General features: G+C 38.3%; 1 protein-coding gene across 1 annotated transcript; it reads left to right on the top strand.

Annotated features, from left to right (window-relative positions):
• Positions 1–22,105: 22,105 nt before the first annotated feature.
• On the top strand, positions 22,106–85,475 carry LOC149152062 (cysteine-rich receptor-like protein kinase 15). Its single transcript, XM_089443360.1, has 10 exons — positions 22,106–22,243; positions 22,355–22,568; positions 54,292–54,681; positions 55,281–55,420; positions 55,541–55,751; positions 55,849–56,083; positions 56,352–56,502; positions 56,938–57,237; positions 84,312–84,587; positions 85,197–85,475. Exons 1-10 carry the CDS (start codon positions 22,106–22,108, stop codon positions 85,473–85,475), a joined length of 2,334 nt encoding a protein of 777 aa, XP_089299486.1.
• Positions 85,476–144,179: the final 58,704 nt, after the last annotated feature.

Consider the following 144,179-nt stretch of genomic DNA (forward strand, 5'->3'; position numbering starts at 1 on the left):
AGAAAAAGTTCTATTTTCATGGTATAGTTAGTCATTTCTTTGATCAGTTTTCGTAAGTAGATGTGCAGATCTCTTGCAGGGCACCTCAACTCACCATACATCCATAAAGCAGCCAGAATCAACTCACTTCTCATATATTTCCCAAGTCATTCGCAACATTTCACCAATCTGCCCTAATTTCTGCATTTTTCTCCATAAGCTTCCCTCTTGCCATTTGAACAAATCCAACCATCATGTTCCCTCTTGATCTTCCTTGACAAGCTCCAGACACCTCAACACCTTCATCTAGCCTTCAGTTACCCTTTCCCATCATTTTTCCACCTTCAAAACCTCCAAAAATAGCTCTCGGCCTCCTCCTGTAGATCCCCTGCAGCCTCCTGTAGAATTTCCTGTGAGTGATTTTTCAAAGTCTGATTGCAAGGGAAGTCTTCAGAAGGGTACTAGGGGCTTCTTAGGACCTCTCCACACCTTCCTCCACCTCTAAAAAAACCAAATCCATCCTCCATCGCCACCAAACCTCTGCACAATCACAATCCGATAAATTCCAAGCATAATAATTTCACATAAAAACACTCAAAAAATACAAAAAGATCTTCTTTTCTTATTTTCTTCTAGGAATATATGAAGTAGATGTGATTTACCTTTTCAGTAGTTAATGGCACTCATTTCATCAGTTTCCATCTCTTTTTTTGCAAAAGGAGGGTTAGTTGGAAAAATTAGGGTTTGCTAGGGTTTGTGTTACATTTCAGTCTTCTTTCTCTTTCTGCAAATAGAATAGCCTTTGTAGAGTTAGCTTTCTTTCATCATGGTTAAAAGCTTCTTCTGGAAATTCATAGAAGCTGGATTGAGCTCCTAGTGATCTTGCGCCAGCTGACCAAGTGACAGTCTGCAATAAGAGCTAGTACTTTTGCATACAACACCATCGCTTCCAAGTTTGTTACGAACTACAGGGTTGATAAAAGTAAAGTAGGAAGCCCCAAGAGTTGCAGCATTATTTCTGCAATAATGGTGCTCACCAATTGTCCCTTCAGTTGGTAAACCCACTCATTGGGCTAGAGGGATCTTCTCTGTCCGCAGAGAGGATTAACCTTGTCAACAAGGGTTTTTCTTATTACAGTGAAAGAAAAAAATATTGGTTACAGGTGGTACTATTTTGACTATAATAAATGTAGCCAAAGTAGGCACTTCCAACTTTTCAAATATTTGAGTAATTATGGAAGAGAAAAAAATTTCCAAGGCTACATAACTATGCATCAGGAAAAACTTTAAAATTATGTCAAGGATGCAATCTGGTTGCATGAGGAAAAATCTTCCACATTGTCCGAGATGCGCTGCCTACAACTATGTAACATATATCATGGTTTTAACAAGTTAATGATCACAACCTCTAAACGATACAAGTAATGTGTAGATTTGAAATTTATTGAAGGAACCTTTTCATGAGTAACTTAGCATATAAACCTACAAAAGCACTGCAAGGATCCTAAAAAAGCATTGAACACCATACCGAGTTTCAATCCTTTATGGTGTACTCCAAGTTAAATTGTCATTCGTAAACCTTGTATATACCAAATGCATGTATTTTAGTGATTTAATTTTAACAACTATTTTTCTCATTTCATCGATCATAAGTAAAGCTTATCCCATTCTTCGGCATTTTAACTTCACTGATCAACACATTTGTTTCTTTATTTCCATACTTGTCTCTTAAATTAGAATGGGAAATAACATGGAAGATGAATTGTTAGATGGAGGAACAAGTACTATGGTAGGCCCGCTAATGTAGAAGATGTAAGAGGTGTTGGGTTGTGTTATATTCTTTCCACGACTAGCCCACGTAGTTAACTGGGGGGTTAGAGGGGGGGTAGAGCCCCCCCGTTCGTTGGGCCGATTTCGTAGTAGGGCAGGGTCACAGGGCATTTGAGGGGTGCAGGTAACCCCACTCTATGGGGTCCGGGGCAATGCCCTGGAAAGTTTTGTTTTGGGACCATATATTAGGTTGGGTGGACCTACCTATGGTTTTTTGCATGATTTTTGTAGATGGTTTTGGATGGGATGGTTTTCGGTCCATGGTTTTGGACGTGATGGTTTTCAGTACATGGTATTAGATGCTTTGGCATGTATAAATATGTATTGTAACATTGAAAGGAACATAATGAAAAATCAAGCTGGTAGTCCCGGTTTTGGGATCCAGGGGAAAATCTCTATGTATATGTGTTTTATGTGTTATGCTCTCGCATTGTTTATTTTTTGTGTTTTAGAATTTGTATGCAGGTAATTTTTGTACGGGGTTAAAACCTACATTTGGTATCAGAGTTGTTTTGGCTTCAAGGGGACGCCTTTGTTTCTGAGGGTTTTGCTCGGGCCTGTGGTAAACCCTGTTCAGTGGGAGATTTGCAAGATCGATTTTGGTGGTGCAAGAAGATGGCGAGCAGTGGAAAGATATAGATCGAGAAATTTAATGGTTAGAGTTTTGAGTTATGGAAACTCAAGATGGAGGATCTGTTGGCGGATAAAGATCAGTGGGTCGTGGTAGATCCAGGTACTAAACCAATGAGAGTGTCCGATGAAGAATGGAAGAAGTTGGATCAGAAGGCTAAGAGCACAATAAAATTGTGTGTCTCAGATTCAGTATTGTTAAATGTATCAGGGGAAGCTACGGCGAAGGCTTTGTGGGAAAAGTTAGGGACTTTGTACCAATCTAAGTCTCTGGTGAATAAACTGTTCCTACAGAAAAAGTTGTATAACCTAAGGATGAAAGATGGAGACTCAGTGACAGAACATCTGAACGCATTTCATATTGTGGCAAGTCAGTTATTATCTATTGATATTAGAATTTCATATGAAGATAATTGCATCAGTTTGTTGTGTTCTCTACCAGATTTGTGGGATAGTCTGGTTATTGCAATAGGTAGCAATGCAACTGCCTTACAGTTTGATGAAATAGTTTCATCCTTGTTGACAGAGGAGATTAGACGGAAAAATATGGAGAGCCAGAATAGAAACAAAAATAACTTGACTGTACGAGGACGGTCCCAGAATAGAAACAAAAATAACTCATCGAGTGGGAGATATAAATCTAGAGGGAGATCTAAATATCCAAGAAAACATGTAAAGGTGGTGTGCTAGAAATGCGGAAAGGAAGCGCACTACAAAAGGGATTGTAAATCTAAAGCTCCTGACAAAGGAAAGGGATCTGATGATGCTCCTTCTGTAGAGGTGAAAAACACCTCAGATGAAGGTGGAGATGTGTCCTTGGCTTCTTCAAGTACACATGTAGATCATGAGGCATGGTTGATTGACTTAGGTGCATCCTTTCACTTAACTCCCCATAGAGAGTGGTTTTGCGAGTATGAGAAATATTATGGTGGTGATGTCTTCTTGGGGGATGACAGGAAGGCTAGAATCATTGGTCGTGGAAAAGTAAAGTTGAAGTTGCAAGGTGGAAGGGTTAGAACACTTCCGGGTGTTCTGCATATACCTGCATTAGCTAGACATCTGATTTCTGTAAGCAAGTTGGATGATGCATGTGTAAAAAAAGTGTTCGAGAAGGATACCTGCAAGATGGTTCGAGGGGCACTGGTATTCATGGGGGAGCTCGAATTGGAACTCTGTACAAGCTGCAAGGTAGCACTGTTGTTGATGGGTGAAATAGTTCTGTGGTTCTTGAAAGTGGAGCAGAAAATCTAGTGGTCTCTAGAGAGAAGACCATGTTGTGGCATCAAAGGCTTGGACATATTGGAGAGAAGGGCCTTCGAATACTTCATGGTAAATGTATGGTAGAAGGTATGAGTAGTAGCTCTCTAAATTTTGATTTCTATGAAAAATGTGTATATGGGAAGCAGAATCGGGTGAGTTTCCCCTTTGGTGGTAAGAGGGTGAAACATATATTAGAACTTGTGCATAGTGATGTGTTTGTACCTGTGAAGTTTCCATCACTGGTTAAGTCTATGTACTATGTATCATTTATAGATGACTTCTCAAGGAATACATGGATATATTTCCTTAAGAAGAAATATGAAGTTTTTGACAGGTTTAAAGAATTTAAGGCTCTGGTGGAAAACCAAATAGAGAAGAAGATAAAGGTGCTGAGGACAGATAACAATGAAGAGTTTTGCAGTAAGGAATTTGAAGAATTCTGTAAGAAGTGTGGTATAGCACGGCAGAAGACTACTCCATATACACCTCAGAAAAATGGAGTTGCAAAAAGAATGAATAGGACGTTGATGGAAAGGGAAAGAAGCATGCTCAGTGGTGCCGAGTTAGGACAAGAATTCTGGGCAGAAGCGATGGAGACAACATGTTACCTGTTCGACAGATCACCTTCATCAGCATTGGAGGATAAGACTCTACAATAGGTATGTACTAGTAAGGAAACATCTCTTTCACATTTGATGGTATTTGGATGTGACGCATATGTACATGTTCCAAAGGAGAAACGAACCAAGTTGGATAGTAAATCTGAAAAGTGCATCTTTATTGGGTATAAGGATGGTTTAAAGGGTTATAATCTTTGGAAACTAGTAACAAGGAAGGTTGTGTAAAGCCAAGATGTGGTGTTCAGAGAGGTGAAAGATGTTATTAAACATGCAGTCCAACCAAAGGAACCTGAGAAGATAGAATTTAACCTTAAGGAGGAAGAATCAGACTCTACAATAGAGGAGGAATTAGAAGATGAAGAGCCACAAACTCCGAGTGTGAGAAGATCAGTTCAAGAAAGAAAGTAGCCAGAAAGGTATAGTCCATCTTCTTTCTGTTCAAATTTTTCTTTATCTATTACTGATGATCATCCCAGAACTGTGAAGGAAGCAGTAGATTCAGAGGATGGAATACTCTGGAAAGAGGCCATGGTTGATGAAATGGCATCTTTGCACAAAAATGAGGCTTGGGATCTAATGGAGTTGCCGTTTGGAAGGAAATCCATTGGTAGCAAATGGATGTTCAAAAAGAAGACAAATGCAGAAGGAAAGGTGGAGAAATACAAATCTCGTTTGCTAGCAAAAGGTTATTCCCAGGTGCCGGGAATTGATTTTAGTGATATTTTTTCTCCAGTTGCCAAGGTAACTTCTATTATATTACTTTTATCTGTTGCTGTTGCTTTTGATTTTGAGGTAGAACAGATGGATGTGAAGACAACATTTCTTCATGAGGATCTGGAAGAGGAGATTTACACGAAGCAACCTGAAGGCTTTGCAGTGAAGGGTAAGAAAAAACTAGTATGCAAGTTAAAGAAGTCACTGTATGGGTTAAAACAGTCACCAAGGATGTGGTATTAGAAATTTGATACATTTATATGGGGACTTGGCTTCACTAGAATCAAAGCATATCATTATGTGTATTTTAAATTAATTGTTGACCGTGTTATTTATCTAATATTGTATGTGGATGATATGTTGCTGGTTGGAAATGACAAAGAAATTATCCAGGATTTGAAGACCCACTTGTCCTCCAAATTCGACATGAAAGATCTTGGTGCTGCAAACTATATTTTGGGCATGGAAATTAAAAGAGATCGGACAAAGAGGAAGCTCTGGTTAAACCAGAGGAAGTATGTCGAGGCAATATTGTAGAGGCTTAATATGTGGGATAGTAAACAGGTGAAGGTTCCTATTCTTGTAGGTGTAAAGTTATCTGCTAAATAGTGTCCCAAGACACAAGAAGAGGAAGAGGACATGTCCCGTGTTCCATATGCAAGTGCAGTCAGTAACCTGATGTATGCGATGGTCTGTACTAGACCAAACATTGGACATGTAGTGGGAGTATTGAGTAGGTTTATGTCAAAACCAGGGAAGGAGCACTCGACAACAATGAAGTGGATTTTCAGGTATTTCCATGGCACTAGTGATTATGGTTTGTGCTACCAAGGAAGACTAGGATTGGACAGAGTGTTGGATATTCGTGGCTTTGTTGGTGCAGACTGGGCGAGAGATCTAGATCGGAGAAGATCTACAAGTGGGTATATGTTTAACCTATTTGGAGGTGCAGTCAGTTGGATGAGTAAGAAAAAATATGTAGTGGCACTATCAACGACAGAGGCAAAATACATGGCAGCCACTCATGCAAGCAAGGAAGCAGTTTGGTTGCAGAGATTGTGTTCAAGTATGGGGTTAGTATGGGGAGCTATAAGGATAGACTGTGACAGCCAAAGTGAAATTTTCTTGGCAAAGAACCCTTCATATCATTCAAAGACAAAGCACATTGATGTTCACTATCACTTTGTGAGGGATATGATAGAAGACAAAAAGGTGTTGCTAGTAAAGGTGGACACTTTGAAGAATACTACAGATGCATTGACAAAATCTGTGAGCTCTGAGAAGTTCTCTTGGTGTAGAGAAACAATGGGCGTTGTAAGTCTGGATAAATGACTAAGCTCTCTTATGTCCCCATGTGGAAAAGAAACAACAAGTGGGAGAATGTTGGGTTGTGTTATATTCTTTCCATGACTAGCCCACGTAGTTAACCGGGGGGTTAGAAGGGGGGCGGAGCCCCCCCTTCATTGTGCCGATTGCGTAGCGGGGGGAGTCACAGGGGGTTTGAGGAGTGCAAGTAACCCCACTCTATGGGGTCCGGGGCAGCGCCTCGGAAAATTTTGTTTTTGGACCCTATATTAGGTTGGGAGGACCTACCTATGGTTTTGTGCATGATTTTCGCACATGGTTTTGGACACGATGGTTTTCGGTCCATGGTATTGGATGCTTCGGCATGTATAAATATGTATTGTAACATTGAAAGGAACAAAATGAAAAATGAAACTGGTAGTCCTAGTTTTAGGATCTAGGGGAAAATCTTTGTGTATATGTGTTTTATGTGTTATGCTCTCGCATTGTTTATTTTCTGTGTTTTAGAATTCGTATGCAGGTAATTTCTGTATGGTATTAAAACCTATAGGAGGAAGTTCACATTGCTTGCATATATTTCTTCCCGTGATTGATATAATTATTTCTAAAATAATAGAGTATATGTGATTCGTAAATGGAATCTTCCTGCAATTTATGCATATTACTTTTACGAATTTAAAATAGTATACAAGTTTTCCTAGCTCAACTATGAGAAAGATGGAAATTTTTGTAATTCAAATCTTTTGAATATCATGACTTTGTAGAAGTAGTAATGTGAATAGTAGGCATATTTTTTTATAATCTAACAAAACAATCGTGGAATTACATCTTATTGAGAGAAGATGCAGCCACAAGATTTATGTGAAACATTCACAAACACTACTAAGCTACCATAAGAGTCGACAATAGTGCATGACCATGTAGCTATTACAATCTATATAGTGCCTTTGTGGCCTTGATTTTGGCCCATAGGCATTTCTAGTGTATTTTAAGTATACATTATAGAGTATTTACAAAGAAAAGATCAATTACAAAATTTCTATCATGTGGCTTGAAAAAGAGGGAGATTTTTTTTCTGATTGGCTATTTTGTACGTTTTATTAAAAAAAACAATAGTGAATATAGTGAAATTTTTTCTCATTTTTTACATATATATTATTAAATGGCTGATATTCAAGAAAAATTTAGTTGTTTTAATAGGAAATTACACATTTTTTTTATTAAATATTCACTTACATTCTATATGTATGACTTTTCAAACCAGAATAGTCACCTATAATACTATACATATGTATAATATTTGATTCCTTAAAAAATATCCCCACTAGAAAAGATTCTATGATATCAACACCATAGTATAGAAATTCTTACAATAAAATTTATTGAGATGAAATATTTTGTGGACATAACAATGAATGAAGGTTTTTTTTTTTCTTTATGTATCTTAATGTCTTGCTTTCAACTATTTACTAGTAGATAGATTGGGTACCGAGGAATTGAAAGTGATATGAATGGGGGGAGGGACAATGAGAGCTTCCACCTTCACGTGATTTTCCTTGTTCGGTAGATAATAAATTAGGATGTGGATAATCTTGGAGAAAAACACCCTTGATCCAACAAAGCAACAACAAAGTCAATGTTGACTTCGTTGCTTCTTCGTCGAGTGGAGGGAGGTTTGCACCAGGATTAAACTGCTCCAATAATTTATTGTCAAACTAAGAGGAGCTCATATAGGTACTTAGGCACTCAAGTATTTTTAATTATTATTTATTCATGAAATTAAATTTAATATTTGGTCAAATTTAATCTAATTTTTCCTCACTGGTCTCATGAATATGTGTAGGACAACTAGTATCAATTCAGATGTTGAAGTGGAACAACTATCAGAAGAAAATAGCTCAAAATGGTAACATTACATTTAGCATTCAATTTTTCGTTATTGTTATTAGGCATTTGTTTTATTACCAAATATTGAAAATATGTCCATTTATTCACTTTGTCATTGCACTTGCTTGAACCTATTCCCTTATTTCATATACTCTATTACATAGCTAAGATTTAAATATGAAAAAATTGTGATTAAACAGGTATAACAAACAAATTTATATCCCCCTCAAGGGATCATTAGATAAAGATAAAGGAGGCACTAGATTGATAGATCATAATACATAGGCTCTTAATTTTTTTTTAGGACGTATTCAACAATAAGGAGGTTAATCCAAATAGTTTATAACTGATTTGTTAGTTTAAATAGGTTGTTATTAATGTAGATTACTTTTATTGTGGCATATTCCAGTGACAATTAACATTTTTCTTTGCAATTGCTTATCACTTCATTGGCTACAATAGTAGTTTACCAAAAATGATCATTTTCATGATGGGGTAAAACATAGTTGCAACCGAGCTTCAGTGGCTCTAAAAACATTAATTATGCATTAAAGACACAGAAGGATGCTAGATCTTTTTAAATTCTGCTAGATTCCTTATTCATCCATTTTCTATTTGGCTAACCTCTCGTTACATAATAGCCTACTTCTGGGAAGAAGTGACCTATTCCATACTCAGATAACAAGTCATAGACAACAGATAAGAAGTCGAAGATCTCCACACCAGCTGGAGATCAAAATCTAAGTTAACTTATTATCTTGCTACTACCAACTTGGAATGTTAATAGTGCCTTTCAAATATACATTTTATATAATGGTGATGAGTTGTCTCAACTACAACAGAAATGTAGTTATAGTGGGGAAGTAAATTGAATGATTTTCTTGAGTAAACAACTTTGTGGATGTTATCATTATCATTCATTTGTCAAATTTTTGAGGCTTTTGTAATGTCAAATGATGTCTTACAAAGTAGATTTTTAATTTTTTTTTGTTTATATGTTCTTTAATCAAACTATTAAAATTGTTGGAGATTTTCTTAGACAGTAACAATTTAATTTTATATAGCAATAGTAAGTACACTCTTTATCTAAACACCAATTCCCTAGCCTTTCTTCTTTTGGAAATGATTCGTCTATATGGGAAGCATAAAATGTTGTAGCTCAAGAGTATTGGGAAAGTTTTATCCTTGTAGGAACATATAAGAAAGGTAATAAGTAGATCACTGGGTTAATAGTTTTCACGTGCGTTTTTAACTTTGTCACTTATTTTCAACTTGGTAACACAATGGTTAATTGTCTTTGAAGAGTGAAATTTGCATGATATATTATGATCTGAAATAATTTTTTGGTTGTATTTAGCTAACATGACTTGTTTGCAATTATTTTCTTATATTCCAGGTGTTGACAAAAGAAAGAAAATAGAATAGGTTACAATGCCTCATCCAAAATAGGGTGCAAAGGGCCCTACTTCAGATGTCAAGGGCCAAGAAACTCCACTTGGATATTAAAAACCACCTGGTTCAAAAGTGGAAAGTCTTCTATCATTCTGAAAACATATTAGTGGAATCTCAGTACATGTCATAGTCTGTCTTGTCTAATTTTTTTGGTCAATAAAATCTACAAAAAAATACATCTACACTTGAGTCTAGCATGAAATCTGGACAGTTTAATTTCCAGAGTTGTTCAAGGTAAGTTAATTTCAAGTTGATACATTTTTGCTTCTGCATAATGCACTGCACTAGTTACTATATTTGTAGTCATATGACTGGTAGATCTTCAAAATGATTTAACATTGCTTCTATATTTTAAAGGGAGCTATTATACAACCTCATAATTCCAACTTACAAAGTTCTTCCGATTGGCAAGAACTTACTACAACAAATGGAAGAAGGTATGAGAAATCGTAATTCAAAGGTGCATTATTTGTTTATATTTGTCTCTATATAGTGAGAAGTGATGAACATGGATGATATTGAGCAGCAAGATGAGGGATACATGTAGTTATGATCTTGGGGTGTTTCTCATTTCTTACATGTTCAATTTCTATCTAGTTATTATCTTCAAAAGAGATAGTAAAGGCATTAAAATATTTATAATGTTATATTATGCAACAAAGAACTTTTGTATCTAATACATTGGAAGCTTTGTGAACCTGCACTAGAAAGAAATTAAATTTGTACATTCTATTACCTACTATTTCTAGGTTTTACAATACCTTAATTGAAATGGCACTTTTGAGTGAATTATAATCTTTTGATCCTATGTAGATATTAATTTAACAAGAAGAAAAGGAAGTCAATTTGGGAGAAGCATTTAGAATTGATGACACCATTTGAGGTGAAAAAACACTATATTTTTGTCATTGTATGCTCGAGTTAGTTATTTTAATATATCATGACATTCTTTAGAGATTCAATATATGCAAAGATTCTTAACATTTCTAGAAGTAATATCTCCTCTTTTCGCAATTGATCAAAAATTCTATTCTCAAGAATTATGACTTTTGGCATTGATCATAGTGGGAAAAAGAAATATGATAAGCATGTTTTGAGTCCATCTCATTATAGTACATAGATCTAGGCACATTCCTTTAACTTATATACACATCTCTATAAACAAGAAGTCTCCCTTCGATGTCGGAAATATAATATGAGCTAATGCCATTTTTTTCCTTTCAACTCTAGGTATCGTTGAATTCCTTTCTCTTCATATGGGCTAGTTCCCCTATTTTTTTGTAGCTTTTTTTCCATCATGGTCACTAGTGATGAATTTATGAACCCCACAACTTTCTATTATTTCACTATAGAAATGGCCTTACAATTTCTGTGAATCTTTCTATTTATAACCACTCTTGATGTGTATGCATGGCTTATAAAGAGAGGCCTTCCTAATTCAATTTTATTTTATCTTAAATTGGGTCACTACAACATTATCACTTGAAATACCCTACTCAACAACAAGAATAACTATTCTTTTTTATAATGACCTGAATGATTGTGATCAAATGCATTGCTAGAAATATCATCTTTTTGCTACAATGACCTTCTTGCTACAATTCCACCCATGAAAATCTCACTTTAATAACATAAACATGGACTTGTTTTGCCACATGCCATATCTATCCATAAAAGGGCTACTGCAAATTTTGTTGCACCACACAATATTTCCTTGCATCCCTAATAGTCTTAATACTATTGCTTAGCTATCATTTGAGAAGAAACAATTTTGTTCATAAACTTGTTTTTGAGGATTTGACATACAGGGCATAGGAAAGTAGTGTTATACAACTCCATTTTCAAAGAATTTTTTCATCCCATAGCATGGATTTTTCTGATCATTTTGTATTTTCCTTGTCAAATGAAACTCTTGTTCTCATTGCAACATCTAATATGGACCCAAAAAATATCTCATGGACATAAAACTCAGCATGGTCAATTTCTGGGTTCTTCTATATTGCAACAAGGCTTGTCTTGTCTCCTTGAGTGTTCCCATGAATGGTGTGAATTGTACTTTCTGTGTATTTTTCATCATCCCTATACACATTAGTGAGGGATAGACTTGAACCTTTTAGTGTCTCCAAAATATTGTTAAAATAATTGGAAAAAATTATGTTGAGTTCAATTGTTAGGTATCCTTCACTAATATCATTAATGTGATCCATGTTTTCACCTTTCACCTATGCAATGCTATATTCACATTGCATGCATGGAAGAACTTTCACAAGGGTTGTGCCCATTTCATTTTTCTCTTTATATGATTGTCTTGCAAATGTGCCAATTTTCAATAAAAGGATGAAAACTAACCAAGTATTTGAAAGATCACAATCTTGAAACCTTAATGGTGTAATTTCCTTGGCACCTGGAAGGAATTACCTTGGATGGATCATTATTTACACAAAATAGAACTGTCTTGAATGTTTCAACATCTATTGAGATGTGATATAGGTCATGTTCCTCATCGTTGTGCATACAAAAGCTAGGGGTTACAGATAATGTCAAGAGCCTTTTGTAAAAAAAATTATAATGCAATCTTGGTCGATATATACAACATCCCATTTTTGACAACCAACTGATGGTGCATGAGGATCTAGCTTTGGTTTGAGTACAAACCATTTTCCAACATATTTTTCCTAGATGAGCTTCTCCTTTTTCAAAAGGATATCTCTATCATCTAGTTTTCTAATAGGCATATGATATATTTTCTTCTTCAACTGTGACTCGCCTACCATAGATACCATCTTCTCTCAAATTCTTCCCATATTCTAGAAGATCCTCCTATAATGAGTTGGCACAAGTATTACCAAGCGATTGGAACACATTGATAACAAAAGGGTCCAAAACCTTAGGGTCAAGGGTTAAGACATGACCTTTGATATATGTACACTAAGGTTGTAGTGAATCCTCAAACATTCAATGCAAAGTAAAACATCAAGGCTCAATGAGGCCTAGTCTAGTTTGGGTGAAACACAACTTGCATAAACATCATCTTTGGGAACTTTTTTGAAAAGATTAAGTGCTCCAGCTTTCCATGTGTCTTTAATCCCTACAAACCTCTGCCCAAATGGTTATAGTACAATTCTATAATGCATTGTCTTCAAGTATTGTTTAATCAAAATCAAAAGAGTTGCCCAATGAGATGTTCTCACTGGTTGTGCATTGATGTCCACTATTGATTGGACTACAAGGAAGATTATGTTCCATCATTTGAAAACACAAAAGTGAATCATTTACTCTTTTTATTTGCTCAATCCAATCTATATGATCTATTGCACTTTATTCCTACAAAGTATAGCATTTTGATGGTGAAATCATTCTAAAACAAAACCAAAAATATATTTGTTCTACATCCACCTTAATAGATGACGTAAGTAGATTAATAGCATGATATGGAATAGGCTTATCATCTTGCGATGTCCCATGGTGGTGAGATGAAATAAAATGACCAAATAAGCTAGATACATGATTGGTTGCATGATGTCCATTTTGAGTAAGGTGTTGTCTTGTGGTTCCCACTAGTTTTCCCCATTATTTTTTCCATGTGGTAATAGTACAAAACTCCATGGCTATCAAGAACAAAGAATATCCACTTCCAACCACCTCTCAAATTTAAATAAAAATCATCATTATTTGGGTCAAACATTGTGCTTGTATCAATCCCTTGGACATTATAGTCATGGCCCATCTCTTTTTGTGCATAGAAACTGATTATTTGCATTTTATATACAAGAGGAACTACTATTGCTCTTCATTTTTCTATGCCTTTATAGTTGGTATAAACATTATCTCTCTCGATCTCTCGATCTCTTGATATATATATATATATATATATATATATATATATATATATATATATATATATATATATATATATATATGAAGGTTTAGAAACAACAAAAAAACCTTAGCCTTGATGCTTCCTCTTTTGAAATTCAGAGATCTAGAATGACTTTTCATGCGTGCCCTTTGCACCTCTTGGTGAAAATGTTAGTTATGGGCTGTGTATTCTCGCTCAAAATGCTATATTCCCCCACCCCATATGCATGCTTCTTTGTGTGTTGAATACCCCACCTATTTGCTTTTCTGGATTTTATGTGTGTTGAATACCTCACCCCGTATTCAAACCCTCACCCCTCACACTAACACAAAGAAAATACTATGGATTTCAACTACGTGAGGATGATATCCCAAGGTGGAATAATTATTCAATCCAAATTGATGGGTGTTAGTAAATCATAAGAACTGTTTGAAGGGGCATAAATAACTGAATCTACTATTGTAAGGAATGTTGCTACTTAAACTACCTATGCTGCTATGGTATCGTTGAAATGGTACTAATTTCATTGGTGCTTTTTTTGTTGGCTATGGGTATGTATCTTTCTCATGAAGGTCGGAATCGATACCATGAGTATTTGAATCATAATCTCACTTACGAGGTTATAACTCTATAAAGTCATAATCCCCTATCACAATCAAGAACATCAGAATCTTACTCTCTAGAAATGGAAGTTGTTAGATCTACTAATGCTCTTGGTGCCTCTTCCATTTCTAGCTCTCTAGATGGAAAGTATGTTGGACAAAGCGATGGGTAAGCTACTATACTAGCTTATTGGTTGTCCTAGTGCTTAGCCCCTCTAAAGTAATGGATTAATAGAATTAACAACATTAATGTATGCATCACTCTCTTCTTAACATTAATTATTCTAATATATCTATGATATTATTTGTCGAAATAGATGTGTTATTCATTGATCCAACTAACACAAGAAATAGCACTAACATAGGGAGGAAACTTGAGGAACAAGCATCGATAGGCATGTCCAAGCTGGAAGAAATTTTATATTTTTTTAATGCTCAGACAACTGTTGGATATTTAATCGTCACCATCGAATATCTAAGAACAGTTATAATAAACTATAGTCAGATATCTGATGCACCACCGACGAAACAAACCATGGGATTCATGACATTTTCAGCACACTAGCTATGATGTGGTCAAATATTGTACTGATGTTTTTGCCAGATATATGATGCAAACCCATGGAATTGACATTGGATATCAGACAGACAATCATCAAAAAATTCTCCATGATTCGACGCATTCTGTCGAATATCTGGCTACAATTATAATAAACTATTTTACGGATATCCAATGCACCACCGACGAAACAAACTGTCAAATTCATGACATTGTCATCGCACTAGATATGACATGGCCGAATCTCTAACTAATGTTTTTGTCAGATATCAGACGCAAACCCACAAAATTGATGTCAGATATCCAACAGACAATCATAAAAAAAATGCTCCATGATTTGACACAGTCTTAGCCATCGAAGGCATTGGATATTCTGTTGGAAGAATCACCGCACCTCTATAGAATCTGTAATTTCCACCTTGGGGATCCTAGTTACTGGTTTGTAACATTTACCAACACCAGATGGTTTTGGTTTAATGGAAAACCTCCACATGGTATCAGAGCTTGGACCCATGTTCGATTCCCCCAAGTTGCGTTTGAGGGGGGGTGTTGGAAGAATCACTGCACCTCTATAGAATCTGTAATTTCCACCCTAGGGATCCTAGTTACTGGTTTGTAACGTTTACAAACACCTGTGGGTTTTGGTGTAATGGAAAACCTCCACATATTCGACATCCGTCCCATCGAATATCTGATGTGAAGTAAAAATGTCTGATATCCAATGGAAACTATGAGACGGTTACGTCGAATATTCGAAAACTGGGATTCGAATATCCGATGAATTCACATTGTATTTTCACCCCATTTGTATTAGTTACTGGGAATTGTCTCAGTTATGAAATTAATTTTTGTACTCTTTTCTGCTATTTATTCTCTTTTCTTCTCGTTTTCAAGTCTGATCCAATTTTGTTACTCTTTCTCTTTCTTTTTTCTCTTTACCAATCTTGTTTAAGAATTCTGTCATACAAATGCTCAATTCACAAAACTTATTTTTCATTCAAATTGACATCTTTTGTATACAATGAGTTGTTGACTATTCTTATTCCATGCAGGAATTAAAATTGAAGATTTATCATTTGGTCTTCTAAGGTTATTCACATTCTTCCTCTTCATTTCCAAATATCAAATTCATTTCAAGGACTTTTTAATATTAAGAAGAGTTGAAATAATATAAGGCAACAACAATGATTGAACAACATGGCTTTCAAATGTAAATTCAACATACAATATTCAATGAAAATATCAAGTTCTCTAAACATTGTTCCTTAGCTCTCTTGTGCCATGTATTTAATTTTCTTATAAAATATGTATTGCTTTACACATCATCCTTTCAATATATATTAATTCACTTGTGCAATAATAGTAAACCTTTTCACATCACATCACTTAATCAACATTTTCACATCAACCATTCAACAATAGTAATCAGCATTGCAACATCAAGCAACCTTAACGTTAACATCACTCATGGCCATTTGACATCAATGCCAAAATTACCAACACTGCATGCCTTTCTTATGTCTACACAATATGAAGACACAATAGTGGGCATCAAGGATCAAAATTGATTAAATCTAAGTCTGATGCAGGAGCTTCTAGCTAAGGGCACCATGATCGGGTGTTGGTCTTCACCAAGGTGGAAAGATTTATCAGTGTTTGGTTTCTTTATGTTTAATTAGACAAAGCAGAATGTAGGGACTTGTTTTTTTTCATTATTAGTTAGGGAACAATATAGTTAGTTAGGGTCACTATCAACATTGTCTGTCTTTTAGTGAGTAATTCATCTTATAACTGTTTCTTCCATTTAGAACAAAAAAGAAATCTATATCAATTGTAAAATCTTGCAGCGCAAGAAGAACCGAATGAGTTAACAGTTATGTAACTAATAAAAGAAACAACTGAAGCATAACTGTGCACAATTCAGGTAACTATGGGCAAACAGTACAAATATGAAATGTAAATCATTCTGAAGGGTTCGACGAGAAGAGAATAGTAATATAATATAGCAAAAGATGTTGTTAAACAAACCCTGAATCTGAATCCATCTGTAACATGCAATCTTTCTTTTTCATGTTATTTCTATTAAATGCTGAGTTTGATAAATTAAACAACGAGATGCATTCCTGTGTTTTCTAGTAAACATCTCCTAACAGACCAAGACAAAGTTTCCCACATTTGAACGATGAACAGAAAGTAGAGTATACCAAAGAACGAGGCAACGGAACCAGCAATCAACACTACTCCCAGTATTACGGCGCATACAACCACAAAAGCAAAGAGAAAACAGGATGCGAACTCAGTGGACATTCTCCACAACAGAGGTAACCATTGTAACAAATATTTCTTCATTTCCATTATATAAAAACAAATCAATGTTGGCACATAGTAACGATTAACAGTCCTCGGAAGTATAAGAACAACAACCAGAGACCAGAACATATTCCTCAGTGACAAACAGCAAGGCTAGGGTTCGAGACCCTGTAGAACTATAGTGTTGCCGAGAAAAACAATAAGGCTAATTACAAGCTATAGATGAGGCCATTGAATGCAAAATAGCAGTCAGAGGAGCCAACCCTCTCATTTTCTAACCTATTGGCAAACTATAACAATAAGCAGAGAGGAAAGACTAGAATTGGGGAATTAATAGCAGAGAATGACCCTACCCATTCCACTGACGGAGTATGGGCCACGAATTGCTCCGGAGCCACAACCCCAACCTACAACAGTACAATAGAAGCAAGTCAGTGAACTATTACCAGAAAGCAAGGGCGTAAAGCAACAATACACAGTGGAAACAAAAGTGTTGATTGACCTTACCAAAGGATAGTGAGCACTAGTGGCTCAGGCTCAAACCTGGGTCGCGAATACAAACGAAAACCCTGCTCACAAGGAGCAACAAACATTAACACCATTGAAAAACTTACATAACCATAGCAAGGAGGAGAGGACATACCTTGTTGAAAAATTGGTCGAAACCAAACCCAGGATCCGTCGTGAATGCGACCTGGAAACCAAGAACACCAACAACAAGTTAAATCTAGAATGCAACCATGGCAAACAGTATTAAGACAGTTAAAAACAATAGAGACAACAACATCCACGGAGTAGAGTATTAACCTGGCAGAGGAGATCAAAACCAGAGGCGGACAAGGCGTCATTCTACAAAAAGACACCATTGCATACAAACCCTCTTCGTAGACTAAATCCTCTTTGTAAACAATTTGCGGAGCAAGAAACAAAATGACCGAATACCAAATGCCAAGGGTTTTGCTAACTTCAACGAGCGGGAAACAATAACCGAGGTGAGTACAACTAAGCCGTCACCATTTAAGAACTGCCATAAATGCTTCCAACAAACATCCAGAAAATATCTATTGATTAGTGTTTAATCATATAAGCAATGATCTCGAATTATTGTTAATAATACATTGTTAATCACAATGTTGGAGTAGTATTAATAGTAGTCATAAACCAAAGTATGGGCTGGTCCCATCATAGTGGTATCAGAGCAGGATTTAGTGTTTTTTCCTAAGAAATGGAAGTTGGAAGACGAGGACATGGAAGAGGTGCTCGGAGAGTAGCAGATGAAGGATTGCAAGAAGAAATTAGGATCCTTACTGCCCGTTTGGAGGCAGTTGAAGCAGGAAGGAAAAGGGATCCAGAGGTAGGTGATGACAGCGAAGAAAAAGCCATAGTGACAACAGATGGATTGGATGAAGAAGGGTTGGAAATTAGACTGTTGAGGTCGGTCCTATTGGTTAGTAGCAAGCCTAAACCAGAAATCCCAAATTATGACGGCAACTTGTCCACAGAAGTTCTGTTGGACTGGATCAGTGAATTGGACAAATATTTTGGGTGTGAAGAGGTTAGTGAAGACTGGAGGGTTAAGTTCGTTGTGACAAAGCTGAAGGGACACACAACCCTGTGGTGGGACAGTGTCCAAGGGGAGAGAAGGAGGATGAACAAGTTGCCGATAAAGAAATGGTCAAGGATGGTGGCCAAATTGAAAGGCAGATTTTTGCCCAAGGATTACCAAATTGCACTGCATCGACAAGTGCAGCATTTGAAATAGAAAGGGATGATAGTGAGAGAGTACATTGAAGAATTCTACCGGGTAAATTTAAGAGCTGATTATATAGAGGACACCTTGGAGAAAACAGCCAAGTATGTAAATGGTTTGAGATTAAAAATATTAGATGAAATCAGTATTCTTTCCCCGAAAAATATAGAAGAAGCATACCAGAGTGCTATGAAAGCAGAGGAGAAGATTCCCAGAAAACAAAATGCTAGGAGAGGACGGGGAACCGACAGGGGAAGAGGACAGTCTTATGGTAGAGGGCGAATTGCCAGTAATAGTGAAGAAGGCAGTAGTTCCAAAGCTTCTGGGACAACAGAAAAAGGTGACAACACGAGAGGTGGCAGGCCATATCAGCGAGGCAGGGGAAATGGTCGAGGTAGAGGAGCTAACTATCAGTGCTACAGGTGCCATAAGTGGGGGCATAGATATTTTGAGTGTCCTAAGGCGGAACAAGCTGGACAGAGAGGTGCATATGTCACACAGCCAGAGGAAGTAGAGGCACCTCCCCAAGAAGCAGAAAATGTGCTGGAAGCAGGGGAAGTGTTAGTTTTGAACAAGGTGTTGGTGAAACCAGCCAAAGAAACAGCTGAACAAACTCAAAGGAAAGCTTTGTTCCTGATAGTTTGTAAGTCACACGAAAAATGCTGTAAGCTGATTATCGATAGTGGGAGCACAGACAATCTGGTTTCCATAGAGATGGTGGAGAAGTTGGGGTTGAAGCGGTTGAAGCACCCCACTCCTTACAAGGTATCATGGCTGCAAAAAGGCCATCAGCTGTTGGTGGATGAGCAATGCGAAGTGGAGTTCCATATCGGTAGATATAAGGATAAGGTCATTTGTGATATAATGCCGATGGATGTATGTCACATACTGCTAGGCAGGCCATGGCAGTATGACAGGAAGGTAGTACATGACGGGAAGACAAACTGTTATAAGTTTGTCAAAGATGGAATCAAGCACACGCTTGTGCCCATCAAGGAGGAAGAGACGGCGAAAACAAGCGGGACGAGAGTGTTACTAATGGGTGGAAAACAGTTTTTGAAACAGATCGAAGACAGTGAAGTAAGCTATGTTGTTGTAAGAAGAGAGAAGACGGTGCTGCTACACACAGAGGTGTCAGATTTTCCTGAGGAAATTCAGCAGATGTTGCAGGAGTTCAGCGATATAGTAGTGGATGATTTGCCAGATAAACTGCCTCCCAAGAGAAGTATAAGTCACCATATTGACTTTATACCCGGAGCAAGTCTACCGAATAAGGCAGCGTATCGGATGAGCCCCAAAGATAATGAGGAGATCAGAAAATAGGTGTAGGAATTGCTAGATAAAGGGCTGATAAGGAAGAGTTTGAGCCCCTGTGCAGTTCCAACAATTCTCGCTCCCAAGAAAGGAGGAGAATGGCAAATGTGCACAGATTCGAGGTCCATCAACAAGATCACCATCAGGTACAGATTTCCGCTGCCACGAATGGACGACATGATGGAATGCTTGAGCAGGGTAGCATATTTTTCAAAGATTGATTTAAAGAGTGGGTATCATCAGATTTGAATCTGAGAAGGGGATGAGTGGAAGACAACCTTCAAGACCAATGAAGGACTGTATGAGTGGCTGGTAATGCCATTCGGACTGAGTAATGCACCCAGTACCTTTATGCGATTAATGAACAAAATGCTGAAAGAATTCATTGGAAAGTTCGTAATAGTGTACCTGGATGATATATTAATTTTCAGCAAGACGAGGGAGGAACACTTTCGACATGTTCGAAGTGTACTGGAAAAATTGCAGCAGAATAAGCTGCTGATAAATCTGAAAAAATGTACTTTTCTGCAAAAAGAATTGGTTTATCTGGGTTTCGTGATTGCAGAAAATGAGTTGAAGATGGACCCAGAGAAGATTGCAGCAATTGTTAACTGGCCATCCCCAAAAAGTCTGTTTGAGGTACATAGCTTTCATGGGCTGGAAAGTTTTTACTGAAAATTTATAAGAAATTTCAGTGAAATCTATGCACCTATGTTGGACACTATAAAGAAGGCAAGTCAGCCTTTTCATTGGACCGAGGCAGCAGAAAGGAGTTTTCAGCTACTAAAGAGGAAGATCACAGAAAGACCAATCCTGAGATTGCCAGATTTTAAAAAGCTTTTTCAGGTTCACTGTGATGCAAGCGGTATGACCATTGGAGCTATACTTAGCCAAGAAGACAAACCTGTTGCATTTTTCAGCGAGAAATTGAATGAAAGCAGGTAGAAGTATTCATCCTATGACAAGGAATTCTATGTTGTCATCCAAGCACTGAAGCATTAGAGACACTATCTGCTGGGGAATGAGTTTATTTTATTCTCGGATAATTATGCACTGCAATATGTGATGCAACAGCACAAGCTAAATCACAAGCATGCTAAATGGGTTGAATATTTGCAGAGTTTCATCTTTGTATTGAAACATATCAGTGGGTAGACCAACAAGGTGGCAGATGCGTTGAGTAGAAGAGCCCTACTCTTGCAAGAGAGTGCGATACAAGTGCTAGGCTTTGAGAATTTGAAGGAATTGTATCAGACTGACATGGATTTCAAGGAGGCGTATGAAGCCTGTCAGAATCCGTTGGTGAGAGACAATAGTCTGTGGTTGGACTATAACTTGCAGGAGAAGCTATTGTTTAGAGGGGGATAGTTATGCATTCCTGATTGTTCCATGAGAGAGAATATCATTCGGGAGAAGCACAGTGGAGGTCTAGCCAGACATTTCGGTATAGACAAGACATTAGAGTAGCTCAACCATTTTTATTTTTGGCCAAGAATGTGAAGGGATGTGCAGAGATTTGTGACCAAATGTAAAGTGTGTCAGTTGGTGAAAAGGAACAGTCAGAATACAGGACTCTACATGCCATTGCCCATTCCAATTAGACCGTAGGACTTAGTCAGCTTGGACTTCGTCTTGGGTCTACCAAGGGCACAACGGGGTTATGATTCGGTGATGGTAGTAGTGGACCGGTTTTCAAATATGGCACATTTCATCCATTGTACAAAAACCAGCAATGCCACTCACGTGGCCCACTTGTTCTTTACAGAGATCGTCAGACTACATGGTATACCTAAGTCCATTCTCTTTGACAGGGACGTGAAGTTTACAGGGCACTTTTGGCGCACCCTGTGGAAGAAGATGGACACACAGTTGAGTTACAGCTCTGCTTATCACCCACAGACCGATGGGAAAACAGAGGTGGTAAACAGGAGTCTGGGGAACCTGCTACGAAGTTTGATCGGTGAAAATTCGCGAATTTGGGATCAAGTACTTGCCCAGGCGGAGTTCGCTTATAACGACTCACTCAGTTGCAACATGGGTTACAGTCCATTCCAGATCTTGTACGGCAAGCATCCTCACAGAGTGCATGAGTTGCGAGATCTAGGACATCAGGAAAGACAGAGTGCTAATGGGGAAGATTTCACTAAAGCGATGAATGATTTACACGAGCAGGTGAAAATCAAGTTGCAGGATAGCAGTCAAAAATATAAGCAGCGAGCAGATTCGAAATGGAGAGAAGTGTAGTTTAATGTGGGGGATGAAGTCCTCGCGCATTTGCGCAAGGAGCGTTTTCCGAGAGGTGCATATAACAAGCTGAAGTACAAAAAGATAGGCCCCTGCAAAGTTCTCCAGAAATTTTCAGTGAATGCTTATGAAATACAACTGCCACCACGAATAGGCATTTCGCCCATCTTTAATGTGGCAGACCTGTTTCCATACACTGCTGATCCAGAGGAAGACAGTACAGCAGGGCCTACACGGGACACCCAAGATGGAAGTGAGACTTGGATGAGACAAATGCCTTACATTTAGCCCTCCGAGATCGAGAGGTTCCTCGACATTCAGGTGGCCAAGTGAACTCAGCAAAAAGAGTATCTACAATATCTGGTCAAGTGGAAGAACCGTCCTATTGAGGATAGTTCGTGGCTTGACGCCAGGCAGATAGAGCAGGCGGGTTATTCAGTCGAGAAGCTCATGGACCGGAGTCATGAATTCTTCTTACCCCGGGAGCCTGATGCAGGAGCATCCAGCTAAGGGCACCATGACTGGGTGTTGGTCTCTGCCAAGGTGGAAAGATTTATCAGTGTTTGGTTTCTTTATGTTTAATTAGTCAAAGCAGAATGTAGGGACTTGTTTTTTTTTTCATTATTAGTTAGGGAACAGTATAGTTAGTTAGGGTCACTGTCAACATTGTCTATCTTTTAGTGAGTAATTCATCTTATAATTGTTTCTTCCATTTAGAACAAAAAAGACATCTATATCAATTGTAAAATCTTGCAGCGCAAGAAGAACCGAATGAGTTAACAGTTATGTAACTAATAAAAGAAACAACTGAAGCGTAACTGTGCACAGTTCAGGTAACTGTGGGAAAACAGTACAAATATGAAATGTAAATCATTCTGAAGGGTTCGACGAGAAGAGAACAGTAATATAATATAGCAGAAGACGTTGTTAAACAAACCGTGAATCTGAATTCATCTGTAACAGGAAATATTTCTTTTTCATGTTATTTCTATTAAATGTTGAGTGTGATAAATTAAACAACGAGATGCATTCCTGTGTTTTCTAGTAAACGTCTCCTAACAGGCCGAGACAAAGTTGTCCACATTTGAACGATGAATAGAAAGCAGAGTATACCAAAGAACGAGACAATGGAACCAACAATCAACACTACTTCCAGTATTACGACGCATACAACCACAAAAGCAGAGAGCAAACAGGACGCGAACTCAGTGGAAATTCTCCACGACAGAGGTAACCATTGTAACAAATATTTCTTCATTTCCATTATATAAAAACAAATCAATGTTGGCACATAGTAATGATTAACAGTCCTCGGAAGTATAAGATCAACAACCAGAGACCAGAATGTCTTCCTCAATGACAAACAACAAGGCTAGGGTTCAAGACCCTGTAGAACTATAGTGTTGCCAAGAAAAACAATAAGACTAATTACAAGATATAGCCGAGGCCATTGAATGCAAAATAGCAGTCAGAGGAGCCAACCCTCTCATTTGCTAACCTATTGGCAAACTATAACAATAAGTAGAGAGGAAAGACTAGAATTGGGGAATTAATAGCAGAGAACGACCCTACCCGTTCCACTGACAGAGTCTGGGCCACCAATCACTCCGGAGACACAACCACAACCTGCAATAGTACAATAGAAGAAAGTCAGTGAACTATTACCAGAAAATGAGGGCATAAAGCAACAATATATAGTGGAAACAGAAGTGTTGATTGACCTTACCAAAGGATAGTGAGCGCCGGTGGCTCAGGCTCGAACCTGGGTCGCGAATACAAACGGAAACCCTACTCACAAGGAGCAGCAAACATTAGCACCACCGAAAAACTGAGTACATAACCATAGCAAGGAGGAGAGGACATACCTGGTTGAAAAATCGGTCGAAACCAAGCCCAGGATCCGTCGTGAATGCGACCTGGAAACCAAGAACATCGACAACAAGTTAAATCCAGAATGCAACCACAACGAACAGTATTAAGACAGTTAAAAATGACAGAGACAGCAGCGTCCACGGAGCAGAGTATTAACCAGGCAGAGGAAATCACAACCAGAGGTGGACAAGGTGCCATTCTACAGCAAGACACCGTTGCATACAAACCCTCTTCGTAGACCAAACCCTCACTGTAACCACTTTGCGGAGCAAGAAACAAAATGACCGAATACCAAATGCCAAGGGTTTTGCTAACTTCAACGAGCGGGAAACAATAACCGAGGTGAGTACAGCTAAGCCATCACCATTTAAGAACTGCCATAAATGCTTCCAACAAACATCCAGAAAATATCTATTGATTAGTGTTTAATCATATAAGCAATGATCCCGAATTATTGTTAATAATACATTGTTAATCACAACGCTGGAGTAGTATTAATAGTAGTCATAAACCAAAGTACGGGCTGGTCCCATCAAAGTCTCATTATTTATAATAAAAAATTATATGCTAAATAAGTAGTATTCAATTTAAACATTCATCTTTGTTGATAAAAAAAATATTATTTTTATGTTCTTTTGAAGATGTTTTTCACCTCATAATGTACATGTGAACCAACCATTAGAATTATAATTCCCATGGCAAAAGATTATAGTAAGATATATTTCTTTTAGGAAACTTTGTGTTGTTTGAGTTTTAAATAGTTTTTTTTTAATTGGACATTAAAGTGATATTTGTAAAACAATACTATATTTTGATTACCTTTAGAAAAACTCAATGCAATTTTTTGAACAATTGGACTAATTACCCTTTAAGAAAGAGGAACAGATGCATTGCATTTGAAGGATAACATTAGAGGAATGAAAGGAAAAAAGGTCTTAATGAATTCCCTCCATATTATTTTGTTCATGATTGGAATTGACCAAGCCAACAATAGGATAAGTCACTAGATCAAGGACGTAATTAGACCTATATTCATTTGGAATTTCAACTCTCACCAATATATGGGCATGATTGTTGTTAATGGATTTTACTCTTTGAAAGGATATTTTCTAAAAGAATATGGTTTAATAGGTGAAATTTAATGGAACTAAATGGATGGGAAAGTAATTATTGTATATTAAATATTTTAATTAACTATTTCCTATCTTAGGAGAGAAATAAATTATATGTATGAATTTGAATAATAAGTACAATTAGAAAAGGTTTAGATCTTTCTTATTGAGAGAATCTTGAGGCTTAAATCTAATCATTGTATGATTCATATAAGCAGTTAAATGATCATATAGACAATACAATACTATTACATATCTCATTTTCCTTAATCGATTTAAATAAATCACGATTCAAACTTGTATCATGCAATAGCACAGATAAAATTTTGCAATCACACAAAAAGTGCAAAATATATCAAGAAACTTGGAAGAATTTAACTTCAAAAGGTTCAAATAAATGCAAGAAAGAGTACCACATATATTTGTGCAAAATGAAGAAAAGAATTATATGGTTCTTCTATTCTACAAAAATAAACTCTTATAATAGTGCTACGAGAACTCTTTAGAAAAATTGAATCCTATCAATGTCGTGGGGATCTCTTTAAATAACATTACAAAATTACTAAGTAATTACATGCATATTTGGCTACAGCTGAAAAGATATTTGAAAATATAAAATAGAAAAGAAAATATGAGACCATTAGAGTCTCAAACAATTTTAGCGAATCAAGTTTGAGATGATGTAAACGATACATAAGCTTTCGTGCAATATTTCCACTTCAAGTGTATCTCCAAAATATGAGTAGCGAGACTTGGAAGTTTGGAACAAATGTTGCTCTAGTAGTCAAAGATTTGATTCTCAATATCTAGAATTTCTTCTAATATCATGGAGGCAGTTTCTTTGGCCGAGAGATGGTATCTTTGAGATTTGACTAAAAACCGAGAGATTGATTTGAGGTCCACTTTTCCTACTTGCCCAATCTATCTTTTAGAACTATTTCAATGTTCTTATGTGTGATTGATGAAAGCCTTTTTGCTGGTAAAATCATCTGAAAAGGGAACATTGGGCATATCGATTTCTTTGTCTATTTCGATTACTAAGCTAATGAGTGAGGTGCAAGATTTCTCTACATTGTTCACTAAACCATTGTAATATGACATATTCTTCTTTTGAATTTTCATCATTATGCTTGGATCCATCCCATATTAACATTTTTCATGGTTGGGTTTCATCAACCTGATTGACCTTTCTCTTCTTAGTTCTTCCTTTCATAATTGTTGTCTTCTTTGGGTGGAAAAAATAATATGTAGTGGGCATGTATTCCTCAATTTGTGGCAGAGAATCCACAAGAATGGTATTTTGGGATATCTCTTTGAGAATAGAAGTTCATGGAGCTTTAGATAGAACTCCAAAACTGACCATGCTAGTTGTTTCCTCCATTTCAGTATCCCTAGTGGGAGAACTAAATTCCCTGCCTAACATTTTTTGTAGAGGAAAAAATCAGTTAGTTTCAATTGAAGCAGTGTTAAATTGTACTTGATTTTAAACTCTTTGTAAGACATGGATATGAACTTCTTCTTTTTTAAATATCAGCATATGATGATTCTTCATGAATATAATTCCTAAGGCCAACTTGCACACAATGTTTAGCCACGAATTTTAAATGGCCATGCCTTTTCGACCCCACATAATCTAAATTGATAGATTCAAGAGTTGCAACTTCTAATTTTGCATGATTGGAATTACATAAAATATGTGGGTCAAACATGAGGGAGAAGGAGGGACATATTCTCTTGTAAGATGCATGAAATTATATAGTAAGGCTTGTTCCTTCAGTTTGATAGGAAATCCCCTTGCATACAAGTCTATCAAGGCAAAAAAAAAGGTAAGTAATAGGGGGGAGATAATCAGCCATGAACCCTGATGTAAGAAAATGTTTCTTCAAAGTACTAATGACACATTTGCTATATGCCTCTATTCTCTTCTTCTATAATCCTGGGTGATCGAAAAATTAAAAAATATCATGAAGGGGAATAATAACAAAATGACAAATATGGTAAAAAATGTTGACCTGCATTGTCTTCCCATAGTAGGGAATGTTAGATATGCACTGGTTTAGACAAATCTCAAGTCTAATACCAATCCATTTTACAGAAAGGGGTGCACTAACATATTGCATCCATTATGTAAGTTGATATGTAAAATGAAGGGGTATTTTCATCTAGTGTGGAGTTGTGAAAGACATTGATTTGCTTGTGAAGATTATCAGACAAAATATTGTTCCAATTGAAGACACAGCCATTGAGGGCCCTATAAATGAAAGGAAACTTGTCCAATTTGAGATGTGTGGGATTTTTCTCCCAAAATAGCTTGGACAACATAGTAATTACATATATAGGCCCCAAAATATAGGTAGCAATGGAGTACTTCTAGAAAATATCCACCTTGAATTTACTTTTATTATACCTCCAATCTTTAATCAATTGGGTTGTTGTTAAATCATATAAACACAATATTATTCCTAGAAACTCCTAAAAAAAATTGTCATAGATAATTCTAGGCTTGTGAATTTTATACATTAATTATAAATCTTCATGCATAAAAAATTTTACAACGACCCCTTTTTTATTGCATATGGCATGGGTAGGACAGACCACTTGGCTTAATGCCCATATGTCTGTATTGGTGTAGGATTCTTGCTTTGTATGGGTTATTAATTTGTGCAAGTAAGAGTTAGCAACATTATGGATAGTGTTGTCTAGTACATATGGCTCATCCTAACTATGTCTAGACTCAACATTTCTTTCCTCTTGTAATAATTTATAAGTTTCAAACCAGGTACTACATTTTGCATCTTATTTGTAGGTGGTATGAGAAAAGATCATATAATTTGGATTTACACATCCAAATATTTCATTTGAAGTAGCTAGGGAAACTATTGAATGAGATTCTACTACTTCTTTCCCTTCTTTCCAATTGATAGCCTGAAGAATAAGAATTATATGAGCAAAATATTTACTAGGTGAGCTTACAAGTGAGAAAAATTCAATAAATTTCCACATAACTAAATTATGCATGTTTGGGAAGATTTATATGATTTCAAAGTAATTTATTATCATTAAACGGTGAATAATGGAATTCATGGGAGAATATAACTATGAAGGATTTGGCCTTATGCATCATTTAAATCATGAAAAGACTGTGAAGACGACACAAGATCCACGGGAAGCTTTTATTTAAACTCTTTACTAATCTAGTATTATCCTAATTAACCCATAATTAAACTTAACCATCATTTATTGGGTATTGGATCCAAGTCTTATTGAAAGCGCTCAGAAGGAAATGTTAATATATTATTATTATTATTCAATATTAAGGTCATAATAGAGCCAGACACCAAATTGGTGTATGAGACAACCTTGTTTGTGGGACAAGTGACCCACTTCCACGTAGCGATTGGACTGCTCTGTCTACGAAGGCATAGATACTCTACCCCCCCTCTGGTTTTGAACCTGTAACCTCTTAGGAGGAAACACATGCTCTTAACCATTAGGCCCACTCAAGCTATATGAAATCCAATTTATGTGGGAAGAGAGATGACGTGGTAATTAATGATGTGACATTTTGACGTGGGTGTTACGTTTCATGTGGAAATTATCCTATTACATTTGTGAGTTTTCAAAAACTCAATGACAGGTGTCATATGATGTGGTTGATCTATGGCATGTCCTAGTGACACGTCAACTTAGAATTTGATTCGCAAAACTGGCAAGTGGCCTTAATAAAAACGTTTTATCAATATTTTAACATTTTTTGAAAGAGATGGTAAATATTGAGATGGGCTGTTGGAGGGATGAAGGGTGTGGGAAGGATAATCTTCTCGAGGGAGGATTTTTTATAACAAAGAAAGGAAACATTAATTGGCATGGATGTCAAATTATGGAAATTATGTTGGAGAGATAGGGCCTTCGAGACTACAAGATATTTCTAAATTTATTTCTAAAGGACTGAGTTGATATATGATCCTTGGTGATGGAACATTTTCACATTAACTGTTGATAATAAAGAGGTGATGATCAAGAAATTCATTCAGTTTTGTTTGTTAAACTTCGGAATGGAATGAAAGTATTAACAAGTTTTGTAGCTAAAGTTTGATTTCTAATATTACGTGCTACAACTAAAGTATTAGAATATATAAGGAGGAGAGATATTTACAAAGGGGAAAACATTTGGTTATTAAGTCTCTAGATTTAAGTATATAAATTGTGGAATATAAAGGTTTTAGAAAATATAAGAGTCCCCACTATTTTTATTGATATAGTGTATGGGGTTTATTGTCACACTACAATAATTGGTGACATGTTCGGAGAAACAATTATCTATGAAAATAATTACAAACTTAGAATGAATAAAAATTAAAAGGAACAAGATATAATTTCTACAACTTTCATATGTAATCATGAATTTTTATTTTGACATCTAATTATTATAGATTCAAGATTATCCTCCTAATGAATAAAATTAATGGAGTTCCTTTCCTTTAAACTATTTGAACTAGGGATTTGGCTATAAGTAAGAGAAAGAAAATCTCTACGCACCAAGATGAGAATGAAATCAATTCAGCTCATCTTTTTGTGACCTGACATTGCTTCACTACCTGCAAGCGTCCATATCCCCAACAAATATGCCTTAGTAACATGAATGCATTGACCCATTCCCTGCAATTTTCCATAGACTAGATGGATTTGCATATGCTTCCCACAGTTTTTGTGCTTTTCAACTTCCTATGTTTTGATTTAAAGTCATCCTTTAGATTTGCATAAGAATATTTCAAATTTCTTTTCTATTCAATTTACGAGACTAGGAAGCGAGGTGATACAAAATTTATTTTGATGTAATGCAGCATTAAAGTGCATTAGTCTTAGTCAGTTTGTCTTCATTCGTATCATTCAGTGGCCAAATGTTTTCTAATATAAGGTGGACAAGATTCTCACAAAGATACTTAAGCTCAATCTAATAACATGTTAAATTATAGGTAGAGACAATTATGCAAATGAGCGCTATAAACTACTTGGGGATAGGATTTCCCTTCTCATGATTAAATAGAGGTCAATAAAAATTAACAAAAGGTTTGATATAGTCAAACATTCCAACTAACAACTATCAAATTCCTAACTAGCCATTAATGCAAAAAATCTGGCTAACTAATTAAATGACCATATAGACATGGTAAATCAAGTGATATTACATTTTAACTTTGGAAAGTGAGGAGAGGATGTTGTGGTGGTAGAGAAATTTTCAACATTCTACAAAATAGACATATTTAATAAAAATGGGTTATGTAATCCAACCTAAACATAGGTAAAAACAATTCCATAAAGAACAATGTCCACTTGCAGTGGTCAAATCCATCAAACTCTATGATAACAAACCTAATATTCTTCCCTAATTCACTTGCATTGTAATGGGTATAAAATACTAGTGGAACCCAAGTAGGTTTTCTGAATTTTAGGAAGACAATTTAACATGCAAACTATTATTTTTCTACATCCTTACAAATATCATTGGCATGGTTTTGTTTAGCTACTTTTCTTAGTAACCTCTACAACATTATATTTTCTAGTTTTCTACAATAATTAGAACATGTTATTGGAATATTTGTATGCATGCATGTTTGAATAGATTTATCAACTTTATTTTCTTGAAAAATGTTTAGTGGGTAGTTTAGAAAGATGTTGCTTCTTTGACACATTAACATTTGGTTTTGGGTCAAAATTCATGGTTAGTTTTATGACCTCCTTTCTCTTCTAAGTTGTTGTACATATTTATTTATTGTCATTATACATGTTGCTATTTCCATGAATTTTTATGCTTCTAGATTTATGAGTTGGGATGCTGGTTGTGTTTTGTTTTTAAGTTGGCCATGGTTTGAAGGACACATTGCATCAGTTTGAGTTCTCTTTTTATTTTCATGGAATCCATATAGGATTATTTGCTAAAGAACCAATTATTCCCTTTTCCTTTCACATCATTTGGTCTCATAATGCTTTGTAGATGGTGCATTGTTATAGGGAATTTCTTTCCCCAACCTAAGTAGTTGAATGCCTTATTCTTTAATTAGTTTTAATTAAAATTGATGAGGTATAAACAGTGGTTTGTGGTATGTTACTATAGTAGTTGCTCCCTAGAAAATGATGTCACCCAACATCCCTTCCTGATTTAGAGGCAAAACTTGTAATACATGTCTAATTTGCACTATCTTTTTCTTTGATATTTATTTTTTAGCATGGTCATGCATTGGAATTTACAATTTTCATTATGGGATTTCTCATGTCTGTGCTTTGCTATTGTTAGGTATTTTTTATGTGTTTTCTATAGTTTTTTAACTCTAGAAACAATTATTCCCTTTTAGGTATTTAACAAGGATGTCTTCTTGATACCCTTCAGCCATTATGGGATTTGTATGTCTTTCTCCTGACTTGGTTATTCGTCTACATTGCTGCAAGGAGGGCGGAACATCAACTGCAATAAGAAAAAAATGTTAAATTCATACGTATAATTATTATTATTACAATTTTTTTAATAATAAAAAGAGTAGTAGAGTGTTCTTTACTTGATTTGATAGTGGAGGGAAGTAAAATACTTTCAGATGTGGCAATATGTTCCTCCTCTTGTTTGGACTCATCCTGTATATGCTTTAGAGTAGAAATTGTAGAAATTTCACTTGTAGATCAACTGATAATGCAATGTTCTAAAGCAGTATACGAGATCTACTTCTACAACAAACTCTACGAAATCTTGATCGAATCTGAGAAATACCAAACAAGAAAACATATAATTGAGAAGAGAAGCAAACACACATGAACACAGAAGATAAACACTGGGGAAAGCCTCAGCCTAAAACCCCACTCTCTGTATTATCATACAAGTGGAAATTATCTCAGAATTACACAAAGCCTTAGCTCGGAAGCTATCCAGCTCTCAGTACAATCCCTCTGCTGCTCATAGACAGTCAAAGGCTTCTCACAAATCGTCTCCTGTGCCCTCCAAGCCTCCTATTTCCTTGCGCAGTTTCTCCTGGGTCTTCCAGCTGCAACCTGTGTGATTCTCACCTCACACACAACACTGACCTTTGAACTAATTGCGCAATCCTGAAGGAGATAGTTCCTTCTGCATGGATGAGTTTCCTTTATAGGAAAATTCCTCCAACTGGTAGTACATTGTCCCATCCTCTGATCTCAACTGAGTCTTTCTTTGAACTGACATGCATGAGTTATTTACGAGAGGATATTTAGTTATCTAAAGTGCAGTAGTTACATGCATGCAAGCATTAACTAACTGAACTCACAATTAGTTCCTCCAACTATTGGAACTAATCTAACTGGACTTAACTCAGTTAATTGAGCTAACTAATTAAAACTCAAATTACAACTCATCCTTATCTCTTTAACTAAGGGATAAATTCCTTAATCAAAGGAATAACTGTTGCATGTCCTCACATAGACTTCATGTTTGATTTTCTCCAACTAATTAATTCAAGATGAATTAATTGATTATTTTTCAAATAGCTGCTAAGATCAAATTTTAATTTTAATTGACAATTTTAGTTCAGGGACTAACTAAAATTGGAATGTATCCCGAAATGTTATCTATAGAAAATTATATTTTTAGAATTTCCATTTTTTTCATTCCTTATTGCTATGTCCAACAATGGTACCTGAAATGCTATTTATAACAATGCTATTTTTAGAATTTCTATTTTTAGCATTTCTTGTTTCCATTTTCAACACTCCCTCTCAACAAGAAAGACATTCAACTTGAACTCGATCCTGAACCTTTGGAATGTTTTGCATGCAACACCTCTCCCAAGTGTTGTTGCTCCAGCAACTCTAGAAACAAAAAAACTCCCAATTGACCTCCTTGTTGGGCTAGAAGTACCCTCTGATGCTGAAGTTCCCTCTGCCGCTAACAAGTGCTCCCTCTCTGACCTCTAAGCTGCTACAACTCTCCATGCATCTCACACCGTTTCACACCTCTCTGTGCCATCCTACACTGGTGCAACGCTCCTGTGCCTCTCGCATTGCTACAGCTTGCTAGCTCTGCACAGTCTTGGGACTCCTGCACTGTAGCTCTCTCTGCCGCTCCATCCGCATCCATATCTACCCACTTAGCCAGTCCTGTTACTCCTCGTCGGGGCTCTCGTAGCAAGGTATAATCCAAGAGGCTGGGTACCTCGAGGATCCTGCCCCTATTTCAGCCTTCATGAGACCATCTCTTCACATTGCCCCACCTCACACCTGGAGGTATGGCTGCATGTGATCCCTCTACCCTCTTGGCTCAAAATTTCTCCCCTACTGGAGGTCTTTGCATGAGTGGATGCCTCCACTCTATCTCCTCTCAACTTCTCTAGTTGTGGCTGCTCCACAACCTCCTGAAGGTGCTTCACCAATTGTGGCTCCTCCACAATTATCTGAGACTTCTTCTGGCGCTGCATGTTGAGAGGTAATTTACTCTCCCTCTCAACCACTAAGTATCTAACCTTTGCCTTGCTCCTCAAGGCTTTGCATGCATCTTGTACCTCAAGTGCATATAGTTTCTTGGCTACCACACCAATTTGTTTCATCTTTCCCACCGTCACAAAATTTTTCTAGAAAAATAGCTGATTTTAAATTAGTGATATCTCCCTCATCCAAACTCCAATTTAGCCGATTTGTTTTTTGAATTTGGGTATTTTTCCGCAAAGAATCTAGATCTGCTATTTGTTTCTGAAAATTTTGCACAAAATGTTTCAGATCTTCTCTGCAAACTCGCGCCCAATTTATTTTTTTCCTCGATTTCTCTTCTTCGTACACCGTTCTTTGCTTTGATAACCTATGCTCTGATACCATGTAGAAATTTCAACATACACGTCTCCGATCAACTCAACTCTGATACCATGTAGAAATTTCACCATACACGTCTCCAATCAACTCAACTCTGATACCATGTAGAAATTTCACCTGTAGATCAATTGATAATGCAATGTTCTAAAGAAGTATACGAGATTTACTTCTACAACAAACTTTGCAGAAGCTTAATCGAATTTGAGCAATACCAAACAAGAACACATATAACTGAGAAGAGAAGCAAACACACATGAAAACAGAAGATAAACACTAGGGAAAGCCTCAACCTAAAACCCCACTCTCTGTATTATCATACAAGTGGAAATTATCTCAGAATTACACAAAGCCTTAGCTCGGAAGCTATCCTTCTCTCAGTACAATCCCTCTACTGCTCATAGACAGTCAAAGGCTTCTCACAAACCTTCTCCTCTACCCTCCAAGCCTCCTAATTCCTTGTGCAGTTTCTCCTGGGTCCTCCAGCTGAAACCTGTGTGATTCTCACCTCACACACAACACTGACCTCTGAAATAACTGCGCAATCCTGAAGGAGATAATTCATTCTGCATGGATGAGTTTTCTTTATAGGAAAATTCCTCCAACTGATAGTACACTGTCCCATCCTCTGATCTCAACTAGGTCTTTCTCTGAAATGACATGCATGAGTTATTCATGAGAGAATATTCAGTTATTTGAAGTGCAGTAGTTACATGCATGAAAGCATTAACTAACTGAACTCACAATTAGTTCCTCCAACTATTGGAACTAATCTAACTGGACTTAACTCAATTAACTAAGCTAACTAATTACAACTCATCCTTATCTCTTTAACTAAGGGATAAATTCCTCAATCAAAGGAATAACTGTTGCATGTCCTCACATAGACTTCATGTTTGATTTTCTCCAACTAATTAACTCAAGATGAATTAATTAATTGTTTTTCAAACAGCTGCTAAGATCAAGTTCGAATTTTAATTCACAATTTTAGTTCAGGGACTAACTAAAATTGGAATGTATCCCGAAATGCTCTTTATAGCAAATGCTATTTTTAGAATTTCCATTTTTTTTCATTCCTTGTTGCTATGTACAACGCTGGTACCTGAAATGCTATTTATAGAAATGCTATTTTTAGCATTTCTTGTTGCCATTTTCAACAAAAATAAGAAATCACATAATTAATACACCATTTGCATTTAAATACTTTTAATTGTAATCCATAGTAAAAAAATATTAGAATACACGAAATACCTCTAATATTGAGCTAAGCATTAGTTTCAAGAGGCACTCCACCATCACTAGGCTCATGTGTTCCATTATTACTTGGGACATTTGTATCTACATTGCTTTCCTACTTTTTACAATCAAGCACATTATTTTATGGCAAAAAATAATAACCATAATAGATTGTACAAGTAATAATTTATAAATTCTCTTTGTTGCTTTTATTTACCTGAGTGTCAAGTTGGGTGTCGAAAGGTTGTGTAGACCTCAATTGTGTCCTATGTTCAACCATGGCTTGATAGCTATGCTTAAAAGAAAGCTCGAGGTCTTCCTCCGTGGGAGCCTATTTGAATTTTGAACCCAACAATTTTGCATGAGAACATAAACTTTTCTTCTTCTGTGATATTAAATTAAAACTCTTAAGAATTTATAATTTGGATGCATTTTTGTTTTATATACTTACAATTTTTGTAACCAGTTTTGAATAACCACCCAGACCAAGATGATGTTGCCCATGATTATCTATTCTAGCCTTCGTTGCTTTGGATGTATTTGTGAGCCTACATTGAAAATATTGAAAAAACTAATTACATGTTGCAATGATGATAAAGCAGCATAATTACATTATTGAAAGTGCCTCATACCCTCCTCACCTGTGTGGTGTCTTCCCTTCTTTTTGAAGTGCCTCTTCAGTTGCATCTGTCACCACGGGTTTTCACTCCCTCTCTAGAATCATTGGAGGGTGATCATACTTACTATTATTTTCCAAATGAACCATATACTAGTCATGCATATATTTTAAATGTAAGCCTGCCATGGAGGTAACTCCAATTTAAATGAAGGTACCCCCACCGAACAAGTGAACCATCTTCTTCATAAGTTCATCCTTCAACTTGGAACTTTGGGATTTCTAGTTTGTGTGAATGGTGGGCCAAAACAGTTCCAAGGTTAGGTTATACAAGCGCCTATAGAATACATTGTAATTAAAATTTAAAACACTTCTTAAATACGTGGAAGATTCTCTAATTGCATGGGGACATGGTCATCATCTACTCAAAATGTAATCCATAGTGTTCCCATGCTAGTAACACAAGAATATCTAGGAAATCTAGCTTAAAAATGTGCGATGGGAACATGCTCTGCATCCACAACATCATGTGCAAATCCTAGCATATGTTGTTCAGGGGGTGCATATCCTGACGTATGTTGTTCAGGGGTTCTACCAGTCTTAGTGACTAGTGCGTCGCTCACAAGCAGAGCAATGACATTGTTACCAACGTTGATTCCCATAGTCGCAACATAATGAGGATTGTACTTGTTATAGGTCATTTTGTCACATCTGGTAAATAGGCCTTCAACTGGATCAATCAACATCCTTTGACTCCTTTTCATCATGCTTTCACAAAGCCATAAGCATGACTCATTCTAATCCCTGAGTTTCTACTTGAAAGCACCTTGTTTCAATCATTTTAAGGACCAACACTCCCTGGCCTCCTACTGGACAACATTAACTACTAGGTCACCCTACTATGCACCTGTGATGATCACCAACAGGTTTCTCAGTGTTGGGGGTGCGTTAATTATAGAAATTCAGGGAAAAGAGAGAGAATCCCGAAGCCTCTCTTCTAGAAGCTTCCAGGATCTGTTGTAACCATTTACATCACATAAAATTCTCGAATCCTATCCTATCCTACCTTGGAGTTTTCATCCCTTATCCCTTGAGCTCATCCTCCCATCAATAGTGGATCTCAATCCCATATTGGTAAAAGGATAATAATTCATGAACTACCTCCTTCACCTATATATTTACTTCCATCCATAGGCAAGGGATTGCCTTTTGGAGAGTGATTATACCCTTATGTTGCTGATGTGAGAGATATATTTCCATGCATTAGGGTGATTAGAGGTGCACTTTGTGACAAGGAAAGGATAAGTCAACTTTGAGGATATCTTTTACAGGATCAACACCTATTTTTGGTTGTAACTCACTCCATTTCTATTAATACAAAGAGTTCCCTTTTTTCCTATATATGATGTTATGATTTCATATATTTCAATAACATGTTGATCTATTGAATAAAGTGATTAGATGATACTATGTAGATTTGATGGATCATTGGCTTGTGTTACTTGACTATACAGGTTCTAATAATAGTAATCCGAGATAGGATTGGAGCATTCAAGCCAACGAAGGAGTGAAGCATATAATATATTCTAGGTAGTCTTCATCCCATTATCTATTTATTTTAAGAAAAATATTAGTCCCTTTGCCTTTCAGTTGTTTTAGGTTAGTCCACCAGGCCTAGGGTAGATACTTTTGTTCGTAGTGGTAGATTCTGCATAACAATTTGGCAACCATACTGGGGATCAGGCTATTCCCTTGGTGGTTTCTTTTTCTATTGTTCTTGTCTGAGCTCTTCTCTGGAACTTTACTATCTTATTTAGTCAAGAACATACCTAGGAATACCTTTCATTGAATCTCAATTGCAATCCTTGTGACATAACTTTGCATCCCTAGACCAACGCACCCTATAGTCTTCTCACAAAGCGTTGCACACCAGCTGAGCCTTCTATGTTCTTGCATTTCATAGCACTAGTGCCTCCTTTTCACCTATGTTGGCCCCTATTCATGCATAAGTTTGTTTTTTCCTTTATTTTCTCTGTGATCAACCTTGTTTCAACTGCTCTTCCTTAAGTCTCTGAGTGTCTTATGGTCCCTCTGAAGCCTCCATTTGGTTTTCTTTTATTTTAATACCTTTGGTAATGATTTGTTTAAAGATTTTACTTTTCTCTTATCATTAGGTTGTTTTCAAATTGATTTTCTTTGATCATTGAGTTCTTACATGAATTGGTGTTTTAGTCATCATTTTGAAAAGTTTTCTTTTATCAGTGATTAGGCATGCATCTTAGTTTTATCTCATTTTGAAAATTAAGAGGAAATTGAAAAGAAAAATCTCTTTGCATTGCATCTAGGGTTTTTTGTGTGAAATTGGAATTCCCTAGTGTGAAATTGCGTGTTTTTGCTTTCTTTTTTGCAAAAAAAATTCCCTGTCAATTGCCAGTTGTAGGGGGATAAATTATGTATGAGTTTTAATCGCCTTTGAGTATCATCTCTTTTGATTTTTGAAAATTTCACCCAATTTAAGTTTGAGTCCTTTATTCATGAAATATCATAGTACATTTGATTTCATTGGAATACTGCTGTATTTTTTTTGAAGAATTCCCTTGCATAGATCACATTTTCATAGTTAGAATTCTTGTTTTCACAGTAAGAAAGGAAATTGTGCATAGACTACATTTTCATTGTTTTCAAGGAAATCATGCATAGATTACATTGCATGGTTTGGCATCTTTTAATGCTTAGAATTGAATTAGAATAGTGAAATTGAAAGATCTAGTTAGGAAGCTCTTGTTTGTTTCATATTTGATTGTTGCATCATTGTTTAAACCTCTTCTCTACACTAGATAGCTTTCATCGAAAACAAAAATAGTTATTTTTTTCATATTAGTTGTATCATAGGTGTGTTCAGGTGACATCGAATTTTGAGCCTTAAAAATGAAACATAATTCAAGATAAACTCTAAAATTCACTTAATTAACCTAAGGAGCATTTGAAACTTAACGACACACATATAGGTCTAGGCTAAAGATGTTCTCTGATGTTGTTAAACGTAGGAGTTGTAGTTGTTTTCCAATTTTGTATCCTGAGGGTGATATCCCATTCCATGTACGTGAGTGTATAGGATCATTCTCCATGTACCTTCGGGCATATTGGACAGCACTCCAGGCACATAAAGTATATGGGAAAACTCTCATCAAACGGTTACACATTAGAGAACACTGCTATGCACTGCACTTCCATGTACCATCGAGTATATTTTGGAAGTCCCCTATAGGTTTCTATCCTCACCATAGGTAATCGAGTTGGTTGTCTTGTACACCGTGACACACCGAACACAACATTCACAGAGATTCCTTGCACGTACGTTAAGTCCTTGGTTCACCAAGGTGTATATTGTAGTTCATGATTGTTAGGTAAAACTTTTGCCTAGGTTACCCTTTTGTTTTATTTTGTGTTGTCATTTTCTAGAATCAATTAATTGATCGTGAAATAACATCCTTATCGTGGAACAACTCCTTAGTATATCTTAGGTTGAAACTTATGGCAACAATTCTCGAGTCCACCAGTCAAGAAAACCCCTTTGATAGGAGTCCTGGTCCTTTTCCTTCTTTTGGAAATATTGGTGCTCCTTATATGGAAATGTTGTCCCTTCTCGAATATACCATTGGTTTTCCAGTTTGGTTGTTTTCAACCCCTATGGTTCTGAATGTCCAAATTTCTTCTGAACCATGCTCTCCTCCACCTAAACAATATCAACCTCAAGTTGATCCTAAATTTGACCCTTTTCCTTCTTCACCTGTTGTTTCTTCATCCCTTTCTTCCTCCTCACCTAGTGAAAGTATTGATTCTAGTAACCAGGAAGCTAAGAAGAAGAAGAAGAAGAAGCAAAATAAGCAGGGGGAAACCAAGAAACCATTGCTACTGATGCAACTAGTATGGGAAAATCTTCCAATCAACCCCACAAAGTTAAATTCCCTTGCAAGCTATGTAAGGGTGATCACCTTCTTAGAGATTTTTCTTGTATCCTCAATGTGTTAGAAGTGTGGTATATAGGCTCACATCAACCTTTGTCATAAGCTTTTGGAGATCATGTTGGTGATAAATCCTCAACTAGTGATAGTAAGGTCCATGGGAAAAAGAGTAAAGCCAAATATCCCTGTAAGTTATGTGAAGGAAATCATCCTATTCACCTTTTTCCTTATATGGATGAAGCCTCAAAAGATTTGGAAAACCTTACAACTTCTCATCCTTGTCTTCCGGCTAGATATAAAAATATTTCTCTCAATCCTCCACCAATTGATGAAATGATTGATCATAATCCATCTCCAATCAATCCCACTCTCTCTAAACATGACTCCCATAAGCCTGTTCCTAACCAACCATTGGTTGAGAAAATGGTTGAATTGATTCCACCTTCAGTCGATCGTACTTTTCGCATAGAGAGTGAACTTCATACCGCTTAGGTTCTTCTTGTTTCTTTAGGTTCTGAACTAGAGGATAGTTATATCGTTTCCACGAGAAAGGGGGGAAATCCTCTCATTCCCACAACACTAGAGAGTGGAGGAATTATGTATGAGTGTTAATCGCCTTTGAGTGTCATCTCTTTTGATTTTTGAAATTTTCACCTAATTTTAGTTTGAGTCCTTTGTTCATGAAATCTCACATTACATTTGATTTCATTGGAATCCTCTTATGTTTGTTTTGAATAATTCTCTTGCATAGATCACATTTGCATAGTTAAAATTCTCATTTTCATAGTAAGAAACGAAATTGTGTATAGATTACATTTGCATAGTTTTCAAGGGAATCGTGCATAGATTACATTGCATGGTTTTACATATTTTAATGCTTTGAATTGAATTGGAATATTGAAATTGAAAGATCTAGTTAGGAAGCTCTTGTTTGCTGCATATTTGATTATTGCATCATTGTTTGCACCTCTTCCCTACACTAGATAGCTTTCATCGAAAATCAAAAGAATTCTTTTTGTCATATTAGTTGCATCATAGGTGTATTCAGGTGACATCAAATTTTTAGCCTTAAAAACTAAAACATAATTCAAGATAAACTCTAAAATTCACTTAATTAACCTAAGGAGCCTTTGAAACTTAATGACACACATAAAGGTCTAGGCTAAAGATGTGTTCCAACATCGTTAAACGTAGGAGTTGTTGTTGTTTTCCATCATTGTATCTTGCGGGTGATATCCCATTCCATCTACATGAGTGTATATGATCATTCTCCATGTACCTTCGGGTATATTGGATGGCACTCCATGCACGTAAAGTATACAGGAACGCTCTCATCGAACGATTATGCATTAGATAACACTACTAGGGACTGCACTTCCACGTACTGTCGAGTATATTTTGAAAGTCCCTTATAGGTTGTTATCCTCACCATAGGTAACAATGTCGGACGCTTTGTACACTGTGATACACTAAACACAATATTCATGGAGATTGCATGCATGTACATTAAGTCCTTGGTTCGCCAAGGTGTATATTGCAGTTCACGGTTGCTTGGTAAACCTTTTGCCTAGTTTACCCCTTTGTTTTATTTTGTGTTGTTAATTTCTAAAATCAATTAATTGACTACGAAACAACATCATGGTATTCCAAGGTGTTAGAAGTGTGGTCTATAGGCTCACATCAGCCTTTGTCATCAGCTTTTGGAGATCATGTTGGTGATAAACCCTAAACTAATGATAGTAAGGTCCATGGGAAAAAGGGTAAAGTCAAATTTCCTTGTAATTTATGTGAAGGGAATCATCCTATCCACCTTTGTCCTTATATGGATGAATCCTCAAAAGTGTTGGAAAACCTTACAGCTTCTCAGCCTTGTTTTCCAGCTACATATTGAAAGGTTTCTCCCAATCCTCCACTAGTTCATGAAATGATTGATCAAAATCCATCTCCAATCAATCCCAGTCTCTTTGAACGTGAATCCCATGAGTCCATTCCCAACCAACCATTGGTTGAGAAAATGGCTAAATCGATTCCACCTTTAGTCAACCGTACTTTTATTGTAGATAGTGAACTTCATACCGCTCACGTTCTTCTCGTTTCTTAAGGTTGCAATGAAATAGGGGATAGTTCTCTCATTCCCACGGGAGAGGGGGGAAATCCTATCGTTCCCGCAACACTGGATAGCATTTCTCCCATTCCCATAGCACAAGGAGGAATTTCTCCCATTCCCATAGCACAAGGGAGCAGTTCTCGCGTTCCCGTGACACCCACTCCAAGTAGCATGGTCACTTCCTTTGATTGGAGTCAACTGACAGGATATCACCTCCCTCCTTATTTTCCCTTCCAAATCATAGTACGAGATTATAATGTGGTTTTACCTAGTATAATTATAGATGAAGGTGCCTCTTTTAGTATTTTTTCCTCAACTACTTGACAATCTTTAGGTTCTCTGCAACTTGTGCCCGTTACCTAGAATATTTTGGCTTTTAACATAAGAATAAGTCAATCATTAAGGATCCTTCCTCAATTACCTATTACTTTGGGAGGAAATCCTATATATATCGATGTGATGGTAGTCCACGACCCTTTGGATTTTAATTTTATCCTTGGGCATGACTATGTTTATGTCATGGGAGCTCTTGTCTCTTCACTCTTTCGTGTGATGTGTTTCCCACATGAAGGAAGAATTGTTACCATTGACCATCTTTCGTTCGTTGGTCCTAATCTAACTCCCAATCAACCAACATCCGTAAATGGTCCTTATATGCAAGTGGTATCTCTGCCGCCACATATTTATTATGTGGCCACTTGATCCATGCCCCACAATACCCATGATCTAGTACGTGATGTAGTGCATCATTCATTGGAGGCATTGGAGTCTAATCTTTCCATTGGATCCTTTGATCCCTTCTAGAGCATTGTTCTCCCATCTGATGAGAAACTCTTGTAATCCATGGCCTCTTGGAGGTCATGATCAAGGTTCTTGGAGGAGATTTCCTTTTCTTGTGTCAAGCTCCTTAAAAAAAGAAATAAGGTTCAGGAGTAGAGTTCCTCTTCTTGTGTCAAGATCCTTAAAAAATGAAACAAGGTGTCGAAGAAAATTTCATTTTCTTGTGTCAATCTCATTAAAAAATAAAACAAGGTTCCTTGAACATAGTTCTTTTCTTGTGTCAAGCTCATTTAAAAATGAAACATATCCCATTCCAATTCGAGTCTTTGATTAGATCTCGTAAATTCCTAGTCGAGTCTTTCACTTAATCTCGTAAATGAACCTTCATTCCATCCACCTATTAGTCACTAGTAGTCTACTTAGGTACATGAAATGAAACTTGAGGAGCATGTACCTCGAATTGAGTCATTATTTTGGGGGCATGCAAACTAATCTCAAGTATAGTTTCCCATGTTTCAAGCTTGTGTAAGAAAGAAACCAATTTCAAACATAGTTTCCCATGTTTCAAGCTTGTATAAAAATGAAACCATTCCCACTTTATCTCTCATGATTTCCATTTTTATTAGTCTATTTCTGCTATATGATCCTTGGTTTTCTCATTCCATCTTCACCATCTTCTTGGCAAATCATACGCTTTCACTTGGTTGTTTTACCCTTTCTTGAGGAACTGCTACGATGAGTGGCCTTATTAGCCAACCCCATAACCTTTATATGTTTTGATTAGTTCCATCATGACCAAAACAAATTGCTACCATTTATGCCACTCGTTCCTCTAGGAGGAGTCCTCTTTAAGCTCTTTTCAGACTCCCAAAATATGAAAATATTATGGAGCACTTGTCTTTTCGAACTCATTAAAGTAAATGAAAATATGTCTACTCAGTATAAGTTTAAGTCTTTTCCAAACTGAGATATACTAACTACGACAAAGGAATACCTTAGTCGAACATGGCTAAGAGGTTCTCTTGGGTATTATTTTATTCCTTTTTGGAACTAAGGGACTATCTACGAAATGGAACATCTGGAGTTCTATTTTCCAACTCTTTTTCAAACTCTCTAAATATGAAATATATGTCGAGTTATAAGTTCACTGGACTCGTTAAAACATCAAACAATGATGGACTCATCATTCGTGACAAGACCGAACCACTACTTCTCTGGGTTCATTAAATATTCTCAGAGGGATTCAGTCGAAGGATGAACTTACAGATTAAGCATATGTTATCCACCTCAATATTACTAAAAAAAGAGGTACTGACCAATATGGTTTGGGAGATTGGGAAAACAGGGTACTCCATTTGTTAATGGTAGAGAGTTTCTCTTGAACACGACACTCTTCCGCCTCATCTCCATGGCTGTTGGGTTGGGAAATCTGCTTGTTTTTTATTTATCATACCATTTCAAAGCCTCTATTTTTGGTTTTGGGTCAATGTTGCCAACTTCGTTCAGTTTTGTCGCTATGTTCAAGATAAGTCATCCAGTTAATATCTGCTAAAATACTCTTAAGCCTTCATTCCACGTCTAGATTCCTTGATCCAGTTCCGTATCAACATCACTCTGATCATTCTGTCTGAAATCATCATACTCATTTCATGTTGTGATCGGGGATACATCAAGGCCCTCCTGTGATGGGTCGTTTCCTGTTAACATCAACTCATTATCTAGTAATTTGACTTAGAAACATAGCTTGCTGCCTTGGTTCTTGCATACATCCATGGCAAGTTCCCTCGCTCTCAGTGACAGGTTTACATCATTGGCCTTCAATCAAATGATTCTCTATGGTGTTCGACATCAACTCATGTATTCACACCATACGGATTGTACTGCAGTACCTTGAGAGTCATTAACATCATTGGTGGTTTCTCTCGTATCTGTTAACGACTTACATCATTGGCTAGTAATCAAATGTTGTCTACCATGTTCAAGCTCAGCTCATTGATTCACATGGTTAGACTCGTACATTGGTTGGTCATGTGAACGAGATAGAAGACCCTGAATCTAGTTTCATCCATCCAAGCTATGATTTTATGAGTAATACAAGATCATAATGTATGACGGCTATAATCATAGAGATAATTATCCAATCATGATTCCACCATCAACGATCTATGAATGTGTTTTTTGATCATTGTACATGTAATGTTAGCTTATGTGCTGAGTATGGCTATACCTCCCTCAACAAAGATGCCAATATGTAAATGTATTGTAACAGATGATGACCTTGTCGTTTTTTCTGATCTTGACTTGTCACAAGGTAAGGCACTTTATTCATCAGTTGTCATTTTGACTTTGCGCTTTAGGGTGCAATCTGTTATAGGTCATTTTGTCACATATGGTAAATAGGTCTTCAACTAGATCAATCAACATCCTTTGACCTCCTTTTCATCATCCTTGCATAAATCCCTAAGCATGACTCATTTTAATCCCTGAGTTTATGCCTAAAAGCACCTTGTTTTAGTCATTTTAAGGACCAACACTCCCTGGCCTCCTACTGGACAACATTGACTACTAGGCTGCCCTACTCTCCACCTGTGCTGATTACCAAGAGGTTCCTCAGTGTTAGGGGTGCGTTGATTCTAGAAATTCAGGAAAAAGAGAGAGAATATTGAAGCCTCTTCTTCCAAAAGCTTCCAGGATCTGTTGTAACCATTTACCTCAGATAAAAGTCTCAAATCCTATCCTATCCTACCTTGGAGTTTTCATCCCTTACCCCTTGATCTCATCCTCCCATCAAGAGTGGATCTCAAGCCCATATTGGTAAAATGATAATTCATGAACTACCTCCTTCACATGTATATTTACTGTCATCCATAGGCAAGGGGTTGGCTTTTGGAGAGTCATTTTACCCTTATCTTGCTGATGTGAGAGATATATTTCCATGCATTATGGTGATTAGAAGTGCACTTTGTGACAAGGAAAGGACAAGTCAACTTGGAGGAACTCTTTTATAGGATCAACACCTATTTTTTGTTGTAACTCACTCCATTTCTATTAATACAAAGAGTTCTTTGCTTTCCTATATATGATGTTATGGTTTCATATATTTGAATACCATGTTGATCTATTGAATAAAGTGATTAGATGATGCTACATAGATTTTGTGGATTGTTGGCTTGTGTTATTTGACTGTGCAGGTTCTAAAAATAACGCTTAGAGCTAGGATTGGAGCATTCAAGCCAAGGAGCGAAGCATACAATAGATTCTAGGTAGACTTCATCCTGTTATCTATTTACTTTAAGGAAAACATTATTCCATTTGTCTTTATGATGTTCTAAGTCAGTCCACCAGGCCTAGGGAAGATACTTTTGTCCGCAATTATAGATTCTGCATAACAGTACAACCTCAAAAACCTCTGTTAAATAAATAGTTTTTTTTATAAAGGATGAGATAATTAAAATCACAAATAAATAAATTTGATAATTAAATGAGTTTCTTAGCCCATAGTGATAAATTTGGCCCATCACAGTTTTGATTTGGCCTCTGATCTCTTTTGTCTGTCGTTGAATCAGAATTAAAGAACTGAGTTTCCTGTTTAATTTCATTTGAATTTTCCTTATTTCTTCGATGAGATTGGTCATCAAAAAAATTGCTTCTTCATTGAGAAATTTCTTAAGAGCATTTGTGGACTGCTCTGAGGTTGGTGTCTTCCCCTTTTCACCCTATTGATCAAATAATTGGAATTTGTACTTTGTTTCCACCATCCTTAATTATAAACATTCAAAGATTTGAATTTCATGAAACATTCTATATCAATAAAAAAATCCATTTTTTACATAAGAGTGGAATTTTAGCGAGTTAAATACTTGTTCATAAATATTATGATATCTTGAAAGTTCATTATGACACATTAAAAAAAAAATCAAGCAATTCATCCACAATTAATCACCATTATATGAATAAGAAAACCATTATTGGCATATGTCTAAATTTATATAAAATAGCAATCTGTGAATCTCGATCAATTTGCGACAAATGAAACCCCTCACAAATAGCGATGTGAATTTAAAAAGCTAAATTAACAACTATTATATATGTGTCATATGGGTGAGAAGTAGGATTAGCATGTTTATTCTTAGCAATTTTAAGTTTGTATAATTTTGCAACTTTAAGCAATTGAACAACAACTCCTATTTGAATGTGTTAATTTTGTGGTTTCCTTCACTCCATCTTTCACTTTTAAATTAATTAACAATAATAATTGTGATTTTAAATTTAAATATTATTTACTATTTTATAATTTTTAAATAAAATATACATTTTCAATATTTCATATATATATAAAAAATAAAATTAGAGAATGTCTACCATTTTAAGATCAGATCAGAAAGAATCGACCGCATCGCTACATTAATCAAACAATATAAAAAACGATCTACTAAAAACCCGACTGTATAAACCCGCTTTGGGGCAGGTGAGAGGTATTCACCCGTAAGTGTATATTGTCGATAACCCTCATCAAGAAGTTGATAGCTGCCCCATGTGCATTTCAAATAAAATTGCACATTATGAGACTTTTCAGAATGAAAGCTACACTTTTGTGCCATGTAATATTCCAACTGCTTATATGAACTCAATATAACATATATAGATTTTTCTTCTGAAAAAAGAAAGCTACACTTTTGTGCATTTACGAAAACAAGAAATCCGAACCCACATGAGTTTGAATAAAGCTCTTTTTATTTATTATTTTCTAAAATGTGGAAGATTATGCGTTCACATCATTTATGTAAATTTATGGTATAACTTGAATAGGTTTAATTTTAAATTTATAACATAGTTTTAGTAAATTTAGTTATTAAAAATTTATCTTTTTAATAAAAATTAAATTTTGAATTAAAGAGATTAAAATATTATTAAATATCTTCAAAAACCTTGAGCGTAATGCTGAGGGGAACTTTCTAAAAGAAAAAACAAATATACATATCATTTAGTGGGTTTGTTGTTTTTATTTATTTATGTAAGTTTGAATCTCACGTTTTATTTGTAATGTAATTATTTATTATGATATATTTATTTGTAATGTTGGTTTTTTACTTACCTAGGTTTGAATCTCATATTATGATATATTTATATGTAACCTTAACTCTTTCAAACAACACACAAAAATTATTGGTGTACGACACACGAATGTTATTGGTTTACATAGTTATTACCCTGACTCTGCCAAGGTTGTTACTGAATATAGCGGACATAGCTAGTACATTGACTTCTCGGACCAAAAGGCAAATGTTGTTGGTTGGCATAGGTGAAGGATGTCTATTGCAAATTTTCCAAATAAACATGGGCGTGGTCAAATTTTGGACGTTACTTATATCCGTCAAATTCCCGCGCCTTTGTTAATCGAATTCCCGAATATTCGGGAAATCTGTATTCGAATTAAGCTCACTGGGTGGGGGCACATGATCAAAAGAAGATTCGATGACGGACGGATTCCAATAGAAGTGTATTTAACAAAATTATATAAAACCAAATCCTGCGGTGCTTTTTCAGTGCAGTTAACGTGTTGCTGGAGGAAAGGGTGAGGGAGATGGAAAGTTGGACTGGTACATCAGTTATCAAATCTGGAAGAGCACGGCAATGGGGCGGCGGAGCTTGATTACATGTACATAAACAGCGGAATATTTGGTGACCTGTACTTCAATCCCGTTCTTCCTTTTTTATTTCTTTACATGGTTACATTGATTCCTGATGGTCCGTGTACGCTATTTAGCCATAGCCTCGCCAATGCACTGAATTTCCAAATCTTGAAAATATGGTCCGAGTCTGGATCATTGATTAGCATATGATGTCTGTGTAGAATAGATTAGAATTTTCGTGAGTACTAGTGTTGGCACGGTTGCACTGTGGGTTCTCCATTGTCCCTTAATCGCCATGACAATCGTCCATGGCAGAGTTTGGTGCTCCACTATCCAGATGGGGCAAAGTATTAAGCTATTCTACATAATTATAGTTATCTTAATCCTCATTACTATTCATGCACATATTTGCCACGCACATCACACTTGCCACGCCAACGTTACCTCCATAACAGGCAGTAAGTTTGAGACCAATCTGAATGCAGTCTTGGATAATCTTGTTCGACACACCAACCACACTGGGTTTAACACTTCTGTTTATGGCCAAAGTCCCGACCAAGTATATGGCCTCCTCCAATGCAGGGGAGACACAACAATCGAACAATGCTACACATGTTTGCAACAAGCAAATACTACCCTTCGACAAGACTGTAGGAATTCCACCGACGGTTTAATTTGGCTTGATTACTGCTTCTTGCGTTATGAAAACTACAGTTTCATCGGACAACTGGATACTGTCGATGCATGGTATCTTTACAAATTAAATAATGTTTCCAGCCCTGATGTCTTTATGACGGCTCTGGGAACCTATTCACCAATTTATCGGCTTAGGCAGCATCTAGCTCTCACTTATATGCTTCCGGAAATGTTACAGATTCTTGGTGTACATGCACTTAGACTAGCTGTGTTGGTGTACATGCATCTAGATTAGCTCCAGTTAACTTATTGCTTGCATGTGGCACATGTACACATTAACATAAGATAAAGCACACTTAGCTTTAGTTAGCTTTAGTTATTGCATGTACAACTAAGCTTAACTTAGTTGCTTTTATGTATTTATTCTAAAACTAATATTGTAGAATCAATTTTCATTCTTTTCTCAATTCTTGCTCGCTTCCTTCCTTCTCTTGCAAGCTTGTTTATTGTTTTGCAGATCTAGATCTGTGTATCTCAAAAATCTTACATGGTATCAGAGCACAAGGATTTGTAATCAGTGCACAAGCAATTGTATTTGCAGGTTCAGAAGATTGAAGCAACAACAAAGAATGGAGTCTAAATTGGAGTTTCCACAATCGGCAATTCTCACTCCATATAATTATTTCGAATGGAAGCCAAAGATTCAATTTCATCTTAGAAGGAGAGGCTTATTTCAAATAACCATGGAAACAAAAGTTGAACCAACATCGGCAATGGAGAAAACAAGATATTTCAATCGCATGAATGAGGCCTTCGGCATCCTATGTTTATCTATTTCTCTAGAAATGCTATTTCATGTTGAATCATGTTCAACTCCAAATGAAGTATGGAAAATTTTGGAAGGATTGTTTGGAAAACAGGATGAAATGCAAGGTCACATTCTTGAAAATGAGTTAAACTCATTAGATCCGAGAAACTTTGAGAACATTCAAGATTTTTTCACAAGGTATAAAGCCTTGTTGGTTCAGCTGAAAGGATGCGGGATCGACAAATCCAAACAAGAAAATCAGTTGATTCTTTCCATTTTATCAAAACTTGGTCCAGAGTATGCAGTATTCGTCTCTACATTCCACACAGTCAGATCTGCAACTGGTTCAGCTTGGAAGATGCCCTCACTGGATTCTTTTATTCAGTGTTTGATGCATGAGCAAGATAAGCTCATCAAAATGGGCACACTTAAAAATTCCAAAGCGCATGCACTTACTGTGCATGCAAAAGGAAAGGCAAATTCCAAAGACCATCAGAAAGGAAAAGGGAAGAAGGATCCTGATCCAAGAAAGGGAGGACATCCCAAACCCCCTGATGGATCATCTGGCTCAAAGGAAAGGAAATGAACGAAAGGGCAATCAATGTGCAATTATTGCCACCGTGGTTTTCATCCTGAATCTGCATGCATGAAGAAGACAATAGATCTTATGGCGCAGACACTCCAACAACACAATCTTGGAGACCACATTCCTGAGAATGCTAAGAAGAAGTCTGGAGAAAAAGCACCAGATCCAAGAGGTAACGGGCATGCTTTGATTGCTCTTCATTCTGCACCACGAGAATGGATCATCGATTCAAGAGCTTCACATCATATGGCTTCTTCAAATGAATCCTTTTCTTCTCTACATGCATACTCAGGTCCTCCCATTCTCATGGGGGATAATTCTGCAGTTGCAGCAACTGGACAAGGAAGAGTGCAATTCGAAGATGGAAGTTTTGAAAATGTCTTGCATATTCCAAGGCTTTCTGTGAATCTTCTCTTAGTGTATCAGATGACACACACAGGCAGTGGAAGGAAAGTGGAATTTACCCCAGATTTCGTGAGCATTTATGACATGCAAACCAATTTGAAGATTGCATCTGGCAAGGTAAATGATCAATCTCGTCTGTATACATTTTCTGATTTTGTTCCTCAACCAGATTCTATTTTGCTACTTACGCATGCAAATGAAGAAAGTAGGATCTGGCACGAGAGGTTTGGGCACTTGAATTTCAGATATATGCAACAGCTTAGTAAGCAAGGGATGGTCAAAGGATTGCCAACCATTGAATTTTCAGATGCTGTTTGTAATGGATGTGCTCTTGGAAAACATCCACAAGAAAAATTCGAGAAGGGGCATGCATGGAGAGCCTCTTCACCTTTGGAACTTGTACACAGTGATCTCATGGGTCCATTTCCGGTGCTTTCAATGAGCAAAGCAAGATATGTGTTGTCATTTATAGATGATTACACGAGATTCACTTGGGTTTACTTCTTGAAACTCAAGTCTGAAGTTTTTCAACATCTAAAGATTTTCAAAGCGCATGCGGAAAATCAGTCTGGAAAACGCATCAAAATACTCCGCACAGATAATGGGACGGAATATGTCAACAAAGATATCAAGAATATTTGTGATGAAGCAGGCATATAGTTGCAGCATACAATTCCTTACACTCCACAGCAAAATGGCGTGGCTGAAAGGAAAAATCGATCTTTGAAAGAGATGGATAATTGCATGTTGCATGCAAGATCTCTTCCATCGAAATTGTGGGCCGAAGCTATTAATTGTGCCTCATACATCCAGAACAGATCTCCTCATAAATCTGTTACTGGAAAAACACCTTTTGAGGCTTGGACTGGCATGCAACCTGAAGTTAGTCATTTCTGCATTTTTGGATCTCGAGCATGGGCCCGCATTCCTCTAGAGAAGAGAAAGGCTTTGGAGCCTCAAAGAAAAGCATGTATGTTTGTTGGATATTCTGATGAAGTCAAAGGGTACAGATTGCTTGATATCCACACTGAAGAGCTCTTTATTGAAAGGAGTGTAAAGTTTGATGAAGATATTTCGCATGCACCAGTAGATGAACTTGTTACCAAATTTTCATCACCACTCATTGATGAGTATGCAGATGAAACTTCAGACCAGCATTCTAATGAAGATGAGTCTTTTCCTGTGACCCCTGTTAGACCACGAGTTGTTGAACATCGAGATCATACTTCTGCATGTAGTTCGGAAGATACTCGACCACTTTCAACACAAAAATGGCGCAACATGAGTGATATCCTTGATGATCCTGCCTCTATCCCTCTGTTTGAGGAAGATCCACAAGCACTCTTAGCTATGGAGCCATCCATGCCCATGCATGCTTATATGATGCATGGATCTGATCCACAAACTTATGTAGAAGCAAATGGGCATCCTGAATGGGAAGCCGCCATGGATGAGGAATATAACTCTCTCATTGAGAACCAGACTTGGGATTTGGTTCTGCTACCTTCAAATCGCCAACTTGTGAGATGCAAGTGGGTTTACCGGACCAAGAAAGCATCAAATGGCCAAGTTAGTCGATATAAGGCACGATTGGTAGCAAAAGGTTTTCAGCAAGTACATGGTGTTGACTATGATGAGACTTTTGCTCCAGTGGCAAAAATGGATTCCATTCGGCTAGCTCTCTCCATTGCAGCAGCAAGAGGATGGGAGGTGCATCATATGGATGTGAAGAATGCCTTTCTTCATGGTGATCTCGAGGAGGAAATCTACATGGAGCAGCCACCGGGATACATGCAGAATTCATCTCTGGTATGCAAACTAAAGAAGTCTCTCTATGGCCTCAAGCAGGCACCTAGAGCATGGTATGCAAAGATGGATTCTTATTTGTTATCTCAAAATTTTGTACGCTGCAAATCTGATTCCAATGTTTATTTTCTGAAGAAAATTGACTCCTTGTTGATCATAGTACTCTACGTAGATGATCTTTTGATAACGGGTAGTTCAGCTTCTGTCATTACTAACATCAAAACTGCATTGCATAAGCGGTTTTCTATGACAGACATGGGCTTGCTAAATTTCTTCCTTGGACTAGAGATCCATCAGCGTGATTTTGGCATTACCATTTCTCAACCAAAATATGCCAGAGATCTTTTGGCACGATTTCACATGAGTGACTGCAAGCCAGCAACCACACCTTTCTTATCAGGGATAAAGCTTGAGAATGGCAAAGACACACCATTGGTTGATTGCACATTGTATCGCCAGCTTGTGGGAAGTCTTCTTTATCTCACTCACTCCCGTCCTGATCTCTCCTATGCTATCGGAGCAGTTTCCAGATACATGCAGGAGCCACATGAGTTACACTGGAATGCTGCAAAGCGCATCCTTCGATATGTCCAGGGGAAAATCACCTATGGGTTCATTATGCAGCCAATTGTTCTTTGAATCTCATCGGGTTCACAGATTCAAACTGGGCTGGCGACACCATTGATCGCAAGTCTACTTCCGGTTATGTACTTAGTTTGGGATCCGACCCAATTTGTTGGTCAAGTAAGAAGCAGGCTGCCATTGCTTTATCATCAGCAGAGGCCGAGTATAGAGGAGTAGTCAATGCCACTATTCAAGCAATTTGGCTACAACATTTCCTATCTTAGCTTGGGATTAGTGTCCATCATCCAACTGTCATCTGGTGCGATAATCAAAGTACGCTAAAGTTTTGCAGAGATCCAGTGCAGCGGCAGCGTACCAAACACATCGAAATCCACATGCACTTCATTAGAGAACTCATTCATGATGGGATCATCGATCTTCAGTACTGTTCTAGTTCCGAGCAGATTGCTGACATCTTCACCAAGACTTTCACTGAGCAGAAGTTTCGATTCCTGCGAGATCGTCTCGGGGTGAAGGACACGACTGCCTAGCAGTTGTCTTTTCTCTACTTTTGCATTATATTTTGAGGGGGGGTTTTCTTCCCACTGGGTTTTCCCTCTTTCCTCCTTTTTATGCATTGTATATGGGTACCTAAAATGGCCGTGTTGCCGGGACTCATTCATTTTTCATCACACTCACCTAAGTTATGCTTAAGGGGGGGTGTTGGTGTACATGCACTTAGACTAGCTATGTTGGTGTACATGCATCTAGATTAGCTCCAATTAACTTATTGCTTGCATGTGGCACATGTACACATTAACATAAGATAAAGTACACTTAGTTTTAGTTAGCTTTAGTTATTGCATGTACAATTAAGCTTAACTTAGTTGCTTTTATGTATTTATTCTAAAACTAATATTGTAGAATCAATTTTCATTCTTTTCTCAATTTTTGCTCGCTTCCTTCCTTCTCTTGCAAGCTTGTTTATTGTTTTGCAGATCTAGATCTGTGTATCTCAAAAATCTTACAGATTCCTTGTTTCGAAAGATTTACGGTCTGGTCCAGTGCGGGAGAGATATATCGAGTGACGACTGCACAACATGTCTCTCAAATACAATCAATTATATTTTCACAGTTTATACGGGAACGCAAGGGGCTAGGGGTCTGATTGGAAGCTGCATAGTCCATCATGAAATATATCCCTTCTTTAATTCTACTGCAGATACACCACCTGTTGAAGCGCTAGTTAATAAGCCGGTGGATATCACACCATCGAGGAACAGTACGCAGATCAACAAGTCTTCAAACAAATTACCCTTGATTTTAGGTGTTACTGGCGGTTTGCTTCTCGTGGTGTTTGTATGCTTGCTTGCAATTGGAAGAAGATTGAAGTCTGTCAAATTTTCAAGGCCAAACGAAGGTATGGCATAAATTATATTATTTTTGCTGGTGCGTGGGCTGGGTTGGGCTCTGATCATATGCATCTTGAAGGAACTTGTAGCGGTGTACATTATCAGATTTGGGTATATTTGACTTGGGTTTTGGTTTATTTTAGTTTGAAGTGGGTATTTTTATATTCATGGTAGATTTTGGAAATATTTTTGAATTTGACATTTATTCTGGAAGATGTTCATTCTTTAAGTTCAAGATCTCTACTCTCAGAACCCTGAAATTTTGAAATATTCCAAAAATCTACTATCGACAAAAATTGAGGCATAAGCTCAGACGACAGAAATTCAGGCATAAGGTCACGAGTATGAGCTAGTTAGACACCCTTTTCAATAAACTTTTAGATTTAGTACACAGTAACTTACAAAGACGCACACAGAGAGTTGATGGTCGCTTAGGTCTTTATTGGGGCTAACGCAAGATGCATCTCTCTTATCTGGCTTCAAAAAACATGATGTGATGGATCATCACAATGACACTACTATACGATAGCTAGGACAGTTTGCTCTGTTAAACTATATTGAAACCTACGAAATGATAACAGTAACCAAACTGTGCTTCATTGTTTAGGTGATCGACAAATTGAGGAAGACACATTAATCAGGCAAGATTGGAAAATTGTGTTTACCATGGAAGCATTGATAATTGCTACGGAAAATTTTCATGAAAATAACAAGCTTGGGGAAGGTGGATTTGGCGCTGTATACAAGGTACCATACCCTTAGAAAGCTTCTGCTAGTTTATAGAATCTTATATCATTAGTCGGCAGGCTGCTCTCTCCGCAACCTCGTCATAATCTTCATATTGATATTTTTTTCCAAATGTCTCAGGGAACTGCAGAAGATGGAAAAAAAAATAGCCGTAAGAAGCTCTCCTTAAGGTCTCTGCAAGGAAAGAGAGAATTTCTAAATGAAGTTCAGCTTGTGGCCAATATTCAACATCGAAACCTTGTGAACCTACTCGGCTGTTGTGCTGAGGGATCAGAAAGATTGCTTGTTTATGAGTATTTACCTAATAAGAACCTCGATAAAATCCTATTCGGTAAGTTATTTCAACTTACTTTGTATGTTGATAAAACGCGTTAAATTAGTTGGGTCATGATAATTAGTTATTGTCTTGCTTGCATCCAGGGATACAGATCCAAACAAACGCAACCAGCTTGATTGGCAGAAGCGCTATAACATTATAGTGGGAGTAGCTCGTGGTCTTCTCTATCTGCACCAGAATTCACAACTGCGGATTATTCATCGTGATATTAAAGCAAGCAATATTTTGTTAGACGAGGGACCGAATCCTAAGATAGCAGATTTCGGCCTAGCAAGGCTTTTTCGTGAAGATGAGAGTCACGTCAGCACAAGAGTTGCTGGAACTTAGTAAGATCTCAAAACAATAATCATCACTCTCACACACTGTCAAAAGCAATAGGGATGCATATGTTGTACTGTGCTGATTTGATTTCAAGAGGATCGAGAGTATTGTAATTTTACTCATGACTATTTTTCATTTGGGGATTTACCTTCTCGTTTATGTTTTAATTTTCTAAGGTCCAGGACTAGGCTTTCATTCACAAGTAATTTTCAGTTTGTTGTTCCTCAATTTTCCCTTTCTATATAATCACGACAATGTAATTTGTACATGCAGCGGGTATATGGCACCAGAGTATGCTATGCAGGGGCAATCATCTGTAAGAGCTGACGTTTATAGCTTTGGAGTTCTTCTCCTGGAACTTATCACGGGGAGAAAGAACGCGGATTACAGTTTGTCGCCTGAAATGCAGATGCTTTTAACATGGGTAAGATAGGGTATGTTATATAGATTGATACAGTTTGAGTGGGCTTAAAGATAGGAAGATGTTATGAATTATAAATTTGAATGATCTAATGATTAAAAATATATGTTTCTTCTTTAAAATTACATGGGTTTCTTCTTACCGATTCAAAATCAACAAAATATCTTAAAAAATACGTACTGATTCAAATCAACAAAATAAAATATGTATGCTTTCTTAAAAACTGTTTATCTAAACTCAACTATTTAAAACTGTTTATCTAAACTCAACTATTTAAAACTGTTTATCTAAACCTGAGTTTAGAGATTTCACTGTTAATCTATATTGATATGAATTTCTGCAGTCATTCACTATAAAATTAAATTGAGGCCGATCTTATGGATCTCTCCATCATGTATAAATTGAATATCAAAATGACGATTCGTTGTGATTATGCAGGCCTGGAGGTTATATAAACAAGGAAATATTGTGCAGATGATTGATCCATCGATAATTGAAAGATGCGATGAGGAGCAAGCGTTGAGATGCATTCATGTTGGTCTTTTGTGTACGCAAGCCGACCCCACACTTCGTCCACCAATGTCTGCAATATCTTTGATGCTTTCATCTCCTTCCGTGACCTTACCAAATCCCACAAAGCCTGCTTTTGTGGAGTCCAATCTTTCCAAAACTAGCGAATCCGCTACTTCTGGGTCTGTGCGACCACATCTTCTGTATCAGCCGTTTCATCTCAGTTTCGTATTGTGGTCCCTCTATCAAATGCCAATAATAGCATTACAGACTTATCACCCAGGTGAAACGCGTAATTTGTATTCCCAGTATTCGTCTGTTTACATATTGTAATTTGTATATTCCCATGATTCGCCTGTTCACGTATTTCTAAATACGACACATATTGTTCGTGGACCTATTATGGCTTTTGGCACATTCTATGGTAAAGATTTAAATTTGAATTCAAAGTTAGCCGAGTACCCAGATACATATATACAAATATATTGCTCGGTGTTGGGCCTTGTGTGAAGAAGCTTGGTTAAGTTTCGATGGAATATTTTTGGATATTTTAATTTGTTTAAAAATGGTTTTCCTTTTGCAATTTTTTTCGTGCGATTCGAAACTGAGTCTTTTGACAGGGGCTTTTTGAAAATGAGCTTGGGTAGGGACTTGGTGTAGCTTTAAGTTATTTTTAAGGATTGGTTTTATTTCAGAATATGTTTTTGGGAAGAATATTTTTAATAAATTAAATTTATTTTAGAATCTTAATTTTAAAGATGGTTAAATAAGATTAAATATGGTAAATATTTAGTATATGATGATGATGATGATGATGATGGTTAACCTCCGCTGAGACCAAACAATGGTCTATCGGACCTAAAGAAATAAATTATTTATTTTGATTTAAGATTTTATTTCTATGCTCAAAAAGCTTGGAGAGAAGCCTCCCGAGCTCATTATAATTTTGACATTGTAAAAGGCTAGGAAGGTCAGGTTTGTAACAAAGATTTTGAAACTGAGATTTAATGTGGTTATACACAGGGCATTCTAAGAGGAAGTGGTTTTCATCCTCGATGTTCCTATTCCCACATATATGGCAGATCCTTTCCATCCATGGTGTTTTAGGAACTGCCCAACGACCTGTTTCACTATGGAGCTCATGAGAATTCGTTCTAATCTTTGCTATATTAATTTTCTTCTTTGAGCTAGTTAAAATAGAGAGATACTTTTGATCTTCTAGGGTGGGGTTGATGACCTTCTTATAATAACTTAATTTTCATTTAGCCGCTAAATCTTTCTCACACCACATTTTTTCTTTGAACTTAGAGGTAACAATATCTTTAATGTTATTTATGTTTTGCAATGCATCATTTTCGTTGATCAGACTCCCAATAGTTTAACCAGGCCCTTGTGTCTTTATGCCACCCTCGATTGAGCCTTAGGTGGTTTTGGCTAGAGTTTAAAGCTAGCTTAGGAAGTCTATGATCGTCTATGTTACTGATTTGTGCTTGTACAACAGAAACCTAAGCATAGCTAGGCTCTCAATAGGGTAAAGACCTGCTTCTACAAGGAGAATAGGATAGGGTGTATTACTTTTAATTTTCAGGTTATAAGTTATAAAACGCTTCTGGATTTGCTCAATCTTTCTCCATGATTCTCTGGAGATGCTGCAACCCCAAACCTCACAGCCATATAAGATAACAGGAGTGACTAAAGTTTCAAAGAGGAACTTCTTTTTATCCCACATTACGAGGTTTGCTATTTTACAATTATTTTCAAGACCAAAATAAGCTTTCCACCCCCCATTAATCCTTTTCTCAATGCTATGGTCCCAGTGGAGCTTGTGATGAATATCAATCCCTAGGTACTTGTAAGAATACACTTCCTCCAAGTTATTATTGTCATACATAAAATTATTGTAAGTGTCCTTGGATTTGATAATCATAACTTTTGTTTTGTTAGTGTTAACAGTCATACCATGGTAGAGCAGAAATCCTTAAGAAGCTTGAGTTGCTTATTAAGATCAGATGGACACCTTGCCAAAAGAACAATATCGTCAGCATAAAGAAGAAGGATGACGACTATCCCAGCTAAGATCGTGCCATCACATCCTGCTTCCTCTAAATAGCCTTCGAGCTTATCGATGTAAATGCCAAATAGGGTAGGGGAGAGGGGGCAACCTTGTTTAACTCCGGTGTTACACTTAATATCTTTCGACCAACCCTCATTGCTCTTTAGCTTGGCAATTACATTCTCGTATAACCTTATAGCGGCAGCTCTCAACTCAAGAGGAACCTTTAGCTCTTCTAATCTATTCCAAAGGTTCTATCTAGGAACCGTGTCGAAAGCCTTTATAAAGTCCACAAAGCAACAAAATAAATTGGATTTATCATTACGACATTCCTCCGCAATGATCCTAAGCGTAACAAGGTGGTCTATTGTTGAGTAATGCCTTCTGAAACCTGCTTGGCCTTTAGCCCGCTTACCTTCATTTTCAAGCCATATGCTTAACTTCTTTTCCAAAATAATACCATATAACTTGGCTAAGAGAGCGCTGATCATAATTGTTCGATAATTAGAGGGGTTATTTGTATCCCCACTTTTAAAAATGGGGATAATGAGGCTCTCAGTCCAAGGATTAGGGAACCCTTGCTTGACTGCTTGATTGAAAAGCTTGTGGATGTGGGGGATGAGGACAGGACCTCCAATTTTTAAGATTTCCGCTTGGTAACCTTCAATGTCCTTAGCTTTCCCATTAGCGAGGCGATTAACCCCAAACTTAATGTCTTCTAAAGAGAAAACTTCTTTCGTTGTGAGAAGGGTTTCCGAATTATCCATGACATTTGGAGATTCATAAAGTTTTTTAAGATAGGAATTCCAATCGTGAAGAGCAATTTTATTATTATCCTTAGTCTTCCTAGTTAGAATCTGCCTCCAAAATTTCTTAGGATCTACCTTAGAGAGGTGTAAGAGATTCTCCTGTCTTTGACGAATGTACTGCCTCTTTTTCCTTTTAGTTAGGGCTTTGTATATTTTTATCTTGTCCATTTTAAGAGATTCATCAACAGCTTCCTTAATTGCTCTCCTCGCACTTTTACATGATATGATAAAGATGGTGAGAAATAGACGAATAAGGAGAGTCTACTCCTTGATTAAGATCATAAGACTATACTCAATGAGATCTATAACAGACTTATCACCCAGGTAAAACGCGTAATTTGTATTCCTAGTGTTCGTCTGTTTACATATTGTAATTTGTAGATTACCATGATTTGCCTAATTTAGATTCTCAGTATTTGTCTGTCTACATATTGTAATTTGTATATTTCCATGTTTCGCCTGTTTACGTATATCTAAATACGACACATATTGTTCTGGGACATTAATTAGGTAGACAGTTTGAAACCTATTATGGCTTTTGGCGCATTCTATGGTAAAGATTTAAGTTTGAATTCAAAGTTAGCCAAGTAACCAGATACATATATACAACTATGTTGCTCGGTGTTGTGCTTTGTGTGAAGAAGCTTGGTTAAGTTCCGATGGATTAATTTTGGATATTTTAATTTGTTTAAAAATGGTTTTCCTTTTGCAATTTTTTTCGTGCGATTCGAAACTGAGTCTTTTGATAAGGGCTTTTTGAAAATGAGGTTGGGTAATGACTTGGGGTAGGTTTAAGTTACTTTTTAATGATGGGTTTTATTTGAGAATATATTTTTGGGACGAATTTTTTTTTAGAATTTTAATTTTATAGATGGTTAAATAAGGTTAAATATGGGAACTATTTAGTATATATAGAGTTATGGGAAATTTAAATTATTTTTTATTTTAATTAATAGTCAATTTTTTATATTTATATGTTTTTTATTAATTTGATTATTCTAAATTTAAGAAGTATTATTTATAATTTGGAAAGTATTATAATTTGAGATATTGCAGTCAAGGTCATAGGTGGTGTTTCTGTCTTTCTCTTTGTCTTATAATATTAATTTTTTTTTTTTTTTCTTTCAAAATAATATTTTTTAATTGTTTCTTTTCTACATTTATATTTCTTTCAAAATTATATTTACATTCTTCTCTGATGCGATGCTCATGTCGAAGTACAAGTGTCTCGTGAAAGTCCGTTAACTCCCCCATCATGATATGTCCTAACATTAACTCCTCTTGTGCGAAGATCTCCCTCATGAACTATGTGGTTAAATTTGAAGATCGACAAGTGACTCACTTCAGTTTAGTAGTTTGGGCAATGAATTTGGGTTTGAAGGCGAGTGGAAATGTTCGGGTGTGGGTCTATGGTGCCTCATAGGGGTTTCGACCTTGGGTGAGGACTGCAGCAAACATCTGCAGTTCCTGGGAGTCAGTTGGGATACGTCTCCTAGTCTGCCCTTAACATCCAGGCACCCGAACAATCATGGTTTGGTGTTGTTTCCACGCCTTTGCTGGTTATAAGCCCTTTTCGCTCCTGCAGCTGCTTCTGGTTCCACTCTCTCTCGCAAGGACTCTTGCTTGTCTTCGCAGGTGCGTGGGTATCATTCTGGTCTCTGGTAAATTTTGCTCTGGGTTTGGGCCTCTTCTCTGGCCCAAAGATAACAATAGGCTCTTTGTCTATGCTTGGGGTTGTGTGTTCTATCTCTATCAAGATTTAGGGTTGTATTCAGGATCTGCTACGCTCTGTTACCTGGTTTGAGTACACGCTTGCCCGTCTCGCCCCTCTGATAGTGGCATTGGTCTGGTAATTCATTCTTGTTCGGGTCAGTGGGTTCGTGGTATTGAACCAATTTGTATTTTGTGTAGGTTCACTCAAGATATCTTTGTCGGCTTCGCCTGTAATGGGCTGTCAACCACCATCACCTGTAGGATGCCACAACAATGAGGTCATCCTCGCTGCGGGATGGGTCAGATACCCAGGCTGGGAGTCCTAAGCCAGGTCACCATTCGTCCTCTACTAACTCGACCAGCCAGGAAATAGAAGAAGCTGAGGTAATTCCTCCCACTAGTTGGCTAGGTCGCCTGGTGGCTCCCGCCTCCATGGAATCTATTGTCGAGCAACTGCGACACATGCAACTTGACATTGACATTCTTAGAGATCACAAAGATGAAGATCATAATGATTGTAGCTTATTTTGCTGATATTGAATATAGTCAAAATGCCATTTTGGAGCAGTTGGATAAACTTCGACGCAGTTAATGAGGCAGAAATGACCACCTCCACAGCTTGGAAGCACGGGTGGAACATATTGACTTCCACATTCATGATCGTGCTGGTTACTTTGTAGCTCCCCCTGTAATGCCCCCTCACCCACCTCCTTGATATGCTGCTATCAGTTCAACTCTCTTTTTGTGTTACTCCTAGTATGCTAAGGTGACAACGCCCTCCGGAAATAAAGTATACAAACTGTTATTCCTGGTACCCTCCAGCCCCCAATCTCAAAAAGTCTGGTCAGAGTGAGAGAGCGGGGACTCTTGAGATCTTTTTGTATGCTATGTTTTTTTGAAAATATAATGAAAGCCATTTTCAATGACAAAATAAAATATAATTATATTTGCATTAGAGTTACATGATTTTGACTTTAATATATTCATTACACACATTAGCATGATAATTTGCATAAATTTAATATTTTTAATATTGTGTGTGTTTTTTTTTTTAATTTAATACATTAAATCACTATTAATTGAATTATCACTAAAAATAATGCATTCTATTATCTTAGCCCCAAGGGTTAGCTCAATCGGTCGAATCCCCGTTGTTAAAGTACCTCGCCAATCGGGAGGTCATAGGGTCAATTCTCCTCGATGCCCTTTGGGTTAGGTCAGCTAGTAAGCAGCAGGGCTTGATCCCCTTCGGGGTTGATCAGCTCAATTCTTTCCGATGGAAAAAAAAATGCATTCTATTATCTTACATGAGGTTAAATGGAACATTTAAAATAAAATTTTTTCTATATTCTTTAATATTAATTATTTTTAATAAAATTCTTAAATTTTTTTGCTATATATAAATATTAATTATTTTTAATAAAATTCTTAAATTTTTTTTTTGTTATATATATTATGTTCAAATATTAATTTTTTATATTAAAAATTTAAACAATATTAAATATATTTAAATATATAACCAACCTATTCTAAAAAACCACCTTTTACTATCATCATTGAAGTTGTTTATAATATTCCAGTGTGTCATTTATTTTTCATTTTTAAAACTATAAAGCCTTAACCAATGAAGATATGTAAATTTTCCAACACAAACTATAAAGCATCCATCTTATCGAGGATAAATCCTTGATATTTTATGTGCATATTCTAATACATGTATTTGCTTCACAAACTAATAATGAACACGTAAATTATTCAACACAAGTTGTAAAGCATCAATTTTATTCCAGATAAATCCTTAATATTCGCCATGTATTTCTTATGTTTGCTAACTTTTTTCCTCCCAACATGTTGGGGTATAGAATTTTTGGGATGATTATGTTATGTTGGAGTATATTGTCTTTTAATTATATGATGAACATATAATTTTTTGGATAAATCTAAGGGAGATTTAGGATCAATTTTATTGCTGCCACTATAACACTAAGAGTATATCCAACAACTTACAAGCCACATATACTTCGAGACTCACGGATAAGAGGAGTCTATCAGTAACTTTTGGACTAATCTAAGGGAGTCTCAGGACCCCCGTTGTTGCCACTATAACACCAGGAGTATATCCAACGACCTACAAGCACTTGCAAGCCAAATATACTCTGAGAATCATAGATAAGGGGAGTCTACTCCTTGAGTCGAGATCATAGCAGGACATTATGCTCAATGAGATCTATAAGGGGAGTCTACTCCTTGAGCCGAGATCATAACAGGGCATTATAGTCAATGAGATCTATAACACGAGGAGTATATCGAACAACAAGCCAGAGACTCACCGATAAGGGGAGTCTATTCCTTGAGCCGAGATCATAGCACGAAATTATACTCATTGAGATCTCATTATACTCAATGAGATCTATAACACGAGGAGTATATCCAACAGTGAGCCATATATACCCCGAGACTCACGAATAAGGGGAGTCTCTCCTTGAGCGGAGATCATAGAAGGACATTATACTCAATGAGATTTATAACACCAAGAGTATATCCAATGAGTCTACTCCTTGAGCCCAGATCATAGAAGGTCACTATACTCAATGAGATCTATAACACGAGGAGTATATCCAACAACCTGCAAGCCATATATCCTGAGACTCATGGATAGGGGGAGTCTACTCTTTGAGCCGAGATCATAGCTGGACACTATACTCAATGAAATTTGAACTGCGGTCTCGTGGGCTTCACTCAGCGAAACTAACTATTAAACCACATATCATTGTATGTTATGTTAGAGTACAGTAGTCATGCTAGTGATTTTTTTTTTTTTTTGAAGTTGGCTTATAATTATATAGAGTTTGTTGTTTAAAAAAAAAGAGTTAATATTATTTAGAGTCTGTTCTTTTTAAAAAAAGTGAGTTAATATTATTTAGAGTTTGTTCTTTAAAAGAAAGCAACTGATATTACTTAGAAAGTTGTTCAAGTTTAGTTGGATCTAACTAATTAGCTTTTTAAATTGGCGTAAAGTTGAGATATTTTTTCAACTAATTTCTCTTTTCTAAAACAACATATATTTATATTATATTATTATAACAACATATATTTATATTATATTATTATTTAATTAATATAGAACTCTTAACACATTTGTGTTTGTCTTTGCAATAATTTCTACTCTCGACATGGTATATAGCATGACTAAACTTAATTCCCTACCTAGAAAAATGGAGACTATAAGTGTCTAGTGAGAGATCGCTGCTCTGACATGTCCATCGTTTTTGCTACGGTTGTGAGAGTTCCCACTGCCTAATGAGATAACGAAGCATCATGAAAAAGAGGGGCATCTGATGTAGAAGTTACCTACCGAGATTTTAGATTAGGCCTCGTCGCTACAGGAGAAGAGTGCCACTCTCATTGTGGTTCAACCCAGCGACCAGTATAAAAATTCCTTACCAAAAGGATCAAACACCCAAGGATGGAGGCATCCATTGTGAGCTTATTGTGTCAAATGGGTCGAATGAATGGACCTAGTCAACTATGGTGGACACTAGTGAGAGGCAGAAGTGTTGTTACTACTTTGTCGACAACTTGAGCAATACACGGTTGGAATCGAAATCAATGTGAGCGCTTTCGGCTGCCTTTAGCATTGGAGAAGGAATCAAAGAAAGAAAAACATTGTTGGAAAGAGAAGGTCGAGCTGTGTTTTGACACGACGCACTCGTGAGAGGAAATTAGAATTTCCATTCATTAATCCACGAGAGATGAGGATGAGAGGATGTTGGGCAGGAGGCTGGAGGGTGTGCATAAACAAGCTTGCAAGAAAGCTGAACGAGACAAAGGTTTCGCTTACACCTACATAAGTGTTCCAAGATTTTAAAAGATAGCTACAAATATTTTCAATTTAAAGCTTTTGATTCGTTGAGCATCTTATTCTGCTAAAGAAACAAATAACTTTTTTGGCACCAAACATTATTATATTTTTTTTTTAAGATATATATATTTTTTAAAGATTAAAGATTTTTTTTATTATTAAAAGTTCACTTTTTTTTTTTATTGATTAAGACTTTTTATTTCAACTTAATTTTTATTCTTTTAATTGAATTCCTAGATTGGTTCTCAAGGTAATTCGCTCAACATATGCTTAGTATTTATGTTTATAAACAAATCTAGTGTGTTAGTTTGTTAGTTTGCATTGACTTTTAATAAATTTAAAAATTTATATTTTTGTCACTTGGTTCTATGCCCACCAATTTCCTAGGGATTTGAGATTATTACAATTCTAATATGTTCATATTCTAATTAGATGGGGAAATTAATATATAAGAAAATTTTATTTAACAAAATGGTCCATTTTACAATAAGATGTGTAATTCCCTTTTTTTGTTAAGTTAAATTAGATTCGTGCCATGTGACTCCCCGCCCACCAATGGATTTGACATTATTTCAATTCTAATTAGATGGGGAAATTAACATATAAGCAAATTTTATTTAGCAAAATGGTCCATTTTACAATAAGACATGTAATTCATTTTTTTCCCTCAAGTTAAAGTTGACCCATAATCTTTTTATACATGGTATGTATTGGTGAGACATTCTTTGTGTTGCAATAATTTTTTTGTTATATTTATGAAGTCTTTCTATATATCAACCACATTAATTATTTTTTTGTGGTTATACTATTCTTAGTTATTTTACATTAAAATTTAATATTAATTGAATTGTTTTAAATATAAAATTTAAATTTAAGGAAAAAAAACTTTATATTTAAGACAAAAACAGAGAAAAATTTTTAAGGCAAAAATTTATATTTAAGACAATGGTCACTTAAGAGAATAGAAGTTAAGAAACTCATTTAAGAGAGTTAAGAATGAAAAGAAAACCATATCAATTTAAGACAATATTATCTAACGCTTGCAAAATTGACTCAGTACACCCTAAGTCCACCAACTTGGGGGCTACACTAGTCTGGCAAGTATATCGAGATTGCTATTTCACTTACCATTCATGTTATCTTATATAAAGACAAGGATTTGTTGGGCTCTTCGTTTTGTGGAGGTAGCAGACTCTAAAGAATGTCTCTGCTAATACGATTAAAGATAACTTATCTCTCGTTGCATTCTGGAAGTGTGCACAAAGATTCCATGACGGGATAGGAGATGATTATATTTTTAATTTTTGAAAATAGATATTCAAACCACATGAAATTTAATCATATCAATTTTTTTCTTTTATATTATATTTTTCTTTTTTCATTAATCTTTTTTAATTAAATATAAAATTAAAATAGGCTAATTATATTAAATTTTTAATTAATTATAAAATTAAAATATAACATTTTGAAAATTTAGACTATTTTTAATTGGCACAACCACATTAAAAATATTAATGTGGTTGATATAGGCAAAGGCTTTGTTTGTATCTTGATAAATATATAACAATAGAAATAATAATACAAAAAAAAATATTGCAATAAATTAACAAAATTAAACAAAAATGTCATTAAACATTAATTTTCAACTTTGGAATGTATTGTTCCACACAACATGAATGATATAAAACTAAACGTTGAGGTGGATTGGGGGAAAATGAGTCAGAGATGCACACAAGTTAAGATAACGGATGCCATTTGAAGTGAATTAGATTTGGATCACGTCTTGAGGTGCCCAGAGATAAAATTGAATTGGATTATCAATTTCCAACCACTGCCTCCAAGAGGAAAGGCCATGGCCACCACTATCGGATAATAACAACAAAAAATCATAAATACAATCATGGGACGAGGATGGAGTGTCAGGAAAAATCATTATCATTGAAATAGGGGAAGAACATACCACCGACATCAAATTTTTAATTTTTTTAGAATTCAACACAACCCAACAGACTCTCTAACACACCACATTTGTTGATAAGAATTCAAACGAAGCATATGCTGAGCATATTCCCTTGAGAATCCATCTAGGTCATCAATTAAAAAAAAAGGTCAATAGACCTGCATCCACCTGAGGTTGAAATATGAAGCCTTATGCAGCCCATTTTGCTATGGGGGAAAAAATCTCCTCATAATCGAGTCTTTAGTTCTGTTCAAAACCTTTTGCCACAAGCTTGGCTTTATTCTTGTCAAGTGAGCCATCTGCTTTATACTTGTTCTTGAAGACCCACTTGTAGCCTATTGGTTTGGTTCGCAATGGTGGATCAACCAACTTCTAGGTGACATTATTTATCAAGGCATCATATTCTTTCTGCATCTCTTCTTTTCATTCATCATGAGAAGTGACTTTTTTGAAGGAAGTTGGTTCAAAATATTTGGACAATTTAGTTCACGGCCATAAGAAACATCCATATCAACAGGTGAATCAAGATTTTCTACATCACCTTCATTATGTCTGGATGAGATTCTTGTTCTTGTCTTTCCAACCTCATCAAGAAAAACACTTTCAAGTGTCTTTGTCAGCCATTTTGGAGGACCTTTATGAGATGGCAAGAGTTTCTTAGTTGATTGAGATGGGGTGAATAAAGATTTAGCCTCCCAATTCTATCAATCACATCACTCAAAGTGTGATCGTGATCATTGGTTGGAGCTTCATGTCAGGGAGAGAGTGCTTCAGAAGGAGATTCAACATATTGATAGGGTATAGGGATCCCCCTTCAAGATGTGGAATCTCATTATCAAACTCTTGAAAATACTTTTCATGTCCAAATCTATCCAAGCGATCAAGCTTCCACTCAACAACATTGTCAGTCTTGGAAGATCAAAGAAAGATCACATCTCTAGATATTATAAACTTCTTATTCACTTCATCATAGAGATGATATTCTTTGGACGTATTTGAGTACCCCAAGAAGATACATTTATGAATCCTTACATTAAGTTTGTTTCTCTGTTCCTTAGCTATGAAGGAATAACACGTGGAACCAAAGACCTTGGGAAGCCTCACCAAAGGAATGTGGCCATACCACATTTCATAGGGAGTCTTTTTTATGATAGCATGAGATGGAACCCTATTCTCAAATAGAACCACATCAGCCCAAAACATCAACTTAACATTCTTGAAAAACATCATTGAACATACCATATTTAAGATTGTTGTATTCATCTTTCAGCTACTCATTATGTCGGGGATTATAAGGCACGATTATTTTATGTTTGATCCCATATCAGCAAAGATAGTTTTCAAATTCATTTCAAGTATATTCATTTCCATTATCAGTGAAAATAGAGCCAATATGAGATTGTGCATCATTTTCAATCCATGCATAAATGTTCTTAAATGTTTCAAATGCTTCATATTTGTTCTTCAATAAATAAGCCCAACACATTCTGGTGTAGTCATTAATAAATTTCATCATATTTATATTTCCATTTGTAAAAGGAATATACATAGGTCCACACAAATCAGAATTAATGAGTTAAATCTTTCCGTGTGCTCTGGAATGAGAATCATGAAATTATTGTTTGTTGTGTTTTCCTAAGATACGAGCATCACATTTCTTAAGTTTCCTAGGAATAGTTGACAAACCAGTAACACCATTTTTATTCAACAAATGAAGGTTGTCATAGTTCAGATGTCCAAATGTAGCATGCCATAAAAGACTTGATGGAAGTGTACCTTCATCATAGTGATAACTGTATGAAAATTTTTGTGCACGAGCAGAGGTTCCTTGTAGATTCAGAAGTATTTCTTCTTCTATCCTAGTCATGATGAGTGAGTGATATAATGCTTTTCTAACCTCAACCTCGCCATCAAATATATGAATGGAGTGTCCTTGCTGGTAGTTGTAGACCAAAGACAACAAGTTTCTCCTCAAATCTAAGAGGTATAAAACATCATGTAGAAGAAAGTACGGAAGTCCAGGAAATTTGAGCCTCATGGTGCCAAGCTCTAATGGCTTGAGTTTTGACTTGTCTACAAAGTATATTCCTCCATCAACATTATCAGTGAATTCTTCAAAGAAATATCTTTTAAAAGTCATGTGGCATGTTTCTCCCTAATCATACAACTACGCATACTTCCATGAAGCAAGTGAAGCATTAGATAATTGTTCAGTTACTCTAATATTGCAATGTGCCACAACATAATGAGTGAATTTATGTGTGTTACCTTTCCCTTTACTAGATGTTTTACCATGTTTAATGAAGGATTGTTCAATGTTACTTCCATAGGTAGCCCACCGTTGCAATAAAGTTATGATACCAAACAACACACAATGATGAACCAACACATTGTGATGAACCAATTAACTAGCTAGACATCAACACAAATTATATGGGTAGCATTCCAACAAACCATTGTTCATCGATGTCTAGATGAAGAGTCTCCAACTCAATGCAGCGTTTTGTTCTCTAGAAAATTCAATGCAACATATGCATAGTTGAAATGCACTAGTCAATTCATAGCTCGATCAAATCAATGCACCACAGGCTCTACAGGGATCGAGGGAACACAAGCTTGATCCCTACGTGTTACCTCTCAAGGTTAGGTAGAATTCAATCCTTAAAAAAATTGCAACGATACCAAGCAGGTAGCATTCATCCAATATCAAACACATCCCAATAGTGCACAATATTCAATGCATTCAACACACAACAACATAGTTCCAACAAAAAGAGCATTGAATGCACCAAAAATCATGGTTCATGACCATTAAAAAGGACTCATCACAACATTTAAACAACCATCCAACCATCCATACACATGACTTGCAAGATTATTTAGAACTTAAACAATGCTAACGATTAGTAGGGATTATGAACAATGTAATATATATGCCACAAATATTTTATAACAATGTTCATTTTTAACTGCTCACATTCCAATGGATACCAATCCAACACATTTCAATGCAGGGTTTGCATGCAGCAAATCAACGTTGTTGCAAGAGAGCATGCACCATTAAAAGAATCAATCAATTTTTTTTAGGGATTCCAAGCAAAATTCAACAGTACTCTCAAGACTTCAAATGAACTCATAGGGAATATACTCCAAGGTCACAGGCTCGGAATAAGTGCATAGATATATATAGAGGAGAGGGATAGAATATGGCAAGAAATAATTGTAGGGAATATGGTAGTGAATAGGAGTTATAGGATCATAGAGCTGAATTGGGGCATGTTTCTCTAATACCAGGTCAGGCCAGGTTTGTAACTTCGAATCAAATTGTGTTTTGCATTAAGATAGAATATGCATATATATACAAGGAGAGGGAGATTATTGGGTTTCATCGTCCAATATCTCTTCGTCTTCTAACTTCCTTTATTTACCTAATTTTTCCTAATCCCAAAGATTAGGTGTCAACATTTCCAATATGAAGTCTTTCTTTTTATTTACTTGTTTCATGAGCACACCCGTAAGCCATAGGGGCTTCACTTTATTAATTATCATGTTCTTTCATAAAGGGGGTTTTAAAATTGTGAAAAATAGAGACAATATATTATAGGTATTTGGGGTGGGGATTTTGGGTAGAGGGTTATAGGTTTTGGAGGTATTAAAATGAGTATTTGGTAAAACTATGGGATATCTACTAAAATAGGCATGAAGTAGTATTGACTATTTAGTAATGAAAAGACAAGGGTAATCTAAATCGCAAACACATTGATGGTTGCTTATCTCACCACTTGAAAGGATGTTATGAGTTCGAACGACCACATGAGGGAGAAGATTATACACTAGCAATACCTTTTTACAATGTTTCAAATTAGATGTGAATTCAGAGGAGTTTGCAAGGGTCTTCTGAGAGGGTCAAGGGTTATTAGGCTTTAATAGTTTATCAGAATGGTGGCATGAGGAGGAGTTATCCAATGTAATGTGGTCATAGGAGGTGGATTTGGTTGTAGGTTTGGACATGGTGAAGATGAAAAAGGTTGTGAGGTTTGTTTTGGTGGGTGGCGAGGACAATGACAATTGTTATTTGTTGCAGAAGAGGATATTAGACTCCTCTTCTTTGGTGAGAGATATAGACAACAAGGAGGCATTGGAAAATTCATTTGTGCCTTTTAATGCCATTGTCGATGAAATTTTATCCTCAATGGGTTGTCGTGTTGGTTAGCTACTGCTGGGCACAATATGATGGAGACAATCAGGGATGGGCTTCGCTTGTGTGAAGGATGTCGTGATGCCATGTGCCCTATTGTCCATTTTCTTTGCTTATTTACTAGTGCGCGTTGTTGGCTTGCATTGTGGTGGCCATGGTTGCGGCTTCACGATCATTTTGGTTCTTATCAGATCTTTCCAAGGGTTATTCCATGGAGGCTCTATTGGTGGCCTTGTGTCATTTTATTCATGGTTATATTGTGTGGTTTTGACCTTTTTTTTAATGGTTTAATGGCTATATTTTTGCATTTGAGAGATGCACCATTTTCTAAGGGTTCTTTTATATAGGGCTACAAGCCTAGTTTGCTAGATTGATAAGTGGTGTCCCATTGTTTGGGAATTTGATAGATTCACAATAGTTCATACCTTAGTAGTTGTATCACATATACCTTTTCTCAATTGGTGCACCTCACACTACCCCATCATCTATCTGTTGTCCCTTGGCTCGGATACTAGTTATTGAAAATTTCCTAATTCGCCATTCTTAATTAATTAAATTTCTCCTTAATTTTCAAGGAACTAGTACCAATGGTATCATAGGCATAATCTGAGCCAGATTGATGTTTCTCTTGCAGTTTACATCTAATGAGTAGGGGTATGTTCTAACACTCCTTTCATTTAACCAATTTTGGTTATTTCCTTCCATACAGTTGGGTCGATCCTTACCATTTATTTCCTGATTGCAGTGTGCCATGCTATAATAGTTTCTAAAAGTCTCACACAAGAGAGAGATATAGCCCTTCCCTACATTGTTGTGTTAAACACCATAAACCCCTTCTTAAACCATCGAGTCATGTATTTACTTCTCTGGTCAAAGCTCTAAATGATCTAGAAGTTTATTCTTTTTTTAGAACATCTCCATTCCTGGATTTTTTTCTTAGGTTGGTGATGGTAACTAAACCATTAATTTTGGCAAAGGCCAGAAGATATTACAAAACCAAGAAAAGCCTACAGTATTGACAATAACAATCCTGGATCAAATCTTATAGTAGAAAATGTTGTTGTAATGGAAACTACTTAAATAGTCTTCAAATGACCTAATCTACATTTTCCACATACCAATTTATTGAGAAGAACATGGATCTCTTCTATAGCTCCTCTGGAGGGGCTTACTTCTAATATTTGATCCAGAGGATTACTTGGAAAGATTTTTTTTTGATTATTTAATTGATTTGTCACACTATTGACTAATAACATTTCTCGTAAGGGCCACAGAACTAGGGTTCATAGACCAACTTATATTTTATGGTTTCAAACCCTTATTGTCCCCTTCAATGGGTTTTCTTTAGGTCTTCAAAAAGACTTGATTTTGCTAACCTGATGGATTTTTTCTTTCACATATGTATGGAAACAATATTTTTAGGGTGATTTAACTGATATGTCAGATTATTAACTCATAGCTTTTCTCCTCAGGGATGCAGAGCTAAGGTTCATAGATCAACTTGTATTATATGGTTTCAAACCCTTCTTGTCTCCTTCAAGGGGGTTTCTTGAGGTCTTCAAAAAGACTTCCTTTTGCTAACCATATGGATTGTTTCTTTCACACATGTATGGAAACATAATTTGTAAATCATATTGTAATAGATTCAAAAGATGATATTATTGGTATTGACTACACCTTATTTGGAGACATCATTTGTATTGTAGGGGTTGGTACCTTTATATTGGATGTGGTTGGTGATTTGAAGACTACTCAACTTCTAGTAAAGATTCATACTAACTATAAAAAGCGTATGGATGGTTTTTACAAAGGGAGACCCCTCTCAGCTCCTTTAATGCAATTTTTATGCACAAGTTGTTGGGACAGGGTCCCCTAGGGTAAATTTTGGGGCAAAAGCCCAAGTTTTGGGGCAAAAAACCCAAGTTTTGTTGTAAAGAATGTAAAGTCTCCACAAGATGTGATCATGGAGCTCGTAGATAGTAAAGTGTCATAAAGGGTTTTACCCTTCTTTTATGTAAGTTGTGTTGGCTTTTGTAGATCCACCCATGGTCCACGAACGATGGGATTGTATAAGTAAGAGAGTCTTAGAGAGTCTAAGGCATGGAACAAATGATGAAGATGAATGTAATGGGTTAGTAAGAGTAAGAGAAAATACATCTTAGAGTAGAAGAGAGGCTCTGCAGCTATGTGTGCAGAGGCCCAGAGTAGAGTTCCTAGTTGAGTGCGCGGACCCCTGTAGCAGAGTGAGCAAGGAAGTCTTGAGTCTGTAAGCGGAACTGAAATATTAATAAAGAGACTATTCCAGAAATTCTTGTATTGATGCCAAAAAATTCTCTTATGTGGTTTATACTAAAAGACTTTGCTTAATGATTTACATTGTCATATGAACACAAGTAATAGTAACTATTTATGCGAAGAATATCTTATTGTATGCAGAATTTCTTAAACACTTAAGACGACTTGGGTAAATACGAAATTAGGAGTAATCACATATGCATGTAAGAGGTTGATTCACTTGGTTAGGATCCATGAAAGACAGTCGTAGACGTTTGCGAAGGTCTAGATGTTAGGACACTATGCATGGGAGTGTACAAGCCCAATGTGCCTGTCGTGCTGATACTGCACTCAGTTTGATCAGGCGATAGAAGATTTCCCTGTATTGATAGCTAAAATGCAGGGGAAGAGGGCAAAGCCTCAGCTGCCTACCCAGAACTTGCAAATGATGAGGGATGAACCCTGCGAAGAGGATCCTAATGTAAATATCATGTTGTGGAGTGGAATGACGACTTGCGAAGATAAAGGAAAGCAACCTGAAGAAGGTGAGTGGGTTCGCAAGGCTCTAGAAAAAGAGGTTGGGTTTGATTTGGAGCATGCAAAAGAAATATTCATGGAAGTGAAGAAAATCTTCAGTAAGGCCTCTACCTCAGGAAGTCAGGATCAGATGTCTGAAGAAATGGACCCGTACATGATTACTACCTTTTTGGAGACCTGTATGAAGCTGCTTCATGATAGCAAGGTCATGAAAGGGTTACATGAGTTGATAAATAGATGTCTCAGTAAAGAAAATGCTCCTATAGGACCTCGCGTAGTCAAGAAAATTGGTAAGCATAAGGAAGAACAGGGCATGAGATGATTCTCATTGTGCAAATAGGAGAGTATGAAATGGATCAAGTTATTCTGGATTTGGGTTCGGATGTGAACGTATTTCCTAAACAGAAATGGGAAAAATTGGGGAGACCTATGCTGCAGTGGTCTTCGATTCAATTGAGGATGGAAAATCAATAAAAGATTATCCCCATGGGAAGATTGCAGGGAGTGACAGTAGATATTGAAGACGTGAGTGCATTGGCTGATTTTGAAGTGATAAAGATTGTCGATGACAAAAATCCCTACCCCGCACTCCTTTGGATCGATTGGGCTATTGACATGAATGGGGTAATCAATTTGAAGAAGCGGAAAATGTCATTTGAGAGGAAATTGCTCTGTGTAGTAGTTCCTTTGGACCCCGCAGAAGGACCGTGCTATACTGAACCCATTCGTGATTACAAAAGTGATGATGATTTGGAACAAATCTACAAAATAACAATGTGAGACCAATATTGGGTGAATTCGACAGCAGATGGATGCATTACATGGGACCGTGAAAGTTCTTGCATGTCATATTCAGATGAGGAGTTGGAACACTAGTAGAATAGGTTGTATGAAGTGTCTATGCTGCGTTGTAACATGATGACTAAATCGCTATGTTGTGTATTGTCAGAGGTAAGGAGTTTTCCTTATTATGATGATCTAACTAACGTAGATAAATTTTTTGATGCATTTTAAAGGGAAGTGTGTGCGAAGCATCACTTCCAAGCACTAGATTTGGCACTACGTGCTACACCTGCAATATTGTGGGGTGCACAAAAAGATAGTTTTGATGGATGGCATGAATAGCGAAGAATGATGAGGTTGTGGTTTGGTCTCCTAGAAGTGTGATTGACAGAGAAATATGATGGGAGGAGTGATCCGCGCGATCACTTAGAAAAATGGTTTAACACTTACGAAGCAGAGCTGCAACCAGAGTGGGTGCATTTGTTCTGTCACACTTTGGATGTAATACTAATGAATTGGTACCTGGAAACAGAGCTCCACCACGACACTGACGAGTGGGATATTTTGAGACAGGGATTCTTGATGATATTCAGCTTTGAGTATGGATTCGAATGCATTGATGAAGTGTTGCATGAGGTCAAGGCAATGATCTTCAGAATACTGCAGGATCCCTTGGATTTGATTCAACCAGATTGGACCACCCAGCTGTGCCATGCACTGGAGTGTTACAATGTGACTACTGAAGAAGAAGAAAGTGATCCAAGCAACATTAATATCCCAGAGGCTGAAGGCAAACGAAGTTGAGGGACCACAGATAGACAATCCAGATATCACCGCGCCACTAAAAACCAGGCAAGTGAACATTGGCACAGAGGCGGAGCTGAAATTTTCAAAGATAGGATACTACTAGGATGATGCTACGGTGGATAAGGTGGTTGAGTTGCTCCGCAAATATTAGCATCTGTTTCCCACAAAGTTTTTAGACTTAAAAGGCATCATAGGCGATTTTTGTTAGGTTGTGTTATATTCTTTCCACGACTAACCTCTGTAGTGAACTGGGGGGTTAGAGGGGGGGCAGAGCCCCCGCTTCGTTGCGCCGATTGCACAGCAGGGGGGTCACATGGGGGGCGATAGACCCCCTTGTCCGGGGGGTTTGAGTTGGACCCTATATTAGGTTGGGCAAACCTACCTATGGTTTTTAGTATATGGTTTTGGATGCGATGGTTTTCGGTCCATGGTATTGGATGCTTCGGCATGTATAAATATGTATTTTAACATTGAAAGGAACATAATGAAAAATCAAGTTGGTAGTCCCGGTTTCGGGATCCAGGGGAAAATCTCTGTGTATATGTCTTTTATGTGTTGTTCTCTCGCATTGTTTATTTTCCGTGTTTTAGAATTCGTATGCAGGTAATTTCTGTACGGGGTTAAAACCTACATTTGGTATCAGAGTTATTTTGGCTTCAAGGGGACGCCTTTGTTGCTGAGGGTTTTTGCTCGGGCCTGTGGTAGACCCTGTTCAGTGGGAGATCTATGAGATCGATTCTGGTGGTGAAAGAAGATGGCGAGTAGTGGAAAGATAGAGATTGAGAAATTTAATGGTCTGAGTTTTGAGTTGTGGAAACTCAAGATGGAGGATCTATTGGTGGACAAAGATCAGTGGATTGCGGTAGATCCAGGTACTAAACCAATGGGAGGGTCTGATGAAGAATGGAAGAAGTTGGATCGGAAGGAAAAGAGAACAATACGATTGTGTGTCTCAGATTCAGTATTGCTGAATGTATCAGGGGAAGCTACAGCGAAGGCTTTGTGGGACAAGTTAGGGACCTTGTACCAATCTAAGTCTCTGGTGAATAAATTGTTCCTGTGGAAAAAGCTGTATAACCTGAGGATGAAAGATGGAGACTTGGTGACAGAGAATTTGAATGCATTTAATACTGTGGTAAGTCAGTTAGCATCTATTGATATTAAAATTTCAGATGAAGATAAGTGCATTAGTTTGTTGTGTTCTCTACTAGATTCGTGGGATAGTCTAGTTATTGCAATAGGTAGCAATGCAACTGCCTTGTAGTTTGATGAAATAGTCTCATCCTTGCTGACAGAGGAGATGAGACGGAAAATAATAGAGATCCAGAATGGTGATGCCTTGTCTGTATGAGGACAATCCCAGAACAGAAACAAAAATAAGTCATCGAGTGGGAGATATAAATCTAGAGGGAGATCTAAATCTCCAGGAAAACCTGTAAAGGTGGTGTGCTGGAAATTCGGAAAGGAAGGGCACTACAAAAGGGAATATAAATCTAAATCTCCTGACAAAGGAAAGGGATCTGCTGATGCTTCTTATACAGAGGCGAAAACCATCTTAGATGAAGGTGGGATGTGTACTTGGCTGCTTCAAGTACACATGTAGATCATGAGGCATGGTTGATTGACTTAGGTGCATCCTTTCACTTCACTCCCCATAGAGAGTGGTTCTACGAGTATGATAAATACGATGGTGGTGATGTCTTCTTAGGGGATGATAGGAAGGCTAGAATCATTGGTCGCGGAAAAGTAAAGTTGAAGTTGCAAGGTGGAAGGGTTAGAACACTTCTGCGTGTTGTGCATATTCCTGCATTAGCCAGAAATCTGATTTCTATAAGCAAGCTGGATGATGCAGGTGTAAAAAAAGTGTTCGAGAAGGATACCTGTAAGATGGTTTGGGGAGCACTGGTATTGTTGTGGGGAGTTCAGACTGGAACTCTGTACAAGCTGCAAGGTAGCATTGTTGTTGATGGGTGCAACAGTTCTATGGTTCCTGAAAGTGGAGTAGAAAATCTAGTGGTCTCTGGAGAGAAGACCATGCTGTGGCATCAAAGGCTTGGACATATTGGAGAGAAGGGCCTTCGAATACTTCATGGTAGAGGTATGGTAGAAGGTATGAGTAATAGCTCTCTGGATTTTAATTTCTGTGAAAATTGTGTATATGGGAAGCATAATCGGGTGAGTTTCCCCTCTAGTGGTAAGACGGCGAAACAAATATTAGAGCTTGTGCACAGTGATGTGTTTGGACCTGTGAAGGTTCCATCACTAGGTAAGTTTGTGTACTATGTATCATTTATAGATGACTTCTCAAGGAATACATGGATATATTTCCTTAAGAAGAAATCTAAAGTCTTTGACAGGTTTAAAGAATTTAAGGCTCTGGTGGAAAACCAGATAGAGAAGAAGATAAAGGTGCTGAGGACAGATAATGGTGGAGAGTTTTGCAGTAAGGAATTTGAATAATTGTGTAAGAAGTGTGGTATAGCATGAAAAAAGACTACTCCATATACACCTCAACAAAATGGAGTTGCAGAAAGAATGAACAAGACGTTGATGGAAAGGTCAAGAAGCATGCTCAGTGGTGCTGGGTTAGGACAGGAATTCTGGGTAGAGGTGGTGGAGATAGTATGTTACCTGGTCTACAGGTCACCTTCATCAGCGTTGGAGGATAAGACTCCACAAGAGGTATGAACTGGTAAGAAGCCCTCTCTTTCACATCTAAGGGTATTTGGATGTGATGCATATGTACACGTTCCAAAGGAGAAACGAACCAAGTTGGATAGTAAATCTGAAAAGTGCATCTTTATTAGGTATAAGGATGGTTTAAAGGGTTATAAGCTTTGGAACCCAATAACAAGGAAGGTTGTGTACAGCTGAGATGTGATGTTCAGAGAGGTAAAAGATGTTATTAAACATGAAGTCCAATCAAAGGAACCTCAGAAGATAGAGTTTGAGCTAAAGGAGGAAGAATCAGACTCTACAACAGAGGAGGAATCAGAAGATGAAGAGCCACAAACTCCGGGTGTCAGAAGATTAGTTCGAGAAAGAAGGCAACTAGAAATGTATAGTCCATCTGCTTTCTATTCAAATTTTTCTTTATCTATCACTGATGATGATCCCAGAAATGTGAAGGAAGCAGTAGATTCAGAGGATGGAAAACTCTGGAAAGAGGCTATGGTTGATGAAATGGCATATTTTCACAAAAATGAGGCTTGGGATATGGTGGAGATGCCGGCTAGAAGGAAACCCATTGGCAGCAAATGGGTGTTCAAGAAGAAGACAAATGCAGAAGGAAAGGTGGAGAAATACAAAGCTCGGTTGGTAGCAAAAGGTTATTCCCAGGTGCCGGGAATTGATTTTGGTGATATTTTTTCTCCTGTTGCCAAGGTAACTTCTATTATATTACTTTTATCTGTTGCTATTGCTTTTGATTTTGAGGTAGAACAGATGGATGTGAAGACAACATTTCTTCACGGGGATCTGGAAGAGGAAATCTACATGAAGCAACCTTAAGGCTTTGCGGTGAAGGGTAAGAAAGAACTGGTATGCAAGTTAAAGAAGTCTCTGTATGGGTTAAAACAATCACCAAGGATGTGGTATCAGAAATTTGATACATTTATACGGGGACTTGGCTTCACCAGAAGTAAAGCAGATCACTGTGTGTATTTTAAATTAATTGGTGACCGTGTTATTTATCTGGTCTTGTATGTGGATGATACGTTGTTGGTTGGAAATGACAAAGAAATTATCCAGGAATTGAAGACCCAATTGTCCTCCAAATTCGACATGAAAGATATTGGTGCTGCAAACTATATTTTAGGCATGGAAATTAAAAGAGATCGGGAAAAGAGGAAGCTCTGTTTAAACCAGAGGAAGTATGTCAAGACAATACTACAGAGGTTTAATATGCAGGATAGTAAACCGGTGAAGGTTCCTATTCCTGTAGGTGTAAAGTTATCTGTTGAACAGTGTCCCAAGGCACAAGAAGAGGAAGAGGACATGTCCCGTGTTCCATATGCAAGTGCAGTCAGTAGCCTGATGTATGCAATGGTATGTACTAGACCAGACATTGCACATGCAGTGGGAGTATTGAGCAGGTTTATGTCAAAACCAGGGAAAGAGCATTGGACAACAGTGAAGTGGGTTTTTAGGTATTTGCGTGGCACTAGTGATTATGGTTTGTGCTACCAAGGAAGACCAGGATTGGACAGAGTGTTGGATATTCGTGGATTTGTTGATGCAGACTGGGTTGGAGATTTGGATCAGAGAAGATCTACAAGTGGGTATGTGTTTAACCTATTTGAAGGTGCAGTCAGTTGGATGAGTAAGAAACAATCTGTAGTGGCACTATCAACTACAGAGGCAGAATACATGGCAGCCACTCATGCAAGCAAGGAAGCAGTTTGGTTGCAAAGATTGTTTTCAAGTATGGGGTTAGTACAGGAAGCTATAGGGATAGACTGTGACAACCAAAGTGAAATTTTCTTGGCAAAGAACCCTACTTATCATTCAAAGACAAAGCACATTGATGTTCAGTATCACTTTGTGAGGTATATGATAGAAGACAAAAAGTTGTTGTTGGTAAAGGTGGACACTTTGAAGAATACTGCAGATGAATTGACAAAATTTGTGAGCTCTGAGAAGTTCTCCTGGTGTAGATAAACAATGGGAGTTTCAGGGCTGGAAAAATGAGTAAATCTTTCCTGTGGCCCCCTGTGGAAAGAAAACAACAAGTGGGAAAATGTTGGGTTGTGTTATATTCTTTCCACGACTAACCTATGTAGTGAACCAGGGGGTTAGGGGGGGGGGGGGAGCCCCCCCTTTGTTGCGCCAATTGCGCAGCAGGGGGGTCACAAGGGGGGCGGCAACCCCCCCTATCCGGGGGGTTTGAGGGGGGCGGGTATCCCCCTCTACGGGGTCTGGGACAGTGCCCCATGATTTTTTTTTTTTGGGACCCTATATTAGGTTGGGCGAACCTACCTATGGTTTTTAGTCCATGGTTTTGGATGCAATGGTTTTCGGTCCATGGTATTGGATGCTTCGGCATATATAAATATGTATTGTAACATTGAAAGGAACATAATGAAAAATCAAGCTCGTAGTCCCGGTTTTGGGATCCAGGGGAAAATCTCTGTGTATATGTGTTTTATGTGTTGTGCTTTCGCATTGTTTATTTTCTGTGTTTTAGAATTCGTATGCAGGTAATTTCTATACAGGGTTAAAATCTACAATTTGGGAGTGATGAAAATAACTTTGAAACTAGATTGGAAGCCTATTAAACAGAGGCCATATCGCCTTAATCCCAAGTACAAGGAAACAGTCCGCTTAGAGTTGGATAAGATGCTTGCAGCAGGTATTATTGAACCAATGGAGGAATCTGATTGGGTGAGTCCAATGGTATTTCAGGAAAAGAAGCAGAAGAATGAAATAAGAATTTGCGTAGATCTCAGCAAGTTGAACGATGCTTGTTTTCATGATCCTTTTCCAACTCCGTTTACAGATGTAGCACTAGATAATGTTGGTGGGTAGGAGGCCTATTCATTCACTGATGGGTTCTCTGGATACCATCATATAAAGATCACACTAGCAGAAAGGAGTAAGACTACCTTCACGACTGAGTCAGGATGCTTTCAGTATACAGTAATGCCCTTTGGACTGAAGTATGTTCCGGAAATCTTCTTGCATGTAGTCATTGTGGCGTTCAAAGATTTCATTCACAAGTTTTTGGAGGTATATTTTGATGATTGGATAGTGTTCGGACTAGTAAAACGCCATGTAGCTAGTTTACGATTGATGCTGGATACGTGCCAAAGGTATTAGATTGCGTTAAACTTGAAGAAGTGCTTATTTTGCGTCCCTTTCAAAATCTTTCTAGGTCATGTAGTGTGCAGACAAGGATTAATGGTGGACCCTGCTAAGATCGCGGTCATAATTAATTTGTAGGCATGAAGAAGTGTTAAAAAATTGCGCTCAATGCTGGGTCATACTGGATACTATCAAAAGTTCATCAAGAGTTATGCTCAGATTACTGCGCCAATGGAAAAAATATTGAAGAAGGACGCTACATTCTGTTGGGATGAAGAATGTCAGCGGAGTCTAGATGTATTGAAGGAGAAGATGGTCACCGCACCGATCCTAGTCTTCCCGGATTGGAAGAAGGAGTTTCATGTGCATTTGGATGCTTCATGCATTGCACTAGGAGCAGTGCTGACATAGGCTGTGAAGGAGAATTGGATCACCCTATAGCATTTGCAAGAAGGAATCTGTGTAAGGCTGAAAATAATTACTCGACGACAAAGCGCGAAGGGTTGGCCATGGTGTACGTGCTCCAAAAATTCAGACATTACTTGCTAGGTGGGCACTTTAAGATGTATACAAACCATTCTACATTAAAGTACCTAGTCAACAAGCCTATGTTGTGGGGGAATATATGTAGATGGCTTCTGTTGTTCTAGGAGTAAGATTTCGAAGTAATTGTGAAGCTAAGGTGATTGAATGCAAGGCCAAAACATCTGTCGTGCATTGAAATAGGAGAGGATCCTACCAATTTAGAAGAAGGGCTGCCTAATACGCATCCCATTGTGGTGCGCATAGTAGACAATCATTTTGCAGACATTATCCACTTCATGACTATAGGAATGGCTCCAGAGGGACACACTAGTTAACAAAAGAAGGAATTATTGGTGCGCGCGACACTTTTCTTTGATTGCAGGCCACTTGTATAAGATGGGATCAAACAAAATACGGCGATGTTATGTGCCTGATTTTGAACGAAATAGTATCCTTGTTGAAGCTCATGGAGGAGCTGCAGGAGGCCATTATGTAGGAAAAGAAACAGTGTAGAAAATTTTACATGCTGGGTTGTGGTGGTCAACATTGCCTAAGGATTCCAAAGCATACTATAGGGCATGAAATGCATGTCAAAGAACTGGTAGACCATCGCGGCGAGATGAACTGCCTTTGAATCCATAGGTATCATTGCAACCATTTGAGAAATCAGCAATTGATTTTGTAGGACTGATTCAACCTCTAGGGAAGAAGACCGGTGCATAGTATATCATCAATGCGATCGAATATCTGACTAGATGGATGGAGGCACAACTTACAAAGGACTGTACAGGTGCAATAGTAACAAAATTTATGTTTGAGTATGTGTGGACTAGGTTTCGTTTCCTGAATTTTGTAATGAGCGATCGCGGTACACACTTCATCAATGAAACAATCAACGCGCTGACAAAGGAGTTCTAGGTTTATCACCAGAAGAGTACGCCATATCATCCTCAAGCCAATGGGATGGTTGAGGTGTTTATTAAGATATTGGAGAACACACTGACAAAGGTTTGTAATGCGTAAAGGAATGATTGGGACATGTGCATACCAGCTGTGTTATGGGCTTATAGAACTACCTGTAAGAAGCTTACTGGTTATACACCATTTAGGATGGTCTATGCCATAGAGGTTGTGATGCCTATGGAGTATATCGTGCCTAGTCTATGCATAGTGGCACTCACAGGGATTGCAGACCGTGGAGCCTTAGAATAATGGCTCACGCAGCTGAAAAAGCTCGAGGAAGATAGATTTTTGTCTGGATTCCATCAATAGGTTTAGAAGGAAAGTAAAAAAGCTTAGGATGATCATCACATCAAACTACGCACCTTCAGGGTAAAAAATTTAGTTTTATTATATGATAGTAATTTTGATAAGATTCCAGGAAAATTTCAGATGCACTGGCTGGGGCCATATGTGATTAAAGAGATTACCGATGGTGGAGCAGTTCAGCGTGTGAAATTGAATGGAGATCCATTTTTGGGAAAGGTAAATGGAAGTTGATTGATGCCATACACCTGGGATCTGGCCTAATGACTACATGATGGTAGCACAGTCTTAGTGCTCTAGACGGCTGCAAGGAGGCGTGGGACTATGAACTACACTGCCCATGTTGTAGAGCTCTGTGATAAGAGGTCTACGTGAAATAGGAGGATATCACAGTTCCAGAAGGAGTGCGAAGGGAGCTACGCTATAAGGGTGGAGACTACGCAACGCAACCAAAAAGTGATTGTTACCGTCACTCTTCATGATTTGACTGCTAGGAGACAGTTAAAAGGAGTGGGGGGTGGCATTTAAGGCATCTAACACTGAATTCAAGAGTGAAATATTTGGAAATCTGCTGCTAATCTCGCATTTATGGAAAATTTTTTGGGGGAACGGTCGAATTTGAATTCGAATTCACCTATAAAATATGTGTGGCCATCTAGTGAGAAACACTTTGCATTCTGAGAATTTCTTTGTTGTGTTTTCTCTTGTGCAAGAACTGTGAGTTCTTTGAGGAGTTGTTCGCAAGCCCCGTGTTCGATCAGTATCCCGAATCATACAAAAAGCTTATTCGTGATATCATGTTAGGACTAGGTCCCACAGAAACTGCAAGCACTGGAGGATCGATCGCCTCTGAGCGAGCTGCTTCAGAAGTGATAAGTATGGAGGTTCTAACAATAGTTCCTATGGCGTTGAGGTCACCTAGGCTAAAGCCTATGCCAATGAGAGAGGTCCCTAAGCCCAAGAAGGATAGACAAAAGAAGTCGATGCCGGTGCATGGGTCACCGAGGAAACATGCAGCTACATAGGCTCAGATAAAAGAAAATATAAGCATGAAGGAGAAGGGGAAAGTGGTGGATCTAGAGGTAGAGGAAGGCGCGAAAGATATCGACGTTGAGGGGGTGGACCCTATTTCTAGGTTGCCAGAGTATATCCCTCCGCGCAAGGGTAAAGTAAAGGTCCCGAAGGACCCAGATGAGGGAAAATTCCTCAACACACCCCTGTTGCTGGAGAATATAACTTTTGAAGTTCTACTCTTGTCACGAATTCTTCACTTGAAACTGGAAGTTTGGGATTTGGCAGACCACAAGTGGTTTCCCCACCTTGCCACAAAGACCTTCATGAAGAGGGTTTTCTACAAAGAGTCTGGTGTCACTGCATTGGATCTGGAGGAATGGATTCATGTGGTACACAAGTCATGGTTGTTGAACTTGTTGTGAGTGCCCCACTACCACCGCGTCGCGATAAATTTGATTGTCATTAAGCAATTGTTGTGCCTGGTGCATGACGGGTGCTTGTTGCTAAACGAGCTGATTCCCATCACCGATATTTTGATCCATTGGATCACATTATTACCACATTCTGGACTGAATCTGGCCAAGGAGTTTGGCAGAAAGACGAGCGAGCCTGACCTTGTTGAGAAGACGAAGGACAAGTTTAAACTTCTCAAAAAACCACGCGGGTATTTGATTACCAGCATTACTGACCCTGAAGTGAAGGTTGCCAAGAAAATTTTGGCTGGCAAGGTAATGAGAAAGTGTTGCGTGGATGAGGTGCCAGCACCAGTGGTTTTATTAGCAGCTCAGTGTGTGGAGGGCGTACAGTCCAAATGGGTGTGCTACTTGTGTAGCGAGTTCCTTGCGAACTGCAGAGAGGCATAGGATGATAGTAAGACCTTTCACTATTCGTGGTTGTTGCTGTCAATTGTGCTCATTATGTGGGAGTTGTCGGAGGAAAACCAGTTTCCTCCTGTAGAGAAGGATTTACTAGAAGCGGCAAAGTTTGCATCTCTATGGGCCACCGAAGATGCTGTGCAGGTCACAGAGAGTAATTTTTTTTGGGTGTTGATGGAGGTGAGAATTTGCATGGCCATCAAACAAAAGCCACAGTTTTCATCAACCATGTTCGAGAAACTTTTGGGTAATATAGAGTTCAAAGCGGAATTCCACCATGTCTACAACTGGGTGCGAAAGGACCATGAGCAGAAATGTTTCAACTTACCCTACTTGGTTATAGATGATGTTGTTGTAGAGGCCATCATGCGTTGGCCAACAGAGTGGTATTTTGCATTCGATGTGGCTGCCGAGACTAGAAAGTTAGTGGAGAAAAGGAAAAAGGAAGATGCCATACAAAAGGTTCAGCAGTTGGCTGAGAATAGGAAGAAATAGGCTAAGGAGAAAGCCCAGGTAGAAGCAGAGCGCGCCACAAAGGAACATGCAGAGTAGGAAGAGAGCAACTCCAAAAGAAGTCAAAAGTCTCCTTCGCCTCAAACAAAGGAAGAAGAGCGGTCAGAGCAGGGCGGTGGAGACCAGCAGGAGAACACTCCCTTTTGAGTGAAGCATTATAGGGAGTAGGAAAAGGAAGGAAAGCGAAATAAGTTGAAATCCACCAAGTCATCGCTAGATCTGATTACCTTGATGGATGACGACTTGGATGAAATAAGTGACAAGGTACAGGATATAACAACAGAAATGCTACAACATTTTGAGCAACAAAAGAAGCAGGCAATGAGCAGCATACAAAAGGATTTGCATGACCTGCAGATCCAAACATCCAGAATCCAGGTAGGTGCAAGACAGAGCAGCGCTGCATCAACCAGTCTAGCATGGGGGACCGCTCAAGTAGCAGAGATTGTTCAGTGAATGGATCTCTAAGTAGTCACGTTTCCTGATGGAGCCTTGAGTGTAGAGGTAGCTATAGACAAGGCCATTGTCAGCTCCTTGAAGAATATTGGTCTCAACCTGGCTGCGCTCCCCAGTGAGTTCCTTCACACACTACAAGACGAAGTGATAACAGAGGTTAAGGCTCGAGAGAAGCGCGTGTTGAGCATGTTCAACGAATAAAAAGCCAATAATGAACAAATGTTCATGTATAAAACAATAGCAATGGAAGCATGGAAGAAATTTTAGGCACAAAATGAATGCATTGTAGCCGTGGTGGTTGAGGCATGCAGAACAGTCCCTAAAATGCATATCCTGAGGAAGCACCATTGGAGGCGAAGATCTAGAAGTTGGTTTCAGGTGTGCACGACGTGAAGACAGAAGTGGCCAAGTTTCAGTTTGAATTGAACCTGAAAATTATAGAGCTAGAGTTGAAGTCATAGCCTTCAACTCCTCTAGAGGTCAGAGCACAATGCAAAGTTGTTGTAAAGGATGGTGTCACAGTAGTGGATGTCGTGGTGGTGGATTGCACTGCGCTTCTTGAGTAATCCATGGAGGTAGTCATGGAGCTGCAGGAAGATCCTAACCTACAGAGGTTAAATAAAGAAGCCTGTGAATTGTAGCAACGGTATGATGAAGCAAGAGCGACGACGCACACCATATCTATAGCACAGCGATTGGCCAAGTTGCATGAGCAAAACAGTTGCTTGAATAGGTGGAAGCAGCGTAGAGGAAAGAGGTGGTCCTTAAGGCTAGATCGGGGCCTTGGCTGGATGAGGCCTATGTTATCTCCACCAACATTGATGAGAAGTTGGCTATCCTACATAGAACAAAACAGAAGATCAAGGAAGACAATGCAAGACCAACAATAGAGTAGCTAGTGGAGTAGATCATACAGACAACCACGTAGAGTGTGGCTGAGGTAGCAGTGGTGCAAGTAGAGTTGGGAGGTCTTTACAGTAAGATCTCCACACCAGCAGAGTGACTCGAGGGCGAGTCCTGATATTTGTGTTGGCCACTTGTTGGGATAGGCTCCCCTAGGGTCAATTTTGGGGCAAAATCCCAAGTTTTGGGGCAAAAAGCCCAAGTTTTGTTGTAAAGAATATAAAGTTTCTACAAGATGTGGTCGCGGAGCACGTAGATAGTAAAGTGTCATAAAGGGTTTTACCCTTGTTTTATGTAAGTTTTGTCGGCTTTTGTAGATCCACCCATGGTCCGAAGACCATGGGATTGTATAAGTAAGAGAGTCTTAGAGAGTCCAAGGCATGGAACGAATGATGAAGATGAATGTAATGGTTCAGTAAGAGTAAGAGCGAAGAAGTATTAGAGTAGAAGAGAGGCTCTGCAGCTATGTGTACAGAGGCCTAGAGTAGAGTCCGCAGGTGAGTGCACCGACCCATGTAGCTAAGTGCGTAGGGAAGTCTTGAGTCTGTAAGCAGAACTGAATTATTAATAAAGAGATTATTCCAGAAATTCCCGTGTTTATCTATTTCCTTTTGTTATGAATGAATGTGCTATTATGTTATGATGAATTATGGGTTTATGAATTAATATTGTATTGATGCGTGATATACATGATTTACATTGTCATATGAATTCAAGTAATAATAACTATTTATGCAAAAAATATATTATTGTATGTGGAATTTATTAAACACTTAAGCCGATCTGGGTAAATATGGAATTAGGAGTAATCATAGAGGCACATAAAAGGTCGATTCACCTGTTTAGAGTTTGCGAAAGACAGTTGTAGACCTTCGCGAAGGTCTAGAGGTTAGTTAAAGGAAGTTATATCGATAAGCCTTAAAGTCTTATCGATCTGTGTGAACTCATGATTATGGAATAAAGTGACATCACGCTCATATTTGGGTGTAGAAACTTTGTTCTAGCATCCCCCCATACTACTTTGGGTGAGACTTCAGTCTGCGCTTCACGGGTTGATGCCAAAAGGGCCAGTAGTGTAGGGATTTGTTTGGCAAACGTAACTCTGAACCTCGGTCAGGACCTGTTAAACAAAATTTTATCACTGTCCCTATACTCCCCATTCCTTGATCTTGGAGGACCTCTAAAGTGAACCCTACATGCTTTCCCTTCATGAAGAAACTCCCATTGTGTCCCTCTTCAGGATCAGAACAATTCCCTTTTGCACCATTTCCCTAAAATCTTCTGTTTTTTTCCAGTTTACAATACTGATGCTAATGACCTTTGTCCTCCTCGTGCCGATATGCAGCGATTAACACTATCCCTAGCACCAACCAGAGCAAATGAGCTTTGTTCCAGTCATGCCGATCCTCTTATGGAAACTTTTTAAATAAGAAGCTAAATCTTCCAGCTCCAGAAACTTTGTAATGGAAGTCTGGTAAATGGTTTGGTCGGATGGGGTCGAGGATGTCAGTTTGGCCTCCTTTTCCCTAGAAGGATGGAACTACCTCAGGAGCTAATACCTTCTCCCATGAGAAGAGGATCCATATCCCATTCATTCATACTATATAAACCTCCATTTTTCCCAAGCACAAGCTAGTGTTAATGTTGGTGTGCTAGTGCTAATTAAGTTTGGAGTAAATGGAAAGGTATTCATAGCTGTAGCTCTCTAGTTGTGTGAGGGAGAAGTGTGAATTTGGTTTAGTGTTAAGCCTAAAGGGAAGAGCCTTAAAAATATCATTTTTGAGGCCATCATGGAATGCTAATGGAAGTGTGTGGGAACCTGGTTTTGTCAGAGGAGAACAACAACGTCAAGACAATGGTTGTAATCTCTTCTTGATTCAATATATATGCAACTATCGACTGATTTCCTACATAATGTATCATCTTACATGTTTATGGCTTAACGTTTCTTGACTTGTTAAGTAGGTTGAATTACAATTTTTCTATTATCACGGTTGTTGTTTACTGTTGTTTACTTGTTTCAGGTGTTCGAAGAAGGAAACAAGAGATAGCTGGATCAAGCAAGCAAGGACATCATCAAACAAGATAAGCACACTAAGATGTAGGCCCTCTTAATTGGTTCTAACCTAAGGAAATATTCCATAGAATGTATCAGTTGGGGCTAGACCCATTATCAAGCTATAGGAATTGTTTGTGTCTACACTCATAATTTTACTTCACCAGAAATTGGCGACTTCGCTGGGGGCCCAATCCTTCTGTTTGTTTGCTTGGAATTTCATGGTTTTGTGTGAAATTTTCTAGTTTCGCCATTTCCCTTTGGTTAATTTTGTTTTCCTTTGCTTACTGGTCTGAGTTTGAAATTCATAGTAGCAAGTCTGGTCCCATTTTTTTTTTTTCCTTAGCTTCCTCGCTCAGCACGCTTAATTTTTTGACAGTCATGTTGATGAGCGCGATATGCTGAGAAACAGTCACACCGACCCCGTTCTGGCACTTGTTGTCGGTTATGTAGTTGCACCGATGCTTGTAAGTGAATATTAGGGTTTGAAAAATCTTGGTAGGTGTGTTTTTCTCTCATGATTTCAACCCTGTAAGCCTTTTAGACTGTCTTCTCCCTGACTAGAAAGCTTCTTTTCATTTTGTTTGTTTGCTTGTTGATTTTTCATCTTTCCTCTTGATTTCTTAGGTCATTGGATGGTTAGTGGCACTAGGGCATCTAGATTGTCATCCATTCAACTGATTGTGAACTCAGTGAGGCACGTTGTTGGTGCATTTACTCGCATTTCATTTGTAGTCGTGCTACGACTTTGACCTCCATTACACAAGTTTGAAAAGTTTTCGTTTGCTTGTCTAAACGTTTTTTTTCGGGCATGGATCACATTGCTTGTCTTGCTTTTGGTAAAGTTGGTGTTTCATTAGTTTGAAAGAGTTTCTCTTATCATGTTTTCATTTGCTTGAAGAGCTAATTGTCTCGAAATTTTTTCCATTGAAGTGTTGTATGAGAAAATTCGTTTCGTCGTTTCATGAAAAGTATAAAATTCTAGTTTGCTGCATCAATATGCTACGCTAGTTAGCATAATTGAAGACTGGGATTGCATTGGCATTTGAAAATAAAAAGAACTATTTTTTCTTTCGAAAGGACTGTTAGAAATGTGCTTGTCAGGAAATTAGTAATTGGAATGTATTTTTCACTAGTTTATTTTTTCAAAAAGTGAAGTAATGGAAAATCATTTTTCTTTCAGTTTCTTGGTTGTTTGCATTTGATTGTGTGTTTTCTACCCTCTCTAGTGTAGACAATTCATCGAATTGAAAGGGTCTTGTCTCATTTAGTTTCATTTAGGGTTTTTCAAGTCACAACGCTAAGGCCTGAAAATTGAGAAATAAGTCAAGATAAACTTGAAATGAACTCAATTAACCTAAGGCGCATTTGAAATCTAACAATTAGATCTAGAAGGTCGAGGTTAGAGATATGTTCCGACGTCTTTAAACCCAACAATTGTCGTTATCTTCGGCACTAGACATTGCTAGTACAGATTTGTGCTCCTCGTACCATCCAGTATATAACAGGAGACCCCTCTAGGCTGCAATCCTTCATCCATAGGAAGTTGAGTTGGCCGCCTTACAAAGGTGATACACCGACCAGAGCATTTGGGGAGATTGTCTGCTCTTACTTCTTGGTTCGCCGAGAAGTATTCTGTAGTTCACGGTTGCCTGGTAATCCTTTTTACCTAGACCATCTAGAGCAGTCATTTGATATTTTTGACTCATTGAACTTAAAAGATCATTCGAGCACTTGTCCTTTCGAGCTTGTTTCCAATCGAAACTGATAGAGTCATATTTGTTTCTTTCTCGACTCTTAAAACATGAAAGAGCATGAGTCCATTTATGCGTCTTAATAAATTGATTGCCCATGATCTTATAACATCCTGTTAGTATCTTCTAGACCAAATCGTGAGTTTCCCTTTAAGAACATTTTAAAGCCTTGAATTTTATCTCTTTCTTTTCCTCTTAACTAAGACAAGGCCATCGTGGTTGAACCATCTGGTTTACCTAGTTCCTCTTCCTCTCATGCGTCTGAAATATTTCCTGAGGAGTCGTTTCGTGAATTGCTAGAGTCACTAGAGGACTAAGTTGTTGAACTTGGAATTGTTCTGAGCATTCAACCTTCTTCATCACGTCCTCTACCTACTTCAGATATTGGGTCACCCACTAATTTTGGCTGAAATCTCCAGACAATCCCATTCAAACTCCTGAGAGTTCATCGACCACTGATGGTTAGCTTTGACTAGTTATCTATCCTTCGAATCCTTTGTTCGACCCTGTTGTGATATCACTGCAGCATCTGTATAGTTTGTATGATCAGCCAGGTGTTCCTTTGGAATTATCTCCTCATATCTCTTAGGTCATTCGTCGTTGTTTGTTCCCAGATATGGAACCTGAAGGTGATTCTCTAGTCACCTCTCCAGATGAGTCGAAAGTTTCTACTCTAGACACTATCAAGGAGGAAGAACATCCTTTTCCTCGTGAAGGTTTCATGTATACAGGGAGCATTCCCTCCAGTGTGCATCGGGAATTGCCGCCTAATTATGTATCATTGGCACAATTGGTTTCAGGTACACCTAGTGCCTCATCACTTTACCATAACCATTTATGGGCGTCTGGTGCCATGCCTACTACAGGTCCGTTCATTACAAACTCGACCTCCCAATAGGCCATTACCTCAGTCCTAGTGCATACCATCGTTTTGAACCCTCTTGTATCATCCGTCCTAATTACCTGTCTGGTTCAATCGATGATTTTTGTCATTTCCTCAGTCCCTCCAGTCAGTGGCCAAGTTGTGCCACAACCTGGGGGGAAGAATCTAAATGTTTCTATTGTTCCAGGCCCCACCAATGTGAGTATCTCACAAGCTCGCATGCTTGGTATGAACTAGCCGTCTTCTGGTGTTATTCAAAACCCTACTGGTCCCGTTGGATCGAGCAATGTCCAGTATCAATAGGTTCAAAATCCTATTGGTCCATCTGGGCCAAAAAATTTCCAGTATCAGTAGCCGTATGAGGCTCAAGTTCAATACCAAACTCCTTACGTTCCATATGGTTCTCATGGAATGGTTAATCCATGTTACATCCTTCAATCTAGGTAGTATGTTTAGCCTTTCTTATCCACTTTTCAGGGTGGTTATGGCTAGATTCAGTTCGGAAATTTTTTGGGCACTGTTCTAGTAACCTTGCAACAATAAGGACATCCTCTGCAGTAACAAGGGAAACCTTCGTTGTAGCAAGTGACGTCCATGCAATAGCAAGGGAAAATGATCCCACAGCAAGGTCAACTACAACAATCGTAGGGGCAACCCTCGCAACAGTTGCAACAAACCGTGCAACAGTAGATGCAGTATGCTTTGCAAACCTCACAGCCTATTTCTTCACAGGGCCAACCTTTGTAGCCCCAGGGACATCTTTTGCAGCTGCAAGGCCAACCCTTGCAGCAACAAAACTATCCTAAGCAGCAACAACCCTTATATACATAAGGGTCAACCCTTGGAAGGGCAAGGCGAAGGTCAAGTCCTACAACATCAGGCCCAAAATCCTAATGTCCTAGGTCAATAGGTCCATAATCCTTTTTGCCAAGGGCAGCACGTACAAAATCCTAATGTCTTAGGTCAACAGGTCCATAATCCTTTTGCCTAAGGGAAACAGGTACAAAATCCCTATTTCCACAGGCAACACATGTACAATCTTTATGCGTAAGGGCAACAGGTCCAAAATCCTCTTATTTAGGGGCAACAGGTTCACAACCCATATGTTCAGGGACAACAAGTAGAATACTCATATGTCCAAGGTCAATAGGCTCAACAACCTCTTAACCCATATGTTTCTTATCAATAACCTATGACTGGATAGTTCCAAGGTATTCAAGGTAAAAATCCTCCCTATGGCCAAGGTAACCCACAATGGGGGTAGAATCAAATGCCATATGGCCAAAATCCCCCACTATGGGGCCAAAATCCTTACCAGCAAGGCTGGGCTCCTCTGGTTGGACTCGCTTACCGACCTCCAATGCCTTTTAATACTCAATTTCCATTCTTGGCCACACTAGAGTTTCCAGATGTCTCTCGCCTTATGAATGACCCAATTCTTCATTTGCCATACTAGCCTTCGGTTCCGTCCAAGATCTTGAGCGATTGTCCTAAGTTCGATGGGAAGGCCAAAGAAGATCCTCAAGCCCACGTGATGACATATCACCCCTAGTGCTCTTCAAACTTGTACGTTGGTGATTCTATTCATCTCCGTCTTTTCCAACGAACCCTCACAGGTGTTGTGGCCAAGTGGTACATCGAGCTTCCTCAAAGTACTTACCATGACTTTAACTCTTTAGCCATGGCTTTCCTCATGCATTTCCAATTGTCGGTTCGCTATGAAACTGACACCTATTTTCTCACATTGTTTAATCTAGATACTACGACATACATCTTTGATCACATCCATGAATGGAGACGTTGACGTCACCTGATCAAATTCGAGATCGCTGATTAGTTGCTCGCCAAATGGTTCACTAATTCATTCATGGCTCCAATTGCTCGCGATATAGCTATGGGTGGGTGTGTTACTGAAGAACAAGCCATTTCTCGTGCCCGATACTTAGATCTAGTTTACTCTTAGTATGGCACTTTGTATGAGTTATTACCCGATGCTTTGTGGCCATCATCCGATTGCATGAAATCAAAGTTGCAGGCTACACCCCTTGTTGATGGAGTCATTGATTCAGTGTCCCAGACCCCTTCTAAATCTTCTTCCAAACAGAAGTTAGTCTCGAACACTGCCTCCAATAGTTCCACATAGAATCCACCTGGCCCTGGTAAAAACTTAGAGGTGCATGCTATCCAGTCTACCACAGTGGAAAAATCCTTGAAAGGTAAGAAGAAAGGCGAAGGCAAGCGTAAAGCTGATGCCCCAAAACAGGGTCCTCCTAAATCGTCTACTGGAGATTCCTCACAATAAAAGCCTAAGTATCCATTCCTCATTTGCGAGGAGGATTACTATACCAAGGATTGTCCCTGACAATCCGAAGTTAGTCATTTGCTCAAAGTGACCCCAACTATCCTAAAAGAGCCATTTACATCTCAGTAGACCCAAATGGTAGACCAACCTCAATGATCTGCTTCCTCAGGATCTCAAGTGTTCATGATGAATACACCTATTAATGTTGCTACTGGATCAAAAGATTACCAAACTCCTGCTCTGACAGCCAGGAAAGAGAAAGAGGCCACCCCTTCTTCTTCTACCCCGAGTTCTAGCCCACTTCATATCGAGTGCCCTAATCCTCATTCCGCAACACGGCTACCTTCGCAAGGTGTGCTAAGGAAATCCTCATACCATCCCAATGCTTGAGCTGCTCAGCACTATAATATTTTTGAGGATTTGGCTGAAGATCCATCAGCGATGTCGGCCCTTGCGGTGCTCCAAAGTTGCCCATCACAGCGGAAATCTTTGCTATCAGCTATTGGAGGTATTGATCCTACCAATTCCAATTTGATATGTTTTGATCTAGAGAACCATGTTTAGCACCTACCTCATCAGATTGATTTTATAATTTAGTCATGTCAATCGCATGTTGGAAGGCCATTGGTTCTCCTACTTTGAACCAATCCTTGAACATTGTGGAAGCTTTCAATGGGCGCGATTCGCGACCCTTCGATGTCTTACCTAACCTTGCCATTACTTTGGAGGGCAAGACAGTACAAGTCGAGGTAGAGATTGTTGACGATAATCTCAATTATAATCTCCTACTTGTCCGGAGTTGGACCCATGCCATGCATCTTGTAGCCTCCTCCCTATTCCGCGTGATTTGTTTTCCCCATCAAGGGAAGATTGCCACTGTCGACTAGTTATCCTTCTTTGTCTCTTCCTCCGTGGATGGCAATGTTCTGTATGTCAAGCACATTGGGGCTCCCTATGAGAGTGTGGGGGTAGGTATTTTTAAATATTATGCCCTTATGGGAATTTTTCCACTCCCACCTCCTCATGTTGCCTCTATCAACATGATCTTGATCAAATCTGAGCCTTGGGTCATACCTTCAGCAGATCTTGTTAATACCTGGGGTGAGGTTATGCCACTTAGTCCTGCTGAAATCAATTATGTGGAGATTGTTTCGGCCTCAGGTTCTGCATCCTCTTATTCTCCTATTTCGAAGACCTCTTTTAATACGTATTCTTAGTCCCCATGGCTTGGCGCTTTGGAATCTCTTGATCCCTTAGCCGAGACTTTTCTCGCTGATGAAGGTATCATGGAAGTATTGTCTCTTGAGGAACCACCTTGGAATGATACTCATCATCATTCCTCATTCCTGCCTTGCCCAAAAGTAGTCTCGAAGAGTTCTCTTCTCCGTTTCCTTCCCTCCTGCTTCTACACCAATCATGACACATGAAGTATGGTAGGAAGGAAATTTGGTAATATTACCCAAATGATGCCGATTGATATTTCTATCAAGCCTTGTATCATTGAACATGTCCATATCAGGGTAACTTGTTCTCCGGATGAGATCAAGATGTATACTCTTCTGTTTCAAGAATTCTGTGATGTGTTTGCGTCGTCCTACGAAGAAATGCCTGGCATTGATCCTAGCATTCTTGTGCAAGAAATACTGACTTATCCTCAAGCGAAGCTCGTTCGCCAATGGCTCTGCCCAGTTCACCCTAGGAAGGTTGGCGCTATCAAGGGTGAAGTTGAAAAACTTCTCAAAGTTGGATTCATCTATCTGGATCCTCTTACAGACTGGGTGTCAAGTATTATTCCAGTGATGAAAAAACAAGGCACGATCCACATTTACATCGATTATCATGATCTCAATCATACCTGTCCTAAGGATAACTACCCTACTCCCTTCATTGATCAGATCATTGACGAATGTTCTGGGAGAATTTTTTTTCCTTTATGGACGATTTTTCTAGTCACAACCAGATTAACATTGCACTGAACGATCAAGAAAAGACAACTTTTATCTGTCCATGGGTTACGTTCGCATACAAAAAGCTCTCTTTCAGCCTCAAAAATGTTGGGGCTACATTTCAGCGAGCGATGTCCTATGCATTTCACGATATTTGCAACATCATCCAACCTTACTTGGATGGCCTTCCTGCTCATTCTCATAAGTGCCAAGATCACCTTAATCATCTTTGAAAGATTTTTCTTTATTGTAGACAATACAACATTCGGTTAAACCCGCATAAATGTGTTTTCTGCATAGAATCCGAACGACTCCTTGGCTTTATCGTTTCCAAGGACGGTATTCGCCTTGATCCGCTTAAAATCGAGGCCATTGTAAATTTACCCCGTCCATCTTCATTGCACCGACTCTAGAGCCGAAAGGAAAGGAAAATTTCTCCTTCGTTTTATACCCAATTATGTTGGGCTAGCTACAGGATATACCCAATTCTCAAATAAGGAACACCCTTTGCCTGGGATGAGGTTTCCCAGAAATCTTTCGTTGATCTCAAGGTTGTCCTCGTAAATTCTCATTTGCTGCATCCCCGTATTATCATCAAGATTACTTCCTTTACCTAGTTGTAGCCCCTAGAACCATTGCTATGGTCTTGGTCCAAGATGACGATGAAGGCAATGAACATGTTATCTACTACCTTAGTCATAATCTCCTCGACGCCGAAACATGTTATGCCCATGTCGAGAAGTTAGCTTTGGTTGTCGTCCAGGTTATTCAACGCTTTTGGTGCTACATCCTCTTACACACTACTACTGTGATTTCTGAATGCAACCCCATGACCTACATCCTGATGCGTCAGTTGCTGGGGGGCAAGTATTCTAAATGTATTTTCATCCTGCATTAATTTGATTTATTCCCTTCCTTCTACGTCTCTCCCCACTGGTGCAGATAAACAACTTCTGGATGAGACTCTTTTCCTGATCAACACCCTTGACCCGTGGTACAGTGATATCATCATGTATCTCGAGACGTCCACGTTTTGGTCTACATTGACTAAGGATGATCCCCGATGGATTTGGAATCACTCCCAACCCTACCATATTATTGGCGATACTTTATACCGTGGTAGTGTCGATTTAGTTCTTCGTCGATGCCTTACTCTCAAGGAGGCCGAGAGAGTTCTCAATGACTACCATTATGGGACATGTCGCAGTCATATGTTTGGCTATGCTACCGCTCCAAAAATCCTTCGCGTTGGTTATTTCTGGCAGTCCATTTTTAAGGACTACATCCTTGCTATTCGCAAGTGCCATGAATGCCATATTTACAAATGCAAGATGTACGCCCCACCCGCTCACCTAAAAACCGTCATTACCATTGGTCCTTTTTCCAAATGGGGCATCGACTATATTACATGTCACTCTCATTCGGTCGGGGGGCACGGTTATATTATCATTGTTGTGGATTATTTCACAAAATGGGCCAAATCGATGCCTACATACTTTGCAGACGGTAAAACGGCGTCTTAATTCCTCTTCAACCATATTATTTCCAAGTTCGGCGTACCTCAAGCCATTGTCACATACCATGGCTCCCATTTCAGATATTACATGATGGTTGAGCTGACCTCCGCATTGGGTTTACACCATGATTGTTCAACCTAGTATTACCCTCAAGCCAACTGCCAAGTTGAAGCTGTGAACAAGGTTTTGGTTACAATGCTTCAACGTACTATTTGGATGCACAAGTCAAATTGGCATCTCATTCTCTTTTCAACTCTGTGGGCCTATCGAACCTCGATCAAAGATGCAACTGGTTTCACACCATTCCAGCTTGTCTATGGTCTCAAATAAACATTGCCGATTGAATGCGAGATTCCTTCACTCAAGCTAGCTATTGAACTTCTCCCCGAAACATCACCTCAACAAGATCACCTCTTATATTTAGCACGACTATATGAGACTCGTCATCTCACTGCTCTGGATATCGAAGCACAAAAGAAACGAGTCAAGTCCCATTTCGATCAGTCGGTCTCCCCCGCGCATTCTCTAAGGGTGATTTGGTTTTACTATACGACCAAGATAATGATAAGCTAGGGGTAGGAAAGTTCGAGCCCATGTGGCATGGGCCCTACATTTTGAAACATGTTTTGCAAAAAGGGGCCTATGAGCTTATTTATTATGAAGGCAATCCTCTAGACAAGCCTCAAAACAGGCTTTACCTCAAGAAGTACTATTATTAGGTCATCTTGCATGGTTACTTGTGTACATTAGTGTGTCATTCATTTTTGTGCAGTGTGGTTTGGTGTGTTAGTTTTCAAAAAACTTTCTTGTTTACTATGTTTTCCCTGCTTTGCAGATGTCTCTGACTCCCCACATCGGTTTCGCTGATGGTGCTTATCGTACTACCCAGATCCTATCATCCCTGGCATGGGCTATTTATGACCCTCATAGTGATTTAATTGATCTTCAAGGTATGTATTTAGGTTGCACAACTAACAACATTGCTTAATACAGTGCGATCATCGAACTGTTTTCAAAAGCCATTGCTCTTGACAATCGAGAGTTGGTTTTCAACCTGGATTCATGGCTTGTCATCCTTCAACTCAACGGGAAATATTCCGTCAGAAACTCTTAGATATTGAGAATGTATCTCTGTATTCGTCTACTAGAAAGACATTTTGATTACATTACATATTGTTGTATCTTAAGAAACCAATTTCTTGGCTGTATAGAAATTGTGCTTAAGACATTAATAATTACAAAGATTGTCACTTGTTTGTCAGTCAATTATATATTGCATTCTCAAGTGAAGGATTTGGTTCTTGATCCTCAATTCTTAGGTGGCATGATAACATCGGAATGCCATTTTATTGTTGAATATAAATGATGAATGAAGAAATATTGAATAATTCATAGACAATATTTTGTTTAACACAGGATCTACTATCTGTGACACTAGGAGAAGTTATAGATAATATGTTGTTTTATACAGAAACTACTATCTGTAACTTAGAAGAATTGCAGAGATGGGAACTTCAAGTATAAGAGCGCTCTTTAAGGAATTTAACTTTATTTACATAGGCAAATAAAGGCCTGCAGCTTCAATTACTATACTCAAAGGAAGAAAACATAAGATGATACATAACAGAGAAAAGACAAAATCATACCCAAAAACGTGTGGAAAACTTCTGATTCTTCATTAATCAACAGTTGTATCAGGAATTCAGTAGCTTAGTCTCCAGGTTCTCCAAAATTCGAACCCCTTATTTCTAAATTTACCTTTTTTTATACCTTACAGGACAGTTGGTGATCACCAAAACTGTCAAACTGCTTAATTATTTTCCTATCTGTCTAGAGTAAAAATTATTACAAAACATTACACAGAGGGTAAAAGACACCTCCTTCTAAAGAATATATAATAATAGGAAGTAACGAAAGTTAGACAATAATGATAACTGCTAGCTTTTCGGCTCTGTTGTTCAGTTGCTGAGTTTCTCTGTAGAAGCTTTAATAATGATTAAACCATTTAAATTATTATAAACTTTGACAAAACTCCGTGTGTGAGCCTGGGCTTGCATATGTATTGGGCACGTTTTGATTGGCCAAAAGACAAGAAAACCAGAACAATCACCTTCCCTTGAAGTTTTAATCACCCATTGATAATTTTGATTGTCTCACTAAAACATCATAATTGGCTATTTTAAGTGAAACATTAGTTTGCCATGGAACTAAAAATATTTAACAATTTGATTCATAAACCTGTTGGGTCCGCCTTTTCTATATGAGTCATCCGATCATTTGCTCAATCAACGGTCTAATCTTCCGGACCTCACAAGATTTTAAACTCGTTTAAAATAAATCCTATCGAGTCTGCCTATTCAATGCTCCCTTGACTCCCATACAGACCCGATGAGAAATATATATCACCAATTTATAATCCATCGGGTCCGACTTTAGAGTTAAACCTCGATAATTTCTTTGCCTGATATCCGTTGTGTCCCATATTTTTGGATGGACGGCTAAGATTCACCTGGAATTCAACAAGCTTGAACAATATTTGATATATTGTTGTAACTGATAAGTTGTCGCCCAACTGCCGTTGGATCTGTAGCTTATTGATCAATGACCCAGATCTTCTCGCAAATATACCTTCGCATCGGATTTATGAAACAAAACCATTCTAGCTGACTTGTGCGTTTACTGTTGGATCTGTGGTTTGACGATCAACGACCTAGATCTTCTCGCAAATATACCCTTGCATCAGATTTCCGAAACACAACCCGTTCAAGTTTACTTGTGCAAAATCAAACAAAATACTTTATTTCTTTTAAACTTTGCGGGGGTAAAGAATATAATGGAGCTTCATTGAGGTTGAACCCCCGCAACGATTTTAGGCCACACACTGTGGTCAACCATGCTCACGTCGCAGTCAACTGCGGGGGTTGAGCCTTAACTATCCTTCATGCTTATTATTTCTCCGCAGCACATCTCATCGTACTCATCAAGCTATCGCTTGATCGTGCTTCTTGAACCTGCACGACCTTTAAACAAAGGTTTGATTTTTCTTCTCTTTTGATTTTTTATATCTTTTTGTGATAAAACTGAAAATAAGAAGAAAATAACAATGAAAGCTACAACACATATCATGATATTCATAGACGCATGAATACATTGACAGATGCATTAGTTAATTACGTGTTAGATAGAAATTTATGAAACATGTGAAAAGATAAGACAAATAATTTGTACCATAGTAAGCAAGAAAATACAACATATATATATATATATATATATATATATATATATATATATATATATATATATGGTGATAATGTTTGATGCTTCAAAACCCCAAAAAAATAATATATGTGTCCAAAAGAACATTGGCAGTTCACAGGCCTCATATATCTGTGGCACACATGCCTCAAAAATGTAAAATATTGGACCTAGGAACTAATCAGCATCGTGATCATGGTAGCATGACACAGCTCGTGCAACACGAGTCAACAATCGACGGATCTAATCTAATACTCCCACCGTGTGTCTCTGGTAATGGCGAGGAATGTCTCCCTCCCAAGCATACTCTGGGATACCACAAGTCAACCCCTTAAGGTTCCTCATGATCTCCTCCTCATTGTCACTCCCCTCCTGATAAGGAGCAACAACGTCGAACTAGCGAGCGACGTGCCTGGCTATTGGGGACATCCTAGCACAACACTCTGGTCCAACATATTCATTAACAAAAAAAAATGTTATAAACACACACACACACACACACACACACATATATATATATAAAACAATTAAAAAAATCACAAAATTAAAAAAATGAGTTTTTACCTTCATCATCAAAATCCTCTCCGTATGGCAGCAACATGTTCGGGTCTCCACGAAAGTTGCTGCCACTATATGGCCAATCCTCCACGATGATCAACTGTCGTCATAGCCATGAAAGAAAGGCAGTCCTGTATGACATGTGCTGGCCCCCAGTGATCCTGGGCATCAAACGACTCTAGCGGGCCATCCGTGGGTCACGTGGCATGGGAGGATCTATCTCAGTCAGCTGGTACTGGAACAACGACACCCGTTCCAAGAAAAAGGTCACTAGTACGGATTCGAAGCAAAACTGATTCAAATTCATCGCCTAAGCTTTGGTCAGCTAGCGTTTTATGTTGATATTCATGGCTTCTACCCAATTGAAGATTTTCGGTGCAACACAGTCAATGGCATATAGGAATGTTGACTTTTTAGCCTGATGCATTGCTTAGGACCCTGCCACTTTGTTGGTAGTCAACAGTAGCATTCTCAGTGTGAGATCTCGGACAGTGGCAATCTCAATCTTGCCACTCTTGGATTTGAGGGGTTCAGTGTAATGTTCGGCAAGAAACATGGATATGCTTGCCCCGATCAGTCATGGCCTATATAAGTTGAATGGTTCCCCTCTCCGGGACAACCCTGTGATGAAATATATGTCTGAAGTTTCTAACTCCAGCTCCTAGACACTAACGATGAATATTTCCTAATTTATGTCCCAGAGACTAATCAGGTACTGAAGTAGCTCAGGTTGGGCCTGCATCCCTGGTGTGAGAAAGAACTTGAAGAGCCCACAGTCCCTCAAAGCATTCAGGGAATTTGGATCATTCAGTGCTTGAGTGTCCACATCTTCGTGCTCACATTCTTTCCAGTCTACCATTTTTGATGACTCTTTCCTGCAAAAACCATAGATTTAAGTTAATAATCATTTTTGGCCCATAAATTTCAAATTCCAACGGTGGTTTTAAGGGGAAATTGGGTTTTTCCCTATTCACAGTGCCAGCGCGCCTGTTTCAAAAACAATTGTGCTAACGACGTGATAACCCATTTTAATTACCCTAGGCTGGTGTGATTCCATGCCCGGAAGTTGTGCCAATCGAAGGTGAAAAACTTTTTGACAAATCATCCCTCAAAAATATAAAAAATGGTTAAAAACAGGAATAAATGGTATGAAAATGAAGCTTAGGGCTTTGGCTCTTACTTGTAACTAAAGGCTCGGCGAATGACCTCCCAGATCTCCCGCAATCTATTCCAGAATAATTAGGGCAAAAGTGAGTAAAATGTCTTTCATAGCAAGGTAAAATAGTAAATAGTAAAAAATATTTACTTTTCCTCCCTTTTATTCAATTTTTCCCATGAAATGTTAGGTTTTGTAAATATTTTGACCTATTTTGCCTTAAGAATTGGAGAATGTACTTTACCTTTTTGCGTAGCGACAAGTGATGGATGTTCGATGATGGTGCCAAGTCACGTTCCAGCTCTTTTCTTGACTCGTAAAACTCATATGAAAATATTGCAGAGTATTTTTTCCTTTTGACTCGTAAAAGAGAACAAAATGGGGGTTCTCCTTTCAAGCTCTTTTCCGACCCTTTAAAAACGAAAAGATAGTCGGGTCCTTGTCGTTTCGAACTCATTAACGGATGCGAAACATTGTGTGCCCAATATAAGTTTACCCCTTTTTTGGGCTGGGATGCACTATTTATGAAAAAGGTACTCCTTGACTTAAATGGTCAAGCGGTTCTCTCAAGTATCATTTTCTACCTTTTCAGGCTCGAGAAACACAAATATACGAAAAGGGACCATGTGGAGTTTTATTTTCCGTGTCTTTTCAAACTCTCTAAACAAGAAAAAGATACCGAGTTACACCTTTTCTTGACTCGTTAAAATATTAAATGACATCGGATTCGTCACCATGACAAACATGAGCTTCTCCTTCCTAGGGCTCGCTAAAATTAGTAGGTCAGATTCATCCGAAGGATGAACTTACAGTGCAAGCATATGCTATCCCCTTCAAGTTTGTGATTAAAAATAATTGGGGTACCTGCTGGAAATGGTGGGGGAAAATTTGGAAATCTAATCAGTTGTGTCAGAAGCTCACTCTTGACCATGGCGCTTTCTGCTTTGTGTCGAGTTGGGATATCCTCCTCTGTATCGTTGACCTTCCTGGGTTGGGCCATTCATTTTTTTCTCCCATTTGATCTCTGCCACGTCATCATGACCACCGATGCTATAGATCCAAAAGCTGCCAAACTTCTAGTCGTGTTTCCCATATGTTCAAGAGTTATCCTTTTTCAGTTATACTTACCCCTGATTCTCTATATCATCCAAAATAATTTTGCATCCCTTTGTCTTGTGTCGACGATGTGGGATACATTATGGCCCTCCTTTGACATGGTCGCTTCCTGTCGACTTCAACTCATTATCCGGGAAGTTGACGAAGAGACTCCCTTGCAGTACCTTAGAGCGTGCATGCCCTAATAGAAAGTTCTTTGCACTCGACAACAAGTGCACATCATTGGCTTTCGATTGAGTGATTTCACGGGTGTTCGAATTTAGTTCCTCTATTCACATTCCGTGAATTGTGTTGATAGTACCTTGATGACCATTTTAATTATTGGTGATTTATCTCACGCTTGTTAACAATTTACATCATTGACTGGTAATCAAGTGACTTTCTAGCACATTCGACGCCAACACATCTATTCACATGTTAGAATTTGTACTCCGATTGGGTCGTGTTGGAGCGCAAGACCCGGGGCTCAGATAAAAAAAGTCCAGGTTGCGAAGTGATGTGACATTCTTATGTTGATATACATGTCTCTTTTAGATGGGTGGTTGTGACCATATCATAAGTTATCATATGTGATCCTTCTCATTATTATATGGTTGCGACCATACCTTGGTTTCAATATGATCCTATTTATAGGATGGTTGCACCCATACCTGGATCCATTTACTTGATCATTCTCTAGATGGAGGTGTCCATGCCATGATTCTTGTATCCTTTGACAAATTTTTCTGTTATGTATATGTATCTGTACTTGCTTGTAGGTTTTCTAACGACAGAATCAGGTTCCCCACACAGATTCATAAAGAATTTCATCCCTCACTCTAGTTCGGCCTTCATTCTTTAGGGGGCATATGTTACACAACATTTTGTCACTGTCCCTGTACTCCCCATTCCTTGATCCTGGAGGACCTCTACAGTGAACCCTACATGCTTTCCCTTCATGAAGAAACTCCCATTGTGTCCCTCTTCATGAGAAAACAATTCCCTTTTGCACCATTTCCCCAAAATCTTTTGTTTTTCCCAGTTTAGAAGACCGATGCTAATGACCTTTGTCCTCCTCGCACCGATATGCAGGGATTAACACTATCCCTAGCACCGACCAAAGCGAATGAGCTTTGTTCCAGTTGCATCGATCCTCTTATGGAAAGTTTTTAAGTAAGGAGCCGAAGCTTCCAACTCTAGAAGCTTTGTAACGGAAGTTTGGTAAATGGTTTGGCTGGATGGGGTCAAGGATGTTAGTTTGGGCTCCTTTTCCCTATAAGGATGGAACTAACTCAAGAGATAAGACCTTCTCCCATGAGAAGAGGATCCGTCTTCCATCCATTCATGCTATATAAACTTCCATCTTTCCCAAGCACAAGCTAGTGTTAATGTTGGTGTGCTAGTGCTAATTAAGTTTGGAGTAAACGGCAAGCTACTCATAGTTGTAGCTCTCTAGTTGTGTGAGGGAGAAGTGTGAATTTGGTTTAGCATGAATCCTAAAGGGACAAGCGTTAAAAATATCATTATTTAGGCCATCATGGAATGCTAACAGAAGTGTGTGGGAAGTTGGTTTTGTCAGAGGAGGAAAACAATGTCAAGACAATGGTTGTAATCTCTTATTGATTCAATATATATGCAACTATTGATTGATTTCCTACATAACGTGTCATATTACATGTTTATGACTTAATGTTTCTTGGCTTGTTAAGTAGGTTGAATTACAATTTGTCTATTATCACGGTTGTTGTTTGTTGTTGTTTACTTGTTTCAGGTGTTTGAAGACATCATCAAACAAACATCATCATATGGGATAAGATCACTAAGAGGTAGGCCCTCTTAATTGGTTCTAACCTAAGGAAATCTTCCATAGAATGCATCGGTTGTGGCTAGACCCATTATTGGGCTAGAGGAATTGTTTATGTCCGCACTCATAATTTTACTTCACCACAGGACCCACTAAGCCAACACTAGTCCGAAAAATCTATTGGATGATTATATGGATGATTCTTAAGTTGTTTCAATAGATTAGCTTGATTGTGTGGATCTTCTTCTTCCACACTATGCTATTTGTATTTACTGGACATATTAATTATATGAAATATGGATCTTTTATTTCCCCATGGTATCTTGGTTTCTCTTGGATCTACTTTCAATGGCAGTTTTGGTGCCATTGACAAAAAGTGTGGTCCTTGGTGCTCCTCCAATTGGCCAAAACACTTCAGTAGTTCCTTATTTTAGACTTCATCCAAAAAACACATATTTCATTAAATTTGGAATTAAACAGTGAATCTAGAATTTCAAAATAACCAAAAATCTCAAATCTAGTGATGTCTTTGTAATAAAAAATTTCCAATTTTAATGAAATATGTGTTAAAAGACATAATTTCCATGTTTTAGTTCCTTCTTTCAGACTTCAAACAAGTGACCCAATTATTAGGTTGTGGAATGATTTTGATATTGACACTATATTGTCCACTAAAATAACCTTTATTGGTACTATATTGTTCCAAATTTTTTAGTATTGCCTAATCCAATTTCTTTATTTCCACTTTCCCCAAGTTAGATACACGTGTCAAATTTTCTTGTGAGCTTTCAATTATGAGATGAAGTAATAATCATAAATATTTGTGAAAGCTAGACAATTTATTCCATTTTGAAACTTTTTTAGGTTGTAATTGTGATCGAACAATGTTGTGACCTAAATTTATATAATATGCCCAAGATATCATATGCACTATTTAAAACTAAAAACGTATAGAGAAACTAAATATGTTATTCTAAATATCACTATATTCATATATGGCACACCCAAAATCATTAGTGGCTTTTCTCTCATTATTTAAATTTTGGATGTGGAATTAGTTAGCAATGTAGTGAGGGGTTTTTCCTCATTACACTATTGTGTTTTGGTATTTCTTTTTATCACCAAATTTTTCTTGGGATGTTGTTTATGCAATGGTTCTTGAGGAATTTCTTGAAACACAGTGGTTGATTCAAAAAGGTTTTTGTTACACAAAAATATCGTCACCATGACTATTTGCAGTCAGTATGGGTCTATCATCACTTGTACTGTCCTCCTAAGCAAGTCTCAGACCTTAGCTCTTCAAGTCAAGCTTTAAAAATGAGAGAAAGACATTGAAAATCAACAAAGCTCTAGTTCCGCACTTTCTATCACTGTTGCTTGCGGTCCCACAACCCCTGTTCACAAAAACTGCAGACCTTCCCGCTCTGTCCCTAAAGGAGTGGGTACGGACCCCTGTGAAAGTCAAAAAGGCGCAAGTTTATTCTAAAAAACTCACTTTGGGTTAATTATAGATGATTCTAGAAGGAATTTTGACGTGGATTGGTCGCTCTTAGGTGGTTCATGCATCCCAAAAGAGAAGGAGCTAATCCCTTGATGAGAGGAGCTATCCCTTTGAATGAGGGCTTTATCCCTTTGAAGGAGGACCTAGTAACTTCCCTCCATTGCACTATAAATTAAGGCATTGGGCTGGTTGCTAGGGAGGTTAGAAGCTGAACATTTTTTAGGGTAAATGCTGGTGGAATTGAGACTTCCTAGTTAAGCTTGAGAGGAGAGATCACATACCTTTTTGGCTTCATTGGGAAGAGAGTGAAACTTGTCAAAGTAGAGGAGACTTCTTGTTGGACCCTGGGAGGAGTTTGTACAGCATCAAGGCACAGGTTGTAAAGTTCTTCTTTGATTTGAATTAATACAATCAGATTCATTTTTCTCAACAAATTGTCTTATGTCATTTGTTTCATGAATTCCTTGATCATCATGTTAAGTATGCTTTATGATATTGGCTTTTCAGGTGCTCTTTAATTTGTTTGCTTGTTTGCATTTGCAGATTCGCAACAAGGGAGCTCATTTGGATCAAAGGACCGAGGTTTCCACAAACTTGCATTGGACCCAAGGTAGGCCTAAAACACTTGTTTGACTTTGTTTATAATTGCATATTTAGAGAAAGATAGTTTTTGATTGGCTTGCTTGTCACTAGATATCGTTAGAGTCTAGGAAGGTCTATCTTGTCTGCAAGATCGACTCATTCTGTGTGACAAAATGGTGACTCCACCGGGGACTTGATTTTTTCCTTGTTTTTACTTTGACCTGAGAAACTGTGTTTTTGTTTCTGTTTTTGGCTTATTGTGTGTGGAATTGGGTAGATTTTGTAGATCTAGGATTATTTTTTGTTTTTCATAACTTTGGGAGAGGACTGCACCCTCGGCTTGGGACACAGTGCGGACCTATCTGCACTTTTGCTTTTAGCACAGAGCGGTACCGCACCTATGTGAACTGTGGGCCTGCGGACCCTGCCAAAATTTTGGAAAATCTAAGATTTTCTCTGTTAGTCAGCTTAGTTTTTGTTTAGATGTTATTATCCCCTGCCCAGACCTGCATATAACTTGTCAGAAGTTTTTCTTAGGTTAATTCCATTGGTGTTAGGGTTTTAGGTGAAATTCCTAGAAGTTTTGATTGTTGGGTTTGGTTTTCATTTTGGTCTTGTAGTAGTTCTGAGCTTAGAAGCTATAGAAGCCTCAGATAACCTTGGTTTTTACTAGTCTTCTTATGAGTCTGACCATTTGCAAAATCTACCTTTGTTGAGGAATCCACCTTGTGTTTTCTCTTTACGAAACTTCGAAAAGGCTTGTGTTAAAAGTTTGGATTTCATTTTTAGAAAAGAAAACAAAAATTGGTTGTTTTTTGACTGATTTGTGATTCTGGAAAAATTAGTCCTTAGTTTGCTTGTAGCTAAGTAAAACATCCTTGAAAAAGACATCTTGTAAGCTTTGACTTCAAATAGTTTTTTATAGTTTATAGATCTCAAGATTAGTTAGTTCCATAGTTTTGAGTGTTTTATAAAAAATAAAAAATCTCTTTTGGAAAAAGTTTGTTTTTGTAGTGTTTGAGTGTTTTGAAAGAGAAGGGAAATTTTTGTGAAAATAATTAGTTGTCTTGTTTTGAGTGCATTGGAAAAGACAAAAAGCTCTTCTTTTAATTTGTTTGTTAAGAAAGATTTGTGTTTACAAGTATTTGCATTCTCAAACTCTTTCCTAGCTAGAAGTTCATTGAAGGGAAAAGATTGCTTAATCATCTTAAGTGCATTTTTTAGTGATTTCGAGTCGAGTCTTCACACCACGAGTTTCATCTCCGCACCTCTTGACTTAAACAAAAACCAATAAAAATAACGCTTAAAGTAAAATCTATCTAGTAATATTTTTATTTCTAGGGCTCTGATACACCAACATAGCTTAGGCTAATGTCTTGGAGTAGGGAGTAATTAACTCTCCAAGACAGTAAAACAAACAAGTAGTCGTATCTTGCGGTAGGAGAGAAATCCAATTGTTGCATTTATGCTCTAGGAAAGCTCCTCTTAAAGGAGAAGCACGAGATCATGTCCGACCCAGTGTTGGAATCAATCCTTCCTCATTGGGACGACGCCAGATATTCACGTATTAAAAACGGTAAACCTCGGATTAACCATTGTCGAGGAGCCTGGGGTCACTTGTGGGTAAACCTTGGATTATGTCAAGGAGCTTTCAAGGGGATTGAGCTTGTTACTCTACCCTTGCGTGCTTATCAGATCGTAGACTGTTCCCCCAGGTATATTTGTTTCCGTTGGTAACCTTAGTGACCATATTCTATAGGATTCTTCCTAAGGTGACAGCGGTGGGAAGATCCCACTGTACCTGGAGCAGACGTCGGCTAGACTCACTTGGATTTTCTAGGGGGTTCTCTTCACTCGAGATGGTTTAGTGGAGGAACTTGTGCCAGTCTATTCATTAAGCAGGTTGCCGGGGTAACTGTTCCAACCGCCATTTCTGTATTGAACTCTGTGACGTTGGGCTTCATCACCAACTAGTGTTTTCAGTACGGAAAGTTACTGTTTGTGTGTGGTTTGATCTCCTAGATTCTTTAGGCGTGTGATTCAAATTTGTTTGGTTCTTTAGAGGCTTTAGGTGGTTTTGATTGAGATTTTACTTTGTTTTCGTGTGAAGTAGTTAAAATTTTTAATCGTGGCTGAATTATCTTGGAAGTCACGTAGACTTCGGGGCCAAGCTCCTAAGTTTTCACTGAGTTAGCCTGAAGGGTTGAGAGCCCTCGTAACTCCTAGAGACAGTAGAGTTGGGTCACTTGAAGAAGGAGAGTCTTCTTTGGTGGTACATCCTGATTTTCAAGCTTTACTAGCAGATTATAATCCATAATCGGTGTCTGTTTCCGAAATTACTGGTAGCTTTTCATCTACTAGTGATATAGGTGAGGAACCTGAAATATCCGAACCTGAAAGTGAATTTGCTGCTACTCCAACATTGGGGTTTACCTCTCCAACTTCTAGTGGTTCTGGTTCACCCAGGGTAGAAAGAATAATTACCCAAAATCTTCCTTCTGGACTTATAGCTATTGAAGAGCTTGCTACTCCGGAAGAAGAAGTAGGCATCCCTATCCTTGAAAATCAACCTATCATTGAACTTAGGGAGCATGAATCAATTTTTTACAGTCTACCTAGGAGCAGTGCTTGGTATCTTTCATTGACTAATTTTTTGGAAAACCCGGGACTAAGTTTTTCACCACCTCGTATTCCTTATCACCCAACACCTAGAGGTTACTATCCTCCGTTACATATGTCAAGACAGTCGTCCATGTTTACTCAATCGCCAGAATCCTTTTTGTACGACAGTCCTTCTATTCCCTCTGGGTATCAGTCACTTTCTGGTATTTTTGCGGGAGCATCTCCTCAACCCATTGAACAAGGGTTATTAACTGGAAACAATGGTACTAAGCCGTTGAGTGTAGAAGATATTCTCATGATGTCAGGTACTATTCCTAATCCTCAACCTCAAGGTGGCCAATTACCGCCTGGGGGGTAGCCTCAAAATCCTCAATTACCGCCTGGGGGGCAACCTCAAGGACAGTACATACCTACGAGATAGTACGTTCCTCAAGGTCAACCCCAGACTCAATATGTACCTCAAGGTCAACCCCAGTATTCATATGTACCTCAAGGTCAACCCCAGTATCAGTACGTGCCTCAAGGGTATCAACCCCAAGGTCAATACTCGAACCAAGGTTTCCAACCACCCTTTGGTCAATCATATGTTCAAGGAACGGGAAATGTACCTTTGAATTATCAACCCTACCCTCAACCCGGTTATGGTCCTCAATATTCTCAACCTATTATGGGTCCGTACCCCGGAATGAACTTAGTGTGGGATCCATTGTAAACTCAATAGGTCTTGCAACCGAATGTACAGTTTTCATCTCAAACTGGACAACCCTTAGTTTCTGGTTCACCCCAGCAACCTGTCCAGTCTACTATTCAAACTTCTGTACCTTCGGTAGTTTCTCAGCCTGGGCCTAGTACACCTCGTACTCTGCCTCAAATGGCTGCTGCAATCGCCGCAACATCTGTTCAATCAACCCCACCTACTTCTGGAGTATCGACAGCTCCGATTTCTACTGTTCCTGTATCAACTCCTCAAACATATTTACCTCAGTCTGGATCCACAATTCAAACTTCGGTTCAGATGCCTGTAGGACAACCTGGTTCAAGTAGGGTTGTCACAAGTCAACCACAATTTACTTATCAACTGTACCAGGGACAGTACCAATTTGGTCCTGCTGTGCAGCAGCTATTCTATCAGTATCAACCGTACCCTGGGTATACATATCAACAACCTCAACAACCCCAGTATGGTCCGGTTAATCCTGGTTTTTCGGGAGGATACAATATCCCAAATGCAATTCCAATTCCTAGTTATCCTGGATATCCTCCTCCTGGGGCTTGTCTCATGGCCCAGAGTTTTAGGGACCCTAATCGTCAGTTACTGTTCATCGCAACTTTTGACTTGCCTGACTTGTCGCGCTTAACGAACGATCCCATTAACTATCTTCCGTTTTGGCCACCAATGCCGAATAAGTTGCCTAGTGATATTCCTAAGTTTGAAGGCAAATCAGGAGAAGACTCGTCGAACCATGTGATGACTTATCACCTCTGGTGTGCGTCTAATTCCATTTTAAATGATTCAATCTGTTTAAGGCTTTTCCAGCGCACTCTAATTGGTCTTGTGGCCAAGTGGTACATTGAGTTACCACGAGCCACTTTTTATAACTTTAGTCAGTTAGCTACCTCGTTTTTAACTCATTTTCAGTTGCCAGTCAGATATGACAATGGCACGTAATTACTAACTTCATTAAAGCAGTCGACATCCACTTACATTTCAGATCACATTCACGAATGGAGACGTCGATGGCATTTAGTGAAGGTTTTTATTCCGGATCATATCTTAGCTGAATGGTTTGTAAAATATTTATTGCCAAAGATCACTGAGGATGTAGCTAAGGCCGGAGTCATTACTGAGGAGCAAGTAATTGCTCAAGCGCAGTACCTTGACTTAGTTTATACTCAGTCAGGTACGTTACACGGGAAAATCCCCGATCTTCCTAAGCAAAATCAAATCGCTGTAGCTCCTTCAGGGTCTCATGTCGCTGCTGGTATGATTGGTACGGTTAACACCAAAAGTAAGAAGAAGTCTTCCAAGAATTCTTCTCCTATCATAACCTTGCCAGATTCCCCGACAGGAGATTCTTCTGCGGAGATTTCCGCCGATATTCATGTTGTAGATTTATCTACAGCCAAATCAAAATCTGATGGTAAGAAGAAAGGGAAGAAGAAAAATAAAACAGATAAAAATTCAAAAGAGAAACCAGAAAAAGCAGAATCAAATGACGAGAAATGCAAACCTCGTTATCCTTGTCTCATTTGTGATGAAGAGCATTTTACAAGAGACTGCCCTCATCATGCAGAGGTTGTGAAGATTGTCAAAGGTTCCCAAACGCCTGTTGTTTTGAAGGATCCTTTTCCAAGTCAAGACAGTAAGATGATAGGTTCTTCCTCAAATGCCAATGAAGAACCCATACTGATGATGTCCCATGTTAGGATTGCGACTCGATCGCACGATTATGGTAGTAAAAGTCCTGTTGATGGTAAAGAAGCAGAATCTTCTCATTCTAACCCATCAACCTCAGCTCCCGGTTCCGATCCACTACAGATCGAGAAACCTAATCCAGACTTAGTAATCAAACCGCCCGCCAAGGGTATACTTCGAAAGTCAGCTTTCAATCCACATGCGAGAGCAGCTTAGAACTATAACATTGTTGAAGATTTAGCTGTTTCACCTTCAGCAATGTCGGCTTTGGAAGTTCTGCAATCATGTCCAGCACAGCGTAAATTACTTTTGTCGGCTATAGGAGCTGTTGACGTTCAGGACTCAAACCTAATAATTTTCGATCTAGAAAATAGTACACCGTGCTTACCTCATCAATTGGCTTTCCAGATCCCAGTGATAGTAAAAAATAGACCTATTCATAGGACTGTGATTGATGAGGGAGCCTCAACGTGTATTATGTCGATACAGTGTTGGAGATCGCTTGGTTCTCCTTCGCTAAATCAATCCCCGACAATTCTAAAGGCCTTTGATGGCCGTGGGTTTCATCCTTTTGGCATTCTATAGGATTTACCTATAGGGGTTGAAGGAAAAACTGTTAATCTAGATGTGGAGGTGGTTGATGCCCCTCTAGATTACAACCTTCTCTTGGGTCGTAGTTGGTCTTACGCTATGACAGCTGTCGTTTCATCGGTCTTTCGGGTTATAAAGTTTCCTCATAATGGAAAGATCGTAACAATAGACCAGCTGGCTTACTTTTTGTCCGACCCAGCCTGTTCTGAAAGCATTCAGCATGTCAGTAAAACGGCTATCCCGTATAAGGATGTTGGAGTAGGACTAGTCAAAGATGCCGGTTTACTGGGAACTTTTCCTTTTCCTCCGATCAACGCATCGTCTTCTTTTGAAACCATTCATATTATTTCGTCAGACACCATTGTTTATGATGATCCTTGGATCGTACCTTCTGAATCTGAGATAGCTCATTTGGTGATGTTATGCCTTTGAGTCCATATGAAATTCCGTATTAGGCCGTGCAGTCATTTTCTGACCCATCTTCAACCAAAATTGACTTAATGAATGTGGTCCATGAGGAATCAATTTTCACATCAAACTCGGATTCAACAACGTTTTCCGAACTTGTTCACTCTGATTAGCAAATTCGTGAAATCCTATGTGTTGATGATTTACCATGGGAAGATCTCCGTCACAGATCTTCGTTCTTACCCGAGAATGATCATTTTGAAAATGATTTTTCATCAATTTTTACAACTGAATATGTCAAGGAACCTCAGAATCCAATGAAAAATCTTGATTCAGAGTTAAATTTGGGAAACATTTCTCGAACTATTCCTATTGACATTTCGGTTAAGCCTGGAATTGTTGAGAACATTCATATAGGTGCCTCGTGTACAGAGGATGAAATTCAAATATATAAGGCCCTATTTCAAGAATTCCGCGACGTGTTTGCCTGGTCATATGAGGAAATTCCAGGAATTTACCCCACAATTGTTGTTCATGAAATCAAAACTTACCCAGACGCCAAACCTGTCCGGCAAAGTTTGTGTCAGATTCACCTAAGAAAAGTTGCTGCCATTAAAGCAGAAGTTGAAAAATTACTCAAAGCAGGTTTCATTTATCTGATTCTGTTAACGGATTGGGTATCGAATATTGTTCCGGTTAACAAAAAGCAAGGGACAATAAGAATATGTATCGATTATAGGGACATTAATCGAGCCTGTCCAAAGGACAATTACCCAACTCCCTATATCGATCAAATCATTGATTATTGTGCCGGCAGCGAAATATTCTCCTTCATGGATGGTTTTTCCGGATACAATCAAATCAATATTGTACCTGCCGATCAACCAAAAATGGCGTTCATTTGTCCATGGGGAACATTTGCTTATTGCAAATTACCTTTTGGGCTCAAGAATTCTGGGGCAACTTTTCAAAGGGCCATGTCTTATGCATTTCATGACATCAAGCACATTGTGCAACCCTATCTCGATGATTTGCCTGCTCATTCATTACATCGAGCTGATCATCTCATACATTTACGACAAATGTTTATGAGATGTAGGCATTATCGAATTAGGTTGAATCCACACAAGTGTTTTTTCTGTATAGAAACGGGTCGGTTGCTGGGGTTTGTTGTTTTGAAAGCCGACATTTGCGTCGATCCCTCGAAGGTTGAAGCTATTGTCAAATTGCCTCCCCCTTCGAGTCTTCGCCAACTCTAAAGTTTGCAAGGGAAAGCAAACTTTTTACGATGATTCATTCCTAACTACACTGAGGTTACAAAGGGTTTTACCCGGTTGTTGAAACAGAATACTCCATTCTATTGGGATGAGATAGCTCAGAAATCTTTTGATGCACTAAAACACGCGTTGACCCATGCACCGTTATTGCATCCTCCCAACTACAACCAGGACTACTTCTTGTATCTCACCACCTCTCATTCCACCATTGGAATGGTCTTAGTTCAGGAAGATGAATTCGGTACTGAACATGTGATATATTACCTTAGTCAGACTTTAAATCCAACTGAGCTAAAATACTCACATGTGGAGAAATTGGCATTGGCATCTGTTCAAGCTGTCCAACGTTTTCATCACTACATTTTACTACGTAAAACTAAAGTAATTTCTGATTGCAACCCTATGATCTACATTTTTACCAAGCAATTGCTAGGGGGAAGGTACTCCAAATGGATTGTGATCGTGCAGGAGTTCTTGGAATTTGAAAAATCTAAGTCTAAGAAATCTTTAGTTTTTGCAGAGTTAATGTGTGACTTCCCGCGTGCTGACATGGAAACTGTGGCGGAGGATCCCATTGCGAAAGAATCCTTGTTTCTAATTAGCACTTTAGATCCATGGTATGGGGATATCATCGTTTATCTCCAGACCCAATCCTTTCGGCCAGAAATTTCAAGCTCAGAACATCGAAAAATACGATTCCAGTCCCAACAATTCAAAATTATTGGAGATACTCTTTATCACCATGGGGCGGACTCAGTTTTTCAACGTTGTTTAACTCACGAGGAAGCTGAAAGGGTTCTAAATGACTGTCACTTTGGAGCGTGTGGCAGTCGTATGTCTGGGTATGCCACAGCCCAAAAGATATTGCGCGCTGGCTACTTCTTGTCGTCTTTGTTTAAAGATTGTATTAACGCGGTCCGAAAATGCCACAACTACCAAATTTTTTATTGAAAGATGCGCGCTCCACCTGCTCCTCTCCACCCTATAATTGCCGTTGGTCCTTTTGCCAAATGGGGTATCGATTTTATTACATGTAACCCTCACTCGGTCGGGGGGCATGCATATATCTACCTTGCGGTAGATTATTTTACCAAGTGGGCCGAGGCGATGCCTACATTTGAGGCAGACGGCAAAACAGCTACGATTTTCGTGTTAAATCATATAATTGCTAGGTTTGGTGTTCCACACGCGATTATCACTGATCATGGGCGTCATTTTCGAAACGTTATGATGACTGAACTTACAAGCCAGCTTGGCTTGCGTAACGATAGTTCAACTCCTTATTATCCACAAGCTAATGGTCTGGTTGAATCCGTCAACAAATTTTTAATCATCATGATCCGACGAATCATTAGGATTCATCGGTCGAATTGGCATAACATGCTATTTTTAGCGCTTTGGGCGTATCGAACCTCAGTAAAAACGTCAATAGGGTTCACTCCTTTCCAACTAGTTTATGGTCTGGAAGCTGTGTTACCCATTGAATGCGAAATCCCGTCATTGCAAATGGCCATCGAGTTACTTCCAGCCACTTCTGAAGAGGAAAAACGTCTGTTATACTTGGCTCAATTAGATGAGAATCGACGTGATGTTGCATTGGCGATTGAAACTCACACAAAACATATTAAAGCTTAGTATGATCGAAATGTGACCCCTCCAAATTTTTCAGAAGGAGACCTAGTCTTATTGTACGATCAAGATAATGATAAATTAGGCACTGGAAAATTCGTTCCTATGTGGCATGGTCCCTATGCTATTAAGCGAAAGCTAGCAAAAGGGGCCTATGAATTGGTAGACTTTGACAAGGACTCTTTAGGTAAACCCAGAAATGGTCTTTACCTGAAGAGGTATTATGCTTAAAGAATGGGTATGGAGATTTTTAGTTAGGATAGTTTTATTTCTAGCTGGTGTGTTTTAGTTTAAAAAGTGTGCTTATCTTAGAGAGTGTTTTTCGTCATTATTCCTGCTTATGTTGGTTTTACTCTTGATATTGCAGATGTTGATGCCTCTCCAAACATACATTGGTTTTGTTGATGGTGCTTGTCGTAATACACGGAACATTTCTTCCACAGCTTGGGTTATCTATTCACCCTCTGACGAGTTGGTATCTATGCATGGGGTAAGCCTCGGTCAAACAACGAACAACATTGCCGAGTATAGTGCAGTGATTGAGTTATTATCCGAATCTATTTTATTTGGGATTCAGAGTTTGATAGTGAGGTTAGATTCTGAACTCGTTGTATTACAGCTTAATAGAGTATATGCCATTAGAAATCCAATGTTATTGAGATTGTTTTTGAGAGTGCGTCTCTTGGAACGTGAATTTGATTATATTGAATATCAGCATATTCCAATATCTTTAAATACATTAACAGATGCAATTGCTTCTCGAATGTTAAGTAGACATTTGCAATAATCATACATGAAAATTTAAAATCATTCCATAACATGTTTTACAAGATAATCCGGTAATAGTGATATATATAGGAGTGTGTCAAAATATACATCGTCCTTGATCATAGGTTGAAAAACACCTTATGATCGGCAAAAATGATAAGTACAAAAATAAAAAAATGTCATATGTGTCTACAATAGGCGATCATCCTATCACTGGTGATGATCTCAATAAGAAACCACTGTACGGGTCACCTTACAAAGGAACCTCCTAAAAGGTCCTGGGACCCCAATCACATAGTGCTATAGTCGACAAGGAATGTCATCTATGCCGGTCTCTGGAATGTATCCTGTCAAACGCTCTAGATGGCTCTCCAATTCGCCGAAGGTCTCTGCTGATTCGTCCTGTGGGGCTGGTGCCGCTGCAGCTAGTTGTTTCCTCTCATAAGGCTGGAGAGCAGCTGGTCGCTGTGGACCGACATCTGCATTTGAAACTTTTTACTATCAGTTTTGGGATGAGATAAAACAAAAAAAAAAAAATTAGGAAAATGTTGAAAATGATTTTACCTGAGTCATCCCATTGCTCTCCTGGTGGAAGAGCTATGTCTGGGTCACCGCGAAACTCTACCCCAGCGTAAGGGAAGTCCTGAATAGCAAAAAGCTGGTTTCCCAACCAATGGAAATACTCAGGTTTGAATCGAGCGACCTCTGTCCACGTGTCAGGATGACGGGCCATAACTGCAACCCATCACATCAGTTTGGGCTCTCGTGGAAGCCCAGCTCCAACAGTGAGGTGCTGCGAGACCAACATTGGGACCCTCTCTAGACCAAAGCTCACAACCAAAGCACCATAACCAAAGGTCTTCAGTTGTCCATTCTTGGCTTTGGTCAGTTGGCCTTTTACATTAGCCAACACAGCATTGCACCAGTTGAAGATGGTGCCTCGAAAGGAGTCAACTGCCATGTAGTGCGGCTCTCCCGCAAAGCCTGGTAACAGTAAACACGATCACCATGAGTTTAGGACGAGATATGGTTTTAATGTCTATCCCTTTGTCTCTAGCCTGGTTGCTGCAGAACTCTAGCCGGAGGCTATCGACAGACTGACCACCTGGCCTAGTCCCGAATAGAGTCAAGTCTTCGCTTCTCTTAGGCAAACCAGTCAAAAAGTATATGTCTTCCGGCTCGATTTCGAGTTGGTGGCCACCAATGAAGAAGCAATGGTCCTGTATGCTCCACCTATCTACCAGCCACTGTAAGAAGTCCACCTGGGCCCTCATGCCAGGTATGGCCCAGAATTTGTACAAGCCGCATGCCTTCAATGCATCGATCAAAGGTTGGTGATTTAACGCGGCAAGATCTACGTCCTCATGCTCCCGTTCTCACCAATCAAGCATGATGTATACTCTACATCCAACAAAAAGGCAAATTAGAATGCAAGAAATTAAATTGTTTGGGTCAATTTTGAGAATTTTTGGGTTAAAAACCCTTGCTGCGGGGACCGCACCCTCTCTATTAGAGACAGTGCATGGGTCCGCACCTTGCCTTCATGGAAGGTGTGGACCCCTGACTTTTTCCCCATTGAGAAAAAGTCGGGGTCCACGGGCTGCCAGTGTTATGCCTGCGGGCCCCCGCGCGCGGGTTTCTAGCCTAAAAACCCTCTAAAAAATGAAATAAAACCCTAAAAAATGATTTGAAACGGATAAAATTGAAGAGTAGGATGATGTGGATTACCTGGAGGAGACGGTACTCGATTCCGACGGATGGATTTTCCGCAATCTTCACGGGAAGTTTCTCACCAAAAGCACTATTTTCTCACCCAAATCTAAAACGGTAAAAATGAATTGACGAAGACCCTTTTTATAAGTTTTTTGAATAAATGAATTGTAAATTTGTTTATGTTTCACTTTAGAAAGGTAACTTTTGCAGCATTTTTATCCATCTCAAACAGGTATGAGTAATGTTTGCATTTTTGTTCAGGATAACGGATTTTTCAGGTGAAATCGGTCATTTTCAACGAAAAAAAACATTTAGAGTCACCTTTAAGCTCTTTTATGACTGCTAAAACATGAAAAGATCGCCGATATTTAATTTTTAAACTCGTTAAAACGGAACTAAAAAGACGGTCCACTTACAACTCTTTTTCTGACCGTAAAAACATGAAAAGATTGCCAGATTTTTGTCGTTTCAAATTCGATATTGGTTATAAAACGACGCGTCATTGATCGCTTTTTTACTTTTTCGGATCAGAGGCACTAATCACGAAAAGTACTCCTTGGTCATAAAGATCAAGCGGTTCTCTCAAGTATTACTTTATACTTTTTCGGGCTTGGGAGACACAAATTTACGAAAAAGGTCAACCCTGGAGTCTTCTTAAGTTTTTTCAAACTCTCTAAAAATGAAAAACGCCGAGTTTCTCCTATACTGGACTCGTTAAAATTTAACAGTAAAGGACCTGTTCAATTACAAACAGGAACGAACTACTCCTTCTTAGGGTTCGAATTTAAACCAAGTTGGACTCATCCGAAGGATGAGCTTATAATCAAGCAAATGTTATCCTCCTCAAGCTTGTCAAAAATAAAGAGGTACTTGCCAGAAATGGTGTGGGAAAAGAGAGTAAAATGAGCCTGTTTGTCATACTTTGTAACCACTCTTGAACACGACACTTTTATTCACTTGGGTTGGGAAATCCTTTGCCTAACAGTTGATCAAACCACATTGAAAGCCTTCAGCCAGTTTCTGGGTATTAACTTTGGGTCAATTGTCACCAAACCATCTGCTGTGTCGTTATGTGTTCAAGAGGTCAGTGCCAATAAGTCATTCATCTGCAAAATATCTATCATCCATCTTGACCATCCCTGAGTCAGTCCTTGCAACTAAATTTATTCAACTTGATCTATGATTTCGTGTTGTGGGCTTACCTACGATGGATCGCTTTCTATCGACTTCAGATCATTATCTAGAAAGATGATCTAGAAATTGTCAGTACCTTGGGATCTGCATGCCTCAATGGCAGGTTTCTCGCCTTTGACGACAGGTTGCATCATTGACCTTTGATCAAAGGATTCCGTGACATGTTCGACATCAACACATCTATTCACATCTCATGGATTGTACTGGGTACTTTGAGAGCCATTGACATCACTGGTGGTTTCTCTCACACTTGTTAACAGTTTACATCATTGACTGGTAATCAAGTAGTTTCTACCATGTTCGACTTCAACACATTCATTCGCATGGATAGAATCGTACTGTTTCGGGAAGTAGAAATGAAGACACTGGATCTAGTTTCCACAATCCAGGCTGCAAGGAATTTTGTATTCATTATATTGTGGACTATTCATAAACAGATGGCTATGTCCATACTGTGTCTACATGTGTCTATACTTGTGATGTATTACAAGATCATTCCTATATCAGAGCAGTAGTTAGTTTTCTAGTCAGTTTTGATCTGAGTATGGGAATGCCTACCTCAGCGATGATATGATCTCATATATATATTTTGCATTGAATGTTTTTACAGGTTCCAATCGGGCTCTCCACAATATGATCCTCGAAATGATATACTTCACTCTTCCTAAATGATAAATGAAATCCTCATCTACTACAGACTTCGCACTTTAGGGGGCAATCTGTTACACAAAAATATCGTCACCATGACTATTTGCAGTCAGTATGGGTCTATCATTACTTGTACTGTCCTCCTAAGCAAGTCTCAGACCTCAGCTCTTCAAATCAAGCTTTAAAAATAAGAGAAAGACATTGAAAATCAACAAAGCTCTGGTTCCGCACTTTCTCTCACTGTTGCCTGCGGTCCTGCACCCCCTGTTCACAAAAACTATGGACCTGCCCGCTCTGTCCCTAAAGGAGTGGGTGCGGACCCCTGTGAAAGTCAAAAAGGCGCAAGTTTATTCTAAAAAACTCACTTTGGGTTAATTCTAGATGATTCTAGAAGGAATTTTGACGTGGATTGGTCGCTCTTAGGTGGTTCATGCATCCCAAAAGAGAAGGAGCTAATCCCTTGATGAGAGGAGCTATCCCTTCGAAGGAGGGCTTTATCCCTTTGAAGGAGGACCTAGTAACTTCCCTCCATTGCACTATAAATTAAGGCATTGGGCTGGTTTCTAGGGAGGTTAGAAGCTGAACATTTTTGAGGGTAAATGCTGGTGGAATTGAGACTTCCTAGTTAAGCTTGAGAGGAGAGATCACATACCTTTTTGGCTTCATTGGGAAGAGAGTGAAACTTGTCAAAGTAGAGGAGACTTCTTGTTGGACCCTGGGAGGAGCTTGTACAGCATCAAGGCACAGGTCGTAAAGTTCTTTTTTGGTTTGAATTAATACAATCAGATTCATTTTTCTCAACAAATTGTCTTATGTCATTTATTTCAGGAATTCCTTGATCATCATGTTAAGTATGCTTTATGATATTGGCTTTTCAGGTGCTATTTAATTTGTTTGCTTATTTGTGTTTGCAGATTCGCAACAAGGGAGATCATTTGGATCAAAGGAGTGAGGTTTCCACAAACTTGCATTGGACCCAAGGTAGGCCTAAAACACTTGTTTGCCTTTGTTTATAATTGCATATTTAGAGAAAGATAGTTTTTGATTGGCTTGCTTGTCACTAGATATCATTAGAGTCTAGGAAGGTCTATCTTGTCCGCAAGATCGACTCATTCCGTGTGACAGTTTTCATAATTCTAAAGTATTATTCCATGTGGAGAAAGGAATTTTAACCATGGTATTGGATGTTCCATTCATTTTGATTACAATGCATCTAATTTTACATTAAATATTCAACATGATTTCTTCAATTGTTACATCCATGGGTTCATGTGTAGTTAATATGGTATTCTCTCTCCAAATTGTAAGTTGGTGGAGTTCTGATTTGAATGTAGATTTATACTTTCTTCTCTACATGAAGAAATAATTATAAGACAAATGATACTACAAAGTCTTTTTCCTTTTTTATGATCATCTAAATTTATCTTAGCAATGCCTTATTCCATCAAAGATAACCAAAAAAAAACAATGGAAATTCTCTTGAAATGTATTCTCTTAAGTACCAATCCACCTTGCACCCATTTACTTAATTGTCCTCTATCTTGTAACTAGACAAGACATCAATTAATTAAGAAGAATTAATATATTATATATGTTATGAAAGCAGCTCACAAATAGATAGATCAACGACTTAAAATTATCCTCTTCAAGGGTGAACCTCCTTTACATTACATAAATGAAAAATTCTTGGATGATACAAATGACTAGACCACCTTTGTATATATAGGAGTCTAAGGGGTCACAATATAATCACAGCCTACATAACAATAATAATGTAAGGGAGCAACAATAACAATAGTAGGCTTAACAAGCACATAGCTATATAGAGCACAGAGGGTAGAATACAAAAGGAAATAATGGTAGGGAATATGGTAGTGAATAGGAGTTACAGGAGAAGAGAGCTAAATTGGGACCTGTTTCTCTAATACCATGTCAAGCCATGTTTGTAACTTCAAATCAAATTGTGTTTTGCATTAAGATAGAATATGAATATATACAATAAGAGGGAGACTATTGGGTTTCATCTTCCAATGTCTCTTCATTTTCTAACTTCCTTTTTTTCTATTTACAATATTTACACAAGTTTTCCTTATCCCAAAGATTAAGTGCCAACATTTCCAATATGAATTATTTCTATTTATTTTCTTGTTGCATGAGCACACCCGTAAGCCATATGGGCTTCACTTTATTAATTATCATGTTATTTCATAAAGGGGTTTTAAAATTGTGAAAAATAGAGCCAATATATTATAGATATTGGGGGTGGGGATTTTGGGTAGAAGGTTATAGGTTTTGGAGGTATTAAAATGAGTATTTAGTAAAACTAGGGGATATCTACTAAAATAGGCATGGACTAGTATTGACTATTTAGTAACGAAAAGAAAAGGGTAATATAAATTGCAAACACACTAATGATTGTTTATCTCACCACTTGAAAGGATGTTACAAGTTCAAAGAACCACATGAGAGGGAATGTTATACACTAGCAATACGTTTTTACAACGTTTCAAATTAGATGTGAATGGAGAGGAATTTGCAAGGGTATTTTATGAGGGTCAAGGGATTTTAGGCCTTTATAGTTTATCAAAATGGTGTATGAATAGGCATTATCCAATGCACTCTGGTCAGAGGAGGTGGATTTAGTTGTAGGTTTGGCCATGGTGAAGATGCCAAAGGTTGCAAGGTTCATTTTTGCGGGTGGTGAGGACAATGACAATTGTGATATGTCAAGAAAGAGAATATTAGACTCCTCTTCTTTGGCAAGAGATATACACAACAAGGGGGCATTGGCAAATGAATTTGTGCCTTTTAATTCCATTGTTGATGACATTTTATCCTCAATGGGTTGTCGTGTTGGTTAGCTAGTCCTTGAGCACAATATGATGGAGACAATCAGGAATGGGCTTTGCTGGTGTGAAGGATGTTGTGATGCCATGTGCCCTGCAATCCTTTTTCTCTACTTATCTGCTAGTGTGGGGTGTTGGCTTGCATTGAGTTGGCCATGGTTGGGGCTTCATGATCATTTTGGTTCTTATCAGATCTGCTCAGTGTTATTCCATGGAGGATTTATTGGTAACCTTGTGCCATTTTTTTCATGGTTATATGTTGGGGTTTTGACCTTTTTTTCGATGTTTTGATGCCTATATTTTGGAATTCGAGAGATGCACTCTTTTCTAAGAATTCTTTTATATAGGCCTACAAGCCTAGTTTTCTAGATTGGTAAGTGGTGTCTCGTTGTTTGGAAATTTGATAGATTCACAATAGTTCATAGCTTAGTAGTTGTATAACATATACCTTTTCTTGATTGGTGCACCTCACACTATCCCATAATATGTCCATTGGCCCTTGGCTCAATTACCAGCTATTGAAAATTGCCTAATTCGCCATTCTTAATTAATTAAATTGCTCCTTAATTTTGAAGGAACTATTACCAACGACACTATAGGCATAATATGAGCCAGATTGAGGCTTCTCCTGCAGTTTACCTCTGATGAGTAGGGGCATGCTCTAACACCCCTTTTATTTAACCACTTTCGGTTACTTCCTTCCATACTTTTGGGTCGATCCTTACCATTTATTTTCTGACTACAATGTGTCATGTTATATTAGTTGCTAAAACTCATAAACAAGAGAGAGATATAGCCCTTCCCTACCTGCATATTATGTTAAACATCATAAACCCCTTCTTAACCATCGATTCATGTATTTACTTCTCTGGTCAAAGCTCTAAATGGTCTAGAAGTTCATTTTTTTTTAGAGCATCTCCATTCCTAGATTTTTTCTTAGGTTGGTGATGGTAACCAAAACCATTAATTTTGGCAAAGGCCAGAAGATATTATAACACCAAGAAAAGCCTACAATATTGAAACTAACAATCCTGGATCAAATCTTATACGAGAAACTATTGTTGTAATGGAAACTACTTAAATAGTCTTCAGACTACCTAATATACACTTTCCACATACCAATTTATTGAGAATAAATTGGATCTCTTATTTAGCTCCTCAGGAGGGGCTTGCTTCTAATATTTGATCTGGAGGATTACTTGGAAATATTTTTTTCTGGGTTATTTAATTGATCTGTCAGAGTATTGACTAGTATAATTTCTTGTAAGGGTTGTAGAACTAGGGTTCATATATCAACTTGTATTCTGTGGTTTCAAACCCTTCTTGTCTCCTTCAATGGGGTTTCTTGAGGTCTTCGAAAAGACTTTCTTTTGCTAACTTGAAGGATATCTTCTTTCATATACGTATAGAAGTAAAATTTCCTAGGTTATTTAATTGACATGTTAGACTATTAACTCGTACAATTTCTCCCAAGGGTTGCAAAGCTAAGGTTCATAGGTAAAATTGTCTTCTATGGTTTCAAACCCTTCTTGTATCCTTCAAGGGGGTTTCATGAGGTCTTCAAAACGACTTCCCTTTTCTAACTAGATGGATTTCTTCTTTCACATAGTTATGGAAACATACTTTTCAAATCATATTGTAATAGATTAAAAAAACGATATTACTCGTGTTCATTGTAGGAGTTGATACTTTATATTGGATTTGGTTGGTGATGTGAATACTACTCAACTTATAGTAAAGATTCATACTGACTCTAATAAGCCTATGTATACTTTTTTAGAAAGGGAGACCCCTCTTGGCTCCTTTAATTCCATTTCCACTGACATTCTGTAAAATCTATTGGATGCCTCTATGGTAATTCCCAAATTATCTCAATAGATTAGCTTGATTGTGTGTATATTTTTCTTCCCCACTATGTTATTTGTATTTACTAGACATATTAATTATAAGAAATATGGCTCTTTTATTTCCCATGGTATCTTGGTTTCTCTTGGATCTACTTTCAATGGTAGTTTGGTGCCATTGACAAAAGGTGTGGTCCTTAGTGTTCCTCTAATTGACCAAAACAGTTCACTATTTCCTTCCTTCAAACTTCATCCAAAAGACCCAATTACATGGTTATATGTTCTTCTTCCAAAATTTAGCCAAACGACTTAATTACTAGGTTGTGGAATGATGTCGATATTGGTACTATATTGGTCACTAAAATAACCTTTATTGGTGCTATATTGTTCCAAATTTTTTAGTCTTGGCTAATCAAATTTATTTATTTCCACTTTCCCCAAGTTAGATAAATATGTGTCAAGTTTTCTTGTGAGATTTCACTTATGAGATGAAGTAATAAGCATAAATATTTGAGAAAGCTTGACAATTTATTGCATTTTGAAACTTTTTTAGGTTGCAATTGTGATCAAACAATGTTGTGACATATATAATATGCCCAAGATATCATATGCATTATTTAAAACTAAAAACATATAGAGAAAATAAATATGTTATTCTAAAAATCACTTTATTCGTATATGGAACATACCCAAAATCATCAGTGGCCTTTCTCTCATTCTTTAAAGTTTGGATGTGACAGTAGTTAGAAATGTAGTGAGGGGTTTTGCCTCATTACACTATTTTGTTTTCATATATATTTTTTTTTATAACTAATTTGTTCTTCGGATGTTGTTTATGCAATGGTTCTTGAGGAATTTCATGAAACACAGTGGTTGATTGAAAAAGGTTTTCATAATTCTAAAGTATTATTCCATGTGGAGAAAGGACTTTTAACCATGGTATTGGATGTTCCATTCATTTGGATTATAATACATCTGATTTTACATAAAATATTCAACATTATTTCATCAATTGTTACATCCATGGGTTCGTTTGTAGTTGATATGGAATTCTTTCTCCAAATTGTAGCTTGGTGGAGTCCTCATTTGAATGTAGATTTATACTTTCTTATCTATAGGAAGAAATAGGTATAAGCCAAATGATACTACGAAGTCCTTTTCCTTTCTTACGATCATCTAAATGTATCTTAGCAATGCCCCATTCCATCAAAGCTAACAAAAAAAAAGCGAGGGAAATTCTCTTGAAATGCATTCTCTAAAGTACCAATCCACCTTGCATCCATTTACTTCATTTCCATCTTAATAAGACATCAGTTAATTAAGAAGAATGATGATAATATTTATGTTATGCAACCAACTCACAAATAGATAGACCAATGACCTAAAAATTATCCTCTTCGAGGAGGAAATCGCCTTTACATTACATAAATGAACAATTATTTGATGATAGAAATGACAATACCTCCTTTGTATATATAGGAGTCTAAGGGGTCACAATATAATCAGAGCCTACATAACAATAATAATGTAAGGGAACAACAATAATAATAGTTGACTTCTATGGGGCACAAAAATAACAATTTGGGGGTGGCGTGGGTACAAAAATAATAATAATGGGGATACACTAGTATTGTAGGGACCTAACATGCCCCTCTCCTTCAAAAAAGCGTGTCCTCAATGCTTGAGTAGTTCTGGATGCTTACGAATAAAATTATCATCCTCCCATGTGGAATCTTTAGCGGGTAAGTTCTTCCACTTAATGAGATACTCTGAAATTGATCGATTCTGTAGCTATCGGGTTCTTGTTTCAGTGATTGATTCAAACTCAAATATGAATTTTCCTTCTTCGTCAAGTTCTGGAAACATTGTTTGAATTGTAAGCTTGTCACTGGTAACCTTCTTTAAGCATGAAACATGGAAAACTGGGTGTACTAGGGAAGATGAAGGTAGCTCCAATTTGTAATCCATAGTACCAATCTTCTGCAACACCTTGTAAGGACCGTAGTACTTGGGTGATAATTTATAATATTTCTTAGCTTGCTTGAGAAACATTTATTTTTATAGTTGTAGCCATAAAAACACCTAGTCACCTACATCAAAACTTCTTTCACTGCGATGCTAATATGCTTGTTGTTTCATTCAATTCTACACCAGAGTGAGGTTATACTTTAAGAGTCGGAGAACTTCTTGTTGATGCTCGATGTGATCTTCCACTACTTGAACCTTAGAAGTTTCTCTTAAATATGACATGATGGATGGTGGATAATATCCATAAAGTGCCATAAATGGGTCATTTTTTCTATAGTATGGAAGGAAGTGTTATACCACAATTCAGCTAGAGGTAACCACATGACCCATTGTGTTTGTTTATTAGATACAAAGCAACAAAGTTATCCTTCCAAACATTTGTTCACTATCTCCGATTTCCCATCATATTGAGGATGATAAGATGAGCTATGAGCTAATTGAGTACCAAGACAAGAAAATAATTCGATCCAAAAATTTCCAGTGAAAATGGGATCTCTGTCACTTACTATAATCTTTGGATTTCCATGAAGCTTTTGAATTGTTTCCATAAATGTAGTAGCAACTATACTGAATTTAAAAGAATGATATAATGTACAAAAGTGTGCATATTTGGTAATTCTATCAACTACCACCATGATGATACTCTTTCCTTTAGACTTGGGTAAACTTGTGATAAAATCCATTGGGACCTCCTCCCAATGCTAATGTGGAATGACTAAAGGTTTTAACAGACCAGGGGTATTAATCGTCTCAACTTTATTTGGTTGGCAATCCAAAAATTTTGCCACAAACTTCTGAATATCAAATATAAGGGCAACCCAAAAAAATTCCTTCTTGACCCTCTAGTAATTTTTTGAAAATCCCAAGTGCCCTCCTAAGGGAGAGGTGTGCAATTCCAAAAGAATATTTTGTTTGAGTTGGGAATTATTACAAATATATAAGTGATCCTTGTACCATAATGAATCATTTTTCCAGCTAAATGTATGAGATGTACTGGGATCTTGCTGCAACTTTTGAATGAGTGACCAAACCTCTTCATCATTCTTCCATTCATCCATTTCTTTGGTTATCCACTCAGATTGGATAATAGAAATGACACAAATAAATGCTTCCACATCCTCATCCTTTCTTGAGAGTGCATCTGCAACAACATTTTGCTTCCCTTTTTGGTAGATGATTTCAAAGTTAGAACCCAACATCTTTTTCACCCATTTTTGTTGTTCTTTTGAAGATAAAATTTGTTCCAAAAAGTATTTAAGACTATCATGATCTGTTTTTACCTTGAAGTGTTTTCCCATTAGGTAAGGTCACCATTGATTTAGTGCATGTAGTATTGCCAACATTTCCTTCTCATAAATAGGTTTGTGTAAATACTTTCCTTTGATTGGACAAATTTCAAAAGCAATGGGTTTTCCTTCTTGCATTAAAATAACACCAATTCCATTTCTTGAAGCATCACATTCCACGATAATTTTTTTTTGTTAATTCTGGCGTAGCTAATACTTGTGCTTGACACATTGCCTCTTTAAGATGTTCAAAGGCCTTTGTTGCTTATAGAGTCCAAGAAAATGCATCTTTCTTCCGTAATGAAATCCTCGAAGATAATACCCTGTTAACCTGAGAAATCCTCGAAGATGCTTTATTGTTGTGGGGATTTTCCATTCTCTAATGGCTTTAATTTTGTTAGGGTCCACCTTGTAACACCCTTCTCCCACATCTACCCGAGCAACCGGCCAGCCGGGGTAAATATACGATGAGAGGGCACTATGATATGATTCAACCTCCTAATTCACATTAAGTGGAACCGATAGAAACACACCATAAAGACATCCAACATCATCAACAGAACCCTCAGAGAGCAAGTTAGCCACTCAGACAACCTGTCCCTTGGTCCCACTACTGTTTTAGGTCTCTTGGGCCATAGTCGCTCTCTTGCTATGCGTAGGAGAGTGACCAACAACCTAAAGTCACTCTCATAGGCCTACCTGCGAGCGACTATGGACCAGAATTGTCAATGATGTCCCAGTGACCCTACAATTTAAGCCACTTTTCAGGCTCAAAGCCCAGGGAACTGCCCAGAATTGATCCATCTCTTCAAATTAGTAAGATAACATGTAAATGATAGTATTAAAGAAAATACTTGTTCAAGACTTTGACTCGACCCCTACTATCCATGACAGGTATTTCATCAAAGATATTGCAAATGTGTAATCTACAAGAGTAATTCACTGTTCTGAGCATAGGGGTCTCATACTTACCTGAGAATCGCTAAGAAACATTGATGCTTCAATGCATCAACTTCCATTCCATCCATTAGGTCATAGATACATTTATCATTCAATTATAAGTAAAAACATAATGAGAGCGACACATGGTTGCTGTCTTAAAGCACGCACATAACCAACATAATAGTAGCAAAAAATACTCATGAAAGTATAGTCATATAAACCACATATAATCCATCAAAATTGTCATAGAAATACAAGGAGAAATAACCTTTCATTAATGAGGCAAAATCTAAACTCGAGATGGGACTTCCATGTTCCACCCGATTGTAGAATGGCTGAGCCAAATCTCTCTTCATCCATTCACCCCCGTTCCATATTCCAAGCATGAATGTGTGATCTCATAGAACACATCAATCAAAACTCATCCAAGGATTCTAGAGTAGCTGTGGGAAGCCGAAGCGTCGCCTTTGGGTAGTCGCTGAAGGATCTGGGAAACGCTATCCATCATCGCATTCCTTTGTCACTCGAGGGCTTCTTCGAGCAAGATTTTGATAGGATCTCCTGCCCCCTCGTCTTTCTTCTCATCCACCATGGGAGGTCGTCAAGATTTGCGAGGCTGGTCTTGCAAAGGTTCGACCAGTTCAAGCCCTAACTCCTTATATCCCGACCTCGTTGGGGACATGCAAAGAAAAAACAGAGAAAAAGCAGACCACTCTGATACCACTGATCCGGATTCAAACAGGAACGCAAAAAAATACAGAGATAACCATATACCCAAAGATGCAACGGAAATAATACTTCATTTCGTTAATGGAAGATACTAAAATATGCTTACAACCAGAAATGGAAATAAACCAGCTAGGGCGATGGTAGCTTATCTCTAAGAAGAGATGTGGTGGCTACATGCCTCTGAACTGTGTTACAATGAGGCTCGAAGGCCTATTTATTGTTGAGAAACAATGGAAAACCCTTCACATTCCAAAACCTAACCCTAGAAGATGAAATGCCAAATTGTGGGCCTCGTTTCTCGGTAAGTTGGCACATCAAGTTCCCGGGGTCACGAATTGGTCATATTATCTCTGTTTGACGTGCATGATATCCTGTTGGAAATATCTCTCCGAGGACTATGACGAAAAGGATGATTTTTTGACAAAAAAATCATTGGCAGTAGATTTCCCAAAAAACGTCGTTTAGGGCCTCAAAACGGCTTTGGAAGTTTAGGACCCGAAAAACTGCTAAAAATAGTAAATTGTGCTACAATTTAGGAAACTGAAAAGACTGAAAGAGACAATTATGGGGGTCCAAATGGGATAGGTGGGTGGCCACCGACATCCACTTGGATCATTCCTCCCCCCTTAGAAAGCAATGGTCCCCATTATGTTGAGTTCCTCCCTGAGATGAGGAAGCTTCTGCTGAGCTAGATCTCTAGTGGGCTGTTCTGCAATCTCTGATGTGTCCAGAAATGGTGGGAAGCATGGTCGACGACGGTCCACGTTGATCACTTGGTGCGAGCGAAGGAATGGAGGAATGTTGTGATTCAAAGAATTATTGCCTGTAGCCTTGGTACTGGTGTAAGGACCATGTCAAAGTGGTCTGAGCTTCTGATGGGTTCTGGTAAGGCATTCTTTCTGTCGATGCAACCAAACTTTGTTGCCCACCTGAAACTTGTGTGGTACCCCTATGGGTGAGGAGAAGTTGTTCCTATGTTTTGTCATGACCGTATCCCTTTATTGTTGCTGTGTGGAGGAACCCTTCGCAGGGGTCATGGATGTAGCAACGATCTTCCCCTTACTTTGGGAGCGAATCAGACAGAAAATGAATTTCCTAGTCTGGGAGATGAGCTTGCTGCCTTTCTTAGAAGTTATCAAAGAGGTTGCGGTAGGTGGGGCTGCCTCTGGTATCCTATATAATGAATTATCCAAAGAAATAATGACAGCACGAGGCCTTGACTCATATACAGCATGTCGCCTCCACAAGTATGGTTGGCCTAATAATACATCACAAACATCCAGAGGTGTAACATCACACAATACCTCGTCTGTGAAGGGCTTGATGCTGTAGGGAAGGTGGCACTGCTAGAGAACTTTGAGATCTCGTCCTTCGTGAAGCCACCCGATACTGTACAGTTACGGGTGTGGTGTAGTTTGTAGGCCCAACCGCTTCATGACCTCTGCTGAGACGAGGTTCTTCTAGCTCCCACTATCAACAATGAATTGCAGCGGTGAACCCTTCACCCACATTTGTGAGTGGAAAAGGCGCTCCCCCTCCTCTGGGTCTTTTGGCTCATTCTTCTGGATCTTGGTGGTGGCAACAGTGGCACTGGGCTCTGCATCAATGATCTACTTCCCTTTGCCATTCCCCTTGTCGGGTTCTGGCTCAGGGTCAGAACATGCATCTGATTCGGAAGCCTTCAACTCGGCCACCAACGATTGCTTGGTTCGACACTCACTTGTGTTATGAGTGGGACTCTTGTGGAACTCACACCACTTTCCTATGTCCTTCTTCGGCTTCGTGGCACTGTTCTTTTCTTGCGGCTTCGACGGGTTGTCTTGGGTCACCCCATCTTGGCTTTGTCCTTTGGGCTTCGGATTTGCAGATCCAAAGTCTCGCTTCTTTTGTTTGAACTTTTGCTCAATTTTGACAGCGTATCGGTATGCTGTGCCGAGTGAGGAGATGTTCAAGAACTCCATCTCTTCCTGGATGTATTTGTGTAGGTAGCCTCGGTATTTGAGTACCAGATGCAGCTCAGAATCTTTGATACCCAACTGTGTGCAAAGGGTATGGAAAATTTTTGTGAAATCTGGCACATCTTGGTCTCGTCCCTGCCGTAGTGTGGTCCATTTGATGTATTTGTCCTCATAGCTTTTGATAGGGTAGTACTGCTCCTTGATGGCATCCTGAAAGTCATTCCAAGTGGGTGCGGCTGAAAATAGTGAACCTGTACTTTCATCCCTCTGCTCGCAGTAGGTTTCCCACCAGTCCTTGACGTGGGGAGCTGCTTTGAGAAGAGCAAAAACAATCTTTTCCCGACTTGAAAATTCATGAACAAAAAAATACCCATCTAGTAGATTTAACCATTTATATATGGCATCTGTGTCTATTTGACCCTCGAAGATGGGGATTTCAGAATTGACTTGTACCTTAAAGGGTGTGGCATTTCTAGAGTAGCTGTTGGAAGCCGATGCATCGCCTCTGGGTAGCCGCTGAAAGATCTGGGCAAAGCTATCCATCATTGCATTCCTTTGTCGCTCGAGGGCTTCTTCGAGCAAGATTTTGATAGGATCTCCTGCCCTGTCGTCTTTATTCTCATCCGCCATGGGAGGTCATCGAGATTTGCAAGGCTGGTATTGCAAAGGTTCAACCAGTTCAAGCCCTAACTCCTTATATCCCGACCTCGTTGGGGACATGCAAAGAAAAAACAGAGAAAAAGCAGATCGCTCTGATACCACTGATCCGGATTCAAACAGGAACGCAACAAAATACAGAGATAACCATATAGGATCCATTTCTTTTATGAGCTTTGGAGTTTTCTATTTTTGAATTAGTATTTGTTTAGCTTTGCAAGGTATGATTCCATTGTCATCTTTTTCATCTTCATTTCTACAGTAGATATCATCCATTCTTTCATTCCTTTCAACAACTTTCCTCATGCATAATGTAGGCAGTTAGTTCATTAATTATGCTTCTCTAGTTTATGAGAATGTTTCTTGTTTACATAGATTTTTGGAAGATATACATGTTTTATGAAGAGCAGGTGCTTCAGGAGGAGACTAAGACTTCATAGCTGATAGCCACTTTCCATTCCATCCAACTTAGCTGTCCCTTTTTTTCACCATCACCTTCACTAGTTTTCATCATTTCTCATAGAAATTCTTCCAAGCATATTGAGCAAATACAACCATATCCTATCTTTGTTGTTGACTTCTGAGTGATCCTAGACCTTATCCTACTCCATTCCACCCATAAAACACCTTTCCTTGGCCTTCCATCACCTTCAACACCTCACATTTTTCTCTCAGCTGTATCCTGTAGGTTTACAGGGAATCCTGTAGGTTTTTAGTACATCATGTAGGTTTTCCTGAAATGGCCTGTTTTGAGGCCGAATTGAGGGAAAACCTCTAGGAAGTCACCAAAAGCCTCCCAAGGGTATCCCACACCATCCAACCATCTCATAACCCTTCCAACCATCCTCAATCATCCTTAATTCACCTGCCACATCACTAGAAGAAATTAGTTTGCATACTTGATTTTGCATGAAAAGACAAAAAGACAAAAACAAATTAGTTCAGTCTCTTTACTTGCACATTGGTGATGTTTGATGCTTCTTACTTCTATAAACTAGATAGCAGCATTTGGTTCATGTTGATTTATCGTTTCTGCAAGCATATTTTCTTAGAAGTTAATTAGGAAATGGTGTGATTTAGCATTGAATTTCGGTTTTCTCCATTATTGCAGTAGAGTAACTCTCTCTTAGAGTAGATTTACCTTTCTTCCATCAAGAAATCAAGCTTCTTCTAACTCCATAGAAGTCTAGCTTGAAAACCTTAGTGGTCTCTCACCATCTGAACAGTGACAATAGGCAAAACCATCACTTTTACTTGTGTATACATCACTGTCACCTCCAAGTTTGTATGAACCCCGAGTTGATAATGTACAGCTGGTAGCGCAAGAGTTGCAACATCCTTGCTTCAATAGTAGCACTCATCACTTTTTGGTGCTATTGTTGAGGAGGTGTCTGAGTAAAATGTGATTACTACTTTCTTTTCTTCTATTTCTTGTCTTCAATATTCTGCCATTAGTTTTTTTTCTGCAAAAGTAATTTAGTTGTTTCCTTTTTTCTCCATTTTCCATTTTCTACTTTCCTTTCCATTTTGCAAGCAAGATTTCAATTCAACAAGTAGATTTTTCATTCATTCAGTTGTTTTCATTCAATCAACAATTTCAATTCTGGAAAGTACTTTCCAAGTTTGAAAAAAATTACAAAACCAAACCAAAAACATTTCCTTTAATGCATCGTAGGAATAGGGACAACTTAGTGAAATTTTTGCCAAATACCCCCACTGCATCAAACAACCAACCTTCCCTCTTCTTCAGTGGTTGTGAACTGGAGGAACCCTTAGGTGAGCAACCTGACATATTTGAAGGACCCACAGAGGAAGAAGAAGAAGAAGAACCCATTCCTATTGAACCAATGGCTGAAAACATAAATCACAGATGGAATAGAGGGAGAGTTGAGGGTGCCTTCCCCATCAGGGAAACCAATGGGGACACTAAGGTGAAAAATATAAGCCCCTCTACCCTACCTCATTTCCATGGCCTGACCACAAAGGACCCTGACAATTTCCCATTTGAGTTTGTTGTTATATGTCGAACCTATAACTACACAGATGATGAGCAGAAGTTAAAACTATTTCTGTCTACCCTCAAGGATGTAACATTACGTTGGTTCATTGGTTTACTTGGGGATAGCATCACAATTTGGGTTCAGATGCAACAAGCCTTTAACAACAAATACAGGACCACTGTCGATCAAAGGATACTAAAGAAGAAATTTTCAGGATGACAATAGGCAATGTTGAATCCCTAGAAGATTACGAAGAAAGATTTCATCTTAGTTACAAAAGGGCGAGGTGCACACTTGACCTTGAGTCACTAAAGTTGGTCCTACTTAGGGGAGTAAGGGAAGATCATTTGGATACCCTACACTTGTTAGCAGGAGGAGATATCTACCAATTACCCTATGAGGATATGAATACTATCTTTATAAACCATTCTAAGGTAGCTAGGAAAAAGAGTAGGGCTAGTCAACCTATGGTCAGTACATCCTCTTCCAACTCATTCATCAAGGGTGAAATTGGAAACATGTTGGAAGATTTCAAAAGTGAGATGTTGCAAACCCTTTCCTTGCAAATGGACACTATGCACATTAATAGAAAGTAAGAGGAAGCAGAGACAACCTTGGCCATTTTTTGTCCTAGATGCACCAGGAGGCATCCTAGGAATGAATGTCCATTGGATTCTATTGAATTTTTCTTAGTCTGTGAAGAAAAAAACTCCACAAATAGGTTCCCTTCTTTGCCTAGACTCAAAGCTATATATCAAGGAGCTGAAGGGGTCACTGAGCAGCTCTGCTACATAAACCAAAGGAGACCTCATGGGCCTAGACCATACTAGCAGGGCATGCAAGGGTCGTCCCATGCATATTACAACCCCAACCAAACCACAACCATACCTTCTTGGGGACCCCCTGCTCATCCTTCCTAGTCTACACCCCCTCCTTGGTCCTTTGCATCTCAATATCACTCCCAGCCAGCCAGCCAGTCATTTCAACCTTATGCTCTGCCACAACCTCAGTGGAATGCACCGCCCCAGGGGTGGAGGCCCTAATGCAATAATGCTCCAGCTTTATTGCTTCCACCACCTACACAACCACAACTGCTACACTCCACTCCACCCAAGCAACCCCAGATGCCTACCCATCCAAATCCGGACAGGAACAACAGGCGGGCTTAGTAAGTATACAATGGAGAGACATCATATCCAGCTTATGCTGTGGAAATCGAGGAGATTAACCGGAGATCTAGGAGAGTTCTCCCAGATAACCAACCTCCACCTCCACTTAGGGAGGTTGAGGAAGAAAGAGAGGAAAGCATTCTTAAAGTGAGTCCACCCTTTCCTAAGAGATTAACCCAACCACTCTAGCCTACCCCAGAAGAGACTAAACTTATGGGAGAATTGAAAAATATATGTGTAAAGATTCCACTTCTCCAAGTAATAAAATATGTTCCTATTTACAATAATTTGATTAAGGAGAAGTGCTTCAAGCATATAGGGAGGAAAAGAAGGGATGCCCCTACCATTAATGTCATTGGATAGCTGTCCGACTTAATGATGGGGTAGGTAATCTGTCCAAAATATTTGTACCTTGGAAGCCCTGTAGTAGATGTGCACATCAATGGCACCATTGTCCCACACACATTGATCGATCTTGGGGCTGCCATTAATGTGATGACCAAGGACACCATGCTTAAGCTCAAACTCCAACGTTCATTGAGGAAGACCACAACAGTTCTGCAACTTGCAGACCGCTCCACAGTAACCCCTAAGGGGATTGTGGAGGATGTGATGGTCTCCATTAACTCTTGGGAGTACACCACATATTTCCTAGTTGTCCAGCCTAAGACTAAGCTTACTGGTTACCCTCTAATCCTTGGGAGACCATGGTTGACCACTGTTGATGCTTACATTAGCTACAGAGCTGGGAATATGACCATCAAGAATGGGCATATGTCCAAGTAGTTAGTCATATACCCTCCTACTCAGCAATCTCTAGAGCATGATTTACCTTTATGGTTGGAGGAGGAAGAAGACGAAGTTTATTCTGCCCAACTTTATACTCTAGAAACAACCATGGGATGATGACAACAGGATGAGGATTATTTGATTGAACACCTACTCCAAAGTCCAACTCCTAGTTCATTGCCCTTAGAATATGTATTAAAGGAAACCCAGAACAATCATCCAATTGACTTATGCTTGGACAATTCCAACCCACTCCATGTCAAAACCATAGAATTCAGCCCTGAGAGAACCTCGAAAATCAATCCATCTCTTTTTGTTCTACAAGAAAAGAAGTTATGCAACATGCTAAAGGAAAATCTAGAAGCCTTCGCTTGGAGCTACAAAGAAATGAAGGGGGTACACCCCTCATTGTTTACTCACCACATATACATCAAAGAAGGTTGCAAGTCGGTCTGACAACCCCAAAGGAGGATGAATCCAACTCTTAAATATATATTCAAAGAAGAATTGCAAAAACTGCTAGATACAAGATTCATTTACCCTATCTCTGATAGTGAGTGGGTCTCTCCTTTTGTGTTAGTTCCAAAGAAAAATGGTAAGTGGAGAATTTGTGTTGATTACAGGGAGTTGAACAAAGAAACAAAGAAGGACCATTTCCCTCTACCCTTCATTGACCAAGTGCTACATGGCCTGGTGGGGAAAATGTTTTTCTCTTTGCTAGATGGATTCAGTGGGTACAACCAAACCTAGGTCAACCCAGAAGACTAGGATAAAACCACCTTCACTTGTCCTTGGTGTAAGTTTTCCTATAGGGTTCTTCCTTTTGGCCTATGCAATGCTCCTGCCACTTTCTAGAGAGCATTCTTGAGTATGTTCACCAAATTAGTCCATGATGCGGTCGAAATTTATATGGATGATTTTACACCTTATGGATGTGATTTTCAAGAAGCTATGTCCAACCTAGGAAAATTATTGCAAAAATGAACTAAAATGAACTTATCTCTCAGTCCTGAAAAATGTGAATTCTTGATGACTGCAGGGACCATGCTAGGTCATTAAGTATCTCAGCAAGGACTGCAAGTGGACCCAAACAAAATAGCTATCATCCAAAGGGTCCCACCTCCTCAAACGCAGAGAGATGTCAGAAGTTTCCTAGGGTTAGCTGGATACTATCGAAGGCTCATAAAGGACTTCAATAGGTTGGCCTCTCCTTTATTTGGTTTGTTGGCCATGGACTCTGAGTTTATATGGTCAAAAAGCTGTCAAGAGGCCTTAGACATCCTAAAGGACAAGTTAACCACTGCACCGATTTTCTGAGGCTCAAATTGGGCCCTCCCTTTTCATATTCATGTTGATACCTCACACAAAGCCATAGGAGCAGCCCTCGGTCAGATAGATGAAAAATTGGCTTATGTTGTCTATTTATCAGTAAGAATCTGTCAAAGGCTGAACTAAATTACACAGTGACCGAAAAGGAACTCCTAGTTGTTGTGAATTAATTGAACAAATTCAGGCATTATATTATAGGCTATCAAAAATTTGTGCATACTGACCATGTTGCAATCAAATATTTAATAAATAAACTAGATGTGAATGCTCGAATTATAAGGTGGTTACTTTTATTATAGCAATTTGATCTAACTATTGTTGATAACACTAGTAAGGAAAATGTTGTTGTAGACTTTTTGTCTTGATTAAATTTGCCTGCAGGTGAAGAAGGAATGGTTGATGACCAGTTACCGGACGAGCACTTATTTTCTATTTCAGTTCTTTCTCCATGGTTTGCTGATATAGAAAACTATTTGAAATTGGCACAATTCCCATTAAACTTGACCTCCAAAGAAAATAGCAAGATAGTAAGGAAGAGCGCCCCCTTCACTTGGATTGGGGGCAATCTATTCAAAATTGGCCCAGATCAAATCTTGAGAAGGTGTGCCAGGGAGGAGGAATTCTTTGACATCCTTCTGACCTGTCATGATGGGCCTTGTGGAGGTCACTTTACAGCAAAGAGGACAACATTCAAAGTGTTACAAGCATGCTATTATTGGCCCACTCTTCATCAGAATTTGAAAAGATATATTAGTCAGTGTTATTGGTGCCAAAGGATGGGAAGGCCTACTCCAAGAGATGAAATTCCTCTACAGCCTCAAGTGACTTTCGAGCCATTTGACAAGTGGTCCATGGACTTCATTGGGCCTATTGACCCTCCTTCCAAGCATAAATAATACATCATTGTGTGCACTGACTATTTGACTAAGTGGGCTGAAACTAAAGCAATTAAGGTAGCAACAGAGGAGAAGGCAACTGAGTTCCTAAGGGAGAATGTATTTTACAAATTTGGGTACCCTAGAGAGCTGGTCATAGACCAAGGTAACTAGTTTACCTCCAACATGACTGAAGACTTGCTCAGTCAGCACAAGATCAATCATAAAACCTCCACTCCCTATCATCCACAAGCTAATGGGCAAGTGGAGGTGACCAACAGAGCGTTAAAGGGCATCTTGAACAAAGTGGTAAGCAACAACAAGAAGGATTGGGTAGATAGACTAGTTGAGGCCACCTGGGCCTATAATACCACATGGAAGACCACCACTGGATTCACACCCTATGAGCTAGTCTATGGGAAAAAGGCCTTGTTGTCCATTGAATTTGAGTATAACACATTAAGGATGGCAGCCCAACTAGATCTAGATCTCAGAAGTGCACAAAAAGGGATATTTTTTGAATTGAATGGTTTGGATGAGTTCAAAATGCAGGCCCTCCTACATACAGAGGTAATTCAACTGCAGAGGAAGATCTGGCATGATAAGAACATCAAGGAAAACCAATTCCAAGAAGGTGATTGGATTTGTTATATGATTCTAGGTATAAAGAATTCAAGGGCAAGTTAAGGACAAGATGGCTAGGACCTTATGTTGTAGAAAGATGCCATGATAATGGTTCAATGTAGATCAGAACCATAGATAAAGAGGCCATCCCTTTACTTGTTAATGGACAACAAATGAAAATCTACAAGAGACCTTTGTCAAGACAAGAGTTCATTGATGATATCAATAAAATAATGATGATAGTGGAGCAAGTTTCAGCTCTTGCCTCACCAAAGCACCGAGAAAAAAAAGGGGTTAGATGAAAACCTCCATGATCCGCCTGAGTCCCACTATCAGGTTGAAAACCTCTTGGGGCGGCCTAATAGTGACAAAACAAAAATGAGAATAAAAAGATCCCTGGGTGAAAACATCTCTTGAGGCACCAAGGGAAAACGTATAGGATGAAAACCTCCCAAAGGCAACATAGTTGTTAAAAAAAAAAAACAAAACAAAACAAAAAAAAAACAGAAAGAAAAAAGAGAGAAAAATGAGGAAATTTTCCATTTTTGCAAGCCAGCAAGAAGGACGATCAAGAAGCAAAGGAGTATCACCAAGAGACCTATTTCACTCACATTTTATTTTTTTCACTCATTTTCATTCATCACTCTACCATTTCTCTCATTTTTTCCACTCCTTTCCTTTAGTTTACAAGGGGACTGTGTTTTCTACAGGATCCCCTGAAAACCTACAGGATGATCTTTTAGGAATCATAGTGACCCAAAAATCCTACAGGAAGTGACCCGAAAGAAAAATGACCTGCTATGCCAAGGAAATAAGACCCCCTTCATCATCATTCCATCACCATACCTTACCATCATTCCATCACCCCTGCATTCACTCTTAAAAACAAATTCGTTTTCCAAAAAAAAAAATTGAAGTCTTCGAAAAGAAGGGAAATGGGGAGGAGTAGAGAGCATCACCTGAGTATTCCTTGTTCTCCACGCTCCTAGTCTTTCTCTCCATCCATGTCACCAACCTCACAACCCTAGAAAAGTATATGATTAAGAGTTCTGAGGGAGAAGCAACTACAGGACATCCTGTAGGAAATCCTATAGCAACCTATCCCACAGAATACAAATCATAATAATAGCAAGCCTCCATCATGATGATCCAAGGGTAGAAGGAGCACCAAAACAACACCACCACCACCATCTTCAACAACAGGTACTTGCACAAACAAAAGGATCATCAGAAAGGAACAAGAAGGGAAGAAGAATAACATGCAGCCAATACACATAGCAAGCACCTCCAGTCTTCAACAACTGCAACAAAGTATTGGCGCCATAGGTAAGTATCTCGCTCCCTCTCTCATATGGATCATGTAGTAAAAAAAATGTAAAATTTACGAGTAAGTTGGTTTATAAGCGAAAATGTGGCTAGTTAACTTGGCCACCTTCGCTTAGTCAATAAAGACAAAACAAGATGTTCTCTCACACATGGTAGCAGTCAACTCAAAAACAAAGAAGGAGAAGGACAAAAGCATTTAAAGCTACGGATGCATAAGGTGGGATCTGATTACGAGGAGTGGGAAGTGATGAGGTGGTAGTGGGGACCAACGGTCCAAAAATGGAAATGTACCTCTATTGCCAGCACACCACCTCACCCAAAATGACCATAAGAGGAAATAATAATCATCCCCATGCATTCACTTCCTTGAAGCTCGCTCTCATACCCACGCAACCTACTGAAAGAAAAAGTCCATCATTTTATTGCACAGGAATTCCTACATTTTGCAAAGGAATTCCTACAGGATTGTGCACAGGAATTCCTACAGGATACACAGAGACAGTCTACAGGATAGGTCAAGAGGAATTTTAGAGGGGAAATCTCGAGGGTTGACCACAACAACATTATTAAGAGGTAGGCTCTATAATTACATTCCTCTTTCCAAGTAAATTGATCAAAAAATCCTCTAGTTTGAAGTTAATTTGGTAGTTGTGCAAGAGAATTGTCAACACAATCATCTCAATTTCTTACTTTTGCATTGTATCAATGATCTCATCTCCTCAAAACCTCACCAACCAAGATGACAGGAGGGTTTAATAAGAGGGAGCCCACAAACACTGTGAGAATCCAACAACACCCTCAGGTACTAGAAATATTCACTAGGCATAATTGGATGGGGTTTTTCAAAAAATTTAGAGGGTATGATGATGAGGTGGCCCAATATTTTTCTCTCTCCCTCATTCCACTCACCAGAATCCATGCCATTGTTGTGGTAAGAGGCCTCTCCATAGAACTCACTCCTGAGATCATCAGCAGAGTTACCACACTTCCCCTAGGAATACCATGGAGGAAGGAAGACAAAGGAGATAGCCAGGTTTCCAAAAGGAAATTATTTTTAGAAGGTGAGGAACCCACTAAAAATAAAAATGGAGTAAGGAGAGCAAGTGTACCATATCCATGGAATTAGGTAAGCTACCAAGTGATCAAATACATTTCATGTGAGGGTAGGTATAGTGTGGTCTATGGCTATAATTTTAGGCTTCTTGAAGAATTGAGATTTGGAACAGAAGCACCCCCTCACCACAGGCTCAACATACCATACTTCCAGTTCCAATCACTAATAGACTCGAGCATCAAAGTGCAAGAGGGAAATTACCAACAGTTAGCTCACCATGGGTTAATTAGGATCCTTATAGAATATTCCCTCCAAAACCTTAGAATTCCTATAACATGGTCAGTTTTCAGAGACATGCAGGCAGAGGAAGACATCAAAGCTCTCACATATGATGTTAGTCCTACTATCAGTGAAGAGGAAGAGGAAGAGATTGAAGCAGAGGAAGAAGAAGTAGAGCAAGAAGAAGAAGAAACAGAAGGAGATGAAGATGATATGGAAGAAGAAGGAGTTGAAACAGAAGAAAACAAGGAAGATGAAGAAGAAAAGGAGAAAGAGAAGGAGGATGATGAAGGAACAGAGGAGGATGTTAAGGAGGAAACTGATAAAGATGTTGAGGATCTACAAGAAGAAGAATAAAGGAAGGACATAGGTAAAGAAAGAAAGGGAAAAGAGGGGACAAAAAATAAGGAGGAGTCACCTAGGGTGTCTCCAGAACCCACTGAGAGGGAGGCAAAAACTTCCCTCACTACTCTTAGCACCCCCATCAAGCAAAACGTAAAAAGACAGAGGCAGACCCCTTATATTTCAAGACAAAGAAAAGCATAAGAATAAGATAGGGGAAACCCCAAACACCAACCAAAATTCCTATTGTGATTGAAGACTCCCCTAAACAAAAGGAGAAAATGCTTTCTGTTGGCATTATGATGTATGTGTTGTACTTGATGGCAACCCAATTATAGTAGAACAACTCACTTGTATGTGGTAACTAGATGAATCTACAAAAGAGATATCAGATGTGATAGAATGCATGACAAGTAGTGCTTACAGATGTGATGAAATGCAAGGTACCTTCCAGGAATCAGTTCATAAGGAAACTCACTCAGATGAAGGATCACAGTATACCAGGAAAACAACAAAGAATGACACATAAGTCTTCATAGAATGAAGAAAGAGAGGTATACGCAGGTTCACCATTGACCAAGCCACGTATACACATAGGTTAATAGAACAAAAGGAGCATATAACGTACACACACACTTTCATGGAAAGGAAAGCACGTATACCTTGGAAAACTAAGTATTGGTCCTAAGTGGTTTTAGTCCATGGTATTGAGACAGGCCTAAAACTATAAAATGAGGAGAACATCATTAGGCCAAGGTACTCAAGCATTGAATATCTGATGAAGAGTGAGATCTAGTATGTAGGTTATTGGGTTATGGTGCATTGCTAGATCTGAACCAAGGAGGAACCTTAGCAGTTGATGGAGGATAAGATCTAATGATGGATCGGGATCTTAAGGCGTAATGTGAACTTTCATTATGTGTTTTTTCTCATGAATATTCTAGATCTGAATACTGACCCTTATATTATTCTGTAAATGATATGATATGGGTATAACTGAAGACTGGTATAGCTGCATAATTATGACTTAAATATTTGCAGATGTATACGTTGGTTGGCTTTGAGGAA

The sequence above is a fragment of the Pinus tabuliformis genome, chromosome 9 (genome assembly GCF_031772625.1).
Source record: "Pinus tabuliformis cultivar Carrire ecotype Pingquan chromosome 9, CPIR1, whole genome shotgun sequence".
Classification (NCBI taxonomy): Eukaryota; Viridiplantae; Streptophyta; class Pinopsida; order Pinales; family Pinaceae; genus Pinus; species Pinus tabuliformis.

Bases quoted from the DNA above. Each gene is read 5' to 3' on its own strand.
- LOC149152062 (XM_089443360.1), top strand. From the start codon at position 22,106: ATGGGTTACAGTCCATTCCAGATCTTGTACGGCAAGCATCCTCACAGA. The intron at 22,569-54,291 runs GTGAGACTTGGA...AAAATCTTACAG, and splicing joins ACGGGACACCCAAGATGGAA to ATTCCTTGTTTCGAAAGATT. The intron at 56,503-56,937 runs GTAAGATAGGGT...GTGATTATGCAG, and splicing joins TGCAGATGCTTTTAACATGG to GCCTGGAGGTTATATAAACA.